Source organism: Salmo salar, chromosome 04, assembly GCF_965601325.2.
Source record: "Salmo salar chromosome 04, fSalSal1, whole genome shotgun sequence".
In the NCBI taxonomy this organism is placed as follows: domain Eukaryota; kingdom Metazoa; phylum Chordata; class Actinopteri; order Salmoniformes; family Salmonidae; genus Salmo; species Salmo salar.
This window is the reverse complement of record NC_138294.1, coordinates 24,286,654-24,402,015: the sequence shown is the minus strand read 5'-3', so window position 1 is coordinate 24,402,015 and position 115,362 is coordinate 24,286,654. Positions and strand designations below refer to the sequence as shown.

Here is a 115,362-nt window from a genome sequence, read left to right as displayed (position 1 = left end):
TTTTGACAATGACAGTTGACAATCTAAGGTAACGCCAAGTAATGTTGTCTCCTCAACTTGTTCAACAGCCACACCATTCATTACCAGATTCAGTCTAGAATTTAAGGAATGATTTGTACCAAATACAAAGCTCTTAGTTTTAGAGATGTTCAGGACCAGTTTATTACTGGCCACCCATTCCAAAACAGACTGCAACTCTTTAAGGGTTTCAGTGACTTAATTAGCTGTGGCTGCTGATGCATATATGGTTGAATCATCAGCATACATGGACACACATGCTGTGTTTAATGCCAGTAGCAGGTCATTGGTAAAAATAGAAAAGAGTAGAAGGCCTAGAGAGCTGCCCTGCTGTACACCACACTTTACATGTTTGACATTAGAGAACCTTCCATTAAAGAAAACCTTTTGAGTTGTATTAGATAGATTGCCATATCATGGATTCAGTGCTGAGGTTGAAAGCCATAACACATACGTTTTTTCAATAATATCAAATAATATCTCAAATCTAACAGTACAGCTCCCACAATCATCTTATCAATTTATTTCAAACAATCATCAGTCATTTGTGTCAGTGCAGTACATGTTGAGTGCCCTTCTCTATAAGCATGCTGTTGTTAATTTGTTTACAGAGAAATAGCATTGTATTTGGTCAAACACAATTTTTTCCAACAGTTTGCTAAGAGCTGGCAGCAAGCTTATATGTCTGCTGTTAGAACCAGTAAAGGCCGCTTTAACTCTCTTGGGTAGCGTAATTACTTGGGCTTCCCTCTAGGCCTCAGGACAAAGACTTTCCTCTAGGCTCAGATTAAACATATGACAGATGTGAGTGGCTATAGTCAGCTACCATCCTCAGTAGCTTTCCATCTAAGTTGTCAATGCATGAGATGTGTCATTATTGATCGATAACAATAATTATCTCTAGCTAGCACAAAGACACAATTTCATATTCTAACCAGGTTCTTGATTACTGCACTTATTATTATTTACTCAACAAAAACAATGTGATGCATGAAACATAATACATCGATCAATAAATAGTATATCAAGAAGTTATGAGAAATGTTGCCTTACATCCTTGCCAATAGTATTGAATAGCTATTGACACAATAGTATACCGTTGAGCATTGACAGTAGCTAACCTAACCACCTCTTTTCCTTCTATCACTCTCAGGTGAAGGAGATCTCACTGGAGGCCACAGGAGCTTTGTGAAGCCAGTGGGACACAAACCATGGGGAGATGGCCAACCAATCACTGTTGTCCTGGGGTCAAGCTGGAGAGGTCAAGGACCCGACTCAGCATCACAGAGGTCAGTGGAACGCTGAGTGCCGTCCTCAAGTCAGAGACAGACACCAAGACTTTATTGGGGTTGGGGCAACTAAGCTGTAATCCTTTCCCCATTTAGAGTATTTACTTTACAGTAACCTGAGCCCAAGGACTGTTCTGTCCAATCGGTTGATGTGTTACAGGTCCTGTTCATACGCTACAGAGACAGAGATGATACCTGGTGACGGGCCTGTGGGATTAGATACACAGACTAATCCAATGAGAGGGGACTGGAACCAGTACAGCAGTAGTGTATACTCTGAAGGGTCCCTAGATAAGAAAGGGGATGCCCTTTTTGTGTGTCTATTCTTGTCTTTGAGGCTACATAACCAGCTACCTACTATCTTGAAACTCACTGACAACTTTTTTCACTTACTTTACCAGCCTGTTATGGTTTGTGACCCTGTGTTACCTAGCACAGTGAGTGGCAAGAAGCAAGAGTGGACTGGGTCAGGCAGGAGTGGTTCTGAGCCAGGCGGCTAGTTGGTCCTGGCAGAAGGAAAGAAAGTGCAGTGGGACCTTTTTATTTTACCTTTATTTAACTAGGCAAGTCAGTTAAGAACAAATTCTTATTTTCAATGACGGCCTAGGAACACTGGGTTAACTGCCTTGTTCAGGAGCAGAAGGACAGATTTTTACCTTGTCAGCTCGGGGATTCGATCTTGCAACCTTTCGGTTACTAGTCCAATGCTCTAACTACTAGGCTACCTACCTACCTGCTTTTAAGTACTTAAAAGGACTTCAGTTTGTGCTAAACAATCCAATCTAATGTTATTTTGTGCATGTCCCTACAATATGTAATAAGGTTTACAGAGAAAGTACACAAACAAGTATAGCGTTTTTGTTTTAAAGTAAGGTGATCTCCTTATGACACTAACTTTCCTTGTTAGCTCATCGAATAGCATCTGAACCATTGTTGAAGTGTATTTAATTTACTGCCAATGTGGATATGCCTTGTTTGACACTCTTTCCGAATATGAATGAGAGTTTTATTAAGCTAAACCGGTTTGCACCAGGATATGGCTCATGATGTGAACGGGTGAAAGCGGTGAGAGAGGAGCGCCCTGCTCAAATAGAACTGTAATCTACGCCACCGGGTCATATTACCAACAAGGCAGCGTGGTGCATCGTTCAGGAACATACAACATACATTTTCCATAAATACATACTTTTCTATCTAGTTTAAGGCAGATAAAGTATGTATACGTTTCGAACACTTTGCATGTGTTGTAATCATTACTCCACGTGCTTAGCATACGTCACTTTGTTTTGATACAACTTCGCCATGTCACCCAGTTCACGCCCAGGAGGCAGCCCGGTTTCAAAACGAATGCAATCACTTTTCACCTGATGAAATCTCCACCCACCTGGGCACCTGTGCCAGCTTAATCTAATCCCCTCATTGGAATTTAAAATCGGATCGCAGCTGCTGTTTAGATGGGCCGTATAACCGTTTTTTTCCCTCCAGAAAATCTGCAATCCAAATGAACCTATCCCAGCCACCATATTATTTTTGGAAGCCCAATTGATTCTGAATTCGAGCATTTCAAATGTATTGTTATGATCAGACCTCTTGATGTAAGGACTAAGGGTGTCAAACTCAATTCCTGGAGGGGCGAGTGTCGGTTTCTTAGTTTGGAACTCCTCTCACCTGGTATTCTAGGTCTTAATTGAACATGAATTCAAAGGTAATAACCCAGTAGACACGCGGCTCTCCTGGAATTGAGTTTGACACCCCTGGACAAAGGTGTTGGACTGACTGCTCCAGGGAGTCCCATCCTGGCTACCCATCAAATTTGCCTTTGTAGGATATTATGCAGTTATACTGTAGATAGAATTATTGTAGACTGATGATATGCAGACATTATAAATTACTAGGAGTAGGGTGGATTTCACCAGAATGTCACCTTGGGGAACATCACATCAAGGACAAAGAACACCTTATCCAGGTTTGCCAGCCTGGGGTGAGCACCACCCAAGATGGCTCTTGGTCCGGTGGGTCCTGTCCGGTGTGTCCTGTCCATGACCTATGAATGTAAACACAGAGAATGTGGTTACAGAGCATAAATAGAGTCATTGCAGTACACCATTACAGGCACCTTCCTGATGCCAATGAATCATTTGATCAAAAAGGCACTTCATTTTCTGAGGTGGAAGAGGCCGGCAGTTGACACCTGACGTGGTTGACCTCTTCTTCCAATGGGGTAGTCTCCAATTGGCATTGATAGCTTGTCCAATGTGCAGACTTTAAAGGGACAATCAGCAGTTGCTACTTATAAATTAATTATATGTATCCATTGATTCTTGAATAATATAAATTATAAATGCCTCATGAGCTTAGTTCAATTGTCGCACCCCATCAGAACCCAAAATACAAGCGTGTTTAACTACAATGTTTGTAAACAAAGAAATGTCAACAAACACTATCACCTCAAAACATGGTTAAAACTATAATTTTCATATAATGGATGGTCGGTCCTTGCATCCATAGCTCTGTCTATGAATTTGAGGGTTTACATTTCTCCAGGCCCATCTCTCAGCTTTTCAGCGTACCAGGGGTGGGAAACCGCTTTGTTATTATTTCTACTGCTGATTGCCATATCTTGGAATGACGGAAACATAAATATCAAAGTAACATTAATATAATAACTTTTAAATGCATGCCATGCTAGACATGACAATAATTCAGAGTTAACATTTACCATTAGGTCAAGTATCTATTATTACCTTACAAGTGTACAGACATCTTGTAATTTTGTTGACATTGTAGAAGGGATCAGATTAACAGATCATAGCCAGATAAGTACTTTACACCACTGGTTACATTATAGTATCTAAGTAAAAAAATACTTTAAAGTACTACTTAAGTCGTTTTTTGGAGGTATCTGTACTCTACTTTACTATTTAGACTTTTACAACTTTTAATTCACTACATAAATAAATGTAGTTTTTACTCCAAACATTTTCCCTGACATCCGAAAGTACTCCTTACATGATGAATGCTTAGCAGGACAGAAAAATAGTCCAATTTACACACTTATCAAGAGAACACGTGGTCATCCCTACTGCCTCTGACCTGGCAGACTCACTGAATACAAATGCATCATTTGTAAATGATGTCTTCGTGTTGGAGTGTACCCCTAGCTATTCCTTAATTTTAAAAACAAGAAAACGGTGCGTCTGCTTTGCTTAATATCAGGAATTTGAAATGATTTATACTTTTACTTTCTATACTTAAGTATATTTTAGCAATTACATTTACGTTTTACACTTAAGTATATTTAGAACGAAATACTTCTGGACTTATACTCAAGTAGTATTTTACTGGGTGACTTAAACTTTTACTTGAGTAACTTTCTATTAAGGCATCTATACTTTTACTCAAGTATGACAATTGTGTACTTTTTCCACCACTGAGAGTAAATAGTGACCTTACTGAGTAACGTTAGTTGTCTTCACTTTCTTCCAGTAGTAGACTACTACTCAGTCTGTCAAAGTCGCCAGCTTTTTATTGATTTCATGAAGTGCAACGCACCATACCAACGTCAATGATGCAACTTTAGCTCTATTCGTTGTATCTGAAAATAAGCAATTATACTCGTACCCATATCTAATTCGTTAGCTAGCTTGCTTGGTTCACATTTAGCTTGTTATCTGTGAGTCAATAGTTAATAGCTGGATGGATGCGGCAATGCGACAGGCAGACTGCTTCTCCTCGAACACGGCGGTGAAAGGGACGCTGAGAGCCCATTGGCTATCGAACGACCAATAGCGTGAGACGTGGTCCTTGAATATTTCGGTTCACTACCGTAATTCAAAGAACAGCGCGCATTTATTTTTCATTTAACGACACCCTTTGCGCTATGACGCCAACCAATAAGATCCCTTTCTCGTCAGTGTAACCGGAAGTGAACAGCGACCAAGTACAATTTCCACGTTAGCATTTTTATTTGTGCTATTTGGACGTTTATTAACACCCTGGAACTCAAAATATGACTAATTGAACTGCACCGAATCACATACTTATTTAATTCGCGTTGGAGAGAGGGCTTGGTTGATAAATGTTATCTAGGTAACGCTAGTTAGCTAGCTGAGAATATTAGCCAACATGGCTAACTGTGTGGTTTTTCACACTCAAATAGCCTCCATCATGGAGGTGCTAGCGAATGCAGCTGTGGCAGATATCTGTAAGCTCGTAGACGACGACTATGCAGTGTTTCGTTTGGAAATAACTCAAAGCCAGAAAGAAAACAGGGCATTGCGAAGGAAACTACATCTATTGGAACTGAAGGTGGCACGGGAGCGCGCAGATAGAACAACGCGAGAGCGCGTCCTTGCTAGTCGTCCCAGTAGTGTCAAGATCCTAGACCGAGGAATGGAAAGAGGTATGTACATTTTTCAGAACGAAGAGGCTGCAGGGCCTGTCGCCCGTTCCATGCTGCACATGTGTGACTTTAGATGTCTTAACCAGATACGGTGAAATGGGTCTTGGTCAGTTTGTTGGATAGTATGCAATAATTGCTTGGCTATTTTGCACAATGACAAAATATAATATTCTAACCAGATAATTGATTTACGGAATGTCCTATTATTTACTTATTGAAAACATGCTGCATTGGACATATACAATCAATCTATAAATAGTATATCAAGAAGTTATGTGAAGTGTTACCTTACATCCTTGTCAATTCTAAACAGTGTCAAAACGGTCAATAGTGTACAATATAGCGTTGAGCATTGACAGTAGCCAAACCTAACAATCTCTTTCCCCCCAATCACTCTCTCAGGTGAAGGACATCTCACTGGAGGCTACAGGAGCTTTGTGAAGCCAGTGGGACACAAAACATGGAGAGATGACCAACCAATCACTGTTGATGAGGGGAGTGGAACCTCAACCCAGCACGTTATCGTTATAGAGGTTAGTGTAATAGTATTACATCAAAATTACAGTAGATCAAATGTGGCCAGTTTATTTCAGAAAGGCTCCCTTCAGCTATTCACTTGCTTACATGTACATCCTCATTTATCTGCCATAGGGGAGTTTGTGAGACTTCCCTATGACAATGTTATCTAATCCTACTTATGTACCGGTAATAACCTCCTTTCTTCTTGTCAGCCTGCAGATGCAGAGGCTGCAGGTCCTGGGGTCAAGCTGGAGAGGTCTGAAGGAGAGGAGGACCCACGACACAGCAGAAACATCCAGACTGGAGCGGCTGGAGCGCCCCCTGTAGCCACGGAGGACCCCACCATTGCCCCAGTGCCGCCCAGGATCCGACGCAGCATCACAGAGGACAGTGGAACGCAGAACGCTATCCTCAAGTCAGAGACGGACACAGAGACTTTAACTGTAACACAAAGGCTTTTACACACAGGATCTGACCACAGGTCAGACCCAGAGATACTGGGGCTGGGGGGACTGGGCTGTTGTTCTGCTCCCGGCTCAGAGTATTTACTTTACGGTAACCCGAGGACAGTTCTGTCCCATCAGGACTCAGGTGACGCATTACAGACTGGCAATGATCCATCTTGTTCTTACACTGCAGAGACAGGGATGATACCTGGTGACATGCCTGTGGGCATAGATACACAGACTAATCCAATGAGAGGGGACTGGAACCGGTACAGTAGTAGTGTGTATTCTGAAGATTGCCTGGATGAGAAAGGGGAGGGTCTGACCTTAGATGATGTGACTGTGAAAGTGGAGGGCGACGCTCCTCTGACATGGAATGAAGTCGAGACTCATTTAGGAGAAGGACACTCGCAGGACAACAGCAGGGACTTCTTAGACTACAGGGAAAACTTGGAGACAAATCTAAATGTCACAACCAACTCCTCTTTACAGCCAGTGTCCATGTCAATGGCACCTTCCGATTCACAAGGCCTGTTCGATCAGGTATTGAACTCAAATGACCAAAGGTCCAAGGCTCGGGGAGGGGGAGCAAAAACTGGCGGTAAAGAGAAGCGGTTCCTTTGCATGTTCTGTAATAAAGGCTTCAGCTGCCCCCAGAAGGTGGAGATTCACCAGAGGGTCCACACAGGGGAAAAACCCTATAGCTGTACCCAGTGTCACATGCGCTTCGCCCATGCTGGCAACCTGAAGAGGCACCAGAGGGTTCACACAGGGGAGAAACCCTACAGCTGTCCCCAGTGTGAGAAAAGGTTCTCCCACCAGCACCATCTGAAGATGCACCTGAAGGTCCACACGGGAGAGAGGCCATTCAGAGAGTAACTACCTTAGGATACAGCAGCAGAAAAAACATTCCACTCTATAACATAGAAAGTAACCATTCCACTTGAGAGCTTTTGACTTTAACATCAAACCCTGAATTAAAGACAAAGATGAGTGTTGTCAACAGAAAAGATCCATAGATGCATTTTTGAATAATGAGAGCAACAGATTTCAGTGTTAAATATTCCTGGGTAGAATATTGCATCCAGACATTGTGATATAAGCCTAATGAGTCTGTTACATATTGTGTTTGTACTGTGTAGGATATGATGTTCACAAATGTCATTACTTCCATTCAACTACTTATTTTTTTGCCCAAGATACTTTTAATGTATATTAATGCAGTCTATCAAGTTCATGCAGATGTGTGGTTTTCAAATGGTGAATTTAAAACGTGTATGTTTAATAAATAAACGTTTTGACTTTGTTCTCGTTATTTGAAACTCCCTTTAATATACATCACATCTCACCCTATTCTGCATAAACCCGACAGAGCTTTATAACCAATATACACTTACTACATAAACACCTACTGTACACGTCAAAATAGTTTAGTCAGGTTTGTCTGATGACTTCTGACTTATCATAGCTGACTCATTTATCCACAACATATTTATGTCCACCATGATGGGTTTAGCAACAATGAAGTAATTCTGTGACTACAGTATAGGACTCAAACTTAGTGAGGATGGGTAAAAAGTCCATGTTGAAAGTGTGTGTATATGTACATACCTGAGGGAGTGTATGTTAGTGTAATCTGTATCACCTCTCTCTTCCAGGAATAGGAGGTGCTGCTGGTGAAAGAGGAGGGGTGTGAGGAGGGTCTGGAGAATGATGGGGTCAAATTGGGGTCATGATAGGGGCTGCACCAAATGTTTGATGTATTATAATAATTGATTATGCTTATGTTGTATTAATAGGCGAGGAAGGGCTATAAGACCCCTTCCTCACTACATGTATAGGGTCCTAGACTACAGATTAACAATATATATACATTATAAGGTTTAAAATTGTTTCACAGTTATTTTCTATAAAGAAAGTCTGTGAGAAAAGCACCTCAAATATAAACACAGAACCCTGCAGGGGAGATAAGAGACTAGTCAGACATACCTCTATAAATCAACTTAGGGAGTGGACATTTACTGCTGAGCCCTTAGAAAACTGTGGAACTATTGTATCTCTCTTGCAAGTTTGTATAGCTGTGTATGCATGGGCTTGGTCTGATGAGTAGAAGGTAATGACATATGCAGTGACATCACCAGGGCTGGACTTCGGGCTTAATAAAATAACTTGGGACTTTTCCTATTTTGCAGAACTCCGGAGAGACATTAGTTGTATGTCTGATGTTTGATCTTTGACTTCTGTCTACAGCTGTATTTTGATTAAAATTGTTGTGATTTATAAGTGCACATTTTGAGTGTTCCTTATTTGTTAAGTAAATAAAACGGAGCACAGAAAAACAGAACCAACAAGAACCCTGAGGGGACCATGGTCATGTAGGTCAACCAGACTACACCTACTCTTGAACCCACATAGGAACCAGCTGAGCAGCATTGGACCACACACAGTCTCACTGAGGTGAGCCCAATGTTAACTACTGTCTGCATATCAGCCACACCCGTTGCTGACAGGTGTATAAAATCGAGCACACAGCCATGCAATCTCCATAGACAAACATTGACAGTAGAATGGCCTTACTGAAGACCTCAGTGACTTTTAATGTGGCACCGTCATAGGATGCAACCTTTCCAACAAGTCAGTTCATAAGATGTCTGCCCTGCAAGAGCTGCCCCGGTCAACTGTAAGTGCTGTTATTGTGAAGTGGAAATGTCTAGGTGCAACAACGGCTCAGCCGCTAAGTGGAAGACCACACAATTTCACAGAATGGGACTGCCGAGTGCTGAAGCACGTAGCGCATAAAAATCATCTGTCCTCGGTTGCAACACTCACTACCGAGTAAAACAAACGGTCTCTGGAAGCAATGTCAGCACAATAACTGTTTGTCAGGAGCTTCATGAAATGGGTTTCCATGGCCGAGCAGCCGCACTCAAGCTTAAGATCACCATGCGCTATGCCAAGTGTCGGCTGGGGTGGTGTAAAGCTCACCGCCATTGGACTCTGGAGCAGTGGAAACGCATTCTCTGGAGTGCTGAATCATGCTTCACCATCTGGCAGCCCGACGGACGAATCTGGGTTTGGTGGATGCCAAGAGAACGCTACTTGCCCAAATGCATACTGTAAAGTTTGGTAGAAGAGGAATAATGGTCTTGGGCTGTTTTTCATGGTTTGGGCTAGGCCCCTTAGTTCCAGTGAAGGGAAATCTTAACCTCTCTAGGGTCGGCGGGACGAAATCGTCCCACCTACGTAACAGCCAGTGGAATCCTGTGGCGCGTTATTCAAATACCTTAGAAATGCAAAAACTTCAATTTCTGAAACATATGACTATTTTACACCATTTTAAAGACAAGACTCTCGTTAATCTAACCACACTGTCCGATTTCAAAAAGGCTTTACAACGAAAGCAAAACATTAGATTATGTCAGCAGAGTACCCAGCCAGAAATAATCAGACACCCATTTTTCAAGCTAGCATATAATGTCACATAAACCCAAACCACAGCTAAATGCAGCACTAACCTTTGATGATCTTCATCAGATGACAACCCTAGGACATTATGTTATACAATACATGCATGTTTTGTTCAATCAAGTTCATATTTATATAAAAAAACAGCTTTTTACATTAGCATGTGACGTTCAGAACTAGCATACCCCCCGCAAACTTCCGGTGAATTTACTAAATTACTCACGATAAACGTTCACAAAAAACATAACAATTATTTTAAGAATTATAGATACAGAACTCCGCTATGTCCGATTTTAAAATAGCTTTTCGGTGAAAGCACATTTTGCAATATTCTAAGTAGATAGCCCGGCATCACAGGGCTAGCTATTTAGACACCCACCAAGTTTAGCCCTGACCAAAGTCAGATTTACTATAAGAAAAATGTTATTACCTTTGCTGATCTTCGTCAGAATGCACTCCCAGGACTTCTACTTCAATAACAAATGTTGATTTGGTTCAAAATAATCCATAGTTATGTTCAAATATCCTCTGTTTTGTTCGTGCGTTCAAGACACTATCCGAATGGTAAAGAAGGGTGACGCGCACGACGCATTTCGTGACCAAAAAATTCTAAATATTCCATTACCGTACTTCGAAGCATGTCAACCGCTGTTTAAAATCAATTTTTATGCCATTTTTCTCGTAAAAAAGCGATAATATCCCGACCGGGAAAGCGTGTTTAGGTTCAAAGAGAGAGAAAATAAAAACATGGGGTCGACTCGTGCACGCGCCTCCGTCCCATTGTCCTCTGATAGAGCACTTACCAAAAGCGCTAATGTTTTTCAGCCAGTGGCTGGAATTACATCATTCAGCTTTTTCCCGCCTTCTGAGAGCCTATGGGAGCCGTAGGAAGTGTCACGTTACAGCAAAGATCCTCAGTTTTCAATAAACAGAGCCAAGAAGAACAAGAACTTGTCAGACAGGTCACTTCCTGTAAGGAATCTTCTCAGGTTTTTGCCTGCCATATGAGTTCTGTTATACTCACAGACACCATTCAAACAGTTTTAGAAACTTTAGGGTGTTTTCTATCCAAAGCCAATAATTATATGCATATTCTAGTTTCTGGGCAGTAGTAATAACCAGATTAAATCGGATACGTTTTTTATCCGGCCGTGCAAATACTGCCCCCTACCCCCAACAGGTTAACACTACAGCATACAATGACATTCTAGCCGATTCTGTGCTTCCAACTTTGTGGCAACAGTTTGGGGAAGCCCTTTCCTGTTTCAGCATGACAATGCTCCCGTGCACAAAGCGAGGTCCATACAGAATTGGTTTGTCGAGATCGGTGTGGAAGAACTTGACTGGCCTGCACAGAGCCCTGACCTCAACTCCATCGAAAACCTTTGGGATGAATTGGAATGCCGACTGCGAGCCAGGCCTAATCGTCCAACATCAGTCAAATCAAATCAAATGTTATTTGTCACATACACGTGTTTAGCAGATGTTATTGCGGGTGCAGCGAAATGCTTGTCCCCGACCTCACTAATGCTCGTGACTGAATGGAAGCAAGTCCCCGCAGCAAAGTTCCAACATCTAGTGGAAAGCCTTCCCAGAAGAGTGGAGGCTGATTTAGCAGCAAAGGGGGGGACCAACTCCATATTAATGCCCATGATTTTGGAATGAGATGTTCGACGGGCAGGTGTCCACATACTTTGGTCATGTAGTGTATTAGGTCAGGGCCTGTATCCACAAAGCATCTCAGAGTAGGAGTGATGATCTAGGATCAGTTTAGCCTTTTAGATCATAATGAATAAGACTATGATGGGGACCTGATCCTCAATCAGCACTTCTACTCAGACTCTTTGAGGCTCCAGGCCAAGGTTTTGATAAATGTTGTCTTAAAGATGCACTATGCAGAAATCGCTCCGCCATTTCCTGGTTGCTAAAATTCTAATAGTTCGCCTAATTTCAGTTTGACAAAACAAGCAAATATTTTACTTAATATTAACCTCTTAGGGCTAGGGGGCAGTATTTACACCGCCGGATAAAAAACGTACCCGATTTAATCTGGTTACTACTCCTACCCAGTAACTAGAATATGCATATACTTATTAGATATGGATAGAAAACACCCTAAAGTTTCTAAAACTGTTTGAATGGTGTCTGTGAGTATAACAGAACTCATATGGCAGGCAAAAACCTGAGAGATTCCTTTACAGGAAGTGGCCTGTCTGACCATTTATTGGCTTTCTTTGACATCTCTTTCCAAAACAAAGGATCTCTGCGGTAACGTGACACTTCCCACGGCTCCCATAGGCTCTCAGAGCCCGGGAAAAAGCTGAATGTCGTCATTCCAGCCCCAGGCTGAAACACATTATCGCCTTTGTCAAGTGGCCGATCAGGGGACAGTGGGCTTAGGTGCATGCACTGGTCACCCCCGTCTTTCTTTTTTTCTCCTCTATTTACCGAAACGCAGATTCCCGGTCGGAATATTATCGCTTTTTTACGAGATAAATTGCATAAAAATTGATTTTAAACAGCGGTTGACATGCTTCGAAGTACGGTAATGGAATATTTAGAATTTTTTTGTCACGAAATGCGCCATGCTCGTAACCCTGATTTACCATTTCGGATAGTGTCTAGAACGCACGAACAAAACGACGCTGTTTGGATATAACGATGGATTATTTGGGACCAAACCAACATTTGTTATTGAAGTAGAAGTCCTGGGAGTGCATTCTGACGAAGAACAGCAAAGGTAATAACATTTTTGTTATAGTAAATCTGATTTTGGTTAAGGCTAAACTTGCTGGGTGTCTAAATAGCTAGCCCGTGATGGCTGGGCTATGTACTTAGAATATTGCAAAATGTGCTTTCACCAAAAAGCTATTTTAAAATCGGACATATCGAGTGCATAGAGGAGTTCTGTATCTATAATTCTTAAAATAATTGTTATGCTTTTTGTGAACGTTTATCGTGAGTAATTTAGTAAATTGTTAGTGAATTCGCCGGAAGTTTGCGGGGGGTATGCTAGTTCTGAACGTCACATGCTAATGTAAAAAGCTGGTTTTTGATATAAATATGAACTTGATTGAACAAAACATGCATGTATTGTATAACATAATGTCCTAGGTGTGTCATCTGATGAAGATCATCAAAGGTTAGTGCTGCATTTAGCTGTCTTCTGGGTTTTTGTGACATTATATGCTAGCTTGAAAAATGGGTGTCTGATTATTTCTGGCTGGGTACTCTGCTGACATAATCTAATGTTTTGCTTTCGTTGTAAAGCCTTTTTGAAATCGGACAGTGTGGTTAGATTAACGAGAGTCTTGTCTTTAAATAGCTGTAAAATAGTAATATGTTTGAGAAATTGAAGTAATAGCATTTCTAAGGTATTTGAAAATCGCGCCACAGGATTCAACTGGCTGTTACGTAGGTGGGACGATTTGGTGCCACCTAGCCCAGAGAGGTTAACACCATTTGAAATGTAGATTTTGATAGACCAATGTATCAGCTATTACACCACGTAAAGGATCAACCTTATTCCTTAATTTTTTTAATAAAATGCAACTAACTTGATTTATGTTAACTCCGTCAGACTCCATGAAAGGCATTTCATTTTTACATGTATTGTGTTTAAAGGCCTTGATTGTATAATCCTAGATTATTCAAATATGTAATACAAACCTCCAAATGTTTGGCATGTTTTTCTAGATTCAGAACATAAAACAACATGTATAAAGCAAACATGGACAAAGCAAATGCAGACAAGAGAGACCCCTACCTCAGTCTCCTTGAATACCGCAACACTCCAGTTGACAACTTCAAATCACCAGCCCAGCTGTTGATGAGCCGCAGACTTCGCTCAACCCTTCCCAGCACCAACCAGCAGCTGCAACCTGAGGTTGTCAGCTACAAGGAAATGCATGGAAAACGTGCACAGAGACAACAACAACAAAAGCGATACTACGACAGGTCAGCTAGACCACTGCCACCACTGATCGACGGAGAGTCAGTTAGAATCCAGGAGCATGGCCTCTGGAAACCAGCAGTCGTCATCCAGCCAGCTGACACTGAATGTTCATATCACGTCCGCACAGCAGAAGGAGCAGTGTACCGCCGCAATCGTCGTCACTTACTGAACACAAAAGAACAACACACTGATGAGATGAACTGTTCCCCTGAAAGAGAACGTGATGGACTAAACACACACACAGCACAACATACACCACACTTACCTGCAACACCACAAGAGCTGTTGACTGACACAGAAGCATGCTCAACATCATATCGCACAAGGTCAGGAAGAGAGGTCAAGCCCAGAGCTGTCCTCGACCTGTGAAATGTCAAAGGGTGTAGGCGGATCGCTGCCCTAAAAGAGTTCCGGACTGTAAACTTGTTATTGAAAGTTCACTTGACATGCTTTGGTATTGTATTTGTTTGAAATGTTAAGATGTCATTTCTACAGTGAAAGCCGAGTTGCTGAGAATCCCTTGTTTGAAAAGTAACAGTATGTTGGATCATTGTTTCAGAGTATGTTGATTCAGTTGGTGTATTATGCAATATAAATGGTTACTTACCTTGAGTTCAAACTACAGAGCATGTATTCAAAAGAAAAGCTTAGAATATGTAAAACATTTGTATTTTGTTTTAAAAGAAGGGGGATGTAATATTCATATGTGAATACATACTGAATTATAATTGGATGCATTTTACCGCCGTATCATACTGTGCGGTGATTGGTTAAGACCACCCAGACGGTTAGGGCATCGTCAGTTGATCGTGGTTGGAGATAGGCGAACATGCAGTTGTAGCTAGTTAATAGAGTTATGTTAAAACCTCTTCAGCGTCTCATCCCGTCACCGGGATCAAAATCCAGCGAAAAATCATATCGCCAATTAGCATTAAAAAAAAATAATAATTAAAAAAAAATAATAATAATATATATATATATTTTTTTATAGATACACCTCTCCTGAATCGACCCACGTCGTCCGATTTCAAAAAGGTTTTACAGGAAAAGCAAATCATTAGATTATATTAGATGAGTCCATCGTAAAAAGCAGCTTCATAGCCATTTTCCGACCAACCACTTGCATCACATATAATCAAAAAACAGCTAAATGCAGCACTAACCTTTAACAAACTTCATCAGATGGCACCCCTAGGACATCATGTTATACAATGCATGCATTCTTTTGTTCAATAAAGGTCATATTTATATATAAAAACAGCCTTTTACATCTCTGTCTGAGGTTGACTACATAATTTCCCCTCAAAAGCGTCCCGGTAAACAATGCTACATTTCCCTAAATTACTATCCTATAACGATTTTTTAAATTTATATTGTCAATCTAACATTTATAGATGAATATCTCTTGAGAACACCTGTCATACCAGATTTTAAATTAACTTTACTGGGTAATCACACTTTGCGATAAAAGGAGATGCGATACTCAGAAAATGAGCTAATATACAGAGCTCGGCGCCATCTTGGAAACAATCGCATGTCACATCTCATCTTGTATAATATTGTCAATAATCGCCTACCTTTAGTTGTCTTCATCAGAAAGCATCCCAGGTCCACAACAGATGTATTTTCGGTCAAAAAGTCCATACTTCACGTTCCATTAGCCTGATGTTGGTAGCGCGTCCTATGGCTCTCTCCAAGCGCAGGGCTGAAGTTCCGGATAAAATGCGATGCTCTCGCATGTAGGTTCGTTCAAACATGTCAAACGTTGTAAAACATAAATCTTCAAGGCCTATAACACCAACAGAGCCAATAAGATTCGAGGGGGATGATGTCATGGCCTTTAAACCCGTTTCCAAAGGTGGGGGCAGACATGGCCGCCGGCGTCATAATGGTGATGGCCCATCCCCTGTGACTAATTTCAAACTCGTCTCATTCACTGAGTTTTGACTCTATAAGGCTCAAACCACTGTGAAAAGACTGGCGACATCTAGTGGAAGCAATAGGAAGTGCTCACTGAACCATGGTTAACGGTGTTATTTATAGGGAAAGATGAGAAGTCGAGTCCACAATTCAGAATTCCACTTCCTGTTTCAATCGGTCTCGGGGTTTTGACTGCCATTTGAGTTCTGTTATACTCACAGACACCATTCAAACAGTTTTAGAAACTTTAGAGTGTTTTCTATCCATATATAATAAGTATATGCATGCCCTAGCTTCTGAGTTTGATTAGTAGGCCGTTGAAAATGGGAACGATTTTTTTTCAAAATGCGCTGTGACGCCCCCTATCCTACGGTATCCTCAAGAAACATCCTGTAGTTCTGCGTTTTATTATTTGTACAAAGCGTACAAAACAAGACAGTAGATACAAATTATTTGATGCTAGTTGGAGAGGGGAGTTTTTTTTTTCCTCATACATAGCTCGGCTATTAGACAATTCTTTATTATAGGTTGAATAGTCTATTGTTCAGCTAATAGCCCATCCTAGAAACGTTTGCAGAATTCACAGCTTGCTACAGTACGCTTGTGAAAAACAAAATGCCTCCAGCTGTCGAAACACAGAATATCTAATTGATAGTATTTTTAGCCACAATGCTTTTGGTGCACAGTCGATAGCGTGCTGGATTTAGGGATAGAAGGTTGAGGGTTGCTCCCTGCTTGTTTCATTACATTATTATGCCGGTCTCAGAGCAAACAGCCTGGATTGTTACTCCCATCTCGTTCCTCGCCCTCTTCCACGTGTCATTCTCCGTTGTGCGTCAAGAATTCAGCATAGCAAGTTTGTATGAAGGTCTGGTTATTCACAGGCAAATAGTAATATGCTCTAAATCGCTAAACAAACGTTGCTGCCCTGTTTTCAATCGTCCACATGGCTGGGTGAACCTACTCAAGTAGTTAACTAGCTAGCTAACTTCTATGGTGAAGTTAGGGCTAGGCGTTCTTGATAATGTTTGTGTCTGTGGGTGAGGGTTGGGGGAGCCTACTTCAAGTACTACTTGACTTGTAGCTACTTTAGCTAGCTGTATAATTTTTGAGAGCTTTCAAAGATGGACTGATTAGCATCCTCGAGTCAACAGTGTGCTACTTTACTGCGGGAAAACATTGATATGTTTGCTGTTACCCTCTGGACAGCAGGTCATTAGTATAACTAAGTAGACAAGGCTATGTAACCTTGTTTAGTCCTACCTGCTATGGTGGGTTTTAAATTAACTGGTTTTCACACCTTTGTTTTTGAGGTATAATTACGGTCTTATAACAAATCACAAACGTAATTTGCACCTTCTTTATTCCAGAACCAAAGGGTGTGCTTGAGTCTTATCACCACTCAACTAGGTAAACTGTTTCAACCTGGAACACCATTCTCCTGCTGTTGTCCATTTCTGTCATTGCAGGAGTGTGTGAAGGGTTTTGTCCCAGCCCAGCTCTAAAACTTGACTTCATTATGTAATCAACATAGCGAATCACGGAGATAGGCTATGATTTGTATTCGGGTATGGGCTGGAACAATTTTTCTGTACTATGGGTACAATTGGGGGAGGGGGGTATTGATATATAACGCATGATCCACTCTCAAGTTGAAGTTGCAATGACGCCGGTTGCTAAGAAGAGAGCAGCTGCGGACTAGAAGACTGCAGCCAAGGCAGCACTGGTCCACACCTGCTCTGTCTGTCGGGTGAGTAGTATTGGTTGGTACTGAATGTGCTTTTAGGTTCCTCTCCATGTGTAGGCTATTGTACTGGCCTGTGTGGTACAGTCTTTCAAAAGTGTAGTTTTTTGCATCGTATTGCTCAGTTTATCATTTGTGTCAACTTTGAATTCAATCTAAGCCACAGATTGTTAACTTCCTCCATTTTGTACTTGACCTTCATTGATGCAGACCCAAAGAAATTCAAGCAGTACTTTGAGAGACAGCATTCCAAGTCTCCAGTGGTCCCAGTGCTGGTTGATGTACAGGCCTAAATGACCACACACACTCAAATGGACCTACAGCTCGGGTAAGAATTTTTTCAAGAAGTTAGTTCTGAAATGCTTTCTATAATACAGCAGTGCATTTTGACACCATGAATTGAAATAACTTTCACTTTATTCATATAGTTGGCAGAAATGATAAGGGATTAAATAAAGACTTCCACAGGCTGAATTAGAAGAGGATCTGGTAAAATAAGGGAATGTTGCTAATATCATCTTAGGTAGCTAGCTAGCAATATAGCCTAGTATTCATTAGAGGTCGACCGATTAATCGGAATGGCCGATTAATTAGGGCCGATTTCAAGTTTTCCTAACAATCGGCAATCGGTATTTTTGGCCACCGATTTGCCGATTTAAAAAATATATATTTTTTTAAACCTTTATTTAACTAGGCAAGTCAGTTAAAGAACACATTCTTATTTTCAATGACGGCCTAGGAACGGTGGGTTAACTGCCTTTTTCAGGGGCAGAACAACAGATTTTTACCATGTCAGCTTGGGGATGCAACCTTACTTTAACTAGCCCAACGCTCTAACCACCTGCTTTACGTTGCCAAGGTAAGTTGCTAGCTAGCATTAAACTTATCTTATAAAAAAACAATCAATCAATCATAAACACTAGTTAACTACACATGGTTGATGATATTACTAGTTTATCTAGCCTGTCCTGCTTTGCATATAATCGATGTGGTGCGCATTCGCGAAAAAGGACCGTCTTTGCTCCGACGTGTACCTAACCATAAACATCAATGTCTTTTCTTAAAATCAATACACAAGTATATATTTTTAAACCTGCATATTTAGTTAATATTGCCTGCTAACATAAATGTATTTTAACTAGGGAAAATGTGTCACTTCTCTTGCAAACAGAGTCAGGGTATATGCAGCAGTTTGGGCCGCCTGGCTTGTTGCGAACTGTGAAGACTATTTCTTCCTAACAAAGATAGCAGACTTCGCCAAACGGGGATGATTTAACAAAAGCGCATTTGCGAAAAAAAAAGCACAATCGTTGCACGACTGTACCTAACCATAAACATCAATGCCTTTCTTAAAATCAATACACAGAAGTATATATTTTTAAACCTGCATATTTAGCTAAAAGAAATCCAGGTTAGCAGGCAATATTAACCAGGTGAAATTGTGTCAGTTCTCTTGCGTTCGTTGCACGCAGAATCAGGGTATACAGAATCGGGCTCGTTGCGAACTAATTTGCCAGAATTTTACGGAACTATGAAATAACATTGTAGGTTGTGCGATGTAACAGGAATATTTAGACTTATGGATGCCACCCGTTAGATAAAATACGGAACGGTTCCGTATGTCACTGAAAGAATAATGTTTTCGAGATGATAGTTTCCGGATTTGACCATATTAATGACCTAAGGTTTATTATATTATAGTTAAGTCTACGATTTGATATTTGATAGAGCAGTCTGACTGAGCGGTGGTAGGCAGCAGCAGGCTCGTAATAGTCAAAGGTATATGGTTTAGAGAGAAATAGTCGACGCGTCATAATTCCTGTAATAACTTGCGGCTGAACTTGAAAGGGGTTCCTTCGTTATTTTACCGTTCATGTCTTGATCTACTTCAAATAAGGTCTGTGTTTTGTGCTTAAACTGCCTCGGCGTTTTGATACCCGTGTAAATCTCACTAGGTAACGTTTGTCAACATATTTTCATAAATCCACTCTACAAAAAAATAATCTTCGCTTATATTGATCAGAGTTATATCCTATGGATATCTACACAGTTATAAAATTGGCAAGGTGGTGTAAGCCTAAACCAAACACAGACCTTATTTTAAGTTAATCTAAAAATATCCTATGGAATAAATGAAGGAACCGCTTTTCATATTTTGCTAGAAGGTGTCATGGGAATTATGACTCGCACTTTGGTAGTCAATTCTTACCATGCCCATTATTAAAATAGGATTTCCTGCATATAGAAATTACAGTTTTTGTTTTCAGCATTCATCACAGGTAACTTAAACTCTATTTTTATTATTCAAAGAGTTGAGAGTATTTGTCTCCTAAGCAGACTCTTCAGTGTCGTTGTCACTTCAGAGCTGTGTGTGTGTATATACATATATACATACATATATATACACACACACACACACACACATACACATCTAAAAAAAAAATCATAATAATAATCGGCTGATTAATCGGTATCGGCTTTTTTGGTCCTCCAATAATCGGTATCGGCGTTGAAAAATCATAATTGGTCGACCTCTAGTATTCAAAGCACATTATAAATATCTGACTGCTACTAGGATAGTATTCTGTACAAGACAAGACCAAATGCATAAATAAAACAAATGTGTTAAATAAAATATGGAACAGTGAATTTAAATGTTCAATATATCTTTCGTTTTGGATCAAGGTAACTAGCTAGCTGATAGCAAAGGTGTAAGCTAGAGATGACGTGCAGGAGCTTGCAGGGATTTGTAGTCTTGCATGATGCCTACTTTGATGTTAGTCAGCATTTTCGTATCTGAGAGTAAATAGAACCGAATATATTGATAAGTCACCTTGCCCGAGAGAGATTTACACGGTTATCAAAATATCACTCCAGAGTAAGCCTAGGTTTTATGGGTCTTAAGACACATCCACTGTGGGACTCAATATAACATTTAAGTTTATTGTACATTGTAAAAAAAAATGATTGAAAAGTAGAATAGCCTTATGGACTTGTCAAAAAAGAATTCAGACCCCTTCAATTTTTCAACATTTTATTACCTTACAGCCTTATTCTAAAATGTATTAAATTGTGTGTGTCCCCAATCCACACACAATACCCCATTATGACAAAGCAAAAACTGGGTTTTAGAAAGTTTTGCAAATGTATTACAAATAAAAAACTTAAACATCACATTTACATAAGTATTCAGAACCTTTACTCAGTACTTTGTTGAAGCACCTTTGGCAGTGATTACAGCCTCGAGTCTTCTTGGGTTTGACGCTACAAGCTTAGCACACCTGTATTTGGGGAGTTTCTCCCATTCTTCTGTGCAGATCCTCTCAATCTATGTCAGGTTCGATTGGGAGCGTCGCTGCACAGCTATTTTCAGGTCTCTTCAGAGATGTTCGATCAGGTTCAAGTCCAGGCTCTGGCTGTGCCACTCAAGGACATTCAAAGACCTGTCCTGAAGCCACTCCTACGTTGTCTTTGCTGTGTGCTTAGGGTTGTTGTCCTGTTGGAAGGTGAACCTTTGCCCCAGTCTGAGGTCCTGAGTGTTCTGGAGCAGGTTTTCATCAAGGATCTCTCTGTACTTTGCTCCGTTCATCTTTCCCTCGATCCTATAGTCTCCCAGTCCTTGCCGCTGAAAAACATCCCCACAGCATGATGCTGCCACCACCATGCTTCACTGTAGGGATGGTGCGAGGTTTCCTCCAGACGTGACGCTTGGCATTAAGGCCAAAGGGTTGGTCTGAGAGTCCTTTAGGTGCCCTTTGGCAAACTCCAAGCAGGCTATCATTTGCCTTTTACTGAGGAGTGGCTTTCGTCTGGCCACTCTACCATAAAGGCCTGATTGGTGGACTGCTGCAGAGATGGTTGGCCTTCTGGAAGGTTATCCAATTTCCACAGATGAACTCTGGAGCTCTATTGGGTGACCATCGGGTTCTTGGTCACCTCCCTGACCAAGGCTCTTCTCCCCCGATTTCTCAGTTTGGCCGGGCAGCCAGCTTTAGGAAGAATCTTGGTGGTTCCAAACTTCTTCCATTTAAGAATGAAGGAGGCCACTGTGTTCTCGGGTACCTTCAATGATGCAGAAACATTTTGGTTCCCTTCCCCAGATCTGTGCCAACACAATCATGTCTCGGAGCTCTACGGACAATTGCTTTGACCTCATGGCTTAGTTTTTGCTCTGGCATGCACTGTTGACTGTGGGACGTTATATAGACAGGTGTGTGCCTTTCCAAATCATGTCTAATCATTTGAATTTACCACAAGTGGACTCCAATCAAGTTGTAGAAACATCTCAAGGATGATCAATGGAAACAGGATGCACCTGAGTCCAATTTCAAGTCTCATAGCAAAAGGTCTGAATACTTAAGTAATTAAGGTATTTTTATGTAAACATTTTGAGAAAAAAAATGTGCTTTGTTATTATGGGGTATTGTGTGTAGATTGAGGAAAATGTTTAGAATAAGGCTGTAACGTAACAAAATGTGGAAAAAGTCAAGGGGTCTGAATACTTTCCTAATGCACTGTAACATTGTACATGGAAGTGTAGGCCTATACGTCTATATAATATAGTCTGTACTCTGGTAGCGACAATGATTTATGTAGCAGTGTCAGTAGCCTGTGTCAGTCTGCATTTTTACATTGAAATCATTGATTTCAATTGAGGGTTTCAGGAGTGAATCATTTTTATATCCGTAGGACTATAGCCTATCGACAATGGAAGTGTACCATGCAAAGTCCCATATGCATTAATAGATTATAGCATAAGGAGGACAATATCTGACGTGAATGTAGGTTATAGCTCTACTGTTGATTGGAGCTCCTATATTACAGAATATGAGAATCAGCGAGTTAGATGACAATCAAATAGAAGTAATTCGCCATCTGATACTGATACATCCAAACGTCTTCCTCAATTAAGACTCAATTCTTGTCCTCCGGACTCTCGATAAACGTATTTAAAATAACTGCAATACTGCCATCTGTAGGGTGATAGTGAGAGTACAACCTGTAATCCTACTCTAATACACTTTGTAATGCTGCTCCTCCTCAAGTCAAATAACATGTGACGAAGTAGATGATTATAAAAATGCATATAAAACGTTGTAGGGCTACATTTAGGTGTACACGTCCATATAATATAGCCTATGCAATATGATTATTAGGTCATAGCAGTGTTTGTCTGCAAGGCTGAAGAAATTAATTTCATTCTTAAATCTTCATTTTCAAGCTGTAGGCTACGTCCCTTCTAAACACACAAATGTAATTGGAACCCTTGCCACAATCTGCGACAATTACATGGATCTAGACACTCTACATAGAAAGCAATTTGATCAGTCAGTAAAATAAACAATGTAGTTGCTTTGATTATCGGTACATGCTGTTATACTACTGTTATGGACACAGTTGGAACATTGCCTGGTGCTTAATCTGAACCCTTTTCACATTTTTGCAAGTATGGCCCGGGAGTGTTTACCCATCCCCACTACGTTTGAGTCCTATACTGTAGTTACAGAATTACTTCATTGTTGTTAAACCCATCATGGTGGACATAAATATGATGTTGTGGGTAAAAATAAGTCAGCTATGATAAGTCAAAAGTCGGACAAACATGACTAAACAATTTTGACGTGTACAGCAGGTGTTTGTTAGTGTGTGGGTATGTGTAGGTATATTTAGTAAGTGTATATTGGTTATAAAGTTCTGTTTCTGCAGAATAGGGTGAAATCAGATGTGATGTATACTAAAGAAAGTCTTAATGATAGCCTTAAAGTACAATTTTATGTTTATTAAACATAAGTGTTAAATAGACCATATGAAAACTACACATACACGTCTCAACTAAAAATCTGCATGAACTTGATAAATTGCATTCATTTCCTCATTAAAAGTGTCTTGGGAAAGCAGTTATATAGATGTAATGAAATAGGCATTTGTGAACATCATATAGCCTACACAGTACAAACACAATATGTAACAGACTTTTTAGGCTTATATATGCCTCATACACTGAGTGTACAAAATATTAAGAACACCTGCTCTTTCAATGACAGACTGACCAGGTGAATCCAGGTGAAAGCTATGATCTCTTATTGATGTCACCTGTTAACCCCACTTCAATCATTGTAGATGGGTTAACACTTCAATCATTGTAGATGGAGAGGAGACAGATTAAATAAGGATTTTTAAGCCTTGGAACAATTGACACATGGATTGTGTATGTGTGCCATTCAGAGGGTGAATGGGAAAGACAAAAGATGTAAGTGCCTTTGAAGGAGGTATGGTAGCAGGTGCAGCGGTTTGTGTCAAGAACCGCAACGCTGCTGGGTTTTTCACGCTCAACAGTTATCCGTGTGTATCAAGAATGGTCCACCACCCAAAAGACATCCAGCCAACTTGACGCAATTGTGGGAAGCATTGGAGTCAACATGGTCCAGCATCCCTGTGGAATGCTTTCGAGTCCACGTCCCAAATAATTTAGGTTGTTTTGAAGGCAAATGGGGGGGGGGGGGCATTCAATATTAGCAATGTGTTCTTAATGTTTTGTACACTCTGTGTATATCACACAATGTCTGGATGCAATATTCTACCCAGGAATATTCAACACTGAAATCTTTTACTCTCGTTATTCCAAATGCATCCGTGGATCTTTTCTGCTCACTACAATGAAAAGTAATCTTAGTCTAATGCAGCGTTTGATATAAAAGCAACAAGCTATAAAGTGGAATAGTTTTTCTGCTGGGGTATCCTGAGGTAGCTCCTCTCTGAGAACCTCAGGCGAATAGCCTTTCTCCCAAGTGGACCTTCAGGTGCCTCTTCAAGCTGCCAGCCTGGGTGAAGCGCATGTGACACTGGGGGCAGCTGTAGGGTTTCTCCCCTGTGTGGACCCTCTGGTGCCTCTTCAGGCTGCCAGCCTCAGCGAAGCGCATATCACACTGGGTACAGCTGAAGGGTTTCACCCCTGTGTGGACCCTCTGGTGGATCTCCACTTTCTGGAGGCAGCTGAAGCCTTTGTTACAGAACATGCAGAGGAACCGTTTCTCTTTACTATTGCCTGATGTGGCTCCCCCTCCCTGAACCTGGGCTCTAGCCCTGTCATTTGAGTTCAATACCTGATCGAAAAGGACGCGGCCGCGTGAATCGGAAGGCCCCTTCGACGTGGACACTGGGGCACGATCCCTGAGCGTGTGTAGAGGGGAGTGGCTCGAGACATTTGGATTTGTCTCTAAGCTTTCCCTGTAATCTAAGAAATCTTGTGAGTGTCCTTCTCCTAAGTGAGTCTCATCTGCATTCCATGTAAGAGGAGTGTCGCCCTCCACTTTCACAGTCACTTTATCTACCGCTATAACCTCCCCTTTCTTATCTAGGCACCCTTCAGAGTATACACTACTACTGTATCGGTTCCAGTCCCCTCTAGACAGATCAGTCTGGGTCTCTAAACCCACGGATATGTTGCCAGGGTCCATCTCTGTAGTGTAAAAACAAGACAGATCATCACCGCCAGAGTCTAACGCATCACCATCAGTATTTCCACAGGAATTAACCGTCTTCAGGCTCTGGTGAAATACCGGTAAGTCCTCTGAGCTGGGAGCAGGAGGACAGCCCAGTGGCCCCAGCCTCTCTGCGTCTGATCTGTTGTCAGATCCTCTGTGTAAGAGCCTGTGTGCTACAGTTAAGGTCTCAGTGTCTGTGTCGGACTTGAGGACAGCGTTCGGCGTTCCACTGACCTCCGTGAAGCTGCGTCGGGTTCTGGGCGGCGTGGTGGTGGGGTCCTCCGTGGCTACAGGGAGCACTCCAGCCGCTCCAGTCTGGATGTCTGTGCTTTGCCCTGGGTCCTCTCCTTCAGACCTCTCCAGCTTGACCTCAGGCCCTGCATCCTCAGCATCTACAGACTGACACAAGAAGAGGAGGTTCTTACCAGTATATGATTTGAATAGGATAACAATGTCATAGGGAAGTCTCACAAGGTCCCCTATGACAGAGAAATAAGGATGTACACGTAAGGAAGTGAATAGCTGAGGGGAGCCTTTCTGAAATAAACGGGCCACATTTGACATGCTGCACAAAGTAACACATTTTTTATGCAACACAATTACACTAACCTCTATCACAATAACGTGCTGGGTTGAGGTTCCACTCCCCTCATCAACTGTGATTGGTTGGTCATCTCTCCATGTATTGCGTCCTGCTGGCTTCACAAAGCTCCTGTGGCCTCCAGTGAGATGTCCTTCACCTAAGAGAGGGATTGGTGGAAAAAGAGGTGATTAGGTTAACTACTGTCAATGCTCAAAGGTCTATTGACACTGGCCTTGTCTGAATACCAATACTAGCATACTACATACTTAAACTTTATACTTATTTTGGCATTTTATCTAGTAGAATTCACTCTCTTTTCTGACACAAGTGTTTGACAACAGCTGCTAATCATAAATTGACGGGTTGTACGAAAATAAACGGATGGCGGGAGTCAATCGCTCTTTAGATGACGCATTTGTAGTATTTTCTTTTTTGCATACTATTTAATACACAAGTATGGGTATTGGCAGGGATGTAAAATAACACTTCTTGACATACTATTTTGAGATGTTCCATGCAGAATATTGTTTTCGATTAGAAAATAATAGGAAATGCAGTAAATCAAGAATCTGGTTAGAACATGATGGATAAGTAATCAGGGGAATTATTGCATACTATCCAAAAACTGAACAGGACCGAATTCTGGTTAACCATAGTGGTTAACGCATCTAAGGTCACACACACGCAGAGGAGAACGGGTCGACAGGCCGCGCAGCCTCCAGCAAAATGTACCTCTTGCCATTCCTCTGTGTCGGTCGAGGACCTTGACACTACTGGGACGACTGGCGAGGACGCGCTCCCGTGCCACCTTCAGTTCCAGTAGCTGTAGTTTCCTCCGCAATGCCCTGTTTTCTTTCTGGCTTTGAGTCATTTCCAAACGAAACACTGCATAGTCGTCGTCTACGAGTTTACATATATCTGCCACGGCTGCATTCGCTAGCACCTCCATGATGGAGGCTATTTGAGTGTGAAAAACCATACAGTTAGCCATGTTAGCAGCTAGTTAACGTTACCTAGATAACGTATATCAACCAAGTCCTGTCTCCAACGCGAATTAAAGACTACCTGAGGTAAAAGTGTGATGCTGTACAGTTAAAGTAGTCATACTTTGAGTTCCAGAGTATTAATAAACGTCTAAATAACAACAACAAAAAAGCTAACTTGGAAATGATTATTGGTCACGGTTCACTTCTCCTTCTCTAAATTTGTATTGGCGGATCGCAACCGTGACGTGCATACAACGCCACCTACTGGACTGGAGTGTGAGGCCATTCACGGCCTCCCCTTCGATGTTTAACTTAAATTGTAACAAAAAAAAAAAAAAAAAAATACCATCTAACACTACATTCACAATAAATTAAAATAACATCACCCTAATCCACTACTTAAATCTATTTAGTCCTGCCTCATGTCAACAACCTGAAAGGATGGGACATCACCACTTAACACACCCTATAACTCTTCTGATGTCAAGTCTCGCACACCCAAATACATCTCTGCAGCTGCCACCACAACCTCAATTTCTGCAAGTTACGTTCCCTCCCTGCAGTACAGTTGATAGCCTGTGCTATAAATGCTAAAAATCCATTCTTACTGAAACATATCACTTGTTGGCCTATCCCTCTGTACTGGTACATATCTACTACTCACACCACTCCTCTCAGGATCCCTCCCCTTGACCCATCTTCCTCTACTTTCTTCACTGCCTCAGCATATGACAACTTCTGCACTACTCTAACCCTGGAAACCACCTCAACCTGCCTCTCTCGCACGAGACGTTTCTGATCCCCAGTCCCATGGGCACCCCTACAATTAACACATTCCACTACTTTCCCCAATGCTACACATTCCTTTGTCTCATGCCCTTCTGCACACTTCTCACACCTAGGACCCTCCCTCCTACACACTGCTTCCACATGCCCATAAGCTTGACACCTGTAATAACATAATGTATATCGCACAAAAGCTTGTACAGGATTACTAACATCACTTTGTCGGGCAAAGACTCATCATCAAAACTCTAAAGAACAGACAATGACTCTGCTGTTTCACCACTCTCGTCCCCCTATCTGCGCCGCACCAAACGACAAGCATCACAAACACCGGGAATCTTCCACTTCAGTTGGTCAACTTTTACATTTACCGCTACCCCAGCAATCACTCCTTTCAATGGCGCCCTTTTCTTGAGAGCAAAACAATTCACATTTTTTGCCCCCATTTGTTTAACGCCGAGCGCCTTCTCCCTCTGACCAGCAGAAACACAAACAACTATCAAAATACCACTTCTGGTTACCCTCACCGATTCCACAGTATCCAACTGTTTTCACCCACCCTGAAAACCACAAATCGATCAACCAAAAGGCAAGGGTCCACTTTTTCCAAAAACTTCACTCCTACTGTCACAGACTCATCTTTATCCTGACCCTCAGTGCAAGCCTCGGGCTCCGAGAACCTCACCACACCTACCACCTCTGATACTTCGCTTTCATTCTCTTCAGCTCACTGCTTACACATTCTACGATTCTACTTTAGCAAACCATCTCCCCTTTTTCCAGCCATTTTTAACTGACTCAAGCTCACCGTCTTCCTCCCTCTCTCTCTTAGACCTCCTCTGCCTTTCTTTTCCCTCCATTCCCCGTCCGTATTCCAAGTATACGTCTCCTTATAATAATACTGCACTTCTCCTGACATACATATTGTCCTTGCCTTCTCAAGGGACGCCATTTAACCGGCTGTTACAATCAGCGCGAACCCCTCGGACTTGTATTTCTCAACAGTGCATCCCACTTATAAAGCAGCTGCTTCGTCTTGATGTTATTCTTTATCAAAAGCTACCGCGACACTTTTCAAATTCAAACAAACGCGCTCTTCCAACCACCATCCCTGTCTCTGCAAAAGCTCTCCCCAAAATGTCACGTCTGCTGGTCACGGCCTCCTCTATCCATGTATTCCTCTTATCTGTGCGTTTCCACCTACTGTTCTGGAGTGCGAGATCATTACACATCGTAGAATATTTGCCCTACTAATTAATCCTACACCCAGTAAAAAAACTCACCACTATTCCACTAGCTACTTGGCCCCATCGGTGTTGTAACAATGTGCAACTAGTTAAAGTAAAAAAGGGGAAAATAAATAAACATAAATATGGATTGTATTTACAATGGTGTTTGTTCTTCACTGGTTGCCCTTTTCTTTTGGCAGCAGGTCACTAATCTTGCTGCTGTGATTGCACACTGTAGTATTTCATCCAATAGATATGAGTTTATCAAAATTGGATGTGGTTTTCAAGTTCTTTGTGGGTCTGTGTAATCTTAGGGAAATGTGTGTCTTTAATATGGTCATACATTTTGCAGGAGGTTAGGAAATGCAACTCAGTTTCCACCTCATTTTGTGAGCAGTGTGCACATAGCCTGTCTTCTATTGAGAGCCAGGTCTGCCTACGACGACCATTCTCAATAGCAAGGCTACGCTCACCGAGTCTGTACATAGTCAAAGCTTTCCTTCATTTTGGGTCAGTCAGAGTCGTCAGGTATTCTGCCACTGTGTACTCTCTGTTTAGGGCCAAATAGCATTCTAGTTTGCTTTGTTGTTTTGTTAATTATTTCCAATGTGTCAAATAATTATCTTTTTGTTGTCTCATGATTTTGTTGGGTATAATTGTGTTGTTGTCCTGGGGCTCACTGGGGTCTATTTGTGAACAGAGTCCCAGGACCAGCTTGCTTAGGGGACTCTTCTCCAGGTTCATCTCTCTGTAGGTGATGGCTTTGTTATGGAAGATTTGGAATAGCTTCCTTTTATGTTGTTGCAGAATTTAACAGTTATTTTCTGGATTTTGATAATTAGCGGGTATTGTCCTAATTCTGCTCTGCATGCATTATTTGGTGTTTTACGTTGTACGCAGAGGATATTTTGCAGAATTCTGCATGCAGAGTCTCAATTTGGTGTTTGTCCCATTTTGTGAATTCTTGGTTGGTGAGCAGACCCCAGACCTCACAACCATAAAGGGCAATGAGTTTTTATCACTGATTCAAGTATTTTTTGCCAGATCCTAATTGGTATGTCAAATGTTATGTTCCTTTTGATGGCATAGAAGGCCCTTCTTGCCTTGTCTCTCAGATCGTTCACAGCTTTGTGGAGGTTACCTGTGGCGCTGATGTTTAGGCCGAGATATGTATAGTTTTTTTGTGTGCTCTTGGGCAACGGTGTCTAGATGGAATTTGTATTTGTGGTCCTGGCAACTGGACCTTTTTTTGGAACACCATTATTTTTGTCTTACTGAGATTTACTGTCAGGGCCCAGGTCTGACAGAATCTGTGCAGAAGATCTAGGTGCTGCACTATCCCTCAACACAACTTGTAACTCTTCTGCAATAAAATCGAAAATCGCTTACACCCAAGTACTTCTCAGCAGCTGCCCCCACCACAGCCATTGTCTGTGATTTACGTTAAATTTCTGCGGCACAGTTGATAACCATAGCTATGAACACTAAGAATTCAACCTTACTGAAGTACATGTTATTCTATCACTCTCTATTGGCCTTGGCCTACTCACAGGGATCCTGTTAGTCTCCCTCTACCTGGACCCATCTGCCTCTACTACTCTCTTCACTGCCTCAGCATACCACACCTTCTGTACTACTCTGATCTTGGCAACCTCAACCTGTCTTTCTCTCACCAGACACTTCTGATCTCCAGCAACAACGGTTCACTTCTTCTTCATAGTTGTATTGGCGGATCACAACCAACTGAAACGCACATATATCGCCTCCTACTGTACTGGAGTGTGAGCTAGAGGTCTTCACAGATCCACCTCTGCCTGAATATCCAAAACCAGATTCAGGGCCGAGCATGTCCGGCTCAAGAATTCTCAAATAATGTCACAGGTCTGGGTCGGATCTGATTGTCAAGGGTCTGGGGTATGTGTACATTTGTTACTGACTTGTCCAGAAGGGCTGTACATATCTGAACGCGACTGCTGCAGTAGAGAGAGGATTGTTATAATTGATGCTGCTGCTTTTGTTTTCCACGAGAGTGGAGCGTGGCACATGTAGCTCGTTGTTGTTGGCCAATCATAAGTCATCAAAGCGGCAATAGGCTACAGTCATAGAGCCTCTGTCTGGCAAAAGTTAAGATATCTAATCAATGGAAGATGGAATTAAAGTTAAAGGAGAAGGATAGGCTACAACGACCAAGAGCCAACAGGTAGGTTGCTACTTAATATTCTGAATGGCGTTATTTGTAACTGTAGGATGAGAAAGCACGCACTGGCGCCTCAATTAGCCTAGCTAGCTAGCTTAACTAGCTTCTCCCAGTTTGATGCAGTCAAGACAGGTACTACATAATCATATTTGATGATAGATAACCTAGCTATAATTCCGCGTTCAAAACAACTAGGAACTTGGAAATCAGAAACTTCTGGATTTCAGTGTGTTCAAGACAACCAGGAACTCAAAGAAACTAGCTCTGACTGGGAAAAATTGTTTTCCAACTCGGGAACTCGGGCCTCTTTCAAGAGCTCAGACTTTCTGACCTAAAGATCACTGACATCATGACTTGACCTCGTATTTTTCAGAGTTCCCAGTTGTCTTGAACGCACCATTAGCGGTTAATAAAATAGCATAAAAATAAATACAAATCTGCTGCTTCCCTCACTCGGATTGGACCGGGTCAGGATCCGACCAGTTCCGAACAGGTTTAGTTGTCCTTGGGTCCATTTGGAACGTGTTTTAAAACATGTATTATATAAACAATTAATGTATAGATATCTGATCCAGGTGGGAAAGCACTAGGTCCATTTTGGAACGGGTCCAACTCTAGTGTGAGCCTCCCTACCAGACTGGGCACACATTGGTTGAATCAACGTAGTTTCCATGTAATTTCAATGAAATTACGTTGAACCGATGTGGAATAGATGTTGACTTGACGTCTGTGCCCAGTGGGAGCTACTATATTCTCTTAAAGAGCGACTGCCTTTAAAAAAGCAACGGATGCCTTTGAAAAACGGCCTATGTGGCATCGATATAAGTCAGAAACAGTTATTCAAGTGTCAAAATGGACTACAAAAAGTGTAAATAGGATATTTTTCCCAAAACACCAAGCAGAGAGAACGTTCACTAAGAGCGTCGTTGAGGCATGTGTCGATACTGATATGATTGAAATAAAAGGCAGCACTGCTCTCAGATCAGCTTTCTCCATTCAAATCTTACCATATTTTAATTATTCAACAAAAAGCTACTAGTGAGATCACCAATGGCGGCAAATATTGAGGCGGCTTATTCTAATGCTTACCCTTAATTTCTTCATTATTCATTTTAATGTGTGTATTGTTAGGTATTCCTGCACTGCTGGAGCTAGAAACAGAAGCATTTTGCTGCACCTGGGATAACATCTGAAAAATGTGTATATGACCAATACAATGTTATTTTATTTGATCCTATAATAATGTACTGAATCAAGATTTGGCACCTCAGCTGTTAGGCTACACATCATGAAATATATCAAGGCAAAAATGACAGACAGTGGCTTGATATTGATTTCAATATCATTTAAATACACAGCACCTTCAAAGTATTCACACCCCTTGACTTTTTCACATTTTGTTGTGTTACAGCCTGTATTTAAAATGGATTCAATTGAGATTTTTTGGTCACTGGCCTACACACAATATCCCATAATGTCAAAGTGGAATTATGTTCTTAAATATTTACAGATTAATACTAAATTTGTTTGTTATGGCAAGCCTAAATAAGTTCAGGTGTAAAAACTTGCAAAATAAGTTGCATGGATTTTTGAATGACTACCTCATCTCTGTATCCCACACATACAATTATCTGTAAGATCCCTCAGTCGAGCAGTGAATTTCAAACACACATTCAACCACAAAGACCAGGTAGGTTTTCCAATGCCCCGCAAAGAAGGGCACCTTTTGGTAGATGGGTAAACAAAAGCAGACATTGAATATCCCTTTGAGCATGGTTAAGTTATTAATTACACTTTGGATGGTGTTTCCATACACCCAGTCACTACAAAGATAAAGGTGTCCTTCCTAACTCAGTTGACAGAGAGGAAGGAAACCGCTCAGGGATTTCACCATGAGGCCAATGGGGATTTTAAAACAGTTACAAAGTTTAATGGTTGTGATATGAGAGAACTGAAGATGGATCAACAGCATTGTATTTACTCCACAATACTAACCTAACTGACAGAGTGAAAAGAACAAAGCCTGTACATAATGAAAATACTCCAAAACATGCATCCTATTTCCAACAAGGTACTTAAGTATTACTGTAAAAGAATATTGGTAAATATTGGTAAAAATATTATACTTGTAACCATTAAGGACAGGGGAGTTTTCAGGATAAAAATGGAATGGAGCTAAGCACAGAAAAAATCCTAGAAAACCTGGTTCAGTCTGCTGGTCCAGTCTGAATTCACGTTTTAGGACAATAACCTAAAACACATGGCCAAATTAACATTTTACATTTTAGTAATTTAGCAGAAGCTCTTATCCAGAGCGACTTACAGTAGTGAATGCATACATTTCATAATTTTTTTTTTTGTCATTATGGGGTATTGTGTGTAGATGGGTGATGACAAAAAAAAACATCTGAATGTAAACATTATTAAAGTGACCAGTGTTCAATGACTGCATAGGGCAGCAGTTTCTAAGGTGCAGGGTAGAGTACCGGGTGGGGGCCGGCTAGAACAGTGACTAAGGCAAGTAGTGACTGTTTAACAGTCTGATGGCTTCGAGATAGAAGCAGTTTCACAGTCTCACGGTCCCAGCATTAATGCACCTGTACTGTCTCCACCTTCAAGATGATAGCGGGGTGAACAGGCCGTAGCTCATTGATGATCTTCTTGGCCTTCCTGTGACACTGGGTGCTGTAGATGTCATGGAGGGCAGGCACTGTAAAACCGGTGATGTGTTGGGCTGAACGCACCACCCCCTGGAGAGCCCTTTAGTTGGAAGCAGTGCAATTGCCATACCGCGGAGGTCAGTGGAACGCTGAACGCCATCCTCAAGTCAGAGACAGACACATCGACTTTAACACAAAGGCTCTTACACACAGGATCTGACCACAAGTCAGACCCAGAGAGACTGGGGCTGGGGCGACTGGGCTGTCCTCCTGCTCAGAGTATTTACTTTATGGTAACCCGAGCATGAGGGCTGTTCATTCCCATCTGGACTCAGATGACACATTAGGAGGGGGGAGCCACACCAGGCAGTATTAAAAAGAAACGGTTCCTCTGCATGTTCTGTAACAAAGGCTTCAGCTGCCCCCAGAAGGTGGAGATCAACCAGAAGGTTCACACAGGGGAGAAATCATTCAACTGTACCCATTGTCAGATGCGCTCCACCCATGCTGGCAACCTGAAGATGCACCTGAAGGTACACGCAGGAGAGAGGCCGTTCACCTGTACGCACTGTGAGAAGAGGTTCTCGGGAGAGGATGGGAAGCCTGATCTGCTGCTGGTCAAAGAGGAGACAATAGAAGACGGACCAGAGAGCATTGACCTGCTGAGTGGACTAAAGATGGGGGAGCAAGGTAAGGAAGAAATACATATAGCCTACATACAGTAATATATCTTCAATGGGAATAGTGATGTCTGGCTATTTTTTCTTCATTTTCTTCATTCCTAAAATGAAATCAAAACAACTTATGTTTACATACAAAACACATTGTAATGTATGAACTTGACCAGGTAATTGTAAAAAAAAATATTCAAAAAACTCAATATGCAAAGTCTATTTTCTAACCTCTTCCTGCAGGCGGCTACCTTGGATTCCCAGACCGGTGCAAACAAGAACCCAGGGGACAACATAACTGAGCAGGGTAGGATCAGAGGCGACATAGTGGAGGTCAGAGGATGGGTCTGACAACCTATCCTTACTCCTTAACGTCCAAGGACCTTATATGTTATGTTTATAGGGAGATTGGTTCTGGCAGCCAAAACTGTCAAATACTCCATCTAAATGTGGATCGATTCTCAATTGCGATACAATTCTAGAAACATAAAGCCCTTTACTTTAATATCACATCTAAATAATTTCACAAAATATACACTTACTGCACACTGTTTTAAGCGGGTTTAACACAGTTACAGCCAACAGTATTCAGTTAAAACACTTTTCTGGCGCCGTTCCTTCCGTTACACACAGGTGTTCGGAGCACACTAGATAGCTAATTAGCACAGATGGTCTCCTCGGGTCTTCCGTCTGTCATCCGTGAATAAAGCGCTGTGTTGGAGCCAATTTGGGTGCATCTCATATTCTGGTATTGTTCGGGCAATTACACTCCCGACCACTATGGTCAGACAAATGGTGGTGGTAAACATACATCAGGGGATCTATGAAGACACATGTGCTTTAAAGTAATGGTGTGTGTTGATGGTGGGAGAGCTCATAGTTCTTATAGCAATCAAATGAAAGCAAGAAAACGCCAAACAAGATACAAAGGACTACTATAGTCAATACTCATTCATTCAAGGTAACCCCTATTGTTAAGTTTGAGGTGTGTTAAGAACAAGTCAATTTGCTACCATCCACTCACCTGGTGACTGATTGGCTACTTAGAATTCTTGGATTTTCAAAGCAAATTATCACTACATGCTGTATATATGGCCGTGTGGGAACCCGAATTAGCCCTATGTGTGTGTATTTATCCTTTTTATTATTATTATTATTTCTCGCTGATATGAAAGATAAGGTCCTTATGTTAACGTTCAAAATGAGCACCGTGGCTTATAAAGAAACCCAGAGCTGAATATACTGTATTTACCTTCATTGATAGACTCTAGAGCGTCTATGAAGTTGTTATGTGAACTATATTACCCCTCATAACCCTTTGTTAACTTGTCATTTGAAACAGACTTGTGTAAATACTTTTTTTTTAGAGAGACAGTAAACCTTGGCTAGAACAAGGACGGAGGTGATGTAGATGGATTAAAATTGTTCTATTATTTTCTACTCTATTCTTGCTAACACACTATTCTTTCTAAACAAGTCTGCTCTCCGCTTGAAATATACTGATCATAGATTTGGTGTGTAACGTAATAAACAGTACCGTAATTCAAAGAACAGCGCGCATTTCTTTTTCATTTAACCACACCCTTTGAGCGATGACGCCAACCAAAAATTATTTATATTCAGTGCGTAAACGGAAGAGAACAGTGACCAAGAACAATTTCCACGTTAGCATTTTTTGTTATTGTTAATTAGACGTTTATTGACACATTGGAACTCAAAATATGACTAATTGAACAGCACAGCATCACATACTTACTTCAGGTAGTCTTTAATTCGCGCTGGAGACAGGACTTGGTTGATAGACGTTATCTAAGTAGCCGCTAACGTTAGCTAACAATGGTTTTTCACACTCAAATAGCCTCCATCATGGAGGTGCTAGCGAATGCAGCCGTGGCAGAGATCTGTAAACTCGTAGACGACGACTATGCAGTGTTTCGTTTGGAAATAACTCAAAGCCAGAAAGAAAACAGGACATTGCGGAGGAAACTACAGCTACTGGAACTGAAGGTGGTACGGGAGCGTGCAGAGAGGACAATTAGAGACCGCGTCCGCGCCAGTCGTCCATGTAGTGTCAAGATCCTCGACCAATACAGAGGAATGGCAAGAGGTACATTTTGCAGAAGGCCGAGACTGCGGGGTCAGTCGTCCCGTTCCCGGCCCTAAGTTTTAGAATCAAGTTTGCTACAATTCAGCACATTTTGTCATGGGACACAGACAAAATGTGCAGTTTTTAAAGCTAATTTTCGGAAATTCTGCACATTTTGCCATGACTTGTGCCATGTTAATATCAGTGCCTAATTTGAACCGAATCCTGCAGGAAAAGGATCAGGCACCTCGCTGTTTTGGACTGTTTCGTTCACGAAATTCAGCCCAGGCCTGATATTCTAAGAGTTGATTCGGGTTGGGCGGGCCCAGGCGTATGGTTTGTGCAACATTGTAACCTATGTTTGAGACCAATGTGTGACTGTGGCTGTGAGAAGCGTGCCTTGTATCGCTCTCAGAACTAGAATGAGATGAACTTTATATGAGATCTCTCCCTCCTCTGATAGACACGAGCCTGCAACTCTTATCTCTCCAGCGTTGCACGGCATCATCTATTTCATTATAGAAGTGCGAAGGGTTCTGGAGGAGCAGCAGCACCCCTGATATATTGAAATACATTTTCCAAAGTTATAGAGTTAATGCTGTCTGTTCAGAAATAAACAGAAAATAGCTTGGACCAATAGCTAGCTGTGGAGTGTAGCCTAATAACAAGGCATGGTCCTACAGTTGGGAATGCACTGCAAATCTGTCAGTGAACAAACAGCATGCAGACAAAAACAGGTATTGTGCAATATTTCAAATACAATCACAGGAAAACACAGGTTGGAAAGCAAATGGCTCCTGTTGAAAAGAGAATAGTCTAATCTGTCTGCTGTAGGCTACCAAAATATTTGATCAACTTCCAAATATTGTTTTACAAAGTAAAATGAGAGAGAGGCTTTTGGCACGAGCGCATCGGCCATCACCAGTGAGTGAGCTGCGCATCATTGGGTGACTCAGTGAAACTGGAAAGCAGTTTTAGGACTAATTTCCTCATATTGTAGCCAACAATATGTGTCTCCACACACCAAGGCCTAGTCTATTGATGGATTCAAGATAAGGTAGTTTTTATTGATCTCAGATTCTCAGTTTGTGTCAAAGTAGCCTGTCATTTAGATAATTTGTGTGGAATAAAAACTGCCTTATCTTGAATCCATCAATAGACTAGGTCTAGGTGTGTGGAGACACATTGTTGGCTACAATATGAGGAAATTAGTCCTAAAACTGCTTTCCAGTTTCACTGACTCACCCAATGATGCGCAGGTCACTCACTGGTGATGAACGATGCGCTCCTTTTACATGACTGAAGACTTTGGCAGAATGTAAAAGGATGTAGAATTGCCTGAAATCCGTTTTATAAAAGGCCACATTTTTCTGACAGTTTGTACAGACATTTTTTGGTTGCGCAAACCTACAGTTTACACATGGTCTGTGGTTGCGAGGCCGGTTAGACGTACTGCCAAATTCTCTTAAACGATGTTGGAGGCGGCTCTACCATTAAATTCTCTAACAACAGCTCTGGTGGACATTCCTGCGGTCAGCATGCCAATTAACGCACTCCCTCAACTTGAGACATGTGGCATTGCGTTGGGTGAGTGGCCTATTTAGAGTGGCCTTTTGTTGTCCCCAGCACAAGGTTCACCTGTGTAATGATCATGCTGTTTAATCAGCTTCTTGATATGCCACACCTGTCAGGTGGATGGATTATTTTGGCAAAGGAGAAATGTTCACTAACAGGGATGTAAACAAATTTGTCCACAATTTGAGAGAAACAAGCTTTCTGTGAGTATGGAACATTTCTGGTATCTTTTATTTCAGCTCATGAAACATGGGACCAACACTTCATGTTGCATTTTTTTATATTTTTGTTCAGTGTAGATAGTCAGTCAGATGGCTAGCTGCCGGCAGAGACTGCTATTGCAGTAATGTTGAAGGGCTCTGTCTAGTATTACTTAGCTAGCTAGAAGGATGAAGTAAAAAGCTAATGTTAAACGGAGCAAAATATAGGCTACTATCTTCACTTTAACAGAGAGGAGGCTACTGAGACAGACAGTGATGTGGCGAGGCTGAGGCAGGCTGCAATGCATGCAGGAGGAAGCAGAGGAGCTCTGGCGAAGGCCAAGAGGCCGACCCATGAAGCTTAAATAAAAAAGTAACGCTAGCAAGAGCAGTGTGCAGGTTTTTTATTCATACTTTTTTTCTCGTGATATCCAATTGGGAGTTACGATCTTGTACGATGAAATAACTGATACATTTGAGAACAAAAACTACTTACATTTTAACACCACCGCAGAAGCTTCGCTATTTACCATCTTCCAAGTTGTTTTGTTGTTTCCTTGAAGAGATCTAGCTATCCAAATTCCACCCTCTTCCAATGCATTGTGGCTGGGAAATTCCCAAAGTGAATTCTACTAGATGAAAAGCCAAAATTAGTAAAACTTCCTGCCATTTTAAAGCATACTAGATTTTTGAAAATGTGCGTACTATAAAACATTTAATTTTCGCATACTCAAACAGCCTACTATTTATGACGCAAGTATGGTATTCGGACACGTCCAGTGTCAGTAGTGTGCAATATAGCGTTGAGCATTGACACAACCTATCTTAACCACCCCTTTTCCCCCAATAACTCTCTTAGGTGAAGGACATCTCACTGGAGGCCACAGGAGCTTTGTGAAGCCAGCTGGACACAATATATGGAGAGATGACCAACCAATCACTGTTGATGAGGGGAGTGGAACCTCAACCCAGCATGTTATCGTGATAGAGGTTAGTGTCATAGTGTAACAATACAGTACATCAAATGTGGCGCGGGAGCTTGTGAGACTTCCCTATGACATTGTTATCCAATTCAGTTCATGTACTGGTAATAACCTCGGGGGGGCTCCCGAGTAGCGCGGTGGTTTAAGACACTGCATCTCAGCGCAAGAGGTGTCACTGCAGTACCTGGTTCCAATTCAGGCTGCATCACATTCGGACGTGATTGGGAGTCCCATAGGGCGGCGCGCAATTGGCCCAGCGTCGTCTGGGTTTGGCCGGGGGTAGGCCGTCATTGTAAATAAGAATTTGTTCTTAACTGACTTGCCTATTTAAATAAAATAAACCTCCTCTTTTCATGTGTCAGTCTGCAGATGCAGAGGCTGCTGGTTCTGGAGGATCGTCTCTGGTCAAACAGGAGAGGACTGAAGTAGAGGACCCACAAGACATCCAGACTAGAGCAGCGGCTGGAGTGGCGCCCCCTGTAGCCACGGAGGACCTCACCGCCTCGCCCCAGCCAAGGACCCGACGCAGCATCACGGAGGTCAGTGGAATGCTGGACGCCGTCCTCAAGTCAGAGACAGACACGAAGACTTTAACTGTAATGCACAGGCGGATATTACACACAGGATCTGACCACAGATCAGACCCAGAGATACTGGGGCTGAGGCGACTGGGCTGTCCTCCTGCTCCTGGCTTAGAGTATTTACTTTACGGTAACCCGAGGACGGTTCATTCCCATCGGGACTCAGGTTACATGTTAGAGACTGGCAGTGATCCGTCTTGTTCTTACACTACAGAGATGGACCCTAGCAACATGCCCTTGGGTTTAGAGACACATACTGATCTGTCTAGAGGGGACTGGAACCGGTACAGTAGTAGTCTAGGGAGCCTAGATAAGAAAGGGGAGGTTATAGTCGTAGATGAGGTGAAAGTGGAGGGCGATGCTCCTCTGACATGGAATGTGGATGAGACTCACTTAGGGGAAGGACACTCTCAAGGCAGAGCTTTATTAGATTACAGGGAAAGTTTAGAGACAAATCCAAATATCGAGACCCACTCCCCTTTACATGCGCTCAGGGATCGCGACCTAGTGTCCACGTCAATGGGGCCTTCCGTTTCACACGGCCGCATCCTATTTGATCAGGTTTTGAACTCAAAGGACCAAGGGGCCCAGGTTTTGGGAGTGGGAGCAACATCAGGCGGTAGTAAAGATAAACCGTTCCTCTGCATGCTTTGTAACAAAGGCTTCAGCTGCCTCCAGAAGGTGGAGATCCACCAGAGGGTCCACACAGGGGTGAAACCCTTCAGCTGTACCCAGTGTCACATGCGCTTCACCGAGGCTGGCAAACTGAAGAGGCACCAGAGGGTCCACACAGGGGAGAAACCCTACAGCTGTACCCAGTGTCAAATGTGTTTCGCCCAGGCTGGGCACCTGAAGAGGCACCAGAGGGTCCACACTGGGGAGAAACCCTACAGCTGCCCCCAGTGTCACATGCGCTTCACCCAGGCTGGCAACCTGAAGATGCACCTGAAGGTCCACACAGGAGAGCGGCCGTTCGCCTGTACACACTGCGGGAAGAGGTTCTCAGAAAGGAGCTACCTCAGGATACACCAGCAGAAAAAACATTCCACTCTATAACATAGAAAGTAACCATTCCACTTGATCGCTTCTCACGTGTAGATCAAATGCTGCATTAAAGTCAAAGATGAATTTTCATTGTTGTCAGCAGTAAAGATCCACAGATGAATTTGGAATAACGAGTAGTAGATTTTAGTGTTGAATTTTCCTGAGGTAGAATATTGCGTCCAGGCATTGTGTGATCTATAAGCCTTAAAAGTACTGTGTAAGCTATATGTTTATAAATGCCTATTTCGTTACTTCCAACTACTTAATGAGAAAATTAATGCAGTTTATCAAGTTCGTACAGATGTTTTGTTGACATGCATGTGTGGTTTTTATATAGAGTATTTAACACTTGTTAAATACACTCATAACCATATACAGGTTGAAAATGGAAGAGTTGGGCACTAATAAGCAAACATAGGAACGTGGTAGCTGTACAGCACTGTATGGGTAAGCGCTGTATGGGTTTTGACTGAGGGAAATGCTGTAAATTAAGATGACTCGATGTATTGTGAAAGATGATACCACTTTGTCATACAAGCAAGCCAAATCTGCACTTCACATCTCTAAATCTAACTCATGTCATATACAGTGTCAACGTTTATGATCACTATGTTTGATGTACAGTTACAAGATGTCATGTCGTCATACCCTGGGTTCTTCTGACCAGACTGAGCCTATGTTTATTGTCAAGAAAACTCACCGCTGAACACGCACCTGAATGCACTCATGACTCCATTCTATGCGCACCACAATGACAATCTGTTTCTCTGAATTACCTTGTGAAAGCCTAACACTTGAAGATTTTTATTTTATAGCTTAGCTAGTCATGTTTGCAATAGAACAAGCTTTCAGATTATGTCCACTTTACCCAGATTGTGATTTATAATGGACTGTTTTTGGATTGTGTAAACAACAGTAATTGTGTGATGGCGGGGATGCAGGGCTGTGTTCCAAACAGAACTACAAGTGTGCTTGCTCTAGTTCCTCAATGGCACAGCTAGGAGAGCTAAAAAAAAAAGTACCTTTATAGTTGAAGACTCTTCTTTGAGTCATAAAAGTGCATTGAAATGACTTAGGAACTGTGCACACTTTGGAGAGGTGTGGCAGTTTGGAGACAGCAGTTAGACCTACCGCTCAAACCCTTGTCATTTTTTGGTCTTATGTTGCACCTACCCCACATTGTCCAGGTATATTCTTATTTTGTTACTGAATGTATCCAGAGTGTGTTCTGATTGTGTCAACATCTGTTGCAAAATGTACAGTAAATGGAAAATGCACATAAAATCAACAGTATAATGTTTAGATTCAATCTTGTCCGGTAAACTGTTGTGTACTCACTTTTAGTCTAATTATCTCCAAACTGTTCCCTTTCAATTGCTACCATGGATATGTATGTTTTAATTCTTTTAATTCTGTAAGAAACATTTCAATTTAACCCTGTCCATGTCCCACGTGTAAAGGGTTAATAAACACAAAATGGGACTTTTCTAAGACTTTCATTGAATCTCTCTTTAATATACATCACATCTGATCTCACCCTATTCTGCATACACCAGACAGTGCTTTATAACCAATATACACTTACTAAATATACCCACACACTAACAAACAACTACTGTACACTGGAGAGGCTATACGAACACGCCTGGTGCCCAAAATCTATGATGTATGTCACGCAGCGACCGTTGAGTGGGGACGTTCTGTCAGAACAAATTGGCCACGTTAGCAACCACTAGCAACATGTAATACAGCTGCCCGGTGAAGCAACACTGGTCATTCACACCGGCTTGTCGTTACGTTAGCTAATTGGCAAGACACGGTGACATCCAGATGGTGCCCAACACTACAAGTTATTAATCCCTCGTCCGTTGAAATAAACATTCGTCTTTTACAAGTTTTAACTAGCGCCATGCCGCTGTTGCCTACAAGCCAGCATAAACTAGCTAGCTGGGAAGGGTTCATCAGGACAACAGACTGAAGAGACTCCATTCGTCTCCACTCGACTCTCAGCTGAGCGACATACGTAATTAATTTGGGCACCAAGCCTGTCCATATAGCCTCTCCCATTTTTCATGCATTTATTTTAACACGTCAAAATAGTTTAGGTTTGTCTGACTTTTGACTTATCATAGTTGACTCATATTTACCCACAAAATCATATGTCCACCATGATGTTTAACAACAATTAAGTAATTCTGTAACTACAGTATAGTAGTGGGATGGGTAAACACTTGTTACCTGTGTGTGTGTACGTACCTGAGGGAGTGTATGTCTGTGTAATCTGTATCATCTGTCTCTTCCAGGAGGAGGAGGGACCAGAGGTGCTATTGGTGAAGGAGGAGGGGTGTGAGGAGGGTCTGGGGAACACTGAGGGGACCATGGTCATGGAGGACAACCAGACTACACCTCCTCCTGAACCCACAGAGGAACCAGCTGAGCAGCACAGGACCACATACAGTATCACTGAGGTGAGCCCACTGTGAACTACTGTCTGATGGTATTAGTTCAGGGTGCTGATCTAGGATCAGTTTAGCCTTTTAGATCATAATGAATAAGATTTAATGAAAAGATCCTGGATCAGCACTTCTGCCCTGAGACTCTTTGTAGATTAGGGCCGAGGTCTTGATTAATTTTGTCTTAAGTCTGGGACTATGCCTTTGAATGATCAAACCATTTTAATGAGTGTCATGTAATTAAATTAACTAATAATTTTGTATAGTACTCATAGCAATCTCTCATTGCCCAATCAGAAGATGCTTCACCATCCAACATCCTCTCACTCTGTATCTCTTACAGTCAGTAGACATGGAGGATGGGAAGCCTGATCTGCTGCTGGTCAAAGAGGAGACAATAGAAGACGGACCAGGTAATTGACTGAAAAAACTCCATATTTAGAGTTCTCTGCCATGTTTGTGAAGTCTATTTTCTAAACTCTTCCTGCAGGTGGTTGGTTGGAGGGTAACAGAGGAGATCACTCAGCCATTTTTGATTCCCAGACTGGTGCAGCCACGGGTCCAGGGGACGACATCGAGCAGGCCAGGACCAGAGGGGACATAGTGGAGGTCAGTGGATGGGACACCGTTGTCAACTCAGGGCTGGGGAACAACACTGTTAACCACAACCAGAAACAGACAGTCGAGCACAAAACAACATCCAAAATAAGTCTCCATGAAAACAGACTGGCTGAGACCAGGGTGAGGCTTAGATTTGGTCTGCGGGGACGGGGAGGTGTCCGTATGCAGCAGGAGAGAACAGACACAGACTTGGCTAGCAATGCTCCGTCCTGCTCCTATAGTTGTGATTCAGAGAGACTGATGGTGCCTCAGGTTAACCCCCTAACAGGTGCTGCCTTCAGCCTGCCTTCTATAGGATCTATCAACTGGAACATGGACCCTGCGACAACACAGACACTCCCTGGCCTTCGTCCTCCTCACACTCTCCTTATGTTAAACCATAGCTCAGACAATGCCAGTGCCTCAACACTAAATGGCTACACAAGCCCATTGACAAATGACAGTAGTAGCAACGCTATCAGTAGATCCGATGGCAAAGAGAAGCGCTTCCCGTGTTCATTCTGTGGGAAAGCCTTCAGTTTCCCCAAACAGGTGGAGATTCACCAGAGGATGCACACAGGGGAGAAACCGTACAGCTGCCACCTGTGCCAGGCCAGTTTTTCACACTCATCCAACCTAAAGAGGCACCAGAGGGTCCACACAGGGGAGAAACCGTTTAGCTGTACCCAGTGTCACATGCGCTTCGCTCAGTCTGGCAACCTGAAGATGCACCTGAAGGTCCACATGGGAGATAAGTAATTCGCCTGTACGGACTGAGGTTCTTAGAGAGGAGCTACCTCAGGATACACCAGCAGAAAAAACATTCCACTCTATAACATATAAAGTAACAATTCCATTTGATAGCTTCTGACTGACATCACACCCTGCATTAAAGACAAAGATTAATTTTCATTGTCAGCAGAAAAGATGCACTTGGAATAACGAGAGTAACGTATTTCATTGTTGAATATTCCTGGGTAGAATGTTGCATCTAGACATTCTGTGATTTTGACTTGAGCGTACAACACATTTAGGAATACCTGCTCTTTGCACTTCATAAACTGACCAGCTGAAAACTACAATCCCTTATTTATGTCATTTGTTAAATCCACTTCAATTAGTGTAGATGAAGGGAAGGAGACAGGTTTTTAAGAATGATTTTTAAGCCTTGTTACAATTGAGACATGGATTGTGTGCCATTCATTTAGCATTTTTACATTTGAGTAATTTAGCAGATGCTCTTATCCAGAGCAGCTTACAGGCACAATTAGGGTTAAGTGCCTTGCTCAAGGGCACATTGACAGTTTTCACGTAGTCGGCTCGGGGATTCGAACAAGCAACCTTTCGGTTACCGGCCCATTGCTCTTAACCGATAGTAGGTACTAAGCGCACCAGTTTGAGTGTGTCAAAAACTGCAACTCTGTTGGGTTTTTCACGCTCAACAGTTTCCTGTGTGTATCAAGAATGATCCATCACCCAAAGGACATCCAGCCAACTTGACACAACTGTGTGAAGCATTGGAGTCAACATGGGCCAGCCTCCCTGTAGAACGCTTTCAACACCTTGCCCCGATGAATTGAGGCTGTTCTGAGGGCAAAAGGGGTGCAACTCAATATTAGGAAGATGTTCCTAATATTCTGACCACTCAGTGCAAGTAAGCATATATGATGCCTTGGAAAAGTATTCATACCCCTTGGAATTCTTCACATTTTATTCTTACAAAGTAGGATTAAAATTGATTTAATTGTAATTCTATACATTATACACTGTCAAAGTGGAAGTTTATTTTTTTATGAATAGAAATTAAATATCTAAAAGATATTCGTTGCATAAGAATTCAGCTCCTTGAGTCAATACATGTTAGAAACACCTTCTTGGGTAAGTCTCTAAGAGCTTTACACACCTCGATGGTGCAATATTAGCCCATTATTCTTTTCATAATTCTTCATGCTCTGTCAAGATGTTGGGGATCATGGCTAGACAGGCAATTTTAAGTCTTGCCATAGTTTTTCAAGCAGATTGTCACGTCTGATCCTGCTCCTTCTATTCCGGTGTGCGATGTTGCCAGAGTACTCACCAGCGGTCCTGGGATTCATCATTATGCACACCTGGCACTCGTCATTAAGCGCACCTGTGAGTCATTATGATTCACACCTGGACTCCATTACCGTCATCATTTCCTCCCCTTTATATGTCACATTCCCAGGTTCACTCACCAGTTGATATTGTTCTTGTGTATCGGCGGTCTGCTGTATGTTATTGGCGTGTTCTTGGTTTTGTTTTATTAAAATGCTTCTGACTCACTGGCCCATCATTACACAGATATAAGTCAAAACTGTAACTTGGTCACTCAGGAACATTCATTGTCTTCTTGGTAAGCAACTACAGTGTAATTTTGGCATTGTGTCATATGATGCAGCCACCACCATGCTTGAAAATAAGGAGGTAGTTACTCAGTGACGTGTTCTATTGGATTTTCCCCAAACATAAGGCTTTGCATTTAGGCTCAAAAGCATATTCCTTTGCTGTGTTTTTGTTGTATTAGTCTAGTGCCTTATTGCATACAATATGCATGTTTTGGAATATTTGTATTTCCACTCATTGAGTAAAAAGTCATTATTGTGGAGTCACTAAAATGTTGTTGAGCCATTCTGTTTTCTCCCATCACAGCCATTGAACTGTAACTGTTTTAAAATCACTAATGGCCTCATGGTAACATTCCTGAGCAGTTTCATTCCTGTCCTGAGGCTCAGTATCTTTGTGTTTTTAAAGTGAGAAGATGATGATAGTGCCTTAATTCATGTTTACTTGACATGTAGTAGTGAAGATGTGTAATGTTGAACCTTTTCCAAAGTATTCTAAAATTCATTTTATCAAAGCGACGGTACCAGATTTACAGAAAAGGTGTTACCATAGTGAGAAGTTATTGTACTTGTCACATCATTTTGTGCAATAAAAGTACTGTATTTCACGTTGTGAGTGTATGACCACTTTAAATTAAATACAGAATTGACTCTGCTGACTGACTTGGTTATTTTTTTTTTATCATTGCAGGGGCTGTTTCCCTTGTCAGTTGAACCCAAACATATGGACTTAAAAAATTATAATTGGCTCTATTGTTAAGTACTTGAATTAGTGTTAAATGGGCTTGGCTGTGGTAACTTGTTTTTGTCATGTTTCTGTGTGTACAGGAAAGAGCTTCTCATATATATATACTCTGTCTGCAGTCCATGAGGACCTGCTGATGTCCGGTGTTGCTGGTCTGTTTCAATGAACGATATAAGTAGACCATGGCAAACGGCCTGAGTGAGCTATCTTCATTGATCCACCATCTTTGACTGGACCTCTGACGTTGCAGGTCACAAACCCTGGATCAGGAGCTGTCGCTTTTCCTTTCAGAGTCGGAGCCAGGACTGAACCACGAGGGACAGAGACTTTACCACATGGAACACAACCACTGGAGAGGAGGACTGAACAACCTCTGTCCTGGTGGTCATCAGAGGGAGAGTCCAGTCTGCAGCCCAGACCCCTTCTCTTCAGTGTCAGTACAGTGATGAAGCAGGTCCTGCGGGCTAGATGAACCCTCCTGTTTTTATGATACAAGCACCACAGTATCCATGATGAACAGAGCAGGTCACCCTGTATTAGTGGCATATTCAACAGCTTTTAATTAATGTGTTATCTTGTGATCAAGCCTTAAATGTTTTGTGGTTGGTGGCAATGTCAACAATTAGCCTGTTTGACATTTCAGTGGAAATACTATCAGCCCAGTTATTGGCCACCTTACTATTTTGTATAATTCAAAGATGTTTTAATTTTGTTCATAATAGATACACCAACCTCATCTCCGAAGTGTTTACTAGATAGCTGGCTAGCCTTCTGGTTGAAGAAAATGGACTTGCCTGTCAACTTTCCAGTGCTTAAAAAAAAAAATTCACCAACAACTTTTTCAGTGTTGCATGCAAATGTATTTATTTTACAGCTTAATCTTATGTTTTGAGAAGGTAGCTAATATACATGAGTATGAATAATTTACGTCAACTTTTTAATTTCAGTGAATTGACATGAACAATTGGAATGCTGGTGTTTGTGATGCACTTAAGGGAAGAAATACACAAGATGGGTTGAATAAATTCATATTTTACCTGTATTTTTTTTTTAAATACTTGCATATGAAAACAAACAACTTGACATCCGTCCCTATATTGTAACATAAATCACAAGAAAAATATATTTCCACAGCCAACTCTGGATCCCACCGCACACACCTGCAGTATAACAAGTGCTGGCAGAAGTCACAGCACACCAGTCACTTCGGACTCACAATCCTGCATGGAGCTTGCAGGCGGATCATGCTACCCATAGCGAGCACAGGAGGTGGTGTCTTTTATTTGAAATGTTTTTCTTCATTTAACATGTGTTTACCTGTGGAGGTGGCTGTATTTGAATTGCAGGTGGCAGGGACACCAGGCAAGGCTCCTGTGGTGGTGTGACCAGGGGAGACTGAGCCTGCTGGTAAATGTTTTGCGCCCAGGGGAGCCAGCACCTTGTACCTGCTCAGGGCGCTTAAAAAACCGACTCATCGCAGTTATAGATTTGTCTGGGTTTCTCCCTCAACCAGCTCTCCTCCAAGTGCTTATGAGAAGTGAACGAATGGCACACTCGTTGGATGGGTGGCACACTCAGCTCTGCCCGTCCAGGGTGTCCGGCCTCCTCATGAACAGTTCCCACCACCTCTTCCACATATTCAAAAGAACTCTACCTTGTAGTTGGCTTGGGCAGCAGCATCAGGGAACTTAATGTAATTGTCTTGATGTAAACTTGATGTAAAGATCCAACTTTGTAATCTTGGATATCACATCCACCTTTATCAGGGCCACAGCCACCATCATCACCATCAGCCAGCTTACAGTTTCTCTTTAGAGTGATAGGTTTGTCCGATAGGTTAGTGTCTTTCATGGGCACCCACCTGTCGCCCCACATGGGTGTGATGACTCGGCCCACCATGTTTTGTGGCATGGTCATGGATGAAGTGGGTTCGACCACAATAGTGCTCCCTGGAGACACTCTGTTGGGAAGCCGCCCCCATACTAGATGCTCTTGTTTAGCAAGGAGTGTGTCGGCCTGGTTGAGTTTTGGTCAGTTCTTCACTCTGCCAACATGTCAGGCTAGTCATCATGTTCAAGAAGTATTCTCCCACAGGTGATGGCTGTGAAGTACATTCTGATATGAGTCTCCAGTACTCGTCAGTACCCTTCATTTGATGCATGAGGTGCTTTATCAAGTTTGTACTGAGAATGAGATCATCATGCTGACCTGGGACTATGAGCCCAGAAACTAAACAACTAATCCCATACACATTAAGGTCAACTTCATACATGCATTTTGGTTGTGCCGTTTTCCCCCCTACACCAATGAGAATGACTGGCTCTGACAGTGGCTTCTTCTCTAGACTAATATTTTCCGCAAGCATTCTATGCTCTGCTGCCTCGCTTAAAGTACAGGGCATGGAGCCGGTGTCAAGCATCCCTTTCAATTGGAACTGGTTATTTACAGTGACTGGGGCATAAAATAGTTAGTCAAATGGCGTTACTCTTTGTCTATTCTGCGCTATGACCCGAACCCCTCCTGGTGCTGCACTACATGCGTTCACATGTAAATCTTCATCACACTCTAAGGTTTGTTTCTCTTGACCCGCACATCCCCCCTCCTTATATGCTGGCGTCCTAGTTTAACGGCTCCGCTCCATGGGTTACTTGTGTGGCCTCCTCACTGTATCTAGGCCCAGGCTTCGGACTAGAGGTCGACCGATTATGATTTTTCAACGCCGATACCGATTATTGGAGGACCAAAAAAGCCCGATGCCGATTAAATCGGCCGATTTGTATTTGTTTATTATTAATAATGACAATTACAACAATACTGAATGAACACTTATTTTAACTTAATATAATACATCAATAAAATCAATTTAGCCTCAAATAAATAATGAAACATGTTCAATTTGGTTTAAATAATGCAAAATCAAAGTATTGGAGAAGAAAGTAAAAGTGGTCAAAATATTATGACCACTCTATGGAAAGGGGAGACTCATAAACACAATGTTGTTTTCCGGGACTCGTCTGAAGGTAACCCATACAAACAAATGGAAGTATGGAGGTAGTTTTGTGCCCCCAAAAATATGGGGTTCAATGTGTAAAATATATATGTACGGTACCAGTCAAAAGTTTGGACACACCTACTCATTCAAGGGTTTTTATTTATTTGTACTATTTTCTACCTTGTAGAAAAATAGTGAAGACATCAAAACTATGAAATAACACATATGAAATCATGTAGTAACCAAAAAAGTGTTAAACAAATCAAAATATATTTTATATTTGAGATTCTTTGCATTCTCTCAACCAGCTTCACCTGGAATGCTTTTCCAACAGTCTTGAAGGAGTTCCCACATATGCTGAGCACTTGTTGGCTGTTTTTCCTTCACTCTACGGTCCAACTCATCCCAAACCATCTCAATTAGGTTGAGGTCGGGTGATTGTGGAAGCCAGGTCATCTGCAGCACTCCATTACTCTCCTTCTTGGTCAAATAGCCCTGACACAGCCTGGAGGTGTGTTGGGTCATTGTCCTGTTGAAAAACAAATGATAATCCCACTAAGCGCAAACCAGATGGGATGGCATATCGCTGCAGAATGCTGTGGTAGCTATGCTGGTTAAGTGTGCATTGAAATCTAAATAAATCACAGAAAGTGTCACCAGCAAAGCACCCCAACACCATCACACCTCCTCTGCCTTCTAGACAGAGTTGCAAAGAAAAAGCCATATCTCAGACTGGCCAATAAAAATAAAAGATTAAGATGGGCAAAAGAACAGACACTGGACAGAGGAACTCTGCCTCGAAGGCCAGCATCCCGGAGTCGCCTCTTCACTGTTGACGTTGAGACTGGTGTTTTGCAGGTACTATTTAATGAAGCTGCCAGTTGAGGACTTGTGAGGTGTCTGTTTGTCAAACTAGACTCTCTAATGTACTTGTCCTCTTGCTCAGTTGTGCACCGGGTCCTCCCACTCCTCTTTACTGGCTAACATTGGAGTTCAGCTAGCCACGGTTAGCGGTCCTCAGCTATCCATTAGCTCGAAAAGCTATCGCCAATTTTTGTACAGCGCGACTCAGACCAGAGCTTACCGGACCTATTCTCTCTCCATATCCCCGGATTTCTACCGCAGGCTCTGGACGTTTACACCTGGATCTTGCAGCTAGCTAGCTGCTACCTGAGTGACTATTGGCAACGTTGGTCCCGGAGTTAACATAAATTATTCCGGAGCTAGCCAGCTGAAGAGTTTCATCAGCCACTCCTGGGCTACAATCACCTATCCGGACCCGTTTTACTGCCAATGCGGAGCCCCATCGGGCCTTCACGACTGGACCACCAACGTTATCTGCCCGAGGGAGTTATCCAACTGGCCCCTCCGTCGCGACGTAACCCGAATGCCCAATCGTTAGCTGTCTTATCGGCTGCTATCTGAATTGGTCTATCGGACAATTTTCTTGGGCCACTATAACTAACTATTTTGCCAATTGGACTGGTCCCCCCTACCACACGGAACCCCACTAATCTACAGATGGAATCGCACGAGGTGGCTAAAAACAGACCTCCTCCATCTTCTACCAGCTTGCTACCTATGGCTCGGCTAGCTATCTAACTCTCACTGGACCCTTTGATCACTCGGCTAAGCATGCCTCTCCTTAATGTCAATATGCCTTGTCCATTGCTGTTCTGGTTAGTGCTTATTTCACTGTAGAGCCTCTAGCCCTGCTCATTATACCTTATCCAACCTCTCAGTTCCTCCACCCACACATGCTATGACATCTTCTGGTTTCAATGATGTTTCTAGAGACAATATCTCTCTCATCATCACTAAATGCCTAGGTTTACCACCATTGTACTCACATCCTACCATACCTTTGTCTGTACATTATACCATGAAGCTATTTTATCGCCCCCAAAAACCTGCTCCTTTTTCTCTCTATTCCGGACATCACAGACGACCAATTCTTATAGCTTTTAGCCGTACCCTTATCCTTATACTTCTCTGTTCCTCTGGTGATGTAGAGGTGAATCCAGGCCCTGCAGTGCCTAGCTCCACTCCTACTCCCCAGGCGCTCTCTTTTGATGACTTCTGTAACCGTAATAGCCTTGGTTTCATGCATGTTAATATTAGAAGCCTCCTCCCTAAGTTTGTTTTATTCACTGCTTTAGCACACTCTGCCAACCCGGATGTCCTAGCTGTGTCTGAATCCTGGCTTAGGAAGTCCACCAAAAACTGAAATCTTCATCCCTAACTACAACGTTTTCAGACAAGATAGAACGGCCAAAGGGGGCGGTGTTGCAATCTACTGCAGAGATAGGCTGCAGAGTTCTGTCCTACTATCCAGGTCTGTACCCAAACAATTTGAACTTCTACTTTTAAAAATCCATCTCTCTAAAAACAAGTCTCTCACCGTTGCCGCCTGCTATAGACCACCCTCGGCCCCCAGCTGTGCTCTGGACACCATATGTTAACTGATTGCCCCCCATCTATCTTCAGAGCTCGTGCTACTAGGTGACCTAAACTGGGACATGCTTAACACCCCAGCCATCCTACAATCCAAGCTTGAAGCCCTCAATCTCACACAAATTATTAATGAACCCACCAGGTACCACCCCAAAGCCGTAAACACTGGCACCCTCATAGACATCATCCTAACCAATTTGCCCTCTAAATACACCTCTGCTGTTTTTCAACCAAGATCTCAGCGATCACTGCCTCATTGCCTGCATCCGTAATGGGTCTACGGTCAAACGACCTCCACTCATCACTGTCAAACGCTCCCTGAAACATTTCAGCGAGCAAGCCTTTCTAATCGACCTGGCCCTGGTATCCTGGAAGGATATTGACCTCATCCCGTCAGTAGAGGATGCCTGGTTATTTTTTTTAAATGCCTTCCTCACCATCTTAAATAAGCATGCCCCATTCAAGAAATTTAGAACCAGGAACAGATATAGCCCTTGGTTCTCCCCAGACCTGACTGCCCTTAACCAACACAAAAACATCCTATGGCATTCTGCATTAGCATCAAACAGCCCCCGTGATATGCAACTTTTCAGGGAAGTTAGAAACCAATATACACAGGCAGTTAGAAAAGCTAAGGCTAGCTTTTTCAAGCAGAAATTTGCTTCCTGCAACACAAATTCAAAAAAGTTCTGGGACATTGTAAAGTCCATGGAGAATAAGAACACCTCCTCCCAACTGCCCACTGCACTGAGGATAGGAAACTCTGTCACCACCGATAAACCCACTATAATTGAGAATTTCAATAAGCATTTTTCTACGGCTGGCCATGCTTTCCACCTGGCTACCCCTACTGCAGTCAACAGCACTTCACCCCCCACAGCTACTCGCCCAAGCCTTCCCCATTTCTCCTTCTCCCAAATCCATTCAGCTGATGTTCTGAAAGAGCTGCAAAATCTGGACCCCTACAAATCAGCCGGGCTAGACAATCTGGACCCTTTCTTTCTAAAATTATCTGCCGAAATTATTGCAACCCCTATTACTAGCCTGTTCAACCTCTCTTTCGTGTCGTCTGAGATTCCCATAGATTGGAAAGCAGCTGCTTTCATCCCCCTCTTCAAAGGAGGGGACACTCTTGACCCAAATTGCTATAGACCTATATCCATCCTACCCTGCCTTTCTAAGGTCTTCGAAAGCCAAGTCAACAAACAGATTACCGACCATTTCGAATCCCACCGCACCTTCTCCGCTATGCAATCTGGTTTCAGAGCTGGTCATGGGTGCACCTCAGCCACGCTCAAGGTCCTAAACGATATCGTAACCGCCATCGATAAGAAACAATACTGTGCTGCCGTTTTCATTGACCTGGCCAAAGCTTGACTCTGTCAATCACCACATCCTCATCGGCAGGCTCAATAGCCTTGGTTTCTCTAATGATTGCATCACCTGGTTCACCAACTACTTCTCTGATAGAGTTCAGTGTGTCAAATCGGAGGGCCTGTTGTCCGGACCTCTGGCAGTCTCTATGGGGGTGCCACAGGGTTCAATTCTTGGGCCAACTCTTTTCTCTGTATACATCAATGATGTCGCTCTTGCTGCTGGTGATTCTCTGATCCACCTCTACGCAGACGACACCATTCTGTATACTTCTGGCCCTTCTTTGGACACTGTGTTAACAACCCTCCAGACAAGCTTCAATGCCATACAACTCTCCTTCCGTGGCCTCCAACTGCTCCTAAATACAAGTAAAACTAAATGCATGCTCTTCAACCGATCGCTGCCTGCACCTGCCCGCCTGTCCTGCATCACTACTCTGGACGGCTCTGACTTAGAATATGTGGACAACTACAAATACCTAGGTGTCTGGTTAGACTGTAAACTCTCCTTCCAGACTCACATCAAACATCTCCAATCCAAAGTTAAATCAATAATTGGCTTCCTATTTCGCAACAAAGCATCCTTCACTCATGCTGCCAAACATACCCTCGTAAAACTGACCATCCTACCGATCCTCGACTTTGGCGATGTCATTTACAAAATAGCCTCCAATACCCTACTCAACAACCTGGATGCAGTCTATCACAATGCCATCTGTTTTGTCACCAATATACTACCCACCACTGCGACCTATACGCTCTCGTTGGCTGGCCTTCGCTCCATAATCGTCGCCAAACCCACTGGCTCCAGGTCATCTACAAGACCCTGCTAGGTAAAGTCCCCCCTTATCTCCGCTCACTGGTCACCATAGCAGCACCCACCTGTAGCACGCGCTCCAGCAGGTATATCTCTCTGGTCACCCCCAAAGCCAATTCCTCCTTTGGCCGTCTCTCTTTCCAGTTCTCTGCTGCCAATGACTGGAACGAACTACAAAAATCTCTGAAACTGGAAACACTTATCTCCCTCACTAGCTTTAAGCACCAGCTGTCAGAGCAGCTCACAGATCACTGCACCTGTACATAGCCCATCTATAATTTAGCCAAAACAACTACCTCTTCCCCTACTGTATTTATTTATTTTATTTTGCTCCTTTGCACCCCATTATCTCTATTTCTACTTTGCACTTTCTTCTACTACAAATCTACCATTCCAGTGTTTTACTTGCTATATTGTATTTACTTTGCCACCATGGACTTTTTTTGCCTTTACCTCCCTTATCTCACCTCATTTGCTCACATTGTACATAGACTTATTTTTCTACTGTATTATTGACTGTATATTTGTTTTACTCCATGTGTAACTCTGTGTTGTTGTATGTTGTCAAACTGCTTTGCTTTATCTTGGCCAGGTCGCAATTGTAAATGAGAACTTGTTCTCAACTTGCCTACCTGGTTAAATAAAGGTGAAATAAATAAATAAAATATGTTGGTTAGAGCCAGTTTGCCCTGTTCTGTGAAGGGAGTAGTACACAGCGTTGTACGAGATCTTCAGTTTCTTGGCTTTTTCTCACATGGAATAGCTTTCAATACTCAGAACAAGAATAGATTGACGAGTTTCAGAAGAAAGTTATTTGTTTCTGGCCATTTGGAGCCTGTAATCGAACCCACAAATGCTGATACTCCAGATACTCAACTAGTCTAAAGAAGGCCAGTTATATTGCTTCTTTAATCAGAACAACAGTTTTCAGCTGTGCTAACATAATTGCAAAATGGTTTTCTAATGATCAATTAACCTTTTAAAATGATCAACTTGGATTAGCTAACACAACGTGCCATTGGAACACAGGAGTGATGGTTGCTGATAATGGGCCTCTGCACGCCTATGTAGAAAATCTGCCATTTCCAGCTACAATAGTCATTTACAACATTAACAATGTCTACACTGTATTTCTGATCAATTTGATGTTATTTTAATTGACAGAAAATGTGCTTTTCTATCATAAATAAGGACATTTCTAAGTGACCCCAAACTTTTGAACGGTAGTAGATATATATATACACACACTACCGTTCAAAAGTTATAGCTGTATATATATATATATACAGTTGAAGTCAGAAGTTTACATACACCTAGGCCAAATACATTTAAATTCAGTTTTTAACAATTCCTGACTTTTAATCCTAGTAACAATTCTCTGTCGTAGGCCAGTTAGGGTCACCACTTTATTTTAATAATGTGAAATGTCAGAATAATAGTAGAGAGAATGATTTATTTCAGCTTTTATTTCTTTCATCACATTCCCAGTGGGTCAGAAGTTTACATACACTCAATTAGTATTTGGTAGCATTGCCTTTAAATTGTTTAACTTGGGTCAAACGTTTCGGGTAGCTTTCCACAAGCTTCCAACAATAAGTTGGGTGAATTTTGGCCCATTCCTCCTGACAGAGCTGGTGTAACTGAGTCAGGTTTGTAGGCCTCCTTGCTCGCACACGCTTTTTCAGTTCTGCCCACACATTTTCTATAGGATTGAGGTCAGGGCTTTGTGATGGCCTCTCCAATACCTTGACTTTGTTGTCCTTAAGCCATTTTGAAACAACTTTGGAAGTATGCTTGGGGTATTTGTCCATTTGGAAGACCCATTTGCGACCAAGCTTTAAGTTCCTGACTGATGTCTTGAGATGTTGCTTCAATATATCCACATAATTTCCCTACCTCGTGATGCCATGTATTTTGTGAAGTGCACCAGCTCCTCCTGCAGCAATGCACCGCCACAACATGATGCTGCCACCCCCGTACTTCACGGTTGGGATGGTGTTCTTTGGCTTGCAAACCTCCCCCTTTTTCCTCCAAACATAACAATGGTCATTATGGCCAAACAGTTCCATTTCTGTTTCATCAGACCAGAGGACATTTCTCCAAAAAGTATGATCTTTGTCCCCATGTGCAGTTGCAAACCATAGTCTGGCTTTTTTATGGCGGTTTTGGAGCAGTGGCTTCTTCCTTGCTGAGCGGCCTTTCAGGTTATGTCGATATAGGACTCGTTTTACTGTGGATGTAGATACTTTTGTACCGGTTTCCTCCAGCATCTTCACAAGGTCCTTTGGCGATGTCAACATCGGCCCGATGTCTAGTTTAACGCCGACGTGCCAAACCGATGTCAAAGCTGACGTGCATACCTATATAACGTAGGTAGATTACGTTATGAACGCACAAAAAATATAGAGCTACACATGCAACACAGCATTCCTAACCTAGCCCACAATGTCTGATGTGTGGATCGAGCAGTCATTTGAAAGAGTAAGAAAATTGCAGCGAGACAACTCAAAGACAAAATCCATTAACGCCAAGATAATGGAATTCATTGCCCTTGACAACCAACCGTTCTCTGTCATAGATGATGTTGGCTTTCGCCAACTGGTCGAGCACCAGGACACACTACCAAGCAGGCGCTATTTTTCAGATTTTGCCCTTACACAGTATTATTGAAACTCACATCCATGCCAAGATGCTATGCTACTAGCCTCATTCTATTAATATGCATCTCGGGACAACTCTAATATTGACGTATATGCTGATTCGGTGAGTGAGTTTATAAGGAAGTGTATAGGAGATGTTGTACCGACTGTGACTATTAAAACCTACCCTAACCAGAAACCGTGGATAGATGGCAGCATTCGCGCAAAACTGAAAGCGCATACCACCACATTTAACCATGGCAAGGCAACTGGGAATATGGCAGAATACAAACAAAGTAGTCATTCCCTCTGCAAGGCAATCAAACAAGCAAAATGTCAGTATAGAGACAAAGTAGAGTCGCAATTCAACGGCTCAGGCACGAGACATATGTGGCAGGGTCTACAGACAATCACGGACTACAAAAGGAAAACCAGCCATGTCACGGACACCGACGTCTTGCTTCCAGACAAACTAAACACCTTCTTTGCCCACTTTGAGGATAATACAGTGCCACTGACGCGGCCCGCTACCAAGAACTGTGAGCGCTCCTTCTTCGTGGCCGACGTGAGTAAGACATTAAACGTGTTAACCCTCGCAAGGCTGCCGGCCCAGATGGCATCCCTAGCTGCGTCATCAGAGCGTGCGCAGACCAGTTGGCTGGTGTGTTTACTGACATATTCAATCTCTCCCTAGCCCAGTCTGCTGTCCCCACATGCTTCAAGATGGCCACCATTGTTCCTGTACCCAAGAATGCAAAGGTAGTTGAACTAAATTACTATCGCTCCGTAGCACTCACTTCTGTCATCATGAAGTGCTTTGAGAGACTAGTCAAGGATCATATCACTTCTACCTTACCTGACACCCTAGACCCACTTCAATTTGCTTACCACCCCAATAGGTCCAGAGACAATGCAATCGCCATCACACTGCCCTATCCCATCTGGACAAGAGGAATACCTATGTAAGAATGCTGTTCATTGACTATAGCTCAGCATTCAACACCATAGTACCCTCCAAGCTCATCAATAAGCTTGAGGCCCTGGGTCTCAACTAGAGGTCGCCCGATTAATCGGAATGGCCGATTTAATTAGGGCCGATTTCACGTTTTCATAACAATCGGTAATCGGCATTTTTGGACACCAATCATGGCCGATTACATTGCACTCCACGAGGAGACTGCGTGGCAGGCTGACTACCTGTTATGCGAGTGCGGCAAGGAGCCAAGGTAAGGTGCTAGCTGGCATTAAACGTATCTTATAAAAAATAATCAATCTTAACATAATCACTAGTTAACAACACATGGTTGATGATATTACTAGTTTATCTAGCTTGTCCTGCATTGCATATAATCGATGCGGGGCCTTAATTTATCATTGAATCACAGCCTACTTCGCCAAACGGGTGATTTAACAAGCGTATTCGCAAAAAAGCACTGTCGTTGCACCAATGTGTACCTAACCATAAACATCAACTCCTTTCTTAAAATCATTACACAAGTATATATTTTTAAACCTGCATATTTAGCTAATATTGCCTGCTAACATGAATTTATTTTAACTAGGGAAATTGTGTCACTTCTCTTACGTTCTGTGCAACAGAGTCTGCGTATATGCAGCAGTTTGGGCTGCCTGGCTTGTTGCGATCTGTGTGAAGACCATTTCTTCCTAACAAAGACAGCTAACTTCGCCAAACGGGGGATGATTTAACAAAAGCGCATTTGCGTAAAAAAGCACAATCGTTGCATGAATGTACCTAACCATAAACATTAATGCTTTCTTAAAATCAATACACAGAAGTATATATTTTTAAACCTGCATATTTAGTTAAAAGAAATTCATGTTAGCAGGCAATATTAAACTATGGAAATTGTGTCACTTCTCTTGCGTTTATTGCACACAGAGTCACGGTATATGCAACAGTTTGTGCCGCCTGGCTCGTTGCGAACTAATTTGCCAGAATTTTACGTAATTATGACATAACATTGAAGGTTGTGCAATGTAACAGCAATATTTAGACTTATAGATGCCACCCGTTAGATAAAATTCGGAACGGTTCCGTATTTCACTGAAAGAATAAACGTTTTGTTTTCGAAATTATAGTTTCCGGATTTGACCATATTAATGACCTAAGGCTCGTATTTCTGTGTGTTATTATATTATAATTAAGTCTATGATTTGATAGAGCAGTCTGACTGAGCGGTGGTAGGCAGTAGCAGGCTTGTAAGCATTCATTCAAACAGCATTTTACTGCGTTTGCCAGCAGCTCTTCACAATGCTTCAGGAATTACCCTGTTTATGACTTCAAGCCAATCTACTCCCGAGATTAGGCTGGCAATACTGAAGTACCTATTAGAACATCCAATAGTCAAAGGTATATGAAATACAAATCGTATAGAGAGAAATAGTCCTATAATAACTACAACCTAAAACTTCTTACCTGGGAATATTGAAGACTCATGTTAAAAGGAACCACCAGCTTTCATATGTTCTCATGTTCTGAACAAGGAACTTAAACATTAGCTTTTTTACATGGCATATATTGCACTTTTACTTTCTTCTCCAACACTTTGTTTTTGCATCATTTAAACCAAATTAAACATGGTAGAGAGAGCACCACCCTATCCACATCGACGGGTCAGCAGTGGAGAAGGTGGAAAGTTCCTCAATGTACACATCACAGACAAACTGAAAGGGTCCACCCACACATACAGTGTGGTGAAGGAGGTGCAACAGCGCCTCTTCAACCTCAGGAGGCTGAAGAAATTTGGCTTGTCACCTAAAACCCTCAAACTTTTACAGATGCACAATTGAGAGCATCCTGTCCGGCTATATCACCGCCTGATACGGCAACTGCACCGCCCACAACCGCAGGGCTCTCCAGAGGGTGGTGCAGTCTGCAAAAAGGATCACCAGGGGCAAACTACCTGCCCTCCAGGACACCAACAGCACCCGATGTCACATGAAGGCCAAAAAGATCATCAAGGACAACAACCACCTGAGCCACTGCCTGTTCACCCCACTACCATCCAGAAGGCGAGGTCAGTACAGGTGCATCAAAGCTGGGACCGAGACTGAAAAACAGCCATCACTCGCACAGAGGAGCTGCTGCCTACATACAGACTTTAAATCACTGGCCACTTTAATAATGTTTACATATCTTGCATTACTCATCTCATATGTATATACTGTATTCTATACTATCTATTGCATCCTAGCCTTCGCCGCTCTGACATTGCTCATCTATTATATATTCTTATTATAGCGTTGGACTAGTAACCGAAAGGTTGCAAGATCGAGTCCCCGAGCTGACAAGGTAAAAATCGGTCGTTCTGCCCCTGAACGAGGCAGTTAACCCACTGTTCCTAGGCCATCATTGAAAATAAGAATTTGTACTTATGTTCTTAACTGACTTGCCTAGTTAAAAGGTAAAATAAAATAAATAAAAATACATTTCCTTTACTTAGATTTGTGTATATTAGGTATTTGTTGTGGAACTGTTAGATATTACTTGTTAGATATTGCTGCACTGTCGGAACAAGAAGCACAAGCATTTCGCGACTCCCGCAATAACATCTGCTAACCATGTGCATGCGACCAATAAAATTTGATTTGATATAAAGTGGTTTTTCCTCAGATTTGCCGGGACATCTTATATCAGTACACTCGTAACAAATTAAGCATTACGAAACTATTATTCGATCAAATAAACCCACATAGCCATAAAACTATTTGTTGACCAAATTCTACACTTTCATTAACCAAACAAAAACTCCTTGCTTGGTTGGCGAAACGACGAAAAAACCGCCACCTGCTGGGAGGAGACAGATTTTCTGCCGAGTTGGGCATGTCTCTTCCTCTTTCTCTCTGGTATTAGAAACTGTGACGAAAGCGGTTAGTCTGACGGATAATCACACGAATAAGAAAACGGAAGTGAACAGTGACCAAGAACAATTTCCACATTAGCGTTTTTATTGTTGTTATGTAGACGTTTATGAACACCTTGGTACTCAAAATATGACTCATTTAACTACCCAGCATCACATACTTACCCAATGTAGTGTTTAATTCGCATCACAGACAGGATTTGGTTGATAGATTTATCTAGGTAACGCTAACTAGCTGCTAACAATGGCTAACTGTATGGTTTTTCACTCTCAAATAGCCTCCATTATGGAGGTGCTAGCGAATACAGCCGTGGCAGACATCTGTAAACTCGTAGACGACGACTATGCAGTGTTTCGTTTGGAAATAACTCAAAGCCAGAAAGAAAACAGGACATTACGGAGGAAACTACAGCTATTGGAACAGAAGGTGACACGGGAGCGCGCAGAGAGGACAATGCGAGAGCGCGTCCTCGGCAGTCGTCCCAGTAGTGTCAAGATCCTCGACCGATACAGAGGAATGGCCAGAGGTACATTTTTCACAAGGCTGGGGCTGTCGCCCAGTTCCCGTCTGCGCATGTGTTCAGATGTATATTACCCAGAATTGTGTCTTGGTCAGTTTTTGGATAGTATGCAATGATTCCTCTGATTACTTATCTTGTGCAGACATCATATTCAAACCAGATTCTTGATTTACTGCATTTCCTATTATTTACTCAATGAAAACAATATGATGCATGAAACAATCAATTGATCTATAAATAGTATATCAATAAGTTATAAGGTGTTGCCTTACATCCTTGCCAATTCTAGACATTGTCAATTGGGTACAATATACAATTGAGTATTGACAGTAGCTAATCTAACCACCTTTTTTCCACCCAATTAAATCTCCGGTGAAGGACATCTCACTGGCGGCTACAGGAGCTTTGTGAAGCCAGGGGGACACAATACATGGAGAGATGACCAACCAATCACTGTTGGCGAGGAGAGTGGAACCTCAACCCAGCATGTTATCATGATAGAGGTTAGTGTAATAGTTTTACATCAAAATTACAGTACATCAAATGTGGCCAATTTATTTCAGAAAGGCTCCCCTCAGCTATTTACTTGATTACATGTACAGTACCAGTCAACAGTTTGGACACACCTACTCATTCAAGGGTTTTTCTTTATATTTACTATTTTATACATTGTAGAATAATAGTGAACACATCAATCTATGAAATAACACATATGTAATCATGTAGTAACCAAAAAAGTGTTAACCTGTTATGGCTAGGGGGCAGTATTTTCACGGCTGGATAAAAAACATACCCGATTTAATCTGGTTACCACTCCTACCCAGTAACTAGAATATGCATATACTTATTACATATGGATAGAAAACACTCCAAAGTTTCTAAAACTGTTTGAATGGTGTCTGTGAGTATAACAGAACTCATTTGGCAGGCAAAAACCTGACAAGGTTTCAGGCAGGAAGTGGCCTGTCTGACAAGGTGTCGTTCTTCTTGTCTCTGTTTATTGAAGAGTGAGGATCTTAGCTGTCCCGTGACACTTCCTACGGCTGCCATAGGGTCTCAGAAGGCGGTAAAAAGCTGAATCGTGGCTTTGCAGGCTCTGGCTGAAAAAAAGTAGCGCGTTTGGGTAGTGGCTGGTTACAGTACTGTGAGACTCAGGCTCGTGCCCGCGTCGACCGAAAGCTTTGTTTACTTTCCTCAGTTTAGCTAAAAGGAGATTCCTGGTCGGAATATTATCGCTTTTTTACAAGAAAAATGGCATAAAAATGGATTTTAAACAGCGGTTGACATGCTTCGAAGTACGGTAATGTAATATTTAGATTTTTTTTGTCACGAATTGCGCCATGCGCACGACCCTGATTTACCATTTCAGATAGTGTCTGGGACGCACGAACAAAACGCCGCTATTCGGATATAACGATGGATTATTTTGGACCAAACCAACATTTGTTATTGAAGTAGCAGTCCTGGGAGTGCATTCTGACGAAGACAACAAAAGGTAATGAAACTTTTATAATAGTAAAGCTGATATTGGTGAGTGCTAAACTTGCCGGGTGTCTAAATAGCTAGCCCGTGATGCCTGGGCTATGTACTTACAATATTGCAAAATGTGCTTTCACCAAAAAGCTATTTTAAAATCGGACATATCAAGTGCATAGAGGAGGTCTGTATCTATAATTCTTAAAATAATTGTTATGCTTTTTGTGAACGTTTATCGTGAGTAATTTAGTAAAATGTTAGCGAATTCCCCGGAAGTTTGCGGGGGGTATGCTAGTTCTGAACGTCACATGCTAATGTAAAAAGCTGGTTTTTTATATAAATATGAACTTGATTGAACAAAACATGCATGTATTGTATAACATAATGTCCTAGGGTTGTCATCTGATGAAGATCATCAAAGGTTAGTGTTGCATTTAGCTGTCTTCTAGGTTTTTGTGACATTATATGCTAGCTTGAAAAATGGGTGTCTGATTATTTCTGGCTTGGTACTCTGCTGACATAATCTAATGTTTTGCTTTCGTTGTAAAGCCTTTTTGAAATCGGACAGTGTGGTTACATAAAGGAGAGTCTTATCTTTAAAATGCTGTGAAATAGTCATATGTTTGAAAAATTGAAGTTTTTGTATTTTAGAGGAGTTTGTATTTCGCGCCACGCCCATCATTGGATAATGGAGCAGGTGTTCCGCTAGCGGAACGTCTAGATGTAAGAGGTTAAACAAATCAAAATATATTTTATTTGACATTCTTCAAAGTAGCCACCCTTTGCCTTGATGACAGCTTTGCACACGTTTGGCATTCTCTCAACCAGCTTCACCTGGAATGCTTTTCTTGAAGGAGTTCCCACGTATGCTGAGCACTTGTTGGATGCTTTTCCTTCACTCTGCGGTCCAACTCATCCCATACCATCTCAATTGGGTTGAGGGTGTGTGATTGTGTAGGCCATGTCATCTGATGCACCACTCTATCACTCTCCTTGTTCAAATAGCCATTCAACAGCCTGGAGGTGTGTTGGGTCATTGTCCTGGTGAAAAACAAATGATAGTCCCACTAAGCGAAAACCAGATGGGATGGCGTATCGCTGCAGAATGCTGTGGTAGCCATGCTTGTTAAGTGTGCCTTGAATTCTAAATAAATTCAAGGCACACCTGCAAAGTACCCCCAAACCATCACACCTCCTCCATGTTTCACCGGAACCACACATGCGGAGATCATCCGTTCACCTACTCTGCGTCTCACAAAGATACGGCGGTTGGAACCAAAAATCTCACATTTGAACTCATCAGACCAAAGGACAGATTTCCACCAGTCTAATGTCCATTGCTCATGTTTCTTGGCCTAAGCAAGTCTCTTCTTCTTATTGGTGTCCTTTAGTAGTGGTTTCTTTGCAGCAATTCAACCATGAAGGCCTGATTCACACCGTCTCCTCTGAACAGTTGATGTTGAGATGTGTCTGTTACTTGAACTCTGTGAAGCATTTATTTGGGCTGCAATTTCTGAGGCTGGTAACTCTAATGAACTTATCCTCTGCAGCAGAAATACGCGGTCTTCCTATCCTGTGGCGGTCCTCATGAGAGCCAGTTTCATCATAGCACTTGATGGTTTTTGCGACAGCACTTGAAAAAATGTTGTTATTGAAATGTTCCGTATTGACTGACCTTCATGTCTTAACTTCTTTGGGATAGGGGGCGGTATTTTGACGTTCAGATGAAAAGCGTGCCCAAAGTAAACTGCCTGCTCCTCAGGCCCAGAAGCTAGCATATGCATATAATTAGTAGATTTGGATAGAAAACACTCTAAAGTTTCTAAAACTGTTAAAATAATGTCTGTGAGTATAACAGAACTGAAATGGCAGGCGAAACCCCGAGGACAAACCATCCCCCCCGAAAGAATTCATCCTACCACTGATTTCAATGCAGACTCGACAGCCTTGGTTTCTCAAATGATTGCCTCACCTGGTTTACCAACTACTTCTCTGATAGAGTTCAGTGTGTCAAATCGGAGGGCCTGTTGTCCGGACCTCTGGCAGTCTCTATGGGTATGCCACAGGGTTCAATTCTCGGGCCGACTCTCTTCTCTGTATACATCAATGATGTTGCTCTTGCTGCTGGTGATTCTCTGATCCACCTCTACGCAGACGACACCATTCTGTATAATTCTGGCCCCTCTTTGGACACTGTGTTAACTAACCTCCAAACGAGCTTCAATGCCATACAACTCTCCTTCCGTGGCCTCCAGGTGCTCTTAAACGCAAGTAAAACTAAATGCATGCTATTCAATCGATCACTGCCCGCACCTGCTCGCCCGTCCAGCATCACTACTCTGGACTAGAGGTCGACCGATTAATCGGAATGCCCGATTAATTAGGGCCAATTTCAAATAACAATCGGTAATCGGTATTTTTGGCCACCGATTTGCCGATTTTTTTATTATAATATTTTTTAACTAGGCAAGTCAGTTAAGAACACATTCTTATTTTCAATGACGGCCTAGGAACGGTGGGTTAACTGCCTTGTTCAGGGGCAGAACGACAGATTTTTACCTTGTCAGCTTGGGGATTCAATCTTGCAACCTTACGGTTAACTAGTCCAACGCTCTAACCACCTGCTTTACATTGCACTCCACGAGGAGCCTGCCTGTTACGCGAATGCAGTAAGAAGCCAAGGTAAGTTGCTAGCTAGCATGAACCTTATCTTATAAAAAAACAATCAATCATAATCACTAGTTAACTACACATGGTTGATGATATTACTAGTTTATCTAGCCTGTCCTGTGTTGCATATAATCAATGCGGTGCGCATTTGCGAAAAAGGACTCGTTCCTCCAACGTGTACCTAACCATAAACATCAGTCTTTCTTAAAATCAATACACAGGTATATATTTTTAAACCTGCATATTTAGTTAATATTGCCTGCTAACATGAATTTCTTTTAACTAGGGAAAATGTGTCACCTCTGCAACAGAATCAGGGTGTATGCAGCAGTTTGGGCCGCCTGGCTCGTTGCGAACTGTGTGATTACTATTTCTTCCTAACAAAGACAGCCAACTTCGCCAAACGGGGGATGAATTAACAAAAGCGCATTTGCGAAAAAAGCACAATTGTTGCACGACTGTACCTAACCATAAACATCAATGCCTTTCTTAAAATCAATACACAGAAGTATATATTTTTAAACCTGCATATTTAGCTAAAAGAAATCCAGGTTAGCAGGCAATATTAACCAGGTGAAATTGTGTCAGTTCTCTTGCGTTTATTGCACGCAGAGTCAGGGTATATGCAACAGTTTGTGCCGCCTGGCTCGTTGCGAACTAATTTGCCAGAATTTTACGTAATTATGACATAACATTGAAGGTTGTGCAATGTAACAGGAATATTTAGACTTAGGGATGCCACCCGTTAGATAAAATACGGAGCGGTTCCGTATTTCACTGAAAAAATTTACGTTTTGTTTTTGAGATGATAGTTTCCGGATTCGACCATATTAATGACCTAAGGCTCGTATTTCTGTGTTTATTATATTATAATTAAGTCTATGATTTGATAGAGCAATCTGACTGAGCGGTGGTAGGCACCAGCAGGCTCGTAAGCATTCATTCAAACAGCACTTTCGTGTGTTTTGCCAGCAGCCCTTCGCAATTCTTCAAGCATTGCGCTGTTTATGACTTCAACTCCCAAGATTAGGCTGGTGTAACTGATGTGAAATGGCTAGCTAGTTAGCCGGGTGCGCGCTAATAGCGTTTCAAACGTCACTCGCTCTGAGACTTGGAGTAGTTGTTCCCCTTGCTCTGGTTGGGTAACGCTGCTTCGAGGGTGGCTGTTGTCGATGTGTTCCTAGTTTGAGCCCAGGTAGGAGCGAGGAGAGGGACGGAAGCTATACTGTTACACTGGCAATACTAAAGTGCCTATAAGAACATCCAATAGTCAAAGGTATATGAAATACAAATCGTATAGAGAGAAATAGTCCTATAATTCCTATAATAACTACAACCTAAAACTTCTTACCTGGGAATATTGAAGACTCATGTTAAAAGGAACCACCAGCTTTCATATGTTCTCATGTTCTGAGCAAGGAACTTAAACGTTAGCTTTTTTACATGGCACATATTGCACTTTTACTTTCTTCTCCAACACTTTGTTTTTGCATTATTTAAACCAAATTGAACATGTTTCATTGTTTATTTGAGGCTAAATTGATAGTATTTATGTATTATATTAAGTTAAAATAAGTGTTCATTCAGTATTGTTGTAATTGTCATTATTACAAATAAATTTAAAAGAAATTGGCCGATTAATCGGTATCGGCTTTCTTTGGTCCTCCAATAATCGGTATCGGCGGTGAAAAATCATAATCGGTCGACCTCTACTCTGGACGGCTCTGACTTAGAATACGTGGACAACTACAAATACCTGGGTATGAGTCCTTCCAGACTCACATTAAGCATCTCCAATCCAAAATTAAATCTAGAATCGGCTTCCTATATCGCAACAAAGCATCCTTCACTGATGTTGCCAAACATATCCTCGTAAAACTGACCATCCTACCGATCCTCGACTTTGGCGATGTCATTGACAAAATAGCCTCCAACACTCTACTCAACAAACTGGATGCAGTCTATCACAGTGCCATCCGTTTTGTCACCAAATCCCCATACACTACCCACCATTGCGACCTGTACGCTCTCGTTGGTTGGCCCTCGCTTCATACTCGTCGCCAAACCCACTGGCTACAGGTTATTTACAAGTCTCTGCTAGATAAAGCCCCGCCTTATCTCAGCTCACTGGTCACCATAGCAGCACTCACTCGTAGCACGCGCTCCAGCAGGTATATCTCTCTGGTCACCCCCAAAGTCAATTCCTCCTTTGGTCAGCTTTCCTTCCAGTTCTCTGCTGCCAATGACTGGAACGAACTGCAAAAATCTCTGAAGCTGGAGACTCATATCTCCCTCACTAGCTTTAAGCACCAGCTGTCAGAGCAGCTTACAGATCACTGCACCTGTACATAGCCCATCTGTAAACAGCCCATCTATCTACCTACCTCATCCCCATACTGTATTTATTTATTTATTTATCTTGCTCCTATGCACCCCAGTATCTCTACTTGCACATTCATCTTCTGCACATCTACCATTCCAGTGTTTAATTGCTATATTGTAATTACTTCGCCACCATGGCCTATTTATTGCCTTAACTTACTTCATTTGCACTCACTGTATATAGACTTTTTGTTTTCTTTTGTTCTACTGTATTATTGACTGTATGTTTTGTTTATTCCATGTGTAACTCTGTGTTGTTGTATGTGTCGAATTGCTATGCTTTATCTTGGCCAGGTCGCAGTTGCAAATGAGAACCTGTTCTCAACTAGCCTACCTGGTTAAATAAAGGTGAAATTAAAAAAAATTAAAAAAATGTCTGGCACTTTTATAATAGGGCGAAATCGTGCCCAATTGCAGTTCCTAGGGCTTCCACTAGATGTCAACAATCTTTAGAAAGAGTTTCAGGCTGTTTTTTTTAAAAATGAGCCAGAAATTGTAGTTTTTCTAGGTGGCTCACATTTTGGCTGTAGTGTTTCCAAGTGCATGAATGAGAGCGCGTTCTTTGGTATTTTTCTCCGGTAAAGACAATAACGATTCTCCATCTTAAATTTGATTGTTTATTTGCGTATTAGGGTACCTATTGTTTGGATAAGTTTATTGGTAACGTTTGGGATTCATTTTGAAGAAGGGAAAACCCGAGTGGATTATTGACTGAAGCGCGCCAGCTAAACTGAGTTTTTATGGATATAAAGAAGGACATTATCGAACAAAAGGACAATTTGTAATGTAACTGGGACCTTTTGGAGTGCCAACAGAAGAAGATCTTCAAAGGCATATATTATATCGCTATTTCTGACTTTCGTGTTGCAACTCCCTGGTTGAAAATGATTTGTTATGCATTTGTGTGCTGGGCTCTGTCCTCAGATAATCGTATGGTTTGCTTTCGCCATAAAGCCTTTTTGAAATCTGACGGCGGCTGGATTAACAACAAGTTAAGCTTTATTTTGATGTATTGCACTTGTGATTTCATTAAAGTTTAATATTTATAGTAATTTAATTTGAATTTGTCACTCTGCAATTTCCCCGGAAATTGTCGAAATGGGATGGTAGCGTCCCACTAATCCGCAAGAAGTTAAAGTAATGATGGACTGTCATTTCTCTTTGCTTAGTTGAGCTGTTCTTGCCATAATATGGACTTGGTCATTTACCAAAAAGGTCTATCTTCTGTATACTACCCCTACCTTACCAAAACACAACTGATTGGTTCAAACACATTAAGAAGTAAAGAAATTCCACAAATAAACTTTTAACAAGGCACATCTGTTAATTGAAATGTATTCCAGGTGAGTACCTCATGAAGCTGGTTGAGAGAATGCCAAGAGTGTGCAAAGCTGTCAAGGCAAATGGTGGCTACTGAAGAATCTCAATATTGAAATATATTTTGATTTGTTTAACACTTTTTTGGTCACTACATGATTCCATATGTGTTATTTCAAAGTTTTGATGTCTATACTATTATTCTACAATGTAGAAAATAGTCAAAATAAAGAAAAACCTTTGAATGAGTAGGTGTCCAAACTTTTGACTGGTACTGTACATCCTTATTTCTCTGCCATAGGGGAGCTTGTCAGACTTCTCTACAACATTGTTATCCAATTCCACTCATGTACCAGTAATAACCTCCTCTCTTCTTCTGTCAGTCTGCAGATACAGGGGTTGCAGGTCCTGGGGTCAAGCAGGAGAGAACTGAAGGAGAGGACACAAGACAAAGCAGAGACATCCAGACTGGATTGACTGGAGCGCCCCCTGTATCCAGGGAGGACCCCAACGCCTTGCCTAAGCCCAGGACCCAACACAGCATCACGGAGGTCAGTGGAACGCCGAACACCGTCCTCAAGTCAGAGACAGACACCGAGACTTTAACTGTAACACACAGACTCTTACCCACAGGATCTGACCACAGATCAGACTCAGAGAGACTGGAGCTGGGGCCACTGGGCTGTCCTCCTGCTTCCAGCTCAGAGTACTTACCGGTATTTCACCAGAGCCAGAGGACGGTTCATTCCTGTGGAGATGGTGACGCGTTAGACACTGGTGTTGATGACCTGCCTTGTTCTTACGCTACAGAGATGGACACTGGCAACATATCCTTGGGTTTAGAGACACAGACTCATCTGTTTAGAGAGGACTGGAACCAGTACAGCAGTAGTGTATACTCTGAAGAATGCCTAGATAAGAAACGGGAGGTTATAGTGGTAGACGAGGTGAAAGTGGAGGGCGACGCTCCTCCCACATGGAATGCAGATAGTCACCTAGGAGATGGACACTCACAGGGTAGAGATTTTTTAGATTACAGAGAAAGCTTGGACACAAATATAAATGTTGTCACCCACTCCCCTTTACACGCATTCAGGGATCGTGTCCCAGTGTCCACGTCGATGGCACCTTCCGATTCACACGGCTGCGTTGTTTTCGATCAAGTGTTGAATTCAAACGACAGGGCTAGAGCCCAGGCTCAGGGAGAGGGAGCCACATCCGGCAATAGTAAAGAGAAACGGTTCCTCTGCATGTTCTGTAACAAAGGCTTCAGCTGCCCCCAGAAAGTGGAGATACACCAGAGGGTCCACACAGGGGAGAAACCCTACAGCTGTACCCAGTGTCATATGTGCTTTTCCCAGGCTTGTCACCTAAAGAGGCACCAGAGGGTCCACACAGGGGAGAAACCTTACAGCTGCCCCCATTGTGAGAAGAGGTTCTCCCGCCAGGACCAGCTGAAGATGCACCTGAAGGTCCACACGGGAGAGAGGCCATTTGCATGTACACACTGCAGGAAGAGGTTCTCAGAGAGGAGCAACCTCAGGATACACCAGCAGAAAAACCATTCCACTATGTAACATAGGAAGTACCCATTCCACTCTATAGCGTCTGACGTTTAGATCAAACCCAGCATTAAAGACATAGATTAATTTTCAGTGTTATGAGCAGAAAAGATCCACAGATGCATTTAGAATAACGAGAGTAACAGATTTCAATGTTGAATATTTGTGGGTAGAATATTGCATCCAGATATTGTGTGATATATAAGGCATATATAAGCCAAAACATTTAAAATAAGTGCTTGAGGTGTTCTGGAAGACTGTTTTAAAAATGTACCTCTGTAGGAGATGAAACATTTTAAAACAGGGAGTACATATGTTTTGAATTGAAATGCAAACAGATTCTAAGTTGGTTGATGTCATAAATATTAAGAACTTAAAAGCGATGGAAAAAATGGAGAGGAACTGGCACGACTGTCTGAATGAGTTGCCAGCATCACAAAACGTTTTTGGAGAATGAATATGTTATGGTTGCTTTTGTAGGTATTGGCTTAGACCAGGGCTATTCAACTCTTACCCTACGAGGTCCAGAACCTGCTGGTTTTCTGTTCTAACTGATAATGAATTGCACCCAATTGTTGTCCCAGGTCTAAATCACTCCATGAGTAGAGGGGAACAATGGAGAAAAAAATGCAGCAGAACTGGCTTCGAGTTCCAGAGTTGAGTTTGAGGGGCCTAGACTATATTGAGGGTCCTAGACTATAACATAAGGATGCATTAAGGTCTATTACAGATTTAATATTATTTTACTTGGGATGAGATGTTGAATTTGTCTGATGACACCAATACTTTTCTTAATTTTATTCTAGACAAATTAAATGGGATTTGCCCAGTAAAAAATTTTTGTCAATGAGAACACCTAGGAATTTGGTATTTTTAACACGGGGTAGTAAAGGAAATTGTTTAATTTAATTTAATTTTGGCAATAAAATGCATGTGATAGCTTTACATTTTTTTTTAGGGACAACTTATTTGATTTAAACCAGTTGTCAACATTTAATTACAAATAAAGTTTTGAGATACTAATCATTGAATGAAAATGCCATGGAAAATGTTATTGGGGTTTTGAGCAGCAGTTTCATTTACAACATCTGACCAGTATATATCAAAAAGTTATTCTGTAAATGTAGCAATGTGTTTGTGATCAAAATTCCTGAAACAAATTCTATTGACCTGATTGCTTTGAGAGCTGGTACAAACGAGATAAAATAATGGGAAATTATCAGATATCTCTGTACAAGAGACCAGATACCCCCGATTTAAAAATAAATGAGTAAATATGTTGTCAGAGTGCTATTTGTAGCAATGATTCTTAAGTATAATAATGGCAAGATTTAGGATCAAGAAAGTTATTGATCTTAACTTGATCACTCTTCTGTCACAGAGAATTTTCCTGCTGCATCAGGAAATTCAAATGAGCCTGGTGAATCCCTGAAAATGATCAGTTCTCTTTCTCTCCATGCAGGGGCAGTCAAGCCATTGGGATCAGCGCTTGCTATAAAAAATAATATTGTCTCTCACTCGCTCAAACGCTAGGCCCTATTACTGCAAAATTCAAATGTACAAAAATGTATCTGAAATGCAGCAGCCATATACATCAACAATTGTCGTTTTACATAGCTTAATAAAACAAGATGGATATTGGTCTTCACTAGGCTACTACATACAAGTGTATCTTAGGTTACAAATGAACTGTCAAAATTGAATTCAATCGTGGCCTGGGGTGGTCTTGCGGTTAGGGCTGCTGCCTTCAATACTGTTTCGGTGGGGGTTCGATTCCGGCCAACGCATTTCTGGCACAAATAACTCAATCCCCCTGATTGACTTGATTAAGTTACACATTTCAAATATAGACAGTCCAGGGATATTTTACCCCCGATCTTGATAAGAAATTACCATACCAGACACTTTTGGATAACATAAAAAGGAAACAAAATAAGAACAATAGGCTACGCTACACCAACATTAGTTTCCATTCATACAAAGTGTCGGGTAAATTGCCACAGTAGATTTTCCGTGGTAAACAAGGAAATCCTTTTTTCTGTTGTACGGAATGCTTGTCAATCGCCCTTAGTCTGTTCAAAAAGAGCTACGTTTTTCTGATGACAACACCAACCAAAGGGCGAACATATCTAGAAAGTTGCAAGTGTAACCTGATCTCCCACGGGAGAAACCAACGTCTTAGACCGTTTTAGACTCTTTGACCGAGGGCAGACACTGGTTACAATATGCCATTTGGTTATATTCCAATGAGCTACATTCTGTAGGCTACCTGTAAAAGGCGCTGCATGGTCAATCCGACATCTGCATTGGCCGTGTAGCATTTACGGTGATACGGCCTCTGCAGAAGTCAGGGAATTCATACATCTTGTGCTTCGCAGAGCTGTTGTGAAGGAACTTGTCAAGGAAGTGAGTTTGTGTTTATACAGGACCTCCTGCCCCCCACCTACCGTCAGCCAATCATGTCAATGCGGAGCTATACGGAGTCCTCTGCATTGTTACAAAATATGGGAGGCTAGAGGCGATGTGGTACGGAGCTCAATTTGGCCTCTGCATGCTTCCGTAGGCGCCGCAATTGCTTCACACCTTCCATACGGAGCCTCCGACCACATTTTTGGATCAAGCATAAATTGGCTTTTAGCCTATCCATTGTCACATTATGGAAGGTGTGAAAACAGATTATAGGCTATTGTTTGTGTCCCTGGCTGTTGATGAGCTGATTTGGGCCATCAGTTGATTGACAGATGTAGGCTAACTGTAGAACGATATATTTTCCTCCAGTGTGGATGCTCACCTAGTTTTATAGTTAGGCTGTGTATAATTTGTCAATTTAGTTATTGTCTTTGGTATGGATTGAAAGCCTATATTGTGTGGCCTTAATATTTCATTTTGTAAAGCTGTGAAGATGTTTAAGCCTATCCAAAGATGATTTTGTTGAGCTTTCTCTGAATAGTAAATTATCACACTATTTGTTTTACTTCTGGAAAACATTGAAATAAATGCAATTCACTTGTGAGCCTAATGTAGGCTCAGGCTTGCCACTAGATCACCCTGCACTGGGCGCGAACTCATGAGGCTCGGAGGCGGAGCACGGTGCTTAGACCTCTGCGCTACTGCAGGTCACAATGCTCTAGAAATTACTTAAATCACTTGTGCTACCCAAACTATAGAATAATAATTGGAAATTGTAAAAAACATGTAATTTCAATTATTCATACCTCTGTTCCAAATTACCCCACTGTGTCCCTTACAGCCTGTTTTTTTTCCTCAGCGAGTACTGGCGGCTAGCTGTTGTTCCACAGGAAGATTATCTCTAACCCAAACACCAGATGGCTGCCTCTAATTTAATATCAGTCCTAATGCTTAATCCCTCTGTTTGTCATGTGACCTTGTATTGAAACATTTACTTCTTCAAATGACTAAGATATTGCATTACTAGAGTGCTATCTGAAAGCCAATTACCATTCACTTTGTTCCTTCACACTTATTAAATGTCTATTTTAAGATTCATATGTAATGCTTTGGAGGGATCAATATGTATTAACTGGACTGGCACTCTATATCAGTCCCCTGTATATCGCATTTTCTGTCCATAATAAGTCTCTACCTAGCATTTTAAACGGTTGATTAGGTGAATACAGAACATCATTGGTTCTATTTAACATGGTATGGGGTTTATTTCAAAATGTATTACCAGGGTGGAAGAAACATTTTAAGTGTTTATAGTTTTATTGGTTAGGGGTAAGTCAAATCCTACACAATGCTTTAACCCTATCTTTCTCAAATGATCCATAAAGGGACCACTCTGAACATTTCTCAGAATACTTTTTACACCACTTACGTATGTCTAATTGTGGGTGAGCAGGTTGTATATATATTTGTTCTATTGTTACTTCATCAGATCTCTAGTAACCCATTATACATTTGTGTTACATCACAAATTCCTCCTCTACACCAGTGTTCTATTCATACAGGGGTTTAAATATTCACTCTAGTCTTCTATTTAACAGCATATTCAGGAATAATACTATTTTCTTTCATATCTACATACAGAATCCCTATATAATGTTATAGATCTGAAAACTCAGCTCACACAGAACTGGTTGGGGTATTCATTATTTTCCTTATATAACTATACTTAGGTATTCACATCACTCCATGTGCATCTTCAACGATTCTAAATGCCTACAATAACACCTCGTGCTATTATCAGTGGTTCTCAGACCACGTAGACTTTTCTATCGTTACATCCTATGTATCTTCAACGGTTCTCTTGCCGCTACTTCCTATACACTAGTAGTCCCTGACTACGATGGGCCGTGGTGGATGGAATCCCTCGATTGAATCCCTACATTATTACCCCATGTGCATCTTCAATGATTCTCTTGTCGTTACTTCCTATGCACAATATGCATCTCCTACTTTGCCTTCTGAAAGTATTCAGACCCCTTGACTTTTTACACATTTTGTTAGGTTACAGCCTTATTCTAAAATTGATTAAATAGTTTTCCCCTCATCAATCTACACACAATACCCCATAATGACAAAGCAAAAAAGGTTTTTAGACATTTTTGCTAATTTATAAAAAATACAAAACTGAAATATTACATTTACATAACTACTCAGACCCTTGTCCCAAAGCCACTCCTGCATTATATTGGCTTTGTGCTTAGGGTTGTTGTCCTATTGGAAGGTGAACCATTACCCCAGTCTGAGATCCTGAGTGCTCTGGAGCAGGTTTTCATCAAGTTTTCTGTACTGCTCTGTTCATCATTGCCTCGATCCTGAATAGTCTCTCAGTCCCTGCCACTGAAAAACATCCCCACCGCATGATGCTGCCACCACCATGCGTCACTGTAGGGATGGTGCCAGGTTTCCTCCAGACGTGACGCTTGGAATTCAGGCCAAAGAGTTCAATCTAGGTTTCATCAGACCAGAGAATCTTGTTTCTCAGGGTCAGAGTCCTTAGGTGCCTTTTGGCAAACTCCGAGTGGGCTGTCATGTGCAATTTACTGAGGAGTGGCTTCCGTCTGGCCACTCTACCATAAAGGCCTGATTGGTGGAGTGCTGCAGAGATGGTTGTCCTTCTGGAAGGTTCTCCCATCTCCACAGAGGAATTCTAGAGCTCTGTCAGATTGACGATCGGGTTCTTGGTCACCCCCCTGACCAAGGTCCTTCTCCCGTTATTGCTCAGTTTGGTCGGGCGGCCAGCTCTAGGAAGAGTCTTGGTGGTTCCAAACTTTCGCCATTTAAGAATCTTGGGGACCTTCAATGCTGCAGAAATTGTTTGGTACCCTTCCCCAGATCTGTGTCGACACAATCTTGTCTCGGAGCTCTACTGAAAATTCCTTCAACCTCATGGCTTGTTGTTTTGCTCTGGCATGCACTGTCAACTGTGGGACCTTATTGAGATAGGTGTGTGCCTTTCCAAATCATGCCCAATCAATTTAACCTGTTTAGGATAGGGGGCAGTATTTTCACGGCCGGATAAAAAACGTACCCGATTTAATCTGGTTATTACTCCTGCCCAGAAACTAGAATATGCATATAATTATTTTATTTGGATAGAAAACACCCTAAAGTTTCTAAAACTGTTTGAATGGTGTCTGTGAGTATAACAGAACTCATATGGCAGGCCAAAACCTGAGAAGATTCCATACAGGAAGTGCCCTCTCTGACCATTTCTTGGCCTTCTATAGCCTCTTTATGGAAAATAGAGGATCTCTGCTGTAACGTGACATTTTCTAAGGCTCCCATAGGCTCTCAGAAGGCGCCAGAACGGGGAATGATGACTCTGCAGTCCCTGGGCGAAAAACAGTAGGGCTTTTGGAAAGTGGTCGCTCTGAGAACGATGACAAGGGTGCGCACGTGCATGTGAAGACTCCATTTTCTATTTTCAGTGTTTGAACGAAAACAAGGTCTCCCGGTCGGAATATTATCGCTATTTTACGAGAAAAATCGCATAAAAATTGATTTTAAACAGCGGTTGACATGCTTCGAAGTACAGTAATGGAATATTTTGAATTATTTTGTCACGATACGCGCCGGCGCGTCACCCTTCGGATAGTGTCTTGAACGCAAGAACAAAACGCAGCTATTTGGATATAACTATGGATTATTTGGAACCAAAACAACATTGGGTGTTGAAGTAGAAGTCCTGGGAGTGCATTCTGACGAAGAACAGCAAAGGTAATCCAATTTTTCTTATAGTAAATCTGAGTTTGGTGAGTGCCAAACTTGGTGGGTGTCAAAATAGCTAGCCATGATGGCCGGGCTATGTACTCAGAATATTGCAAAATGTGCTTTCACCGAAAAGCTATTTTAAAATCTGACACCGCGATTGCATAAAGGAGTTCTGTATCTATAATTCTTAAGATAATTGTTATGTTTTTTGTGAACGTTTATCGTGAGTAATTTAGTAAATTCACAGGAAGTTTTCGGTGGGTATGCTAGTTCTGAACGTCACATGCTAATGTAAAAAGCTGTTTTTTGATATAAATATGAACTTGATTGAACAAAACATACATGTATTGTATAACATAATGTCCTAGGAGTGTCATCTGATGAAGATCATCAAAGGTTAGTGCTGCATTTAGCTGTGGTTTTGGTTTTTGTGACATTATATGCTAGCTTGAAAAATGGGTGTGTGATTATTTCTGGCTGGGTACTCTCCTGACATAATCTAATGTTTTGCTTTCGTTGTAAAGCCTTTTTGAAATCGGACAATGTGGTTAGATAAAGGAGAGTCTTGTCTTTAAAATGGTGTAAAATAGTCATATGTTTGAAAAATTGAAGTTTTTGGATTTCTGAGGTGTTTGTAATTCGCGCCACGCTCTATCATTGGATATTGGCGAGGCGTTCCGCTAGCGGCACATCTAGATGTAAGAGGTTAACTTACCACAGGTAGACTCCAATCAAGTTGTAGAAACATCAAGGATGATCAATGGGAACAGGATGCACCTGTCCTCAATTTCGAGTCTCTTATGTAAATTAGGTATCTGTTTATTTTTAATACATTTGCATAAAAAAATCTTAAAGCCTGTTTACGCTTTGTCAATATGGGGTCTTGTGTATAGATTGCTGAGGATTTTTTTTTATTTAATCCATTTTAGAAAGGCTGTAACGTAACAAAATGTGGAAAAAGTCAAGGGATCTGAATACTTTCCGAAGGCACTGTATATTTAATAACACCATGTGTCATTGTTAGTGGCTGCAGACCACGTAGACACTTCTTCAATAAATGCCTACAGACAGCTGTCAGCTGGGCTTTCCATGGTACTGTTACGCCCTCGCTCTAGTCTTCTATAAGACTAGTGAATAGCCTTCTCTATAAGACTATGGGTACCTTTCTATGCATTATTCACCTTAATTGTATTGGTTTTATAATAAATTAAAAAAATACATTTAAAATTGGCTTACTGAAATTATTTCCCATCCCTCAATTGTTCGCGGATGATGTGTCTCCTCCTGGGCAGTTAACAATAAGGGTCTGGTCTGGGCGGGTCTCGTCATCTTTTGGTCAGACGGGAATTTCCCTCAAAATGCGCCACCGGTTTTCCTCGCAGACCCCCAACTGGAAAGCTCTGCAGGCAGAATCAATCATCCAGTTCGTGATGCCAAATTGTTGTGGAAATTCTTACACAGGGAGACTCAAAAAGTCAATCATAAATTAATCATTGTTTATTATCAGCGTGCTGGAGAGGTTCCAACCAACTCAATGCATCAAGTACACATGTCAATCTACTGGGGCAGTCCCGTCATTTCTTATATACAGACAAGTTATATTTGCATGATTTAGCTTATTCATAATTCATATTTAATTAATCAATAACGTTTGCATGTGACAGACCAATACCTCAAAAGGCTTCTCTCTAAGCTGTGACCTTGAAACGGAGATATCCCTTTCTCTAAACAAGGTTCTGGGCTGCCAAATTGCAGATCGTGATAATGAGGATTCGTTCAATCAGTCACTTGCATGAATACAGAAATAGGTTTTTACAAAAACACAAACGTAAACATTTCCATCACACACATTCAATACCGCCTTGCACACGCTTCCCTGCATCTAGCTGGCCTAAGGTGTAATCATTAGTCCAACAGTTGCAAACGAGAGTTTCTATTGGACAAAGCCAGGTATGTTTATCCCCATTGTGTTCTGTTTGCTTCTGTTTAAGAAACGTTTTTTAACAGAATTGGCGGAATGAATACACCCCTGATCACACAAACAATTCACTTTCATAGCTACATACAAACAGCTTGTTGTATTCCTTCTCGTATGCACTCTCCTCTCACCTTTTCCCTTTGCTTGTGGACTTCAATCCACAACACATTGTGCATTGCTGTCTGTTACCAGGCTGTCTGTTACCAGGTGAAAAAGCATTTCCAAGCAAAACCTTCATATTATAACTGCTACACACAGCCTACATTGTTGTCACCATATTAGCTAAAGTAACGTCATAGTCAACATAGCTAATAGAACTAATGCGTTAGTAAACCCGCTACAATCATGCAGTACAGTCACCGAGGCCCCCCGGTGGCAATAAATTTGTAAAACCAAAAGCTTACCTTGACTTGGAAGATTTCCAGTGTTGGATAGTCATAGCTAGCTAACATCGCACCCTCTGTTTGAGCCGGGTGTTTGAGTAGGCTAAACTAGCTAGCTGCATTTGCTAGATGTGAAAAAAGTGATGAAGTATAGCTCTCTCGCTCCTCCATTTTTGAAGAAATTAATTTGTTCAAAACATTAACTATTGTCTTTGAGTCAACTACTCACCACATTTTATGCACTGCAGCGCTAGCTAGCTGTAGCTTATGCTTTCAGTACATTCTCTAATCCTTTCATTGGGTATAAAACGTGTCAGTTCATGCTGCAAGAGCTCTGATAGGTTGGAGGATGTCCTCCGGAAGTTGTCATAATTACTGTGTAAGTCTATGGAAGGGGGTGAGAACCATGAGCCTCCTAGGTTTTGTATTGAAGTCAATGTACCCAGAGGAAGACTGAAATTAGCTGTCCTCCGGGCTACACCATGGTGCTACCTTAGAGTGCTGTTGAGGCTACTGTAGACCTGCATTGCAAAACAGTGTGTTTTTAATCAATTATTTGGTATTGTGAATATATTTTGTATAGTTTTATCTAAAAAGGACAACTTTTTAAATGTTTAACTATTTTTATTAAATTCACTGAGGAGGATGGTCCTCCCCTTCCTCCTCTGAGGAGCCTCCACTGATGAATACAGATGATACATAGGCGCATCATTTTACCATAAAATTATGTTGGAAATGTCCATGGTGAGTTGGGGAGAAAGATTTTTTTTTAAGATAAAAAAAAGTCAAATTAATCAAAGGAATAGATCAGTGGGCTACAGCCAAGTCGCCTGCAGCAGGCCTACTGGGCGGAGGGGGTGAAACACCAGCTGGTCCTACTTCAGGTATGCGATGTTGCATCTCTTTTGCTGTTCAAAGAAAGCGGGTCCTTTCTTTTGAGGCGTACCTTTCGGAGAAGTCTTCATTGATGAAGAACTGAGATAAGAACTGAGCTCTTTGGCCATGCACACCAGTGGTGGGTTTGGTGTTGAAATGAGAATGCATACGCAGATAAGAACCCCATGCCTACTGAAAAATACGGTGGTGTATCTTTTATGGGGCTGTTTTGCTTCCACTGGTCCTGGGGCCCTGGTTAAGGTCAACGGCATCATGAACTTTACCCAGTACCAGGACATTTTAGCCAAAAACCTGGTTGCCTCTGCAAGGAAGCTGATACATGGCCTCAAGTGGATCTTCCAGCAAGACGATAACCACAAGCACACATCAAAATCCACAAAGAAATGGTAAATTGAATCAAATCCCATTGAAAACCTGTGGTTTGAATTGAAGAGGGCAGTCCATAAGCGCAGACAAAGGATACCAATGATCTGGAAAGATTCTGTATGGAGCAATGGTCTAAGATCCATCCTCCCAATGTGTTCTACAATTTTAGAAAACATTTTCGAAAAAGGCTCAGTGCTATAATCTTAGCACGGTGAGGTATTGAAAACAGGAGTGTCAATCATTTTGACCCCTATCTTTTTGTGAAAATCTTTCTCTGAGCAATTGTATTAGTATAAAATACCATACATTTAAAAAATAAAATTGCATATAGCTCAGTATTTGAATTATGTATTTTATTCAGTCATTTTTGCTCATCTTTATCAAGTGTGTCAATTTCAGATCCCACTGTGTCTTCCCTAATTGTTAAAGATACATTATGATGCTTGCAACGTCTGAGCAGGGGAACGCGACCATGATGTGGTTAGCTGATACGTAAAATACATATCCAGGTGTTGTAAGATCTGACAGGTGTCAGCAACATATAAGCAGAGAAGCGTGCCCATTGAGATGAGCACGATGCAAGACTTAACTGTCACACAGAGTATCTGCGGCTTTGCGCGTGTGCTTCACACTGCTATAAACGTGGTAGCTCTGGGATCAAAACAGCTGAGAAGTTTAGTGTCACGCTTCAATGCTTCTGGTTGTTGCAGGAATTTACCCACTACTACTGTTTACTTGGTGCATCTACCTCACATCTCGCTGAGTCTACCTTTAAAGCAAGGGTGAGGGGAGTTCCTTACTAATTAGTGACCTTATTTCATCAATCAAGTACAAGGGAGAAGCGAAGGCCCTCCATGGAATGAGTTTGACACGTGCTTTAAAGGGACAGTTCACCAAATGACAAAATGACATATTGGTTTCCTTACCCTGTAAGCAGTCTATGGACAAGGTTTGACATCAGTCCATGCTTTGGTTTAGTTTCCCTGGCACTGTTTCCAAATGCTAACGTTTTAGCATTTGTGGCAAAAAATCCCATTCAAGTCATGGTACCGACATTTTTTTGCATGGTTTGCCGTCATACCTTGACCATAGACTGCTTACAGGTTAAGGAAACCAATGTGTCATTTGGGTAAACTATCCCTTTAAACCTAACCTATGACCTGACCCATCACCTTATGTATTACTGCCACACAGTGGCAAGAAGGGACATCAAAAACTATACAACACATAAATGTCTGTTAGCCTCCCACGCGCAGGTTACTTTCTGTCCCTAAAACTGACACTAAATAATATAAACAAAATATATTTTTTATAAAACTTAAAGTAAATAACAACTAGTAAATCAGATCTGAAAACTAACCAAAACTACATTTCAAACAAAAATCTTAAATCGTATAGAAATGAAAAATGAATATAAAAACACAACTATGGGCCTCTCGAGTGGTGCAGTGCTAGCTATGCCACTAGAGATCCTGGTTCGAGTCCAGGCTCTGTCAAAGCCGGCCGCAACTGGGAGACCCATCATGGGGCAGCGCACAATTGGCTCAGCGTCATCCGGGTTAGGCCGACAGGGATGTTCTTGTCCGATCGTGCACTAGCGACTCTTGTGGCGGGCCGGGCGCAATGCACGCTGACACGGTCACCAGGTGTACCGTGTTTCCTCCGACACATTGGTGCGACTGACTTCCGGGTTAAGTGGGCATTGTGTCAAGAAGCAGTGTGGATTGGTTGAGTTGTGTTTCGGAGAACGCACGGCTCTCGACCTTCGCCTCTCCCGAGTCTGTACGAGAGTTGCAGCGATGGGGCAAGACTGTAACTACCAATTGGATACCACCAAATTAGGGAGAAAAGGGGCAAATTTTTTTATAATAATAAATAAAAACAACTATAGTAACCTTGGTAGAAAGATTTTTAAAATTGCTTATTTATTTTTAGGTGGAGGTGGGATTAATTTAAGAGGTAGGGTTTAACATTTTCGGAAGATGGGCAGGGACTCTGCTGTTCCACCATTGTGGTGCCAGGACAAAGAAGAGCTTTGACTTGGCTGAGCTTGAACTGACCTACCTGTAGGAGTGGGATGGCCAAGAGACCAGAGTTCGCAGAAGAGAGTGTAAGGGTTGGGGTGTAGGTTTTGAGAATGGAAGAAGTTTGGAACCAACAAGACTCATCCTAGAGCTGGCCGCCCGGCCAAACTGAGCAATCGGGGGAGAAGAACCCGAGGTGCCCAAGAACCTGATGGTCACTCTGACAGAGCTCCAGAGTTCCTCTGTGGAGATGGGAGAACCTTCCAGAAGGACAAACATCACTCCAACACTCCACCAATCAGGCCTTTATGGTAGAGTGGCCAGACGGAAGCCACTCCTCAGTAAAAGTTACATGACAGCCCGCTTGGAGTTTGCCAAAAGGCACCTAAAGGACTCTCAGACCATGAGAAACAAGATTTTCTGGTCTGATGAAACCAAGACTGAACTCTTTGGCCTGAGTACCAAGAGTCGCATCTGGAGGAAACCTGGCACCATCCCTACGGTGAAGCATGTTGGTGGCAGCATCATACTGTGGGGATGTTTTTCAGCAGCCGTAACTCTGAGACTATTTAGGATCAGGCAAAGATGAACGGAGCACAGCGAGATCCTTGATGAAAACCTGCTCAGGACCTCAGACTGGGGCGAAAGTTCACCTTCCAACCAGACAACGACCCTAAGCACACAGCCAAGACAACGCAGGAGTGGTTTCGGGACAAGTCTCTGAATGTCCATGAGTGGCCCAGCCAGAGCCCAGACTTGAACCCGATCGAACATCTCTGGAGAGACCTGAAAATAACTGTGCAGCGACCTGATCTGCAGAGAAGAATGGGAGAAACTCCCCAAATACAGGTGTGCCAAGCTTGTAGCGTCATACCCAAGAAGACGCGAGGCTGTAATTGCTGCCAAAGGTACTTCAACAAAGTATTGAGTAAAGGGTCTGAATACTTATGTAAAAAAATATATATTTTTATACATTTGCAAAAATGTCTAAACCTGTTTTTGCTTTGTCATTATGGGATATTGTGTGTAGATTGAGGAAAAAAACAATTTTATCCATTTTAGAATAAATCTGTAACGTAACAAAATGTGGGAAAAGTCAAGGGGTCTGGATACTTTCCAAATGCACTGTATAGTGTACACACACTAATGAACACGTCAAAATAGTTTAGTTGGTTTAGTTTAGTTTGTATGATGTTGACTTGATTTTCTAGCTGACTTCACAGCTGACTCATATTTACCCACAACATATTTATGTCCACGATGATGGTTTTAACAACAATGAAGTCATTCTGTAACTACAGTATAGGACTCAAACGTAGTGGGAATGGGTAAACACTCCATGTTGAAAATGCGTTTATCTGTGTATGTACCTGAGGGAGTGTATGTGTGCTGCCATCCTGTTAGAAGGTAACAGATCATTTTATTACAATGGTTAAGATGGATTTTCATTGTGTTCCATGGTGTTATTCGCCCCCTAGTGGAGCTTTCTGGTACTTAGAAAGACTGTACCCAAACAGGAAGTAGAGAATTCGTTCTGCACGCATAGAGGCAGCTAAAAACAACGCTACGGTGCAGGTCTTTCAGTGTAGCTATTTCTTTTCACGCTTCAGCCTCGGAAAATATTTGTTTTTTCACTATTCTGTCTAGTTTTGCATGGGAACGCAATTCAAGGGCAGAATAGTATGTCTGTGTAATCTGTATCATCTGTCTCTTCCAGGAGGAGGAGGGTCCAGAGGTGCTACTGGTGAAGGAGGAGGGGTGTGGGGAGGGTCTGGGGAACCCTGAGGGGACCATGGTCATGGAGGACAACCAGACTACACCTCCTCCTGAACCCACAGAGGAACCAGCTGAGCAGCACAGGACCACATACAGTCTCACTGAGGTGAGCCCACTGTAAACTACTGTCTGAATTAAATTAGGTCGGGCTGTATTCCACTAAGCCTCTCAGGGTTGGAGTGCTGAATTAGGATCAGTTTTGCCTTTTAGATCATAATGAATGACTATGTAATCAGGTGGAGGACCTGATCCTCGATCAGAACTTCTACTCTGAGACTCTTTGTGTATAAGGGCACAGGTCTTGATATATTGTCAGGTAGTGTGGGACCATGCCTTTGAATTATCAAACTGTTAAAGAAGGTCAAGTAATCAAATCAACTAACACGTTTGCATAGGATCAAATCAACTAACATGTTTGCATAGTACTCATATCAATCCCTCATTGCCCAATCAGAAGATGCTCCATAGCAGGGTGCTCATATCATATTTCTTGATCCAACATCCTCTCACTCTGTATCTCTTACAGTCAGTAGACATGGAGGATGGGAAGCCTGATCTGCTGCTAGTCAAAGAGGAGACAATAGAGGATGAACCAGAGAGCATTGACCTGCTGAGTGGACTAAAGCTGGGGGAGCAAGGTAAGGGAGAAATAATATGGTCTACATACAGTAATAGATCTTCAATGGGAATAGTGATGCACTTGGCTATTATGTTTCCTTAATTTTCTTCATTCATAAAATGCAACTTATGTTTACATACAAAAACACACATAATGTACGAAAATTATTAGGTAATTGAAAAAAACTCCATATGTAGAGTTTTCTCTACATGTTTACATTTTGTAACCTCTTCCTGCAGGTGGTTGGCTGGATGCTAACAGAGGAGACTGGGCGGCCATCTTGGATTCCCAGACCCAGACCGGTGCAGCCAAAGGCTTAAGGGACAACATCACTGATCAGGCCAGGACCAGAGGCGATATAATGGAGGTCAGTGGATGGGACAGCGTCCTCAACTCTCGTCTGGGGAACAACACTGTTAACCACAACCAGAAACTGACAGTCGAACACAAAATGACCAAATTTAGTCTCCATGACAACATACTGGCTGAGACCAGGGCGAGACGTAGATTTGGTCTGCAGGGTCGGGGAGGTGTCGGTATGCAGCTGGAGAGAACAGACACTGACTCGGCTAGCGATGCTCCGTCCTGCTCCTATAGTTGTGATTCAGAGAGACTGATGGTGCCTCAGGTTAACCCCCTAACAGGTGCTGCCTTCAGCCTGCCTTCTATAGGATCTATCAACTGGAACATGGACCATGCGACAACACAGACACTTCCTGGCCTTCGTCCTCCTCACAATCTCCTAATGTTAAACCAGACCTCAGACAATGCCAGTGCCTCAACACTAAATGGCCACACAAGCCCATTGACAAATGACAGTAGTGGAGATGGAATCCGTAAAGCTGGCAGCGCCAAAGAGAAGCGCTTCCCATGTTCATTCTGTGGGAAAGCCTTCAGTTTTCCCAAACAAGTGGAGATCCACCAGAGGATGCACACTGGGGAGAAACCATTCAACTGTACCCAGTGTCAAATGCGCTTTGCCCGGGCTGGCCACCTGAAAAGCCATCAGAGAGTCCACACAGGGGAGAAACCCTTCAGCTGCCCCCAGTGTGAGAAGAGGTTCTCCCACCAGCACCAGCTGAAGAGGCACCTGAAGGTCCACACGGGAGAGAGGCCGTTTGCCTGTACGCATTGCGAGAAGAGGTACTCAGAGAGGAGCTACCTCAGGTTACACCTGCAAAAAATGCACACGGCTTGTGTATAGTGACATGTAATGTAGTTCTATTTATTTAATTTTTTTACCTTTATTTAACTAGACAAGTCAGTTAAGAACAAATTCTTATTTACAATGACAGCTTACTGGGGAACAGTGGATTAACTACCTTGTTCAGGGGCAGAACAACAGATTTTTACCTTGTCAGCTCGGGGATTCGATCCAGCAACCTTTCGGTTACTGCCCCAACGCTCTAACCACTAGGCTGGCTACCTGTCGCACCAAAGTTTGTTTGTTTGTCGTTCATTCTGTTGGATTTGGATGTAGTAGGGAACTGGATGAGGTGAACTAAGGAAAGAATGAGTATGATGAGACAGAGTAGATGATATGGTGGTGGTTGGTGTCTGTAAAAATGCTTCACAGATGAAAAGTGACAACCTTGTCCTGTTTGATGCTGGTGTTTTATAATGAGGAAATTATAGTGCCTTAATTCATGTTTACTTGACATGAAGTAGTGAGGCTGTGTGTAATGTAATGTTGAACCTTCATCAAAGCGATGGTACCAGATTTATAGAAAAGGTAAAGTGTTACTATAGTGAGAAGTTATTCTACTTGTGATTGCTATTTTGTTTAAATGAAATACTAAATTGACTCTGCTGACTGACTTGGTTATTTTGTATCATTTTTATATATATAAATATATATACATTTTTTATAATAAATTCCAATGCCTCCATATTGTTAGGTACTTGAATCACAGTGTTAGAGATGGGCTTGACTGTGGTTAACATTTTATAATATCATGTCATGTTTCTGTGTGTACAGCAAAGAGTTTCTTATATAAAGCTTTATGCTTTTCTGTACAATATTTGTTTGCAGTCTGTAGTCAATGAAGACCTGCTGATCTGGTGTTACTGGCGGAAGAGACTGGACCTATGAAGCAATTGGTCAGGATCATGGATCAGGAGCTGTCGCTCTTCCTTCCCGAGTCAGAACAACGGTCCCAACCGCAAGGGACAGAGACTCCACCACAACCACTACATAGAACACAACCAGTGGACAGGTGGACTGAACAACCTCACTCCTGGTGGTCATCAGAAAGACTGGGGGGGGGGGGTCCAGTCTGCAGCCCAGACCCTTCTCTTCACAGTCTCAGTGCAGGGATGGAGCAGGGAATGGGGCTGATAGATAGACCCTCCTGTTCCTATGATACAAACACCACAGTATCCATAATGAGCAGAGTAGATCACCCTGGGATTCAGAGGGAGCACCCCCCTATCCACATCGACAGGACAGCAGTGGAGAAGGTGGAAGGTTCCTCGGCGTACACATCACAGACAAACTGAAATGGTACACCCATACAGACAGTGTGGTGAGGAAGGCGCAATAGCGCCTCTTCAACCTCAGGGGGCTGAAGAAATTTGGCTTGTCACCTAAAACCCTCACAAGCTTTTATAGATGCACAATTGAGAGCATCCTGTCGGGCTGTATCACCACCTGGTACGACAACCGCACCGCCCACAACCGCAAGGCCCTCCAGAGGGTGGTGCGGTCTGCACAACGCATCACCGGGGGCAAACTACCTGCCCTCCAGGACACCCACAGCACCCGATGTTGCAGGAAGGCCAAAAAGATGGACAACAACCACCCGAGCCACTGCCTGTTCACCCCGCTACCATCCAGAAGGCGAGGTCAGTACAGGTGCATCAAAGCTGAGACCGAGAGACAGCTTCTATCTCAAGGCCATCAGACTGTTAAACAGCCATCACTGACACAGAGAGGGTACTGCCTAAATACAGACTAAATCATTGGCCACTTTAATAAATTAATCACTAGTTACTTTAATAATGTTTACATATCTTGCATTACTCATCTCATATGTATATACTGTATTTTATACCATCTATTGCATCTTGCCTATGCCGCTTGTGGCGGTTAATTTCTGTATTACCAAATGAGGAGAGACAAACTTATCACACAAGTTAGAGTTATACTTAAACTGAATCTTTATTAGTGAGAGCTCTGCAATAGCGATGGCTGGTCGACAAACCACCCTCAGATGATTTGTTGAGAGCCACGACACAAAGGCTGCTAAAATCTTTTATAGAAAAGATCCACTCCCTAGTCGACATGACAAACAACAGATGTGTGGAATGGGTCACAAGGTGAGACTTGATAAATGAGAAAGGAGTATCCCACAGCCAGATAGCATTTGCTATGAAGACTGTTCTTATTGTTCAGTTTGGCCCCTAAGACGAGGCTCCAATCTTGTTCCTGGTACTTCATAGCACAAAAACACCAACTCACTCTATTGGCATAAATCAATTGTCAACTCCAGATACTCCCATCTCAAGTAAAACCCCTTCTCGACCACACTCCTGGACAAACTCACTGAGGGGAGTAAGCCTCTAGGTCATACACTATCCCAGGATAGGTGCAACATCAGAGATGACATACAATGGTTCCAGACACTACCCCACACATCTTGTCTCAAACCTTACCTCCCCCAAGGCCAAAGGAGGGAGTGACTGGCGCACAGACATTGTGGAGACAAGTCATTGGTTCCCCATTAATCACGCCATTCCTTCACATGGTTTCAAATAGGTAAAGACACATTCACATATAAAGACAATGGTCCCTCCTGTTCTCTTCTCTTTCTGATATTTTGCATAGCACCAGGGACATGTGAAAGACTAGCCTGACTTCTCCCCTCTATGGGCCCCAGGTGACTGAGCCCCAGCTGAGGGAGGAAGTGCAACTGCCAACACCAGAGTCCGAAAGGCTGCATTCTAATAACTATCATATTATGCAGATAATAAATCATAATTATCTATGTTAAATAACTAATTTTGATTCTTACGCCACATGCTCTTTCATTGCTCATCCATATATTTATATGTATATACTCTTATTCCATTCCTTCCTGAGATTTGTGTGTATTAGGTAGTTGTTGTGGAATTGTTAGACTACATGTTAGATATTGCTGCACTGTCAGAACTAGAAGCACAAGCATTTCGCTGCACTCGCAATAACATCTATGTGACCGATTTGAGATGTATGCAGGGGATGTCTGGGAACTATTCTTTAGCAGAAATATTATAGTTATGTGAAGTGTCTTGGGGTAAGAGAGTAATTAACCACATACCCCTTATTAATTAACACTTTGTTAACTTGTCATTTGAAACAGGCTTGTATAAATACCTGTTTTTACAGCGACAGTAAGCCTAGGCTAGAACAAGCACTTGAATATTTACCTTACTGAGTAGACGGAATAAAGTAATTATTATTTTCAACTCTATTCTTGCTAACACACTGTTCGTTCTAAACAAGTATTCTCTAAGCTTGAAAGAGTATGCTCTAACATGCTGACCAGACCGGACACGTCGCGTGCGCGAGCGTGTTTAGAAATCCATGTTATTCAATTATTGCACCCACACTGCTCGCGCGCGCCAACGAGCGTCTGCGATGCCAAGGGCTAAAATAGAACTCCTATCTCTGACACATATCGCGCTGAAAGTCCGGCCTCTCCCATCTCCTCATTGGTTATACCCACGTGGGTGATTGAAAGATATGAAAGTTTAGATGCAGATCACCATATAAATTCAAAGATGAAAAAGCCTGAAAGGAGGAGAGATGACTAGAAACGATTCGGTTGGCCGTTTTATGTGTGGATTAATTGTCGGAGTAGAGGACCTTGTGCATTTCAGGTAAAATAACAACTCAATGTTTATATCCCAGGACAAATGATCTAGCAACAGCAAGCTAGCTAAATAGGACAAATTAGCTAGCAAGTGCAAGCTAACTAGCCATACATGTTTAATGCTTTTCGACCTGTCCCCAAATTAATGTCACTGGTTCAGAGTTTGTTTTGATATTTTAACTTGCGTTTGGTGTAGGGGGGCAAAATAAATGTATGCACGATGGCGAACGCGGGCAGCCGGTTTGAGTTCCGTGTAAGCTTGAAAGATAGTGATCATGAATAGGAGATTTGATATGTAAGGTAATAATCAGTACCGTATTTCAAAGAACAAAGCGCACACCTTTTTCAGTTAACCACAGCCTTTGAGCTATGACGCCAACCAATAAGATTCTTTCTCTTCAGTGTAAACGGAAGTGAACAGTTACCCAAAACAATTATCACGATAGCGTTTTTAGTATTGTTATTTAGACGTTTATTAACACCCTGGAACTCAAAATATGCCTAACTGCACAGAATCACATACTTACCTCAGGTAGTGTTTATTTCGCGTTGGAGACAGGACTTGGTTGCTAGATGTTCTAGGTAAAGCTAGCTAGCTGCTAACAATGGCTAACTGTATGGTTTTTCACAGTCAAATAGCCTCCGTCATGGAGGTGCTAGCAAATGCCGCTGTGGCAGAGATCTGTAAACTCGTAGACGACGACTATGCGGTATTTCGTTTGGAAATTACTCAAAGCCAGAAAGAAAACAGGACATTACGGAGGAAACTACAACTGCTGGAACTGAAGGTGTCACGGGAGCGCGCAGAGAGGACCATTCGTCCTAGAAGTGTCAAGATCCTCGACCGATACAGAGGAATGGCAAGAGGTACATTTTGCAGAAGGCCGAAGTTGCGCTGCCTGTCGCCCCAATCCCCTCTGCGCATGTGTGGCCTTAGATGTGTTAAACACGTACTGTAGTGTAGATGGTTAACCAGAATTGGGTCTTGGTCAGTTTTTTGATAGTATGCAATAACTCCCCAGGAATACTTGGCTGTCTTGTGCAAAGACACTATCATATTATAACCAGATTGTTGTTTAGTCCACTTTGTATTATTTACCCAATGAAAACAATGTAATGCATGGAACATATTACATCAATCAATAAATAGTATATCAAGGAGTTAGAAGTGTTACCTTACATCCTTGCCAAATCTAGACATTATCAATTGTGTACAATATACCGTTGAACATTGACAGTACCTAACCTAACCACGTCTTTCCCCCAATCACTCTCTCAGGTGAAGGACATCTCACTGTAGGTCACAGGAGCGTTGTGAAGCCAGCCGGACACAATACATGGCGAGATGACCAACCAATTACTGTTGATGAGGAGAGTGGAACCTCAACCCAGGAAGTTATCGTGATAGAGGTTAGTGTAATAGTGTTGCATAAAAAGATTGTTACTTTGTTAATCAAATGTGGCCCATTTATTTCAGAAAGGCTCGCCTCAGCTATTAACTTTCTTACATGTATCTACCATAGGGGAGCTTGTAAGACTTCTCTGACACAGTGTTTTCGCTGCAGTCATTTATCTGTGGCGCTGCGCAACGGCAAAGAAATATGGAACATGAAAAGAATGTGTCTGCCGAGGCGCACTTTAAAGATTCTAGAACAGTACACATTTACTTTGCCTCTGCAAACAAAACGAGTAATGCACGACAACCCCATAGTAGAATAGTTTCTTTTTACCTAGTCGGCTTGTTGTTGTGTGTTCTATGCGAGAGAGATATTCCTCTCGAGGCGCATTCAAGTTATGAGTGCCATAGTGCGAAAAACATGAATTCTGATAGGCAGTCAATGCATAACAATTCTTGCAATCACCGGGAAAACAGCAGTTGTAATGGCCTTTGTTAAAAACAGAAGGATCCCAATTTTCCATTCCAACTTTCTCAACTCCTTAGCAAACTGCACCATTTTAAACCCGTAGTTTTTAGCAGTGGCATGGTTAAGCACATTCCTGCTCCAATTCCCTGTGAGTGTATAGGGGAGAGTGGGGCTAAATGTAACACGGGCCAATTGTAGGGTAACTTGGGGTAAAACACAACCCTTCCTCAAAATATTTTGGGGGAGTTACTTACATTCTTTTTGATGAGACAGATAACATTTTTAGTTGAGCAAGAGTAGTGGCAACCAGGGAAAGTGTTGGGGGGGTGGGGGGGATAGTGACATAAAATGGTTTCTGGGGGGGGGGGTTACTCCAAGTTATCATAAGAGGTAGGCCTGTATTATATTCGCTCTGTTATTCATGTTTTTTGGGACATAAAATTCAGCAATAGGATGCTAACTAGCTAAAAGATGATTAGCCCAATAGGGTAAATGCAGATAGGCAACCCCATGCTTCAGCCTATTAATTTATAGCCACAATGCTGCATCAGTTGGGCTACAGGTGATAATGCTTATTGCTAATAGCACATTTGATAATATGGACCATGCATAGGCTATTTTTATGGTCCAATATGTTAAAATAAAAATATTGGTCAACCGAGAGTCGTCCTGTTATTTCAACCAATCGATTGGTTGAAATGTTTAAACTTATTTTTCCATATATGTTTGAATAAAGCTTGTCTAATGCTTTAAGCACACTGTTTGATTAAATAATTAAGACACACAAATTACTCAAGAAAGAGCCTGAGGATCACACTGTGCAAAAAAAAAAGAAAGACATGGAGTGCCTGTGTGACTGGCTCACGTTGTCTCGATTTCCTCCCTACTGCAGTGAAAAGGCACCAGAGGGACAGCATGTGTTTATTGCGCTGTCGGTGCTGATGCTGCAACCTCATTTCAGCCATTTAGTTTCTTACTTGTTTCTGACTGAAAAGTTATTTTACCGAAATCCCTAATTTGTTTAGGAAAAACATTCCCTATTCCCTCAACCCTTGCTCTCTTTACGTGAAACATGTAAGTATCACATGCAACCAATAGGCTATAGGTTAGGCCCTATCATAATGATGTCAATAAATTGGTTATAGCAAACTACGAACACAGTAACACGTGACAGCAAAATGGATGCAGAGGACGTGAAAAATATGGGTTAATGTTTATTGGTTGCTCAGGAGGTAAAGGGGAAGTCAGATCTGGGGAAGACATTTGACTTAGTTGTGGAAACTACTGGAGATCAATAAAAATTAGGGTCTAGGAGCAAACGTTGCGTGAGTTACGTGTGCCAAACAGTTGCTCTTAGATTACAATATAATTTTTTCGGACCATTTGAACAGTGTAAACAACACTAAATAACAGCACTAATGATTTATAAAACCTTTATTACAGCAGACTAAAAACAGTTGCATGCATTTGTGAATTGCAGTTTATTTATTGTTTAGGCTAATTATTCAAAGCTGCCTTTGTTATTTAATTTAAAACGAAAATGCTTGATTGCATTTCAAAGCATGAATGCCTCGTATGCTGTGTGATGGCATGAACAAGGGAATCATTGATTGATTGATTGCTACGGTAGCCTATATATTGAAATATATGGCTAAGTAAGTTAAGGTATTATAACTAAACAGGATGCGCTCTTAGGCCTGTAGCTCGATGGTGGTTATACAAGGCTACTATACAAAGATGACTAATCATAATGACATTACGTATTATAATGATGATCATAATAATTGTAATAATAACAATAAGAAGTTAAAGAAAATGTAGAGTATTGGAGCGAGAGCTGCGAGCATATTATGTGTGACAAACAGGTGTTGTTAGATTACAATATTATTTTTCTGGCTGTTTGGAACAGTGTAAACAACACTAAATAAATAAGTAATGCCAGTCTGTTGTAACAAACTTTTTTAAAGCCTTTATTACAGCATAGCAAAGATTAAAAACAGCCGAATCTGTGAAATTGCTTTATCCAACATTTTGCCATTGCATAAGGCTTGGTGTCAACGGAATCCGTAGGCTATATATATATATATATATATATATATATATATATATATTTATAGATGATTTATAAATCCAGGCACATTTAACAGTTAGGCTATTGATTGTAGACCTAATTAAATTGCAGTTTCCTCTCTCCTCAACTTTCTTAGACAATTAGGCTAAGGCAAGGGCTGTTTCCTCATCTCTGCTGCTGCTGCCTCTGCCGCATGGTTCTCAATCATAACATAACATAGGGAAAGGCGCCAATTCTACGGCGCACTGAAGATTATGTGGACAGCGACTGTATCCAACACGGGAGAAAGTGCATTTGTTCTAAAATATGATTTGATTTATTAGTGTTGCACCATTTATTTTTACATAATATAACCATATAACTTCAGTATCACATGTCTTAGAGTGATGGACTGTGCCATCCCCGTGGCCCCCGCAATGTATGAAACAGGCGCGAATCAGACAGGTGTCTTGTGCACCATGGGGAAAAAACAAAACATTTAGACTGCTCGACTAAAGAAATCTCGGTCGACCAACAGCCTATCGACCAGACGATTGATCAGTCGACTAAATGGGGTCAGCCCTAAAATTTATTTAAACAAATAATTGTACAAATATGTTATTGGGGCCCAATTATGAAGGTATAAATTATATTTTAGATGGTGTCAGCATAATTTTATTTTCATTCATTTTGGATTAAAATTCACTGCTACTAATTTTGCCAGAGGAAATACTGCTACGACATTGTTATCTAATTCTACTCATGTACCCTTAATAAACTCCTCTCTTCTTGTCAGTCTGCAGATGTAGAAGCTGCAGGTCCTGGAGAATCATCTCTGGTCAAGCAGGAGAGGACTGAAGGAGATGACCCACAACAAAGCAGAAACATCCAGACTGGCGCAGTGGCTGGAGTGGTGCCCCCTGAATCCATGGAGGACCTATCCACCGCCGCCACGCCTCAGCCCAGGACCCGACACAGCATCGCGGAGGTCAGTGGAAAGCCGAACGGCGTCCTCAAGACAGAGACGGACGCAGAGACTTTAACTGTCACAAAAAGGCTCTTACACACAGGATCTGACCACAGATCAGACACAGAGAGACTGGGGCTGGGGAGACTGGGCTGTCCTCCTGCTCCCGCCTCAGAGTATTTACTTTACGGTGACTTGAGGACAGTTCATTCCCATCTGGACTCAGGTGACGCGTTAGAAGCTGGCAATGATCCGTCTTGTTCTTACACTACAGAGATGGAACCTGTCAACATGCCCTTGGGTTTAGAGAGACAGACTGATCTGTCTAGAGGGGACTGGAACCGGCATTGTACTAGTGTGTTCTCTGAAGGGTGCCTAGATAAGAAAGGGGAGGTTATAGCGGTAGATGAAGTGACTGTGAAAGTAGAGGGTGATGCTCCTCCCACATGGAATGCAGATAGTCACCTAGGAGACGGATACTCACAGGGCAGAGATTTCTTAGATTATAGGGAAAGTTTAGAGACAAATCCAGATGTCGCAACCCACTCCCCTTTACACACGCCCAGGGATCGCGACCCAGTGTTCACGTCAATGGGGCCTTCCGATTCACATAGCCGCGTCCTTTTCGATCAGGTATTGAACTCAAACGAAAGGGCTAGAGCCCAGGTTCAGGAAAGGGGAGCAACATCAGGCAATAGTAAAAAGAAACAGTTCCTCTGCATGTTCTGTAACAAAGGCTTCAGCTGCCCCCAGAAGGTGGAGATCCACCAGAGGGTCCACACAGGGGTGAAACCCTTCAGCTGTACCCAATGTCACATGCGCTTCGCAGAGGCTGGCACACTGAAGAGGCACCAGAGGGTCCACACAGGGGAGAAACCCTTTGTCTGCCACGTGTGCCGGGCCAGTTTCTCCCACTCATTCAACCTGAAGAGACACCAGAGGGTCCACACAGGGGAGAATCATACAGCTGCCCCCAGTGTGAGAAGTTCTCCCACCAGCACCAGCTGAAGATGCACCTATAGGTCCACATGGGAGAGAAGCCGTTTGCCTGTATGCACTGCGGGAAGAGGTTCTCAGAGAGGAGCAATCTCAGGATGCACCAACAGAAAAAACATTCCACTCTATAACATAGAAAGTAACCATTCGACTCCATTGCTTCTGACGTTTAGCTCAAACCCTGCATTAAAGACAAAGATTAATTTTCATTGTTGTCAGCAGAAAAGATCCACAGATGCATTTGGATTAACGACAGTAACAGATTTCAGTGATGGAGAATATTTCATCCAGACATTGTGTGATATATATATATATATATATATATATAAGCCTAAAAAGTCTGTGACATATTGTGTTTGTACTGTGTAGACTATATGATGTTCACAAATGCCTATTTCATTACTTCCATTTAACTACTTACTTTTTTTCCCCCAAGACACTTTTAATGAGTATATTAATGCAGTTTATCAAGTTCATGCAGATTTTTAGTTGAGACATGACATGTACAGTTGAAGTCGAAAGATTACATACACCTTAGCCAAATACATTAAACTCAGTTTTTCACAATTCCTGACATTTAATCCTAGGTTTTCATTTAATCCCTGTCTTAGGTCAGTTAGGATCATCACTTTATTTTAAGAATGTGAAATGTCAGAATAATAGTAGAGTGATTTATTTCAGCTTTTATTTCTTTCATCACATTCCCAGTCGGTCAGAAGTTTACATGCACTCAATTAGTATTTGGTAGCATTGCCTTTAAATTGTTTAACTTGGGTCAAACCTTTCGGGTAGCCTTCCACAAGCTTCCCACATTAAGTTGGGTGAATTTTGGCCCATTCCTCCCGGACAGAGTTGGTGTAACTGAGTCAGGTTTGTAGGCCTTCTTGCTCGCACACACCTTTTCAGTTCTGCCCACAAATTTTCTGGAGGATTGAGGTCAGGGCTTTGTGAAGGCCACTCCAATACCTTGACTTTGTTGTCCTTAAGCCATTTTGCCACAACTTTGGAAGTATGCTTGGGGTCATTGTCCATTTGGAAGACCCATTTGCGATCAAGCTTTAACTTCCTGACTGATGTCTTGAGATATTGCTTCAATATATCCACATAATTTTCCTCATGATGCCATCTATTTTGTGAAGTGCACCAGTCCCTCCTGCAGCAAAGCACCCCCAAAACATGATGCTGCCACCCCCGTGCTTAACGGTTGGGATGATGTTCTTCTGCTTGCAAGCCTCCCCCTTTTTCCTCCAAACATAACAATGGTCATTATGACCAAACAGTTCTATTTTTGTTTCATCGGACCAGAAGACATTTCTCCAAAAGGTATGATCTTTGTCCCCATGTGCAGTTGCAAACCGTAGTCTGGCTTTTTTATGGCGGTTTTAGAGCAGTGGCTTCTTCCTTGCTGAGCGGCCTTTCAGTTTGTCGATATAGGACTCGTTTTACTGTGGATATAGATACTTTTGTACCTGTTTCCTCCAGCATCTTCACAAGGTCCTTTGCTATTGTTCGGGGATTGATTTGCACTTTTTTGCACCAAAGTACGTTCATCTCTAGGAGACAGAACGCGTCTCCTTCCTGAGCGGTATGATGGCTGCGTGGTCCCATGGTGTTTATACTTGCGTACTATTGTTTGTACAGATGAACGTGGTACCTTCAGGCATTTGGAAATTGCTCCCAAGGATGGACCAGACTTGTGGAGGTCTTGGCTGATTTCTTTTGATTTTCCCATGATGTCAAGCAAAGAGGCACCTAGTTTGAAGGTAGGTCTTGAAATGTATCCACAGGTACACCTCCAATTGACTCAAGTATTGTCAATTAGCCTATCAGAAGCTTCTAAAGCCATGACATCATTTTCGGGAATTTTCCAAGCTGTTGAAAGGCACAGTCAACTTAGTGTATGTAAACTTCTGACCCACTGGAATTGTGAAACAGGGAATTATAAGTGAAATAATCTGTCTGTAAACGATTGTTGGAACAATGACTTGTGTCATGCACAAAGTAGGTGTCTTAACCGACTTGCCAAAACTATAGTTTGTTAACAAGAAATTTGTGGAGTGGTTGAAAAATGAGTTTTAATGACTCCAACTTAAGTGTATGTAAACTTCTGACTTCAACTGTATGTGTGGATTTCATATGGAGTATTTAAAACTTGTTTATGTTTTAATAAACACAAAATGGGACTTCATTTTAAGACTTTCATTGAAACTCTTCAATATTCATCACATCTGATCTCACCCTATTCTGCATACACCAGACAGCGCTTTATAACCAATATACACTTACTAAATATACCTACACATACCCACACACTAACAAACACTTACTGTACACGTCAAAATAGTTTAGTCATGTTTGTCTGACTTTTGACTTATCATAGCTGACTTATTTTTACCCACATCATATTTATGTCCACCATGATTGGTTTAACAACAGTGAAGTCATTCTGTAACTACAGTATAGAACTCAAACATAGTGGGGATGGCAAAAAAAAACTTTGTTGAAAGTGTGTTTTATCTGTGTGTGCGGTTTGACTCAATGAGAGTGGGTTTAGGGCCATGAAATATTGTGTGGTTGGTGGCGGGTGGGTTGAGTAAAGCGAAAACGATACCTTAAAAAATACATAAATGTATAATTCTTGTGTAATTTATATCTATAGGGTACATTTAGCCTAAAATAATGAAAGGAAAACCTATCTGGCTTTAGTGTGTAAGCCTAAGCTTTAATTGTATGTACGCCCAACAGCCTATACACCAAGGGGCAGAAAAAGTTAAAGCTGCAATGCGACCCAACCAAATTCACATAGAAATGTGTGTTGTCTATCTGTCAGTCCCACTAAGCGCAAACCAGATGGGATGGCGTATCGCTGCACAATGCTGTGGTAGCCATGCTGGTTAAGTGTGCCTTGAATTCTGAACAAATCATTGACAGTGTCACCAGCAAAGCACCATCACACCACCTCCTCCATGCTTCATGGTGGGAATCACACATGCAGAGATCATCTGTTCGCCTACTCTGCGTCTCACAAAGACATGGCTCTTGGAACCAAAAATCTAAAAATGTGGACTCATCATACCAAAGGACAGATTTCCACCGGTCTAATGTCCATTTCTTGTGTTTCTTAGCCCAAGCAAGTCTCTTATTATTATTGGTGTCCTTTAGTGGTTTCTTTGCAGCAATTCGACCATGAAGGCCTGATACACGCAGTCTCCTCTGAACAGTTGATGTTGAGATGTGTCTGTTACTTAAACTCTGTGAAGCATTTATTTGGGCTGCAATCTGAGGTGCAGTTACCTCTGCTGCAGAGGATAAATTCATTAGAGTTAACTCTGGGTCTTCCTTTCCTGTGGCGGTCCTCATGAAAGCCAGTTTCTTCATAGGACTTGATGGTTTTTGCAACTGCACTTGAAGAGACTTTCAAAATTCTTGAAATTTCCAGATTGACTGACCTTCATGTCTTAAAGTAATGATGGACTGTCATTTCTCTTTGCTTATTTGAGCTGTTCTTGCCATAACATGGACTTGGTCTTTTACCAAATAGGGCTATCTTCTATATACCACCCATACCTTGTCACAACACAACTGATTGGCTCAAACACATTAAGAAGGAAAGAAATTCCACAAATGAACTTTTACAAGGCACACCTGTTAATTGAAATGCATTCCAGGTACCTCATGAAGCTGGTTGAGAGAATGCCAATAGCGTGCAAAGCTGTCATCAAGGCAAAGGGTGGCTACATTGAAGACTCAAATATATTTTGATTTATTTAACTTTTTTTGGGTTAGTACATGATTCCATATGTGTTATTTCATAGTTTTGATGTCTTCACTTTTATTCTACAATGTAGAAAATAGTAAAATAAAGAAACCCTGGAATGAGTAGGTGTGTCCAAACTTTTGACTGGTACTGTATGTAAATAAGGTCTCTTTTTAATACATTTTCAAAAATGTGTAAATAACTTTTTGCTTTGTCATTATGGGGTATTGTGTGTAGATTGCTGAGGATTTTTATTTATTTCATACATCTTTGAATAAGGCTGTAACGTAACAAAATGTGGAACAAGTCAAGGGGTCTGAATACTTTCCGAAGGCACTATAAGCATTTCTTGCAGTAAAATGACACAGCAAATGTAGGTAAAAATAGAAATAATAATTTTACTTCGGAACAGGGTTGAATAAATATTTATTTTAGCATCTTGAGGGAATGTGAATGCGCAGTTCGATACTGTCTGTAGAGGTGCAATCTTTTTCACCATCATAAAAGCTGATAGTATTTCAACCACATAAAATATGCATCCAAGCCAAAGTGAAATCTTATCAGAAACCTTTTGGGTCATTGTCACAGCTTTCAATTTCCTTACAACCGGTCAAACTAATGTCATTTGGAAATTCATTCACATTTTTTTATTTTTTTATTGCATTTTCTTCCCGGTCCCTAAAAGTCTTTGCTCTGTGAAAGAAACAGAGGTGACAGAGAACATCACCGATGTCAACTAGATAGAATGAATGCTTCAATCGAATTATGACATTCTGGTGAGCAATGGTTTATTTTGTCTTCTATGGCAACATGTAATGACACAAGCAGCTTCTCTTCTATCTACACTGAAGGAAAATATAAATGCAACAAATAAAGTGTTGGTCCCATGTTTCATGAACTGAAATAAAAACTCCCAGAAATTTTCCATAAGCACAAAAATATTATTTTCTCAAATTTTGTTGACAAATTTGTTTACATCCCTCTTAGTGATCATTTCTCATTTGCCAAGATAATCCATCCACCTGACAGGTGTGGCATATCAAGAAGCTGATTAAACAGCAGGATCATTACACAGGTGCACCTTGTGCTTATCACAATAAAAGGCCACTAAAATGTGCAGTTATGTCACACAACACAATGCCATAGAGGTATCATGTTTTGAGGGAGCGTGCAAGTGGCATGCTGATTGCAGGAAGTTCCACCGGAGCTGTTGCCAGAGAATTTAAAGTTAATTTCTCTACCGTAAGCCGCCTCCGTTGTTTTAGAGAATTTGGCAGTAAGTCCAACTGGCCTCAGAACCACAGACCACGGGGGTGAAACGCATTCTGATTGGCTGGGCCTGGCTCCCAAGTGGGTGGGCCTATGCCTTCCAAGGCCCATCCATGGCTGTGCCCCTGCCGTCATGTGAAATCCATAGATTAGGGCCTAATTTATTTCAATTGACTGATTTCCTTATATGAACTGTAACTCAGTAAAATCTTTGAAATTGCTGCATTTTGCATTTATATTTATGTTCAGTATAATTATTGACAAGTTGACTAACAAATAGCATACCAAAATGTCGGAAATTATAAGCAGAATCAGGCCAAAATTGTTTTAAAGACACCCTCTGTACATTTTTGTTGTTGTTGCTGTCTCTGACTAGCCCATAGTGCATTTTCTATATTTACGGTTATGGTGGGGTACGGGGCCTCTGATTTTCACTTTATCACATATGGTCAGGCCGATGCGGATGGGTTATTAGCAATTGCTTGCTGGTGCGGGTGAACAAACCTGCATACCACTGTCTGTGTAATTTGTACCACCTCTCTCTTCCAGAAGGAGGGTCCAGAGGTGCTGCTGGGGAAGGAGGAGAGGTGTGAGGAGGGTCTGGGGAACCCTGAGGGGACCATGGTCATGGAGGACAACCAAATTACACCTCCTCCTGAACCCACAGAGGAACCAGCTGAGCAGCACAGAACCACATACAGTATCACTGAGGTGAGCCCACTGTGAACTACTGTCTGAATGGTGTAAGGTCGGGGCCATATCCACAAAGCCTCTCAGAGTAAGAGTGCTGATCTAGGTCCGTTTTGCCTTTTAGATCATAATGAATAAGATTTCATGGAAAGATCCTAGATCAGCACTTCTACGCTGAGACTCTTTGTAGATATGGGCCCAGGTCTTGATTGATTTTGTCTTAAGTGTGGGACCATGCCTTTGAATGATCAAACCATTGAAGAGTGTGAAGTAATCCAATCAACTAACACATTTGCATAGTATAAAATTTGCTTGCATTGCCCAATCAGAAGATGCTCCACAGCAGGCTGCTCATCAGATTTCTTGATCCAACATCCTCTCACTCTGTATCTCTTACAGTCAGTAGACATGGAGGATGGGAAGCCTGATCTGCTGCGGGTCAAAGAGGAGACAATAGAAGATGGACCAGAGAGCATTGACCTGCTGAGTGGATTAAAGATGGGGGAGCAAGGTAAGGGAGAAATACATATAGCCTACATTTTTATTTATTTAATTTATTTCACCTTTATTTAACCAGGTAGGCAAGTTGAGAACAAATTCTCATTTACAATTGCGACCTGGCCAAGATAAAGCAAAGCAGTTCGACAACATACAACAACACAGAGTTACACATGGAGTAAAACAAATATACAGTCAATAATATAGTAGAAAAATAAGTCTATGTACGATGTGAGCAAATGAGGTGAGATAAGGGAGGTAAAGGCAAAAAAGTCCATGGTGGCAAAGTAAATACAATATAGCAAGTAAAACACTGGAATGGTAGATTTGTAGTAGAAGAAAGTGCAAAGTAGAAATAGAGATAATGGGGTGCAAAGGAGCAAAATAAAATAAATAAATACAGTAGGGGAAGAGGTAGTTGTTTGGGCTAAATTATAGATGGGCTATGTACAGGTGCAGTGATCTGTGAGCTGCTCTGACAGCTGGTGCTTAAAGCTAGTGAGGGAGATAAGTGTTTCCAGTTTCAGAGATTTTTGTAGTTCGTTCCAGTCATTGGCAGCAGAGAACTGGAAAGAGAGACGGCCAAAGGAGGAATTGGCTTTGGGGGTGACCAGAGAGATATACCTGCTGGAGCGCGTGCTACAGGTGGGTGCTGCTATGGTGACCAGTGAGCGGAGATAAGGGGGGACATTACCTAGCAGGGTCTTGTAGATGACCTGGAGCCAGTGGGTTTGGCGACGATTAAGAAGCGAAGGCCAGCCAACGAGAGCGTACAGGTCGCAATGGTGGGTAGTATATGGGGCTTTGGTGACAAAACGGATGGCACTGTGATAGACTGCATCCAGTTTTTTGAGTAGGATATTGGAGGCTATTTTGTAAATGACATCGCCGAAGTCGATGATCGGTAGGATGGTCCGTTTTACTAGGGTATATTTGGCAGCATGAGTGAAGGATGCTTTGTTGCGAAATAGGAAGCCAATTCTTGATTTAACTTTGGATTGGAGATGTTTGATGCGAGTCTGGAAGGAGAGTTTACAGTCTAACCAGACACCTAGGTATTTGTAGTTGTCCACATATTCTAAGTCAGAACCGTCCAGAGTAGTGATGCAGGACAGGCGGGCAGGTGCAGGCAGCGATCGGTTGAAGAGCATGCATTTAGTTTGACTTGTAATTAGGAGCAGTTGGAGGCCACGGAAGGAGAGTACATACAGTAATAGAACTTCAATGGGAATAGTGATGCACTTGGCTATTTCTTTCCATTCATAAAATGAAATCAATACAACTTATGTTTACATACAAAAACACACATTATAATGTATGAACTTCACCAGGTAATTGACTCAAAAAAAACTCCATATGTAGAGTTCTCTACCATATTTGTAAAGTCTATTTTCTAACCTCTTCCTGCAGATGGTTGGTTGGAGGCTAACAGGGGAGATTGGGCGACCATATTAGATTCCCAGACCCAGACGGGTGCAGCTATGGGCCCAGGGGACGACATCACTGAGCAGGGCTGGACCAGAGGTGACATAGTGGAGGTCAGTGGATGGGACAGCATCCTGAACTCTGGGCTGGGGAACAACACTGTTAACTACAACCAGAAATACAAAACAACATCCATGACAACAGACTGGCTGAGACCAGGGTGAGGCGCAGAGTTGGTACGTGGGGACGGGGAGCTGGAGCTACCTCAGGATACACCAGCAGAAAATGATTAGTGTATGATGATATGTAGTAATAATAATAATAAATGTATTTCTTTATTTTATATAGCGCTTTTCATACAGAATCTCAAAGTCTCTTTTAAAAAGTACAACTAATTCAGGGAGCTGGCAGTTCATGGAAGAGGGTCACAGCTAGATGATGATGCAGTTCAGTAAAGTAGTAGCTTGATTGGAGTCGGCGTTGATACAGCCAGGGAGGGAGACATCAGACAGGCCCGGCGCTTTATCAGGCACATCTGTCTCTGCAGTTCACAGCTCCTCCTCCTCTGTAGGTAGGCTGGAACATCCACCACCGAATGTGTAGCCCCCACCTGCGTGATGCATCGGCAGCAATAAGTGCCTGAGAGACCACCACACACATCAGCAACAGTCTCCTACGAGGCGAGCCTCTGTCATCCCTTCACACCACAGTCCACATCTTTCCATGTAGTACTAGTTAGTTCGTTTTTAGTTAATTCTGTTGGTTTGGGATGTAGGAGGGAACTGGATGAGGTGAACTGAGGAAAGAATGAGTATGAGGCAGAGTAGATGATATGGTGATGGTTGGTGTGATGGTGTCTGTAAAAATGCTTCACTGATGAAGAGTGACATAAGTCGACTCTTTAGGTTGATGCTGGTGTTTTATAGTGAGAAGGATAGTGCCTTCATTTGGGTTTGATTGTCATGTAGTAGTGAAGGTGTGTGTAATGTAATGTTGAACCTTTTCCAAAGTATTCTAAAATGTATGTTATCAAAGCAAGGGTTCCAGATTTACAGAAAAGGTCATATTACCATAGTGAGAGAAGTTATTCTATTTGTCACATGTATGGTTTTGTGCAATAAAAGTACTTTACTTCACGTTATGTGAGTGTATGACCATTTAGTTGAAATTAAATACTAACTTGACTCTGTGCTGACAATTTTTTTTAATAATTGCAGTGACTGAGTTTCCCTTAGCTCAGTCGAACCAAAACATTATACTTAATTCTTGAATCAACACATATGGAAATATTTTACAATAAACTCAGATGGCTCCATATTGTTAGGTACTTGAATCACAGTGTTAGAGATGGGCTTAGGCCTCCTAAGTGGCGCAGTGGTCTAAGGCACTGCATCGCAGTGCTAGCTCTGCCACTAGAGATTCTGGGTTCGAGTCCAGGCTCTGTCACGGCCGCGACCGGGACCCAGCGTCATCCGGGTTAGGGGAGGGTTTGGTCAGCAGTAATGTTCTTGTCCCATCGCGCACTAGCGACTCCTGTGGTGGGCCGGGCGCAGTGCACGCTGACACCGTCGCCAGGTGTATGGTGTTTCCTCTGACACATTGGTGTGACTGACTTCTGGGTTAAGTGGGCATTGTGTCAAGAAGTACTGTGGCTTGGTTGGGTTGTGTTTTGAAGGACGCACGGCTCCCGACCTTCGCCTCTCCTGAGTCCGTACGGGAGTTGCAGCGATGAGACAAGACTAACTACCAATTGGATACCACGAAAAAGGGGTAAAAGAAGAAAACATAATTATATATTTTTTTAATGATGGGTTTGACTGTGGTTAACATTTTATAATATGTCAAGTTTCTGTGTGTACAGCAAAGAGTTTCTTATATAAATCTTTATGCTTTTCTGTTCAATTTGTGTTTACAGTCCATGAGTACCTGCTGATATCCGGTGTTGCTGGCGGGAGAGACTGGACCTCTGAATCGGCTAGTCACAAATCCTGGCCCCGGATCAGAACCCTGGATCAGGAGCCGTCGCTCTTCTTTCCTGAGTCAGAACCAGGACCGAACCGCGAGGGACAGAGACTCCACCACCACACAGAACACAACCAGTGGACAAGGGGACTGAACAACCACAATCATCGTGGTCATCAGAGAGACGGAGGGCCCAGTCAGGGATCCAGTCTGCAGCCCAGACCCTTCTCTTCACAGTCTCAGGGCAATGATGAAGCAGGGCCTGGGGCTGATAGAGATAGACCCTCCTGTTCCTATGATACAAACACTACAGTATCCATGATGAACAGAGCAGGTCACCCTGGGCTTCAGCCTTCACAGAGAGTGGTGGGAGACCCCCCTGATGGTAGTCTAACAGGAAGTCTTTCTCCTTCAGGATCTCATCTACTGCCTGGTGAATGGGTTTATAGAAGGCCTGGACCTGGGTCTAGCCTTCCTCAGCTACCTCATGGTTACCCCACCAATACAGACCGGGTCAGGATGGGTGTTCACCACAAGAGGTACTTATGCTATAACACAGCACACAATCCCAACAACACCCAAACAATGGCTAGAGGTCAAGGAGGGAGCTCAAATACTAACCACCTGGGGGTGGTGGCTCCTGCTTATACCTCTGGTGTCATTGGGTCACAACGTGGGAGGCCGAGCGTTAGGACGGACACCGACAAGCCGTACGCCTGCCCCACATGTGGGAAGTGCTTCGCCGAGGCGACCTATGTGAAGGAGCACCAGACCGTTCACACCAAGGAGAGGCCCTTCAAGTGTAAGCTGTGTTACAAGAGCTTCTCTTTCCGGAGTAACCTTATCAGACATAGGAGTGTCCACAGTGGGAAGAAACCTTTCAGCTGTACCCAGTGTCATATGCGCTTCTCCCACTCGTCCAACCTGAAGAGGCACCAGAAGGTCCACACAGGGGAGAACCCGACAGCTGCCCCCAGTGTGAGAACAGGTTCTCCCACCAGAACCAGCTGAAGATGCATCTGAAGGTCCACACCGGAGAAAGGCTGTTTGCCAGGAAGAGGTCCTCAGAAAGGAGCTACCTCAGGATACACTAGCAGAAAAACAATTCCACTCGATAGCTTCTGATGTTTATATCAAACCCTGCATTAAAGACAAAGATTAATTTTCATTGTCAGCAGAAAAGATCCACAGACGCATTTCAAATAACTAGAGTAGCAGATTTCAGTTCAATTCATTTCAATATATACTACTGCATTCAGACATTGTGTGATATATAAGCCTAAAAAGTCTGTTACATATTGTGTTTCTACTGTGTAGGCTATATTATGTTCACAAATGCCTATCTTATCAAGTTCATGCTGATTTTTTTGTTGAGACATTACAATGCATTCATCGTAAGAAAGCTGGGTAAGACAACCACAACACAGTCATAGAAAATCCATTTTTCCTCAAAGTACTTAGTGTCTTCAGAAAGTATTAGCACCCCTCGACTTTTTCCACATTTTGTTCCGTTACAGACTACATTTTTCATTGATTCAATGTCAAAGTGGAAATGTGTTTTTCGAAATTGTCTTAAGTCAATAAGTATTCAACCCATTTATTATGGCAAGCCTAAATAAGTTCAGGAGTAAAACTGTGCTTAACAAATCACATACATTTTATAGACTCATTCTGTGTTCAATAATAGGGATTAGCATGATTTTTCAATGACTACCTCATCTCTGTACCCCTCACATACAATTACATGTAAGGCCCCTCAGTTGAGCAGGTCATTTCAATCACAGATTCAACCACAAAGACCAGGGAGATTTTCCAATGCCTCGCAATGAAGGGCACCTATTGGTGGATGGATTTTTTAAAAAGCAGACATTGAATATCTGTTTGAGCATGGTTTGGTTATTAATTACATTTTGGATGGTTTATCAATACACCCAGTCACTACAAAGATACAGGCATCCTTCCTAACTCAGTTGCTGGAGAGGAAGGAAACCGCTCAGGGATTTCACCATAAGGCCAATGATAACTTTAAAACAGTTACAGAGAGTAATGGCTGTGATAGGAGAAAACTGAGGATGGACCAACAGCATTGTAGTTACTCCACAATACTAACCTAATTAACAGAGTGAAAAGAAGGAAGCCTGTACAGAATAAAACTATTCCAAAACATGCATCCATGCAACAAAGCACTAAAGTAATACTGCAAAAAATGTGGCAAAGCAATTCACATGTTATATTTGGGGCAAATCCAATAAAACACATTACTGAGTACCACTCTCCATATTTTCAAGCATAATGGTTGCTGCATCATGTTATGGGTATGCTTGTAACCGTTAAGGACTGGGGAGTTTTTCAGGATAAAAAAAACTAACAGAATGGAGCTAAGCACAGGCAAACCCCTAGAGGAAAACCTGGTTCAGTATGCTTTCCACCAGACACTGGGGGATTAATTCACCTTTCAGCAGGAGAATAACCCAAAAATATAAGGCCAAATCTACACTGAAGTTGATTACCAAGACGACAGTGAATATTCCTGAGTGGCCGAGTTACAGTTTTGACTTAAATCTACTTGAAAATCTATGGCAAGACCTGAAAGGGGTTGTCTAGGAATGATCAACAATCAATTTGACAGAGCGTTAAGAATTTTGAAAAGAATAATGGTCAAATGTTTCACAATCCAGGTGTGCAAAGCTCTTCGAGATGTACTCAGACTCACAGCTGTAATCACTGCCAAAAGGTGATTCTAACACCTATTGACTCAAGGGTGTGAATACTTATGTAAAAGACATTTCTTTATTTCATTAATACATTTGCAAACACTTCTAAAAAACGTTTTCACTTTGCTATTATGGGGTAATGTGTGTATATCGGTGAGAAAACAAATGTATTTAATCCATTTGGAATTCAGGTTATAACACAACAAAATGTGGAATACTTCAAGGGGTATAAATGCTTTCTGAAGGCGCTGTATCAGCAAAATCTGTGCTAGTAGGAAGAGACATTTAAACGTTTGGGTGGTGGGTGGGTGGGAGGGGCACTGTGGGATTCATTTAAGGTACTCTTTGAAGAGATAGGGTTTTAGGCGTTTTTGGAAGATGGGCAGGGACTGCTGTCCTAGCTTCAAGGGGACACTTGTTCCACCATTGGGGTGCCAGGACAGAGAAGAGCTTCTGACTTGGCTGAGTGGGAGCTGATCCCCCGTAGGGGTGGGACGGCCAAGAGACCTGAGGTGGCTCAGGTTCGGGTGTAGGGTTTTCGCATAGCCTGTCATGACGTTGTCCTGTGGGTAAGGTTTATGACGCCCCCATAAATACCTTTCTCCCCTCTCTCTCTTGACTCTACTGAAGGACTCTTGAATAGCCTTTGTTAAACATAGAGAGCCTGGGAACATCAAACGGTGGGGGGAAAGGAACCATATTTCGGTAATCCAACCAGTGGAAAATATGCGTTGGTACTTAATGAATATGATGTGTGTTCGGTTGTTATCTGAGACATTATGACGTGAATGTGTAGACTTTCTAGTTATCAGATTCACATGGAATTGTTGTGTAATTTAAATGTTTAAATATAAAACAATTTGTGAAAAGATTAAATGTAATTTTAGCTTCCAAATGAGAGAATTGAGTTTTCATAAGGTTTTCACTCAAACCCAACCCCCTTTCCTTTGTGTAACCAGCCGTCATGTCAGCTGTCACGTCCTGACCATAGTAAGATGTTATTTTCTATGGTAGAGTAGGTCAGGGCGTGACAGGGGGTGTTTTGTGTTTTTCTATGTTTTGTATATCTATGTTTAGGTTCTAGTTTTTCTATTTCTATGTTGTTTTTTGGGGATGATCTCCAATTAGAGGCAGCTGGTCCTCGTTGTCTCTAATTGGAGATCATACTTAAGTAGGGTTTTTTTCCACCTGCGTTTGTGGGTAGTTGTCTTCTGTTTAGTTTATGTACCTGACAGAACTGTGCGCTTTCGTTTTTCTCTTTGTTATTTTTCCTTTAGTGTTTTGAGTTATAATAAATACTCATCATGAGCAATCAACATGCTGCGCTTTGGTCCCCTCTCTACGACAGCCGTTACATCGGCACCGTCCACCAGGGACGTTTTCTGTATGACATAATTTGCATTCAGTGTATATTTGCATTCAGTGTATATGTCATTCTGTGTGATTATTTAGGTATTTAGTAAATAAATAATGAAACCCAATTTTGTATTGCTGATTCAACTTGTTAGCCAGGGTTCATGAAGATAACCAAGAATTTACAACTTTCAGATGAGATTGATGTAAAATATTACTAGGTCTTTAAGAGTATGCGGAAGATAACAACTCTATAAACACTCTTTCGTGGTGCTCCGACTTTCTAGTTAATTACATTTACATGATTAGCTCAATCAGGTAATATTAATTACAGAGAAAGGATTTTATAGAATAGCATGTCATATCACTTAATCCGGCATAGCCAAAGACAGGAGAACACGTCAAAATGGTTTAGTCAGGTTTGTCTGATGACTTGACTTTCTATAGCTGACTTATTTACCCACATCATCATATTTATTTACTATGATGGATTTAATAGATACAGCAACATTCCTCAGTCACTTTGGGAGGTGGCAAAACCTTTTTTGAGAGGAAACTCTCATTTGCCTCACATCTTAATTAAAACTCGCAATAAAAAAATAGTAGACTTTGAAAAACATTACTCTGTTTGAAAATGAGCAGAAACAAATGTTTACAGAGCAAAAGGGGAAGATTTTAGCAATGCTAAAACATGAGTATAACACCTTACTACGATCTAATTTATAATGCATCGCACAAAAGTAACATACTATTCTGAGGGGAGAATGATAGTAGACTTTTGGCTGCAAGGCTTAAGCAAAATGAAGCCTTCTCTTGTATCAATACAATTCAAACACCATCTGGTAAGATGTCACATGACCCAGCAGAAATTAATGATTCGATTAGGGAATTTTATTCCCAATTATATATGTCAGAGGAGGACCCTGATCATAGTAAGATGACACATTTCTTAACATTGGACCGTCCCAAACTCAATAGAGGGCAATCTGAATTCCATGATTCCCCACTTGGTCATAATGAACTCAGGAGTGCATTAACATCTATAAGAAGAGGAAAATCACCAGGGCTTGATGGTTTTCCTCCTGAGACCTTTCTTGAAATATGGGATATTGTCAGGCCACTAATTCTTGGTTCCATCAATCATGCATTAAAACATGGTACATTCCATAGAGACCAATACACATCACTGATTACAGTTTTGCTAACAAAAGGGCAAATCTCCCCTAGACTGTAAAATGTATAGGCCCTTAAGCTTTATCACACCTGAGCTCAAGCTGTTTGCAAAAGGTACTTGCCATTAGATTGGAACTGCTTGTAGGAAATCTAAATAACGGTTTATAAAGGGTTGTTTAGCTTCTGACAATATTAGACATCTATTCCATATCATATATACAGTTGAAGTCGGAAGTTTACTAACACTTAGGTTGGAGTCATTAAAACTAGTTTTTCAACCACTCCACAAATTTCTTGTTAACAAACTATAGTTTTGGCAAGTCGTTTAGGACATCTACTTTGGCACTGACACAAGTAATATTTATATTGTTTACAGACTGATTAAGTGAAATAATCTCAATTCCAGTGGGTCAAAAGTTTACATACAGTAAGTTGACAGTGCTTTTAAACAGCTTGGAAAATTCCAAAAAATAATGTCATGGCTTTAGAAGCTTCTGATAGGATAATTGACATAATTTGAGTCAATTGGAAGTGTACCTGTGGATGTATTTCAAGGCCTACCTTCAAACCCAGTGCCTCTTTGCTTGATATCATTGGAAAATCAAAAGAAATCAGCCAAGACCTCAGAAAAAACATTGTAGACCTCCACAAGTCTGGTTCATCCTTGAGAGCAATTTCCAAATGCCTGAAGGCACCACGTTCATCTGTACAAACAATAATACGCAAGTATAAACACCATGGGACCACGCAGCCGTCATACCGTTCAGGAAGGAGACGCGTTCTGTCTCCTAGATGAACGTACTTTGGTGCGAAAATTGCAACTCAATCCCCGAACAGCAGCAAAGGACCTTGTGAAGATGCTGGAGGAATCAGGTACAAAAGTATCTATATCCACAGTAAAACGAGTCCTATATCGACAACCTGAAAGGCCGCTCAGCAAGGAAGAAGCCACTGCTCCAAAAGCACCATAAAAAAAAGACAGACTACGGTTTGCAACTGCACATGGGGACAAAGATCGTACTTTTTGGAGAAATGTCCTCTGGTCTGATGAAACAAAAATAGAACTGTTTGACCATAATGACCATCGTTATGTTTGGTGGAAAAAGGGGGAGGCGTGCAAGCCGAAGAACACCATCCCAACCGTGAAACACGGGGGTGGCAGCATCATGTTGTGGGAGTGCTTTGCTGCAGGAGGGACTGTGCACTTCACAAAATAGATGGAATCACGAGGCAGGAAAATTATGTGGATATATTGAAGCAACATCTCAAGACATCAGTCAGGAACTTAAAGCTTGGTCGCAAATGGGTCTTCCAAATGAACAATGACCCCAAGCATACTTCCAAAGTTGTGGCAAAATGGCTTAAGGACAACAAAGTCAAGGTATTGGAGTGGCCATCACAAAGCCCTGACCTCAATTCTCTAGAAAGTTTGTGGGCAGAACTGAAAAAGTGTGTGCGAGCAAGGAGGCCTACAAACCTGACTCAGTTACACCAGCTCTGTCAGGAGGAATAGGCCAAAATTCACCCAACTTATTGTGAGAAGCTTGTGGAAGGCTACCCGAAATGTCTCACCCAAGTTAAACAGTATAAAGGCAATGCTACCAAATACTAATTGAGTGTACGTAAACTTCTGACCCACTGGGAATGTGATGAAAGAAATAAAAGCTGAAATAAATCATTCTCTCTACTATTATTCTGACATTTTACATTCTTAAAATAAAATGGTGATCTGAACTAACCTAAGACAGGGAATTTATACTAGTATTAAATGTCAGGAATTGTGAAAAGCTGAGTTTAAATGTATTTGGCTAAGGTGTATTTAAACTTCCGACTTCAACTGTATGAGTCAGACAATCACCCAGTCCCTGCTGCACTTTTTAGTTTGGATGCAGAAAAAGCCTTTGATAGTTCCATTCTAGCCTATCTGTAGTTTGTTTTGGAGTCCATTGGTTTTGGTATAGGATTTAAAAACATTGCATTCTGCACCCCAAGCATTTGTTACCAGACAGGAAACATTTCATCCAAGCCTTGATGTTTACAACGTTCCTCAAAACAAGGATGTCCATTATCACCAACGCTCTTTGCCCTGTCTTTAGAGCCCCTATCTCAAGTGATCAGATTGGACCCACTTATTTCACTCATCAATATTAAAAAGGTTTGCAGCATAAAGTCACTATGCCGATGACAATATTGTGTTTCTCAGACATCCCAAATTCCCTTCCACAGATTCTGAAATGTATTATTTTCAGTTTTCTTTCTGGATATAGAATGGGCTGACCCCAATTAGTCCACTGGTACATTTTTTGGTCGATAGGCTGTTGGTCAACCAAGATTATTTTTGTCGAGCAGTTTCAAATATATATATTTTTTTATAGGCACACAAGACACCTGTCTTATTCGCACCCATCTCAGTTGACTAATCCATTGCGGAGGCCCAGGGGATGGCACAGTCCAAGAAGAAGGGGAGTGTGGCTAAGATGCACAATGCATGTCTCTCTCTACAATGCGCTCTCTCCTGCAAATTTGTGCACAATCATTGTTTCATAACCAAATTGTTTGCGTTTGATTGTTAGTGTATATCAATTCCCCATTACAGTAGTATATTTACCGTTAATGGCTGTAATTTCTAATCTACAATTTTTGTTTGGTGGTTACATTCATTTATGTTAATACATTCAATAGCCTATATTATTATCCCAGTCTTTTATGTTCTCATTGTCGGAGTGGACACATTGTTTGCAGAGCGCACAACCTATGCTATACTTGTGGGAGACAAGTTTAGTTCATTTCATTCACAGGTTTTGTCAATTTAGTCATTGTCTTCTGTTTGGAGCGCTCCTGTCAATGTTGAGTAAGGACGTGCACCTGATTAAGCATAGAACTAGGCCTATGGGCTACCTGGCCTGCAAGCAAATGTAGACATATGAATGTGCCTATTTGTGGATCTGATAGTATTTCTGATTGGCTTAAAGCACCACCACTAATGAGCTATGGAGCTTCTCAAAGCATGTTTTCTTCACCTCAAACAGCAAGCAAACAAAGTCTGTTTTTACATGCACTGAGAATGACAATAGTTCTTCAATGTATTTGGAAAAAAAAATCCAGCTCTCTCCCTTTAGACAACAACTTAGCGTGAAAGGTTAAAATGTAATTCTCTGATCCGGTGGAAACGTCATAAAATAGGCCTACCTGATTACTTCTTATCCCTTGCTCAAATAGCCTACAGCTGTGTGTCACGAGAATTTTCTATCCCAATGATAATAACTAACAATCAATAAGCTTTGACTAATCCCCAAGGTTTGTAAGACACTGGGTTAATAATAATTAGTCAAAGACTCAGCTTCTGCAAGAGGTCTGTACAGTTTATTCAGAGAACGTTCTGCAGTCCATTATACAAAGATATTCATTTTATGCTCACTCCCTCCACATACCTCCACACAAACAGTAGATATCCTACACACATACATACACACGAACAGTAGGTGAGTTGTATCCCTCCCCGGAGTTCTCACTACTGTTAATCACTACCAGGCGCAGTCCGTTCCAGTCCCCCGAGATTAGAGGAACCTTGAGAGGTACTCCCTGTCCTCTCATAAGTTTCTCAAAGTTCTCGCTAGGTCGGGTCAAACACAGTCTAATTGTTCTCGATATTTTCTTAGGCACACACATACACACATACATTTCTCTTCCTTCCGGGTCTCTACTAAACCTTATGAGACTTACGTTTAGTACTTTAATTATTCATTATACATGCTACATAAACGACTAATTACTAATTAGTTACGTTTCAGGGTGGGATTCTTTAATCATTACCTTTAAACATATAATTCCCTTATCACTGTGTCTGTCTCAAGCTCATTGACGCAAGAGACTCTAAGGGCCCCAAATATTTTAAATAATGTTACAACTTTGCTAGCACGGGCTTCGGGCTGGACCCAAGTTAATATACTGAACAAAAATATAACTGCAACATGCAACAATTTCAAAGATTTTACTGAGTTACAGTTCATATAAGGAAATCAGTCAATTTAAATAAATTCATTAGACCCTAATCTATGGTTTTCACATGACTGGGCAGGGAGGCAGCCATGGGTGGAGCCAGGCCCAGCCAATCAGAATTCGTTTTTCCATGGTTACACATGGTCTGCGGTTGTAAGGCTGGTTGGACGTGATGCAAAGTTCTCTAAAACAACGTTGGAGGCAGCTTATGGTAGAGAAATGAGCATTCAATTCTCTGGCAACAGCTCTGGTGGACATTCCTGCAGTCAGCATGGTGGATGGATAATCTTGGCAAAGGAGAAATGCTCCTGGTTCGAGTCCAGGCTCTGTCGCAGCCGGGCCGCGACTGAGAGACCCATGGGGCGACGCACAATTGGCCCAGCGTCTTCCGGGTTAGAGGAGGGTTTGGCCTGGCCGGCATGTCCTTGTCCAATCGCACTCTACCGACTCCTGTGGCGGGCCGGGTGCATGCACGCTGACACAGTTGCCAGGTGTAC

The 115,362-nt window shown here is 41.9% G+C and overlaps 6 protein-coding genes and 1 long non-coding RNA gene across 9 annotated transcripts; 5 read left to right on the top strand and 2 right to left on the bottom strand.

Moving 5' to 3' along the window:
* The first annotated feature begins 5,202 nt into the window (after positions 1-5,202).
* Positions 5,203-7,980, top strand: LOC123742527 (uncharacterized). Its single transcript, XM_045717579.2, has 3 exons — positions 5,203-5,709; positions 6,112-6,242; positions 6,441-7,980. Exons 1-3 carry the CDS (start codon positions 5,433-5,435, stop codon positions 7,551-7,553), a joined length of 1,521 nt encoding a protein of 506 aa, XP_045573535.2. The 5' UTR covers positions 5,203-5,432; the 3' UTR covers positions 7,554-7,980.
* A 15,536-nt stretch (positions 7,981-23,516) lies between these two features.
* On the bottom strand, positions 23,517-27,103 carry LOC106602437 (uncharacterized). Its single transcript, XM_014195077.3, has 3 exons — positions 26,558-27,103; positions 25,852-25,982; positions 23,517-25,641 (listed from the first exon to the last, which is right to left on the bottom strand). The coding sequence occupies exons 1-3, from the start codon at positions 26,814-26,816 to the stop codon at positions 24,523-24,525; spliced, it is 1,509 nt and encodes a 502-aa protein (XP_014050552.1). The 5' UTR covers positions 26,817-27,103; the 3' UTR covers positions 23,517-24,522.
* An 8,847-nt stretch (positions 27,104-35,950) lies between these two features.
* Positions 35,951-46,894, top strand: LOC106602424 (uncharacterized). The gene is made up of 6 exons (XM_045717563.2): positions 35,951-36,461; positions 39,075-39,205; positions 39,561-39,737; positions 43,127-43,291; positions 43,620-43,689; positions 43,767-46,894. The coding sequence occupies exons 1-6, from the start codon at positions 36,191-36,193 to the stop codon at positions 44,633-44,635; spliced, it is 1,683 nt and encodes a 560-aa protein (XP_045573519.2). The 5' UTR covers positions 35,951-36,190; the 3' UTR covers positions 44,636-46,894.
* Positions 46,895-50,117: 3,223 nt separating this feature from the next.
* LOC145878615 (uncharacterized) lies at positions 50,118-90,942 on the bottom strand. Its single transcript, XR_014392107.1, has 3 exons — positions 90,675-90,942; positions 78,488-78,651; positions 50,118-50,505 (listed from the first exon to the last, which is right to left on the bottom strand). It is a non-coding gene; the product is annotated as an uncharacterized LOC145878615 (long non-coding RNA).
* Positions 61,168-72,351, top strand: LOC106602459 (uncharacterized). The gene is made up of 3 exons (XM_014195126.3): positions 61,168-61,670; positions 62,043-62,167; positions 69,893-72,351. The coding sequence occupies exons 1-3, from the start codon at positions 61,388-61,390 to the stop codon at positions 71,084-71,086; spliced, it is 1,602 nt and encodes a 533-aa protein (XP_014050601.3). The 5' UTR covers positions 61,168-61,387; the 3' UTR covers positions 71,087-72,351.
* LOC145878614 (uncharacterized) lies at positions 85,126-87,111 on the top strand. Its single transcript, XM_082974202.1, has 2 exons — positions 85,126-85,313; positions 85,534-87,111. The coding sequence occupies exons 1-2, from the start codon at positions 85,133-85,135 to the stop codon at positions 86,496-86,498; spliced, it is 1,146 nt and encodes a 381-aa protein (XP_082830328.1). The 5' UTR covers positions 85,126-85,132; the 3' UTR covers positions 86,499-87,111.
* On the top strand, positions 90,024-105,416 carry LOC145850339 (uncharacterized). Of its 3 annotated transcripts, XM_082974201.1 has the most exons (7): positions 90,028-90,154; positions 90,779-91,014; positions 91,427-91,557; positions 94,859-95,050; positions 101,601-101,762; positions 102,141-102,252; positions 103,650-105,416. In XM_082974201.1, exons 1-7 carry the CDS (start codon positions 90,081-90,083, stop codon positions 103,886-103,888), a joined length of 1,146 nt encoding a protein of 381 aa, XP_082830327.1. In that variant the 5' UTR covers positions 90,028-90,080; the 3' UTR covers positions 103,889-105,416. The 3 variants fall into 3 exon arrangements, with proteins under 3 accessions (XP_082830325.1, XP_082830327.1, XP_082830326.1); XM_082974199.1 differs by lacking the exons at positions 101,601-101,762; positions 102,141-102,252; positions 103,650-105,416 and having other exon boundaries at positions 90,024-90,154; positions 94,859-98,208; XM_082974200.1 differs by lacking the exons at positions 90,028-90,154; positions 101,601-101,762; positions 102,141-102,252; positions 103,650-105,416 and having other exon boundaries at positions 90,753-91,014; positions 94,859-98,208.
* The last annotated feature ends 9,946 nt before the right edge of the window (positions 105,417-115,362 follow it).

What these genes read in the sequence shown, in the direction of transcription:
- LOC106602437 (XM_014195077.3), bottom strand. Translation starts at nt 26,816, where the DNA reads ATGGCTAACTGTATGGTTTTTCACACTCAAATAGCCTCCATCATGGAG. An exon ending in ACACAGAGGAATGGCAAGAG is followed by an intron (nt 25,983 to 26,557) that starts GTACATTTTGCT and finishes TCCCTCTCTTAG; the next exon opens with GTGAAGGACATCTCACTGGA. An exon ending in AGCACGTTATTGTGATAGAG is followed by an intron (nt 25,642 to 25,851) that starts GTTAGTGTAATT and finishes TTCTTGTGTCAG; the next exon opens with TCTGTAGATGCTGAGGATGC.
- LOC123742527 (XM_045717579.2), top strand. Translation starts at nt 5,433, where the DNA reads ATGGCTAACTGTGTGGTTTTTCACACTCAAATAGCCTCCATCATGGAG. An exon ending in AGACCGAGGAATGGAAAGAG is followed by an intron (nt 5,710 to 6,111) that starts GTATGTACATTT and finishes TCACTCTCTCAG; the next exon opens with GTGAAGGACATCTCACTGGA. An exon ending in AGCACGTTATCGTTATAGAG is followed by an intron (nt 6,243 to 6,440) that starts GTTAGTGTAATA and finishes TCTTCTTGTCAG; the next exon opens with CCTGCAGATGCAGAGGCTGC.
- LOC106602424 (XM_045717563.2), top strand. Translation starts at nt 36,191, where the DNA reads ATGGTTTTTCACACTCAAATAGCCTCCATCATGGAGGTGCTAGCGAAT. An exon ending in CCCGACGCAGCATCACGGAG is followed by an intron (nt 39,738 to 43,126) that starts GTCAGTGGAATG and finishes TGTCTCTTCCAG; the next exon opens with GAGGAGGAGGGACCAGAGGT. An exon ending in GACAATAGAAGACGGACCAG is followed by an intron (nt 43,690 to 43,766) that starts GTAATTGACTGA and finishes CTCTTCCTGCAG; the next exon opens with GTGGTTGGTTGGAGGGTAAC.
- LOC145878614 (XM_082974202.1), top strand. Translation starts at nt 85,133, where the DNA reads ATGCTCCATAGCAGGGTGCTCATATCATATTTCTTGATCCAACATCCT. An exon ending in ACTAAAGCTGGGGGAGCAAG is followed by an intron (nt 85,314 to 85,533) that starts GTAAGGGAGAAA and finishes CTCTTCCTGCAG; the next exon opens with GTGGTTGGCTGGATGCTAAC.
- LOC106602459 (XM_014195126.3), top strand. Translation starts at nt 61,388, where the DNA reads ATGGCTAACTGTATGGTTTTTCACTCTCAAATAGCCTCCATTATGGAG. An exon ending in ATACAGAGGAATGGCCAGAG is followed by an intron (nt 61,671 to 62,042) that starts GTACATTTTTCA and finishes TCTCCGGTGAAG; the next exon opens with GACATCTCACTGGCGGCTAC. An exon ending in AGCATGTTATCATGATAGAG is followed by an intron (nt 62,168 to 69,892) that starts GTTAGTGTAATA and finishes TTCTTCTGTCAG; the next exon opens with TCTGCAGATACAGGGGTTGC.
- LOC145850339 (XM_082974199.1), top strand. Translation starts at nt 90,081, where the DNA reads ATGACTAGAAACGATTCGGTTGGCCGTTTTATGTGTGGATTAATTGTC. An exon ending in GAGGACCTTGTGCATTTCAG is followed by an intron (nt 90,155 to 90,778) that starts GTAAAATAACAA and finishes GGTTTTTCACAG; the next exon opens with TCAAATAGCCTCCGTCATGG. An exon ending in ATACAGAGGAATGGCAAGAG is followed by an intron (nt 91,015 to 91,426) that starts GTACATTTTGCA and finishes TCACTCTCTCAG; the next exon opens with GTGAAGGACATCTCACTGTA.